This window comes from Marmota flaviventris, chromosome 10 (assembly GCF_047511675.1).
Source record: "Marmota flaviventris isolate mMarFla1 chromosome 10, mMarFla1.hap1, whole genome shotgun sequence".
Classification (NCBI taxonomy): Eukaryota; Metazoa; Chordata; class Mammalia; order Rodentia; family Sciuridae; genus Marmota; species Marmota flaviventris.
This window is the reverse complement of record NC_092507.1, coordinates 47,980,056-48,124,234: the sequence shown is the minus strand read 5'-3', so window position 1 is coordinate 48,124,234 and position 144,179 is coordinate 47,980,056. Positions and strand designations below refer to the sequence as shown.

General features: G+C 40.4%; 3 protein-coding genes across 5 annotated transcripts; 2 read left to right on the top strand and 1 right to left on the bottom strand.

Moving 5' to 3' along the window:
- Positions 1–30,163: 30,163 nt before the first annotated feature.
- LOC139707251 (endogenous retrovirus group K member 8 Env polyprotein-like) lies at positions 30,164–35,742 on the bottom strand. 2 transcript variants are annotated; one of them, XM_071617892.1, is made up of 2 exons: positions 35,377–35,742; positions 30,164–32,500 (listed from the first exon to the last, which is right to left on the bottom strand). In XM_071617892.1, exon 2 carries the CDS (start codon positions 32,453–32,455, stop codon positions 30,572–30,574), a length of 1,884 nt encoding a protein of 627 aa, XP_071473993.1. In that variant the 5' UTR covers positions 32,456–32,500; positions 35,377–35,742; the 3' UTR covers positions 30,164–30,571. The 2 variants fall into 2 exon arrangements, with proteins under 2 accessions (XP_071473993.1, XP_071473994.1); XM_071617893.1 differs by lacking the exon at positions 35,377–35,742 and having other exon boundaries at positions 30,592–30,678; positions 32,216–33,705.
- A 22,388-nt stretch (positions 35,743–58,130) lies between these two features.
- On the top strand, positions 58,131–91,744 carry LOC114100276 (cytochrome P450 2J2-like). The gene is given in 10 exon segments (XM_027944931.3): positions 58,131–58,421; positions 67,778–67,940; positions 69,766–69,915; positions 70,318–70,478; positions 73,416–73,592; positions 75,603–75,744; positions 77,831–77,894; positions 77,896–78,016; positions 80,866–81,004; positions 90,846–91,744. Coding segments are annotated over 10 exon segments (1,503 nt in total). The 5' UTR covers positions 58,131–58,214; the 3' UTR covers positions 91,025–91,744.
- A 6,566-nt stretch (positions 91,745–98,310) lies between these two features.
- Cyp2j2 (cytochrome P450 family 2 subfamily J member 2) lies at positions 98,311–142,050 on the top strand. Of its 2 annotated transcripts, none has more exons than XM_071617890.1 (9): positions 98,311–98,587; positions 115,129–115,291; positions 117,152–117,301; positions 117,704–117,864; positions 120,479–120,655; positions 121,819–121,960; positions 124,040–124,227; positions 131,100–131,238; positions 141,161–142,050. In XM_071617890.1, the coding sequence occupies exons 1-9, from the start codon at positions 98,381–98,383 to the stop codon at positions 141,337–141,339; spliced, it is 1,506 nt and encodes a 501-aa protein (XP_071473991.1). In that variant the 5' UTR covers positions 98,311–98,380; the 3' UTR covers positions 141,340–142,050. The 2 variants fall into 2 exon arrangements, with proteins under 2 accessions (XP_071473991.1, XP_071473992.1); XM_071617891.1 differs by having other exon boundaries at positions 140,104–141,254.
- The last annotated feature ends 2,129 nt before the right edge of the window (positions 142,051–144,179 follow it).

Here is a 144,179-nt window from a genome sequence, read left to right as displayed (position 1 = left end):
TCATGAACAGATGGCACTGTGGGGAATGGATTCCAGACAGATTCACAGGCAGACTGAGCGCTGACAAAGGCCGAGCGAGACTTATTTGGTGAAGTGCAATTGGCACTCGGTACCAAACCCTTGCACAAAACACACCCGCCCCTCTCCCACACAATCTCCTCCACTTAGAGGAGGGAGACATGGATCCCAGATTCTGTCTCACTGGAATCCCAAAGTACCGGTCAGTAGACTAGTCCCTGGAAGATTACAAACAGCAAAGCTATTTTTCAGTGTAGAACCAACCCAAGCAGAGTTTCCTTCAGCTTCCCTGTGCTTGGATACCTTTAGTGATATGGCTCTCACTACTTATGATCTTGTCCTCTCCAGACAGCTCCGATTTGTTCTTCTAAAATCAGTCTCTCTTTTAACCTCTTCTCTATCCTCCCTTGTGGTCAGAGAGAATGTGAAGTTTGATGGATGACTGTAAAAGCAATGACAATACTAGCCCTGTGTCTGGCCTTTGTAGACATCAGGGCTAAACACTTTTAAAACCAAATGAAGAAGGAAAAGCAAAGAGAGAAAATCTTGTTTCTCACCTACAGAACTGAATCAAGTTGGGGAAGGAGTTAAGAGGGGAGGAAAATATAGGGGGACAAATGTATAAGCCAGTATATTGGTTTGCTAGGGTGACTGTGACCAAGTACTACAAACCTGGTTATTTAAACAACAGAAATTCATTGTCTCACTGTGGGGGAGCTAACATCAAGGTGTTGGCTAGGTTGGTTCCACCTGAGGGCTGCTAGGGAGTCTGTTCTGTGCCTCTTTCCAGCTTCGTGTGGGTTTTGGTAATCCTTGCTGTTCCTTGGTTTTTAGATGCATGACCTTGGTGTCTGACTTCATCTTTGCATGATGTTCTTTTTGAATGCATGCCTACTTCTGCATCCAAATTTCCCCTTTATTATTAGGACACCATCATTGAATTGGGCCCTCCATAAGGACCGCATTTTAATAGATCACCTTTGCAAAGAGTCCAGTTCCAAATAAGATTGTATTCTGTGGTGCTAGGCATTAAGACTTCTACAGATATTTTATGCTGGCACACAATCCAACCTATGACAGCACAGAGAAATAATTGTACCGTATGGTAAGCACTTTCTCAGATTTTCCATGGGAAAATGAGCACACAATAGAAGAATTAAATGTCTCAACCTGAGTGGCTCTGTGGGATTCTCCTGGGGGAGAAGTACTGGGCTCAGCTAGCATGTTGTCTTTTGCCAGGTAAGTGAACAGAGATGATCTTTTCAAGAAATGGAAAATGTATGCAAGCCACATAAGTCTCTTTTCCACCTGACAGTTTTTCAAGATTTGTTCTTCTGTTCCTACACACACGAACTCCCCAGGGTGGACATTCTCTCCGAATTCCCAATCCCTCCATAAGCCAGGATTTAGGATCCTTTCTTCATGATGGTGCTGTCCCCCAGAAAGTATTAAACACAAGGATCCAGGATGACTGAGAACAGCCCTGGGTGAACAGATCTGACCTTAGACACTCACAAGACTGGAAATATAAATCCTTTTTCATGATGAGTTACTGCCGACAACTGATGTGTGTGATTCTTGCCCGAAACTGAAGAACAAATCCACAGGACCTTACAGTATCTGGACCCCAAAAAGCTGAGAATATTGTATTATTTTTCAAAATGGCTATTGTTCAACATTTGTTTTCTCTCCCTGAGGAAAATGTTCACACCCATTGATTTCAGACGTGGCCAGTAACTTGTGACTTTTCTTTCAGGCAGAGAAATGTCAACTCCACCTGATTAAACCCCATTTCATTAGTAAATCTGGATACAAGGGACACAGAACTCCCAAAAGTAGCTCTGAAGAACATCGTGCAGTTCTTCTCTGTTCTTTTTCTTCTTCGACAAGCCAGACATCTCTCTATTAGGATCCAAAGTAATGACAACATGGATCAGAGTAGAAGTCAACACCATGGACTCGTCATGGACGTGAACATAAACAGAAATAAGCCTTTGAACATGAACAAAAAAATAAGCCAGTAAGAATGCAAGACCACTTGTTAACATTGCAAAACTTACTGAGGTTTATTTATGCACACCCTGGCAAGCCAAAGAAAAGGGGGCATAATTCCAGAGAGAGCCCTTTATATTCTGCAGAGCATCTATACTCTTCCGGTTCTCTCTCTCCGGCTCCTTCATGGAGTGTATATTTCTCCACCAAAATTATCAGAGTTAGCCAGCTGCCTACCAAATTTCACTCTTTCTCTTCCATGAAGGGGAGAAGAAGGTAGAAAGCAGTTGTCCAGCAAGGCTACATTTCTCAGTTCTCCTTTATCTAAGCTTGGCTTTTTCAAAAGGTCTCACCAGTGGAATGTGAATTGAGGTAATATCCAATCCTTCTTCGCCGCATACTTTAAGCAGTAGCTGGCTTTTCTCTATTCTCTTTGTTTTTCTATCCTGTCCTTAAGGACCAAAACCATGTGAATCTTCATGGATTTTCTGATATCAGTAGGTGTTTCTCAGAGTGTGTTTCCTGTAATGACAAGGCCAGGTGATAATTCCAGACACTTGCTCCAAGTTCTAGTAGGCTTGGGAAACATCATGTGCTGTATCCCTTTCTCACTGATGAGTCTCAATATTCAAGGCACAATACAATAAAACTGAAACCAAAGTAAAAAATACTCTTACTCTCATTTAATATAAACATATTTGACTAAAGTACTTTTTATTACCAAATAACTTTTTAGCCTATCTCATAACAAGTGTTTTATACAAGGCACTGTGGGAAATGCTGTCTTGGGCACCCCAATCTTCCACCTACCTACTGCACTTATTGACCCATCAAATGCATATAAAGCACACAATATGTCCCAGATCCTGTGCCATCAAACTCCAGGGTCCTTAATAGGATATCAAGTAATCATGAATAATTGAAAATGGTGACAGAAAACTGCATATTAACTAAATAAGACTAACTGCAGCTTAGCTAACATCTAAACAGAAATAAGCATTTCGTTGCACACCTTTGTCTCACGACGACCCATCCCTCGTGCCTCATTTAACATCACCCCTTCACTTTTGTTTCACATGGATAAGTGTCTGCTTCCTAAAGGTCTTATGCAGATTTGAGGGATTTTGCATTTGTACGTGCAATTGTATTCTTGCAATATCTTTTTCTCTCCTTTTTAACTGTGACATCTAAATCATCTGTACTTTGGTAAATCATTTGTACCTTGCTGTACAAAACTTTCCATAACCCGTATCCTGACCTACTACTTTTACCTCTATATGTACAAACTCTGAAACTCAAACAGTCCATCCCAATTAAGTGTCACAACTACTCCTATGGGGGCTGACCTTGGTTAACACTCCTTACTCAGCACTGGTGACACTTGCCCTTCCGTTCAGCATGTGGGAGAGAGAGTGAGAAAGCACAAAGGCAGGAGGGAAAGGTACTGTGCTCTTTTCAGAGCTGGGATTGGGAAAAAGAATAGCAGAAGTTATAGATAGATGGGTTTTGATGCAATTTCCAAAAAGCATATGAACCATCAGAACCAATGGACATGACTACTTGTCTGTGCTATAGGATTGGTCACTTCTTGTCCTTAGAAGCACTCAAGAGGGACAAAAATCTGTCCATGTTAAAAAAAAAAAAAAAAGATTGGTGGTTCTTTCCACATGTTAGACATTATGGATGATGGAATATTTTGGTTTGGAAGAATCTCTGAGAGGTTGCCCTATTTTGACCACCCAGTGGCAGAAAGAGGATTTACCCATAGACTGGATTAGTTTTCTCAGGTCTTTTGTGCCATCATCATACTTATAACCACACTAACAGCTTTACTTGAGGCCCAGCAGTTCCTGTTTAGATAGAGTCTTGCCATTTCTCAACCAAACCTTAAATAAAGACCAGTGCTTAATGGGAGCTTGCAGAGCCTAAGATCCAATCTACCGTATGCCTGTGGTAGGAGCAAGTGGGGCTCATTATTCCCCAGACCTCCTGGAGGGATTGACTTCTGGCCAGGTCAACTATAATGGCCAACGCATTATCCAGGGCATGTTTCCAAGTATGTCCTCTGTCCTCAGAAGAGCACACAAAACTGGTCAAGGAAGGAGTGGACAACAAGAAGAACGATGACCATTTGCAGATGAGGATGCTGAGATGAAAGAAGTTCTGTAACTTTCCAAAGGTACAAGAAGAGAGAGACAGATGAGAACCTGCCTTCCTTCTACAAAGTTCTCAGTGACCATTCCTTGGTAGACTTGGCAGTCTTGCTGTATCCTGACTTGTTACCCAACTTCCAGCAGCAGGTTCTGCCCGTTGCAAGGGCCAGGCAAGCAGGTGAGAGGAACATTGGTCCCACATAGCAGGCAGCTCTGGGGATTTGTTTCCTGCTACCACATGGTTCACTGAACCTAGGAGAAGGGGAGGGAACTCGCGAAGTATTGCACGTGTGTTGCAGGCAGGTTCTCTGATCTTACCTAACACCTGTGGCAGCCCTCAGAGGTAGAAATTAGTTCTGCTTTATGAATGAAGAAATGAGTCTTAGCAAAAGTAGACTTAAAAAGACATATTCCCAAGTCCAAATCCTGCGGTGACTCTGCCCTTGGCATGGAGGGAGCCATTATGGCCTGAATGTGGCTTCTTTCTGAAGCTTCTACCTGAGCTTCTTGAATCAGGGGTTGGAAAAGAGGCGCTCAGCCTTTATATTTCTCTCTTTTTGTATTCAATAAATATTTTCTGAGCACCTACCATGTGCCACACTTCAGCGAATAATTTGAATGGATTTCCAAAGCTATGTCCACATTTCCTTGGTAAGGTTCTTACTCAAATTCTACTGACTTACTTGGACTCCCTTCCAATACTGAGCCTCTTCTGGAATTGATCAGTTGGTAATATCTCTCCATGGCATTTAGGGGGTTAGGAAATATGTGTGTACTCCCATTTACCCTTCTTCTGGCCCAGTCTTCCTCACTCTGAGAATATGACTCAGCCAACACCATGTCCCCTCAGCCCCTTCTAGGATCCCACCAATGCATTAGTAACCTATTCCTATCTAGATAGTTTGGTTATCTGTTGATCTGAGACCTTCATAAATACTGCAAACAAGCCACACAGATGCTTTAAAAGGGATCATTCCTCCTATCCATCTGTCTGTTCATTCATTCACTCATCAGTCTAACATGTACAAATTCTGCACTGTTCTTGGTGCTATGCTGAGTACCATCACACAGCAATGAGCAAAGCAGAGTTCACAGTGTGTTCCTGAAGGCAGACACTGAAGCTATGGGATATGTGAGAGGAAATCAGAGTGCTCTGTCTAAACAGAAGGCTACATGGCTTGGCTTAGTAATAGGACCATAGCTATTGTCAGAGAAGTCTTCCTAGAGAATGACTGAGCCAAGTGTTGGCAAAGGAAAACTAAATGGCTAGAATGGGGTGGGATGTGGGATTGGGAATGACTTTTCGTGATAGAACAAGTGAAATGAATGATGATCCTACAACACCAATCCACCCTCTGTAAACTATGGTTACATACATGTATGATGTTCCAGGGGAAAGGGGTGGACACAGGGTCAGACTTGAAGGCCTCTAAATGCCCTTCTAAGACACCAAATAAAGGGGACAGGATGGTGTTGATGGCCAGAGGAATGTTTAATTATTCAGCAACCATTTGGTGAAACAGAACAGCATTAGGGAAAATCCATGACATACTACTTGTGTGACTTGGAGAAATCATTTCATGTCATTAAATTTCTGTATCTTTATCTGTAAAGCAGGCTCTAAAGTGTCTACTAAGCAGGATTCTCATAAGGTTTGGATATAAGAGACAGAAAGCACTTCACAGAGTCTAACTCTAAATAAGTCTTCTAACAGTGGCCATGTATTTTATAATTCTCGTCTTCTGTAATACCCTGATCACAAAGGGAACTTGCAAAGTGAATGGTCTTCTTTAGGAAGAGTTTGAAGGGACCATGCCATCAGCAGAACGGCTTCAAGGGAGTCACTGACACACACGAGTGAATAATTTATGTGTTTGGACCCTTTAAAAAGCCCCATTATTATTCCTTCTCCCCATCTCACAATGATGCTGATAGCTGCAACACATTGGTTAATTTCATGGCCCTGTTGTGAATCTTACGATATTTCATCCTCCTAATTCGAAATATTCATTCCAAGTGGTTCCAACTTCACAAATAAATAATTCCTGTTGGAAAATGGAGTTTTTCCATCTGCCCAGCCCATTTTCCATCTGTTCTTACAAGCTCATGGCAGGACAGAGCTGGGTCGTGAGGCCCCGTTGATTAGTCCTGATTTAAGAAGGAATGGCTTTCTCCCAGATGCATTAGTGATAAAGATTGGTTTCCACTGTTATCAGTTACTATGTTATGAGACAGTTTTAAAGACCTGGAAGTGGATTGAAAAGTACATGCTAGATAGAAGGAAGGAGAGAAGAGTCACACAGGCTTAGCTCCTACTATAACAGGGTTCTAGAAACTACCCACCCCATACATGCATCATTTCATAAGACAACAACCCAACAGGTGTATATGATGATGTTCATCTGACAGATGACAGAACTGAGGATCAGACAGGCTTAAATATTTGCCTAAAGTCACATACTTCATAAACAGGGAAGCTAGAACTGCTTCCAAACCCCAGTGTCTTTCCACAACATGAAATTCAAAAGAGCACTGTGCTTTTTGAATGGGAAGTACACTGGCAAAGGAATTGTGATTTTTTTAAATAACCATGTCACATTATAATGGAAGCTTATCCCATGAATTAAGGATGATTCTCCTTGATGAGTCCTTACACTGGCACAGAGCTAGACAAAAATGAGCCACTTCTAGATAGGATCACTGTACAAAGTCCTACCTTCTTGGAAAGAGATGGGCTATGAATTGGGAAACTTAGGCTCATCATCTGGATCCCAAACTTGTTATCTTAATGACAAGGGCAAATTACTTAACTGTGAAAAGTGTGGCTTCTTGAACTAGAAGGTGATGGTTTATGTTGTGTTGCCTCTTGTGTAAACTTCACAAGGTCTGAGAAGACACAGCTGTGGGGATCACAGAAGAATATAAAAGGGCGTACAGTTTGACAATAATAGGGTTCTGTGCAAATATGAGATGACATTTTATCTTCTATGCCTGCCTGCAACAAGGAGCTTGCATCAGAATATAAGTCTATGTAACCCTTCCTTCACTGAAGAAGTCTGACTACAAAAAAAATTATTATCTGAACTAAATGGTGTATTCAGTGATACAGTTGATTTACTTTATCACAGATGGAGCAAACAGCCTATGGACCCATGCCAGCTGTGGCCCACATGTTTAGTCTTGCTATCTGTAACGCATTGAAGAATGTAGATGGCGTGAGCATTGAAGCCAGAATGCCTGGGAGTGAAGTCTCAGAAGACAGTTTGTGAGCTTCATATGACCTTAATCAAGTTACTCAATCTTAGTTCCCTCTTCTCTAAAATGGGGTTAACAATGTTAGATTCATAGGGTGATTGTGAACATGAAGTGAGAATACATAGGAATTCTTAGGACAGGGTCCAGGACATAATAAACATTGAAAGAATGCTATTTATGATTCTCCCAAAGCATCTGTCCTCCTGGTCCACCACAGTGTGTGCATTCCCACCACTAGAGGGTGTGACTGCTACCACAATCAGGGAGGTTGTGCCGTTGTCTTCTAGTGACTACAGAGCAGAGATACTTCAAACTATCCCACAGTGCACAGGATCACTCCCCAGAACAAGGAATTTCCGAGCTCAAACACAAATGGTGCTGAGGTTGAGAGCTTTGCATTAGAGTCAGATCAAGATCTAATGACAGATTTTAGGCTAACCTAAACTTGTGGTTTCATAGACCATCTTTGAGATCATATGGTTCAAATGTGTTTTTTACTTAAAGTAAACCTTTGGGGGCAAAGACTTGCCTTCTCCCTCTTATGTTGGCAATAAAAATTACCTTTCTGTTTATTCTATCCTTCAATCATTGTTCCTAAAAGCACATTCCCCAGATTGATTAGACCCAAGGTCAAGGACATTGGGCTACCAAGTAAAAGAGGTAAAACTGTAGTCCATATTTCTGGGTGCAGTAGCCGAGACTCAAGAAGAGGAGAGGCCAGTAAATCCCAGGGTATATGCAGTGCAGAAACCAAACTCCACATGTCCTGACCACTCACCCCCAGAGTCTGGCATAGAGAAGGGAGGCATGCAGGAAATATTATAATGGCAAACAGCCTGCACTTTGACTTGGAAGCAAAAGACTTGGGATTCAGTCCTGCCTAATAAAATAATGTTAATAAAAGGTACTTACCACAGTGAACAGCTTTTAAGATAAGTGAGACCCAAACTGCAAGTGCAAGCTGTTATTCATGATTAAGATACAGACTTTGGAACCAAAGAGTTTGGGTTCAAATCTTAGCTCTGCCAATTACTAGCTGTGTGACCTTGGGGAAGTCACCCAACTTCACTTTGCCAGTTTTCTCATCTCCAAATAGGCATAGTAATATTATTACCTATTTCATACTATTGTTGTGAGAATTTAATACAGTAGTATACATAAAGTGCAAATAGAAAAGGTCCTGGCTCATTGCAAGTTTTATGCAGAATAGTATAGCTCTTATTGTTAACTGTCCTTTGCCCTTCTGCTTCTTCCTAATGCAGTCAAAAAGGCAACCAAATTTGTTAACTCTACAAGAGCCAAAAAGAGACCCACTTGTTTTCTCCCAAATTCTGTGATGGTATCTTCCTGCCAAATATTTATTCGGATTAGGAGGCAACAGCGCCCTCTGCTGTTCGAAACTGAAACAGTAACATCACCCCCTCTGGAGGCTTCATTAACATTCTGTCCTTCCTGTCCTGCCAATCTTGCCTTCTGAAAATGCGCTTCCTATACTGATGAAATTGCTTCTGTGTACTAATATCATCAGTGAGGCATTTTCCTAAGCAGCTGACTCATGACTTTTTTTCTTTCTATCAAAAGGAACCATCCTTCTAGGCTCCAGTTAGAATTGGAATAGCTGCCTGTTCTCCAGTTCTCAGTAGGAAGCAGGGCTCTGGACCCCCCAATCATTGGAGTAGTCACTGGGCATTCTCCCCACCTGGGAGAAGCAGCAGAATTGGAGCATTATGACAAATCGCTCCCATCTACCAATCACTTTGTAACATGGCTGTTTTCAAGGTAAACTCATTTGTCTTGTTGAACAGATGGCAAGAAAAAAAAAAAAGATGGAGTTTTTTCTCTATGTTTCTGACTTCCTTCAAAAACTCTATCTTAGGTTCAGAAGGGGGCAAAAAGCCTTTTTACACAGACAGGGCTACACAGACTGAGTAAAGTGGTGTGTCCCTATTTTCTCAGAAAGGAGACTAGCATTCATTGAAAATCTGCTATGCCAGGGTACAGGGTACAGTTGAATAAGAGAAATAACTTCTCGTTATTGTTAACTTCTCATTAAACATAGTAGGGCAACTATGGTTGAAGACAGTTAATTGTATGTTTCAAAGTAGATAGTAGAGAGGAGTTTCAATGTTCTCAACACAAAGAAATGATAAATGCTTAACGTGATGAATATACCAGTTACCCTGAACTAATTATCACACAGTGATCTAGATATATAGAAATATTACACTGTTCTCCATAAATATGTAAGAGTACATCAGTTAAAATTTTAAAAATACATATATATTTTTAAAAAAGAAAAGATAACCTACCATGCAGATATTTTAACAAAGTATTATATTATTTCATTCATCCTCACAACAGCCCTATAGTCTTAAGTTTACTGTGCCCAGTTCCCATTAGAAAGCAGTGCTCTGAAGCCCCAATCACTGGAGTCACTGGGCTGAGGCTGATGCAGGGGCTGAGGCTGTGAGAGCCTTGAGAATGTGAGCCCAAGGTCACAGAAGTTTACAGCACTAGAGAAACTCCAAGGCCAAGGCTCCCCTATGCCACATTGTCTCCCAGAGATGCAAACTGTGGTTGGAGACACTGTGGTCTGAGATTGGGAGATCATACCACAAGAGACCAGAGAGAAGGTGCCCAGGAAAAGGGCACCTCTATTCCCTGTTCATGAGGAGCTTCTCAAGGGCCTAAAGTGGGAAACCTTTCTCATTCTTCCCAGGATAAATCCTTAGTCATCAAAAGGGACTCTGAGTCATCCAGGGCTGTCTAAAACATGAAAAATCTACTAAGTAATGGAATCTACTGAAAAAATTCCACCAAGTATTTGAAAAAGAAATAATATCAATTCTATGCAAACTCTTCCCAGAATATAGAAAAGGAAAAAAGTACAGAACTCTAATTCTACCTGAATATCAAAGGTAAGAAATATACACATTGACACCCTATAAATATACACTCAAAAATCCTTAACAGAATATTAGAAAATCAAATCTAAAAATACATTAAAAATTTAATACAAAGTAAAATTATCTTGGGAATGCAAGGTTGGTTCAACATTCAAAAATCAATCAAAGTTATTCACTTTATCAGTAAGCTAAAGAAGAAAAATTACCTGCAAAGACAGAAATGATAGAGTCTGGCCCTGGTATTCTCCAAATAAGAACCCCTAGGATGAGACATCCCCAAGGTCACAAATTACTGACAACTCTAGATCCAGAATCCATCCCTCCAGAATACAAAGCTATATTGGGTTGTCCCTCATGCAAGAAGCCACACAAATCTGTAAGTATAGAAGGAAAATAACACATTCTTCCTTCTCAGCTCTTCTATAGCTGGAATTGACATGAGCGAGTGGGAGCAAGATGATTCTAGTCCACCCATGCTAGAAAATTCCTGAAGTTCGCAGGAAAAAAAAAAAAAAGCATGACATTGAAGGATGAAAGTCAGGCAAACTGCAAATAATGAAAATGCGATATAAGAAATCTACTTCATAATTTAAGAAACACAAGCTTGTGGCTCTTGGAAAATAATAGTGAAACTAAAGTGTTCCATTATTTTTCTCCAGGCAAGTTTCCAGTAGTTCTTTCCCTTGAAAACACTTTCACATTTCCCTCCCCAAAACATATAAAATCGCATCTCTTTTTCTATCTCTTCCTTTTCTTGGTTCAGAATTCCTGTGTCGGGTGTATACAAATTCACTCTGAAGCAATAATCAACAACAAACTAGTCTCGGATTCAGCATCCTCCAGGTGAATTAGAATTTGGATATGCCTTTTCTCCATGCATTTCCCTTTTGAGGTGGTTTAATTTGTTTTTGAGTATTATTGTTTAAAAGGTACTCAAACAGCCAAGGCTTCCAATTATCTCATATTTCTAATTTACAGACAAGGAAAGTGTAGCTCAGGGGATAGGTAAGTTTCTGCCACTCTCCTAACTGTCCGACAAAGCCAAGAATCTGGACCATGCGGCACGGTATACAGAAGTATTATGGCACTCAACCCAACTCACTAGTGACACAAGGAAATCTGTAAACCGGGGCCTAAAAATAGTAATTATTTAATGAGTTCTTACTGTGTTCTGTGCACTGAGCTACAAATTTTTCTTCAGTATCTTATTTAATCCACAGAGTCACCTGGTGGGGTAGGTGTGATTATCCCCATTTTATTAAAAGATGAAGCTGCAAGAGGTCATTGAACATGACCAGAGTGATGCATAATCAGTAGGTAATAGACTCAGGACATGAACTTAGGCCTGAGGCCAAAACCTGACCTCATAACCTTTGCACCTGACTGCATTCTGGAAAGTCAAGGGTCCTGAAAGAAATACAAATGGGCATGCTGTGGAGTTAAGTATGTGGTGGGAGCTGGGGTGTCAGGAAAGCAGTTGAGAACTGAGCACGTATGTTTGCAGGAGGGTAAATCAGAGAGGACTGTGCAGCACTTGAGCGACAATTGACAAATAGGATTTGGAAAGTATAGAGAATGAGAGATGGAACCCAGGTTTCTAGGTGGAGGCTGAGGGCAGGAAAGGATCCTTTGTATGCACATGATTACAATTTTTGGGGGATGGAGGACTTGGTCACTCGGTGTTAGGATCAGGTGCAAGGTGCTTTGCAAGAAATATGATACCGATGGTGAAGAATGGAAGTTTGATTTCATGTAATTTTTCATACAAATTAAAGTCAGCCTTATTCTTATGAATGCATTGGTTATTACACTCAAGAAACTGGCATTCTCTTGGGAAGATAAAGCAACAAGCAACTGCAGCACAGCAGTAAATTCTATGAAAAGGGGTAGGAACAAAGCGGTCCTGACCACGGGGCTATAATTGAGGCATCCTGGACAGTGATGCCCAAGCAGAGAACTGGTTGCGGTGATGCCCACAAGACAAAGGACGGGGTTCTTTAGCAAGGAGTTGATAGCAAGGACAGCTGTGCCAAGGCCCAGACGGGAGAGAGCCCTTACGTAGCTTGTTTGGGAGGCTGCAGGTGTTAAGTACGGCAGAAGAGGAGAGAGCAGGTGGGAATTACTAGCATGGGAGGCCAGGGAGCCTACACGGGGTCAGCTCCTGATGAGACTGTGCACCGTGTTAAAAAGAGTGTGTAGTAAGGTGCCCTGGCCCTGCACGGGCTGGCTTCCCATTGCAGTCAGCAAATCAATTACTCCCTCCACCGACTTTCGCCTTGTGTATTTAGAATGCATGGAGTTCGCCTGCCAAACATCTGCTCTCGCTATTAAGCATGCCATGGTAACCATTGCACTCCCGTGCGTCAGCGCCACCAGGATTGGTAATAATCACAAGTGTCAAAAACGAGAAAGAATGGAGAAGGAAAGCTGTGCAAAATCCAGCGGCAAGATGATTGGGCTGGCAGCTCCGCTCTGGGGCCCCGCCAGCTGCACCTTCTGCTGCCCCTGTTGGGGGCAGGGGAATTGATGCAGCTCTGGCCTCCTCTTGCCCCTTCTGTTGATCCCTCTCCCTGTATTATTCATCCGCTGCTTCCACCGACATTGGAAAATGCGCCGTGCCTTTGCCAGAACAACATATGTGCCCCTGCGCCATTGTGTGTGATAGATAAACCCGCCAGCGCTACCCAGACCCAGGGGCCCTCTGGGTGAAGACCCCGCGTTGACTCAGGCAGGCAGCACGGTGTCCTGGCAGGGGTGCAGTTCTGAAGACAGCCCTGGCTTAGGATTTCAGTGTGGCAACGTCACAGCCTTGAGACCTCGGCAAACCTCTCAGGCTCTCACCGCCACCACCACCCCTAGCCTGGCGGTGAAGCCTGGGTGGAAGGCGTGTCTCTAGAGTGACTTGGGGGCTGAGCGAAATGGAGGGGAGAGCACAGGGCCTTTCACAGAATCAGCGGTCAAGGGTAGGCTACTTTGGTTTTCTTTTTAATTGAGCTCTCAAAGAAAATTACAAGGCACCCTGATGAGAACCTTATTCAATTACTGAAGTTCCACGACTGTAAGGTAGACATCGCGATCCCCATTTTACAGAGAAAAGCACTGAGGCTAGGAGAGGTTCCCTGGCTCCGCAGAGTGCTGGAGCTGGGGATGGCAGGCCTAGCTCCCGCTGCCTGCCACACCTGCAGAGGCTTCGCACGTTTAGCAGGACTCTCTTTGTTGGTATTATTTGTAAGTTCTAGTTCTGCTGCTGGGGCCACAAAAAAAAAAAAAAGAAAGGGGCGGGGGGCGGAGGGAGAGTCTATTTCCTCTTCCAAACAAAAGCCCTTCAGAAAGGCAGAGCCAGCTCCCACCGCCCAGTCTTCTTTGCAGGGACTAATAGGCCCCTGGGCATGTTAACCTCCTATCACTTCCCCTAAGGGACCCTCCACCCTGGCTGGAGCCTGTCTCAGAGGTCGGTCTAGAAATCCGTGCAGTGGGAATGCAGGGGTAGGGGTTATGTCTCCCTTTCCAGCCCTACGTGTCACTGCATGTGGGAGCACACAGAGTATCAGAACCTGGAACTGGTAGGGTTGGTGCCATCAACCCAAAAGCTCTGCGTCTGATCGCCCTTCTGCCTTTCAGCGGAATCTGTCTCCAAGCCAGAGAGCGGTAACGTGGGCTCCTGCGCCCTCTTGTGGCCAGAGAGAGAAATCTACGGGAAATGAGAATCAGGTGGACCGGGAAGAATGGGAGAAAGCCACTGATTGCCACTGATTGTCTTTGTAAAAACAAACAAAACAAAAACACACGTCCTGGCAGCCAGCGGCCGTTTGTTTTGGTCTCTTGATGCGTTGGTGTGAGATGGCCCATATCCCTGCAGCCATCTGTAGGTAAGTCTGCTGCTATTTCTCATGTCAACCTGGAAAGAGTAAGTGTGAGTCCTTTCCCCAAGGCCTGACTTTAGTAAAATCTCACTTAGCAGGCTTATCCCCACTGTTCTTCCAACTGTGCTGAGGCCATAAAGAGAAAGTGTGTGTGTAAACACCTGGGCCCAAGCATCCTAAGACATGCTCCCTCCCACCTCTGCTCCATCAGTGAGGACAGTGAAGAATATGAGAGCAAGGAAGGGTACACCTGGGGCAGTAGTGGGCAATAGCTAAGAGCATGGCGAGATCTGTGCGCCCAGGGTTGCTGAAATACCCACCACTGGTCCCACTTCCCTGCTTTATGCAAATGTTATCTGGGAGCAGTTCTTTCTCTACCAAAGCTCACTGGGGTATTGATGAAGGAGGTGTCATAGGTCCCTCCCTTCCTAATAGTCATTGAGTTCTAACATACAATTTTCACCAGATGGATTTCAGCCATCTAGTAGACTCCTGAGGGACTGAGCTACAGGATTGCTGTGCTTCTGTAGTGAACTATGAAATAGAAAAAGAACTAGCATCAAGTACCCTGCAGTGCTGAACAGATACAGTGCTGACACCATGATTTTCTTCTTTCATTGGCTTCAACAAATCAAGAATGAATACAGAATGTGGAGTTTTTAATTGCTGTCCTTTAGTAGCCTTATAGGTAAGGGAGCCTGTGTGTAGGAATCAGACTCAAAAATTGTAGTTGTCTCAGCTCTCAGACAGGATTATAGAGGGACAGCTATCCCTGATTAAACCTCTTCGGTTTATCAATGTGTCATGAGCCACTGAGTTATAGTCTTGGTTGTAGTAGCTGGGAGAAGAACATGGCCATCATAAAGATGGCCCAGAATGGCTGCCTTGGTCATCTGTGTGCTCATCTCCTTGGTTAGACCCTTCACACCTGTCTGCCATTTCCAAAAGTCCAGTCTCTGACTGATATTGTCACTGTCTATGGAACCAATGGTGGTAAATGAAGCTGGAATGGCCCACAGCTCTGCTGGAATACCTTCCCTCTTGCAAAATCCCCCAAAGTGATCACCAGCTTACACAACTTGCTGCTGTTTTGGCTAGTGCCATCTCTCCTCCCTGGATCTCCAGGCTCTCTGAGCACCCACGAGCTGGCTGTGCTAGGAGGATCCATTTACTGGTGTGTGTGGAGGGGAGAAGGAGGAACAAGAGGAGGAAAAAAGAGTGAAGTAAGGGTGACTAGACCAAAAAAGACAAGAAATGGGGAGGAGGAGAGTAACAAGGAAGAGAAGAAAAGGAATGATGTGAGAAACACAGCTATAAAATTATTCCAAATATTTTCATCTGTTACCATTCAAATATTCTCAACTGTTCTTTGATTGACAGTTCAGAGATTTTTCTTTTTCTTTTCAGTAATGGGGATGGAAGCCAGGGCCTCAAGCATGCTAGGCAAGCACTCTACCACCCAGCTACATCCCCAGCCCTGGGAGATCTTTTTGAAACCAATGCTTTTTGGAGAAGGAAAGAAGGTCGAGCACCACAAACGTTTTTATTGAGAACTGTGGTATTAGTTTCAGATAAGCTATATCAGGTTTGTCTTTGTTGTGTTAAAGTTATATCTGCAGATGGAGATCCCAGGGCAAAATGACCAGCACTGCTGCCTGTTCACATTCCACTTGTTCAGGAAAACAAAGAATGATTCTTGCAATAGGAGTTTGTGACACCATGATCTGGGGAAATCTTGGGGACATGAGACATACTAACCTGACAGGCTGGCAGATTGTCTAGCAGTTTGTCTTTCTACATGCATTGAAAAAGCTTCATCTTCAATCTTGATCGCAGTACACAAATGATTAGATTTCTTATTTATAGGGAATACTAATAAATTAGATTTTCTAGTCTGACTAAAAGACCAATATTTTAATATTTAAAATAGCATAATCCCTCCATGTCCACACCTAGGATATCCCATTTCTCCTTCAGCAATAGGAACACGAAATGAACTTTGCCCCATACTTTAGACACAAGAGGCAGAGGCTTTGCTGAGTATGTTTTCCATCTCATTCAAAATCAGAGCCCAGAAAGCCCAGACTTGCACACAGATACACACTCAGAGGCGGCACACACAAAGGCCAGAATCGGCTGCAGGAGGCAGATAACAAGGCAGGTGCAGGCAAGCAGAGGCTGCCACAGCCTGGGAAGGAGACGCCAGCCCCTCGAAGCCCTTGATAACAGAATCCCCATCCCTGCTGCTTGTGGGAGGCCATGTTAATGCAGCTTAAGGGTTATTTTCTCCTTTAAAGAATAGGTCGAGTTTTAAAACCCCATCTTCTTCCAGCCGACAAGCTCATGCTTTGCCAAGCTCTGTTAAACACTGACTCATTGGAAAGGAACAGCCCTTTCCAAAGAGGAAATTGGATGTATATTTGTGTAAACCTCCTTTAAGAGGTTTGCATAAACCCCTTGTGATTACATGGCCTGGAGATTTGTTCCTGGCTTTGTGGATCCTCCAGCAAGAGCTTTCTTTCATGGTTATCTCAGCTCATTCTTAAAACTCGTGTAAGCTTTTGTATCTGGAGTTCTCAGCCTAAACCAGAAACTGCATCTGCTCAAAGGCTAACTGGCTCAGAGATGGAGGCCAAGGTCATATTTCAAGGGGAGTAAAAAAGGGAAGCTTGGGTGTACATTGTAAAAGCAAAATGACTGGTGTGGGGAGCAGTTTTGCCTGAAGAGCTTAGATTTCCTTAATCCAAATAACTTGTGCTTTCAACCACCCACCCCGACACAATCTGTGACATGAAGGCTGTGACTACATAATGAATAAACCACCACCCAGAAAGTTAGAAAGAAATCAATCAAAGGTGTTTGGTGATATGGATAGAAGTTTATGTTGCTTCTTTTTTCCCTCCAAAATGATTTCAGCCAAATAAGTTGGTGTGTGAAGACAGCCAGAGATAGCCTTCGTTTTCCTCTATTACCAGTCACCCTTTTGCAAAGAGCATTTGCAAATCCAAATGCTCTTTGTATTTTTGTTGTTTGTTTGTTTTTTGTTTTTAATCAGCCCCACTTGAATCTTTTCTGGTAAAACCTACTTAGTCCCTACCTGCCACCATTGAGTTGTCACATTTGCACTTAATACATGAGATATGTCATTAGAGTAGAGCACTATAATAAACAGAATATCACTTTTGAAGTCAGAGATGTGTCTGTCTTTGGTTCCTAGCTCTGCTATTTGTCAGCTGCATGATCTATCTGCTCCTCAGTCTCTAGGTCTGTAAACTGGGCCCAGTAGGAATGAGAAATATTTGAAGCCCAGGGCTGCTGTGCTGACTCAATGAAACAATACAGTAAATACTTTTAAGGTACCCAGAACAGAGCCAGCCTTTCATAAATGTTTTTATGAACAGATGATGAAAAGAATTCCCTGGGAGCCCTTTCAAAGGAGGAAAAGTTGAGGATAAAGAGAAGAGCTGTAATGAGAGGTTGATTCACCATCATAAAAAGACTGGGTTGAGTTATATTACCACCAGACTGAGAATCAATCTTAATAAATATAATTTCTCTGTGCCATTATCTTGCTCCTGGACCAAATAATGATCAGACAGCAACATGCAATCTTGTCCATCACCACACTTCCCAAATAAATCAACCCTGCATGATATGTGTGTGTGTGAAGATATTCACTTCCCAAATAAATCAACCAAAAGCATGATTTCACAATTTACACAACTAACACCAAATCATGTCTCATGATCCTCAGAATTCACATATGTTCCTGGACCATCACATCAAGTTCATCACAGCTCTCTTCTGCCATTCCACAGATCCCAGAACAGTCACACACAGCAGGCACAGAGAAGAAGCATTTGGAGATGGGCAAGTTGTCTAGACAGAAGCTAGACAGAAGTTGGACCAATCTGACAGTTGGTGACCACTCATTATACCATTTATTCTGTGTCTTTTCTCACAAATGTAATAAATCTCTTCTTGTGTTGGTGGCATGCAGTTGGAATAATCAGCCTTCTGAACTCTGTTCCATATCTACACTCACTCTCTAGTTGATTTCATCGATCTGTGGGTTTCTGTATCACCTACATCTAACATTTCCCAATTTATATTTCCAACCTAGCCCTCTCCTCTGGCTACAGCTATCCAACTCCTTGTTTGACATCTTCATTTGTCTGCCTAAGAGCTGTCTCAAACTTCACAGTTCCAGAAACGAACCTCCCAACTCTCCACCACCATCACCGCTCCAAACCTTCTGGAAGAAAATGGCAATTTGGTTAATCCTGAGAGTCACTCTTCATTCCTCTATTTTTCATATATATCATATTTGTGCTATCAGTAAATCCTATAAACTGTCATCTCAAAATGAATCCTATCTGACATATTCTTGTGATCCTCCAAATATCACTCTGGCCTAGGCTCCCATCATCTCTCATCTATATTATTACAATAGACACTTAAGTAGTCTCATGTGTCAGTATTGTCCAGTCCTAATAAAAAATATCTCCCCACCTAGCATGAAAAGTTCATCTCTAAAGATGTGAGACAAACATTGTATACAATCAGAGAAATAAAAAGTTGTGCTCCATTTGTATACAATGAAATGAAATACATTCGGCTGTCTTGTGTAACTAATTAGAACAAATAAAATAAATAAATAAAGACACTTGCTATTAATTGTAATAAATAAATAAATAAGAGGTAAGAAAGATCATGTTTTTCCTCTGCTTAATACCCTCCATTGGCTTCCTATGACATTTGGAATGAAAACACCCAAATTTTGCTATATGAATGTAAGCATTTCTTGAGCAAATTTGTAATATGGAACATTCATTCTAATTTTTTAGAGAAAGAAAATCAGGATCTAAGGAGACATTCGTCTAGTTGGTAGTCAACCAATGTAACTTTTCTATATTTGGAAAACTTCCCATATGATGCAAAACCATCTTCACAAAGTTAGAACCTGGGACTCAATTTTCCAGTTTCTCCTACAACTAGAATAGAGCCATGTGCCCAAGGCTGTGCTCATTAGTTGCAGCTTTGCAAGATTTTTATTTACAACATAAATTGTCAGGAAGTAGGCATTGGCTGAGTCCATTCATAGAACTGAAAGGTAGAAAGAGTGGTGGCGGTGAGCTTCCAGAGACATCAGCACTGACATCCCACCTGGAGTGTTCACATGCCAGGTCCTGGCGGAGGCGAGATGGATTCCAGCAAGGCAAATGGGTGTTGTTCGGCCCCTGTGCCCTCCGGGGCCCTTTCTCTATTCAATTTGGAGACTCTTTGATCTACCTAATATGTTTTTATACATTTTGCTTAAACCAGCTCAGATGACTTTCGTTTATTGCCATGACTGATCACACACCAAACACTACTCAGCATGTCAAAAAAAAAAAAAAGATTGCCAATACTTTCATAAAGAGACACATTCTTGGGCCAAACAGACATAAACTTGTCATCATTAATATCTGATCTTACCTTTCAAGTTAGGTATCAAACAACAAGTGATTTCAGGTATCAAGTAGCATAAGTTAGGCCCATTGGTTTTCTTTATAAATTCCTATTATAAATTAAAATTTGTAAAGTATTGTACAAGAAAAATGAAAACAGAAGTTGGCTTTTCATGAGAGACTGTATGTTAAATCCTCATATGTAAAGTTTTCCAATGAAAATGTGAATGCTGTCTTGTGTCCTTGGTGAGGAAATCTGCCCAGAGGAAAGGTTGCTTGTCCAGGACCAGAGAGCTGTTTATTGGCTTCTCCAGGGCTGGAGTCCAGGTCTCGACTCCCAAGTCCACGCCTTCTGAGTTTCAAGATGATGTCTTGATTGAAAACGGGACTAGAACTTACATACCAGTGTTCACAAGAGCCAAAGGTGAAAGCAACCCAAATCAATAGATGAATGGATAAACAACCTATAGCATATACATAAATGGATTATTATTAAGGCACAAAAGCAGCGAGGTTCTGACACATGTCACAACATTGATGTACCTCGAAAACACCACACTAAGTAAAATAAGCCAGAAACAAAATGGCAAATGTGTAATTCCTCTTTGACAAAACATCTAAAATAGGCAAAATATTAAAAAACAGAAAGTAGATTAGAGGTTTCAGGGATTGGAGGAGAGATATGGGGGTAAGTTATCATTTCAAGGGTATGGAGTTCGAAGTGATAAAAAAAATTTGGAATTAATGTCAATAGTTGTACAAAATTGTAAATATAATTAATATCCTGAATTGTACACTTAAAAATGATTAAAATGTCAAATATCATTATGTGTATGTATATATTGCTGCAATGTAAAAATTAATAATATCCAAAATATTGAAGTGTACACTTTATTTTTTTAAATTTTTTGTAATTGTAGATGGACAGAATGCCTTTATTTTATTTGTTTATCTTCGTGTGGTGCTGAGGATCAAACCCAGTGCCACACACACACAGCATGTGTTCTGCCACTGAGCTACAGCCCCAGCCCTGAAGCGTACACTTTAAAGGGGTAAATTGTATGTGAGCTTAAACACATATAAGTTTGTGAACTATATCTCAATAAAGCCATTTTAAAATAAAATATTCTGGATAAAATAGAACAATTTTCTAAAGTATCAAAACAGAAAAATATGTTGACTCATCCGTTCTCGCTTATTAGAGACATTTATCAGTTCATTAAGAAAAATGAAAAATAATCTCATTTTGAACAATACAATTCACCCATTAAAACAAGGTTGCAAAAAGCTAGAATGGACTGTTCTTAGGTGGATGGAATAATTGGTTTGTTTAAAGGTCCTACAGTGGTGCCAAATGTCCTGCACTTTTAAACTTGTGGAATAGTGGCGACATGGTGTTCTGCTCCGTGGTGGTCCTGGGGATATTCAGATTTCAATCCCAACTCTACCATTTATTTAATGTACTGCATTGTGTCTTGTCACTTGTATCACTGTTCAGTTACAGCATCTTGAGCACGTAAATGTCAGTCTCCACAGAACCCAGGGCTTTACTCTGATTCTATTCCCATGATTTGGTCCTTCTGAGATTAATAATTTACTCTTATTTGTTTAGTTTCCAATATCAACAACTCTAATTCTTCACTAGCTATCTATAAGTCAACTCTGAATAGTATTCTTCATAAGATCAAATGGCACATATACTATAAGACCTGTTATTGCTCTGGAGCTACTCCTTTGAATCTCTTCCCTGGTTCCTGTTCCAATGGTTGTCCTCAGCCTGCTGCATGGGTGCCCTCTGGGGCGTTCCTTTGTTGCTCTCATGGTTTGAGTTCCCGGATCAAGAGTCATCTAGATTATATATTTACATATGCCTAGGTCTATCCCTTTTTTGGTTTTGGTTTGGTTTGATGCAGGAAATTGAACCCAGGGGCACTTAACTACTGAGCCAAATCCTCAGCCCTTTTAAAATTTTGAGACAGGGTCTTGCTAAGTTGCTTAGGACCTCCCCAAATTGCTGAGGCTGGCTTTGAACTTGCAATTCTCCTGCCTCAGCCTCCTGAGCCATAGGTCTACCCCCCAAAGACTCATTGCAACATAGCCTTACATAGCTTCCTAGGCAGTAATTTTTGCAAGGTAAGTAAATTTTGGAAATGTACATTTTTGAAAAGTCTCATTCTGCCTTCATCTTTTAATGACATAGCTTTGAGATATAATTCACACACCATAAAATTTTCCCATTTAAAGTATACAATTAAATGTTTTTAGAGTATTTACAAAGTTTTGCAACCATCACCAAAATCTATTTTTAGAACATTTTGTGACTCCAAAAAGAAACCCTATATTCATCAGCATCACTCCTTATATTTCACCTTACCCTACCTCAGTCACCATGAATTTATTTTTCTAGAAATTTCATCTGACAGCAATCATATAATATATGGTCTTTCTTCCTTTAGAGAGGTTATTGAGGTTAATATATTTTTCTAGATTTATTAGCATTTTATCTTCCTTTATTGACAACATTCTATTATATGGCTATAACATTCTGATTATCCATTATTGGTTAAACATTTGGATTGTTTATACTCTTTTGTTATTCTTAATAATATCTATGAATATCTACATACTGATTTCTACAGTGACTCTAAATTTAAGATTTTTGAGGAAATTTTAGATTGATTTCCAAAATAGATGGAGAATGGTTCATTTTTGTAACATAAAAGTCACTGAAACCTATGGAAAGAGCAGACGTGAAAAGAAAGAGAGTAAGCTACATGATAGTTCTTCAATGAGCAGGAGTGACCAGCAGCTAGCTGGACAGTGAATCTATGCAGCACAGCAGGGTAGAGTGGGCTGGTGCTTCAGAAGAACTGTGATGTTGTTGGAAAGAGAGAGAGAGAGAGAGAGGCCACAAGGAACCACGGGACAACTGCTACCTCCAATTCCAGTTCTACAGAGGGCATGAGAGAAAATAATGAGCTAACAGGACTGTAGCCCAGTGACTGTGGGGAAAGCAATGTCCCCTGGTTGAAGCTGGTTTCAAGTAGAGCAAGAAAGCAAACTTTTTATCATTCAGATAAAAAGGTTAAGGACATGGGAGTTTTGCTAATGGTAAATGGTGAAATCCACAGGGCAGAGCAGAAGCGTTGGGTGTGAGGTTTTTCAAATCAGTGGAGACACAGAAAGGTCTGGAGATACAGGTCCAGGTAACCTGGGATGAGCCTGAGACACTGACCTCTGGTGGCAACATTCAGAGTAGCAGGGCAGAATGGAAGTGGCCGTGAGAGTCTGTTAGCAGAAATCCAGTGATCAGTCCTAATTTTAGCCTTCATCTTAGAGGTGTTATTTGGCAGCTCTTAGTAGTAAAGAGAGAAATATTCAGAGTAGGAAACCTTATTGTCTCATCAGGAGCACAGAGCTCTGTGTTCCTTCCCATCACCGTAAATCCTGCCGAGCAGGAAGCCAAGACCGTATGCCTGGCATTGCTCTGTGGGCTTCCAGCTTCCAGAAGGCTGATGCCATTGTTTTATCTGATTCTTTGAGTGTTACTTATGGAGTATTTTAGGGTCATTTGTTTACCATGATGTTCTGAAATTGTAAAATAATGTGCCTCCATGTAGATCTTTTTGACCCTTGATACTCAGTGAGCCTATAGTGTGTGTGTGTGTGTGTGTGTGTGTGTGTAGGTGTGTAAATCTTTATCATAGGGAATTTTCATTGTGATTAAAAAAGATGCATTTGAAAACTGCTGGAAGATCTGTGTGCCTGGGTAGAAGGGAATGGAGAGTGTCACTCCAGACTTTGATTAAACCCTCCTCATTTCAACATGGCTCCCCGCTCTCACAACAGCTCTGCCAGGCGGTCTCAACTTTGGAGGCTTTATGATTCAGCTTCTCCACAGGACACACATGCTACTTCTTGGCAGAGTAAAGAAGGGATAGCTACCTGATGGCAAAGGACACTAGAAAGGTGTGGTTACATAGAAATAGAAAGAACACGACATTCTTTTTAGCTTCATGCCTCACCGCCCCCATCCTTGGCAGTTGATCCTTCAATTTCTACCTCTTTCCAAGGTGCTGCGGTATGAATTGAATTTCTTTTTGCTGTCATTTCCCTTCTGCAGGTGCTGGTGTTCAACCCTTGCCTCTGTTAATACCTTTCTTGTTTTTCCCTCCACAGACCAGTTATCTATTGTCATGTCGAACAAACCGTTCCAAAACTTGGTAGTTTAGAACAAAAACAACCATTTTCTTTTCTCTCATGGGTTCTATGGGCCAAAATTTCTGGAAGCACTCAGGTAGGGTCTTTCATGCAGTTTTAGTCCAACAGTGCTAGAGCAGAAACGTTGGGGAAAGCCAGGCATCTCTCTCCACGCATCTTAGGACTTCTCCATGTGCTCTCTCCACATGGGTCACCTTTGGTGGCCCAAGATGGTAAAGCCTCTTTCATGGTGGCTAATGTTCTAAGAGCTAAGCAGAAGCTACAGGCCTCCTGTGACCCAGCTTCAGACGTCACCAAATGCTACTTCACCTACCAGCTTTTAATTTGTTCTACCATTTACCAGATTCCAGGGGAGGAGGCATGGATACTCCACCTCTTACTCAGGAGAGTTAGGTAGTTCCCAGCATGATTGAACTGCTGCATGCCCTTTAGAATTATTTTTTACTTTTTGTGGGGTTTTTTCAAGAAGAAGAGGTTAGAAACAGCTGTCATTCAGAGCATGAATGTAAGCTGCCAGCCTTTGAAACAGCAGGTAAACTAGTTACAGTTGGAATTAATTAGCATTTAGAAAACATGAATGCTGTATTACACCAATGTGAGGAAATTCCTGTTGTTCCTTGCAAATTGCTTCATCTATTAAAATTAGTTTGTGTACAAAGACAAAAACATAGCCAGACGCTTCAACATTCTAAAATCAGTCCCCTGCTTTGTCTAAAATACTATATTCATACACATAAGCTGAAGTGTAGAATTTTTCAAATGCCAGAGTTTATTGCATTCAGGAGCATAAAATAATTTCAAATTCAGATGGGCCATTCAGTGTTACTTTCTCATGATCGTCACCAGCACCACCACATACAATGACTCTGAAGAGGTTTGGATCATTTTTTTTCTTTTTATCTTTTATTTGAAGATTATTTCCAACTTAGAATAAAGTTGTAAGATAAAAATAATACATAGAACATACTTATACTCTTTATTACCATTTTGACTAATTTGCCATTTGTTTTATCATTTGAGTGTACTCTCTCTTTCTCTCTCTCTCCTCATATGTATACAGCTAGGTAGACAGTATGCATCCATATATAATATCCATATCTATGTACATATATCTATATATGTGCATGATATTTTTTCTAAATCAAATGAGAATAAAATTGCATAACGTTGTATATATAACACATGCACCTCTCTCTCAAATCCTTCATGAAACAGACAGACACATACACACAATGTCCTTTATAATGTTTTTCCATGTGACATCTGTTTAGTTTTCTTTAAACTGGAACATTTCCCCAGCCTTTCTTTCTCTTTTAAACCATTTACATTTGAAGACTAAAGCCAAACCCCTCTCCATTGTTTTTTTTTAAATAAAACTTCCTCATTTCAAGTGTATCTGATATTCCCTCAAATGTAGATTAAGTTTATATAGTCTAGACCATAATACTGCATCAGTAATGTTGGATCATTTTCTGGGTATTAAAATCAAAGGCCTAGGAATGTGCCCCTCATTGATGACGTTTATTTTATTGCACAGCCCAGGGGTTGCCTACTGTCTACAATGTGAAAAGCAATTAGTGGAGAGACACTTTAAGATTATGCAAATACCCTGCTCATCACCTTGTCCCCTTAGATTTAGCGTGAATTAAAGATTCTTGCTTGAACCATTCATGATTCTTGCCTGAACCAGTCTTTATTCTCATAATGTTGTAAAATGATGAATTTTGGAGTCCATCCCTCCCTCCCATTAGCATTCTACTGGAAGCAAGAGCACTTCCTTATCTTCATATATGTCTGAGCACATACATACACATGTAAATATACATAAGCTATATATATATATATAATATAATATATATATATATATACACACATATATATATATATATATATATATTAGAAATCATGAGACAAAACTGATACCTCTAATTCTAGCCCTTCTCCAGAGGGCTTTCATGAATTCCTTTGTTTTTATATTTCCATATCACTTCTTTCACAGTGAGAATCTTGGTTTACCTCCAAATCAAGGCTTGATCCTGTAATACCTTTAAAATATTTCAAGAAGTGCTTTGCCCATACCTCTGCAAAACAAAACAAAAAAACGAATCTACTAATTGGAGTTTAAAATTGGTTTTGCATTTCCCCTCCCACTCGCCCCAATGCAAGACTGATGATACACAATCAACTACTGTGTTCTTGCATTACTTAAGTGAATTATTTTCCCCCTTCAGCATGATTATTTTATTCATTTGAAATAAGGTGACACCTTCATTTACCCTTTTTTACCCCTTGTCATCTATTATCTGCTATCTTCTCCTTTTTCATGTCTATTTTTATAACTTTGCTCTCACATTAGTGGAGTTTGGGGAGATATTAAGATAGATAGGTGGATAGATAATTATCTACCAAATTAACTGAACCTAGGTAATTTTTAAACATGTAAATCAAATTAAATTTGTATTTGTCAGAATAAGCTTAGTTGTGCTCCAACAATTCCAACATTTCAAACTTAGAGTCTTGTTTGTTTTTTCTCAGTCACTGTACATGTGCCGTGTGGATCAGCTAGGTCATTACAGTGACTCAGAGATTGAGAATGATGGAGAAACCAGGACAAGACATACTTTGACAAGTGACAATCTAGGGAAAATGGAATGTGATAAATAAGACACTGATTCCCAAAGCTTTTACTTGAGTGGGACACATGTCACTCCTCACATTCCACTAGCCACTTTTAACTTAAAAGTAGATTGGAAGTATAATCCTACCATGTGACCAGAGGACAGTCAAAACATTCATGAACAGAACTCTGGGCTACAGCAATATTCCTGGTCCCAAGCCCTCCAATGTCCACCTGTCACTCCTAAAATAAAATCTGCATTCCTTACTATGGCCAAGATCTCTGCACAAGATGATCTTGCCCACTGCTGGGGATTCACCTAGCACTCTCTCCCTTGGCCTACACTCTAGCTGTTTTTCTAACTTACAAATGTTTACCACAACAGGAACACTTTGCAGGGCTTCCCCCACCTGGAATGCTTTCTCCAAGTCTTTAGTATAGCCTAATGCCTCTGTGTATTTAGGCCTTCATTCAGATACCATTTCCTCAAAGGGGCTGTCCCTGGGAATGTAGCCGCCCCCTCCCAACCCTCCCCCACACAGAGATTGCTGCCTTTTTCTGTTTACTTATTCTACATAATTGTCTTTCATAGCAATTTTCACTGCCCTAAAATTTTTTTTTTCACATATTCATCTGTTATCTTTTCATTTGCTTTTTCCCTCCAGAATCAAGGTAGTTTGTTATGGTATCTGTATAATTCACCACTGAAGCCCCAGGGCCTAAAACAATGTCTAGCACAGAGGAGGCTCTCAAGAAATATATGTTGAATGCATGATGGATGCTTCCCACACTCGTTTCCAGACCACAAGCCCCACCTGGACAGGTGCTGAGGGTTTGGTGAGCTTACACCTAGAGTACGTGCCTGGACTCTGACAGTCACAAATGGTTTGACCTTCTTCACCTATTACATTTTATCTCACCTGTACTCTCCCATCAGGAAGAACAGCTGAGCAGGCTACAGGAGCACTGTGCCTGAACCTTCTAGGTTTTCTCTAACTCTACACTCTTATTCCTGTCAACCCTCTGAGTATACAAACTTCTGAGTTTTACTCTCTGCAAGGTAAAGTAGACTTTGGTTCAAGTAGACTTTGAACCTTTTTTTTGTGCTGGGTTCAAAGTCTACTTGAACCTCTCTGTAGGTGAACATTTGTTTGCTTATTCTACTGCATGAATGCACTTAATCATTTCTATGAAATGCCATTTTGTGTACATATATCAAAATATCACACATACCCTATAAAAGATACTATTATGATTTGTCTATCAAAGTAATATAATACAAATTTTAAATAAAATTAAAGTTAATAAATACATACTTTTTAAAAGCAGGAGGGACCATGTCATGTTCACTACTATATTCCAAGTGCCTCTGTGCATTGAATGTGGCCTGATGTACCTCTGTGGCTCAACAGATTTACTGGATGAATGAACACATGAAGGAAGGGGTAGATCCTGACTTATATTTGGTATATATAGACTGAGAATCTATTTTCCTAATACTTTTGCAAGATATTGAGAACTCAGAAAATAAGCTGTCTCCAGTCTAGAGTTGTTCCTGATTCCCACTGTTTTTGCCTTCTCTCGTTCTGCCTGAGTCGCTAAGCAGCAGTCTCCCACATCAGGAAGGATCTTCCTAATACCCCTCTCAGCTGTCCTCACTGCCTCCAACACCAGTTAGTGGATGCCTGGTAACTTCACCTGGCATTCTGCAAGTTGGCATCTGGATTCCCCACCCCTAACAAGTCCCATGCCTCCTCTTGAATCTGCCATTGCTAAGCACCAGCTGATGATTGCCCAGACAGAAGCCATCTGCTGGTTATTAAGGAAAGTTAAATAAGCAAAGGAGCTCCAGGGAAGTTTGGGGGGAGTGGGGGGAAGACACCATATGCACAGAGAATTGGCAACTGGTTTGCCCCTGTAACACGGGGTTCATTATGGTGATGGTAGGCATGCTTCCTTCAGGATTACTCAGTTTATTGGCTCATGAGAGACTTTCTGAGAAAGCCTGCCCTCATGCTCCTGCCCCACAGAACTTCATTACTTCTGTCAAGACATCACTACTATCCATGTCAGGACATCTGAGTCACAGACTCACTGGGGACCAGGGTGATCTTGGTTAAAGGTGCCAGTTCAATTCAGACCATATACTATTTACTGAAGTTTGTATTGGATAATCAATGTGAGCAAAATAGATAGTGTCACTCTTTTTATGGTGATTATAATAGAGTGGTCAAAGCCATAGTTTGGGTGGTTAAAAAGGAAAGCAAAGAAGGAAATCCAATCAAAAGTGTTTCTCAGAGGGCAGGAAGGGTCAAAATCAAGAATGTCAGAATCAACACTTAAAAGCTGAGCCAAAGCTCTGATAATAAGCTAAAGAATCAAAGTTAGCTTGAAATGGAATGGGGATATAGCAAGTCAGGAAAGAAGCCAGAAAGGTTCTGGGTAACAAGACTAATATTCTTGGAGCTTCCTTTTAATGAGCTTACATTTCCTTGTGCAGAATGTTTTTGTTTTGTTGTTGTTGTTGTTGTTGTTTGTTTCAGATACAAGGCAGACTAGTTCATAGGACTGACTATTCCTTTAGTATTTGTCAATTGACTACCAGGCACTGTATCTTACAGCATGTGATCTGAGATAGAGGCATAAAGATGACCAAAGCTCAGTTGTAGGGTTCTTATAGGCAGATGTGAAAGATAAGAAGCACGTACGCTAAGGTATTAAGACACACAAAGAAGGTTCTGTTTTAATTATCGTGTTATGTTTTGGTTTGGTTTGGTGTTTGCTTTTTTGCTTTATTTTCTTCATGTTAAGAACCTTAAGAGAAATGCTTTGGAAGGTTGAGTTAGAGGACTATTCATTTTGAACTTAACTAATAGGAAATGTGGCATTTTCCTAGGCCTTGGTGCTATGAAGTAGTTTTTCACCTGAAAGTCATAGGGCAGACAATAGCAGTACTGGAACTGAGGCCCTGAGGCAGGACACACAGACGTTTAGTCAGGGAAATATTAGCAATAAAAAAGAGGAAGTGGCAAAGCAAGATAGTATAGTGGAGAGAACCCACCTGGGGCAACTGAGATGAGCAGGGTCAGCTGTTGACCCTGCTACTTAGCAGTTGGGCAAGTAACTTAGCCAGTTTCCTTGTTTGTGGGGATCATTTTCAAAAGCAGCCATCACAGTGGCTCCTGGACTCCTTACAAAGCGATGGCTCTATTCCCTTCTTCAAGAGGAGGAATCCAGTTCCCTCCTGCAGTTTGGGCTGGTCACTTACTTTGAGCAATAGAATGTGGCAGCGATGCAGTACCAGTCCAGGCTCCTGTGTTAGGAAGCCTCACAGCTTCCACTCCCTTCTGCCCTCTAAGAAACCAGCTGCAGAGAGAGACACTCCAGCTAGACACCTCAATGGTGGACAGCCACGTGGACAGAGAGGTAGTTGGAGGAGAACTGAGGAGCAGCAGCAGACAACCAGCACCAAGGAGACCCACTTGGATCTCCCCATCTCAGATGGGCCACGAGATTGTACATCAGACCTGAGATGAGCACTCTTGCCAAGCTCTACCCCAAATCCTGACCTGTTGGATTGGGAAAAGTGAAATGACTGTTATTTTAAATCAATAAGTTTGGGGTGATTTAGATGCTGGCTACAGCTGGTGAATAACCCAAGTATCAAGTTTCTACCACGCGGCCTGCGCAATGGTTTCATTAATGAGGTTCTAGGCATAAAGTTAGTTAGAAGAGATCGAAATAAAACACACAGACACAGTTACCTTATTTCTATTGCCAGGTCCGAGACGGCTCCCCTCTCTGGCTCCGACCTCTAACCGCCCAGCAGGGCAGCAAGGATTACTCAGGGCTAGCAGGAGAGAGAGAGAGTGAACACGCCAGGGAGTAGCCTTTTATTGGGGAACAAGAAATTCAGGGGATAATTCCATCCAATGAAGGTTGAGGGGGGACTGCACTCCAAGGTCAGGGTCAGTGATTGGGCCCCCGGGGTCAGTGGTCAGTCACACCCCCACACGGACGGGTTCTCTCATCAGGAAAGGGCCGGGAAAATTCCGACACAGCCAGAAGCCTCAGACCCTTAACGGGAGTCGCCCAGTCACGTGTCAGGATGGCTTCCCACATATTCCCCCTTTCTATTCTTAAAAATGAGGCGGCAGTTCACTCTTTGGAGTTTCTGTATTCTTGTTCCGAAGACTCGCCATCCTATAATTATAACACAAAAGAGAATTAACAGCAAAGAGAATAATCCAATAATGTACCAGGCCGAGTGTTTAAGAATATTTCCAGGGTTGAATCCATTTAACTCCTTCAATATTTGGTTTGCCAGAGAAGAAGGATCTGAAAAATCAGCTCTATTATTTTGAATGTCTTGGATATGGTGATGAAGTTCCAGAATATCCAAGCTATTATTACTATTTTGCCAAATACCTAATAAATGGTTTTTAACCTTCTCCCAATCCCAGAGAGAAGCATTGTACTTGGCAGCTGTAACACAAACATACTTATAATTGGCATGGCATTTAAGCCTTTCCTTAAATTTTAAGGCTGAAAGTTCATTACCTATGTCTATAACAGTCGCCTCTAAGGCGTTTAATTTAGTCTCAATCCTTTCATCAATATTTACTTGATTACGCAGAGCCTTGGAAGTATTTTGAGCTAAATTATTAAGAAATTTGGCATGCTGAATATTTTGAGACAATGTCAGAGACGCAGAGACAGTTGAGGCAATAAAGGAGACTAGCGCCAAAACACCAACAATTATAACTCCAATAGCACGTTTTGGTCTTGCTAACTGGGCATGAATTTGCTGTAAGACTTGTAAACCAGTATCAGCATACCATGGCTCTGAAATATTAGCAGGTAATAAAACAAAAGAGGGCTGATGAAGTATCAGCACTCCTTTTCCTCCATTATACCTAGTAATACAATTGGTTAGGTTACATTTATTACAAGTAACAATATATCTGTCATCTATCCATTTAACTTTTACATTTCCAATAATTAAAACATAAGGAGATTGGACACAGGCTCGTAAGCCATAGCAAGATCCCTCTTTACAGTTCTTGCCAACAAATTTTGGTAAAGGTTTGTCTGTAAAATGTAAGAATTCTGAGGCAGCAATTAAACGCCAAACATCTTTCTGAACTCCTCCTTTACTATAAGTCAAAATATTACTAACAAATCCTGCAGGTGTCATAGCAGAATTTCTTCGTAATTGTCTTTTATCAATTTTTGGAGACCAGTCTAAAATATACCCACTATCTTTAGACACCTTATGTTGTACAGGAAAGGTATTTACACAATCCATCCATCTAGGAAAGGTGCCAATCTCAATTGTAGAACTATTTGGACAGTGGGGCATCCGTGGAGGTTTTGCAGAAATGACTGGCTTGTTATGGGAGAGTCCCATCTTAATTACTGATCTAGTATAAGGTCTTAAGTCCCCATAAAAAGAATTATTTGTCAGTCTATGTCTACCAATCGCTGTCTTTTCTTCGAATGATACTTTTAGACAGCCGGCATGTTTATCATGTGACCAACACAAAGGTAATTGGGCACTGTAGCCAGAATAATTAAATCTAGTCACATGATTGGGAGTAATATGGGTATCTATAAATCCTCCCATCATGAATGAGTCATTAGTAAATACTGGAATAGATTCTCCAGTCCACACAGCTGGGTGTACCAGGGGTGGATCTGGGAAATATGTCCAGTAAGTGTCTACTTGATCCCCCTTTACCTGACAGCCCAACAGGGCAATTACTGTTGCTACCATCATCACTGGGGTCCTGTTCTCTCCTAGGTGTCGAAGTATTCGGGAAGCCTGGGTTGTTAGCTTCTTCAAGTCTTCCCATGAAATCAGCTTTTCGGCTGGGTCAATCTGGTCTTTCTTCATCCTTTTCCGATATCTCCTCCTTCTGGATAGGGCCTCCTCCTGGTCAATCCTCAGTCGCTTGAATCTGGGTTCTATCTCTTCCATGTCTGATAGCACGTTCAGGTACCCAAATAGGACGAAATGCACCTTCTGGGAAAATACAAGCATGACCTCTACCCCACATTATCACTGGGTCTGGGCCCTTCCACTGACCAGTCTGTAAATCTTTCCACAAAATTCTGCCTAAAGGGCCTGTTACTGAGGGAGACATTTGTCTCTCAGCAGCAGTGTGACCTTCTGCGTCACAGTTTAAAAAATTTAAAACAAACAAGGCATGATTAAGGCTATTTTGGGGAGTCATAAACCTATTCCCCCCCTTTAATTTTTGTAATTGAAGCTTAATAGATAAATGAGCTCGTTCCACAATGGCTTGGCCTTGAGGGTTATAAGGAATTCCTGTTTTATGATTAATTTTAAACTCTTGGCAAGATTGTTGAAAAGAAGAGCTTACATAAGCTGGAGCATTATCTGTTTTAATCTGCATAGGGCACCCTAAAACAGAAAAAGCTGCTAGGCAATGAGAAATTACATGTTGAGTATTTTCCTTAGTACGTGCTGTGGCAAAAATAAATCTAGAATAAGTGTCCACTATGACATGTACATAACATTGCTTACCAAATTGAGGAATATGAGTTACATCCATTTGCCATATTTGATTTGGTTTTAATCCACGGGGATTTACCCCTGATGGCAGAGATGGAGTGTGAATAACACACTTAGGGCATTGGCTTACAATCTGACGAGCTTGTTCTCTAGTAATATTAAATTTTTTACGTAAGCTAGAAGCATTTTGATGATGTAAGGAATGGGAAGCTAGTGCACAGTCATATGAAGACATCTGTTGACAAAAAGCTACTAATTTATCAATCTTGTCATTACCAGAAACTAAGGGTCCTGGAAGATTAGTATGAGCCCGTATGTGCCCTATGAAACATGGGTACTTTCGCATTAGCACTGTCTTTTGTAAATTATGAAATAACTCAAATAACTCTTGTGATGAAGTATACCCAATAACTGAAGTTTCAATATTTTTAGTAACTCCGACTGCATATAAGCTGTCAGAATAAATATTAATAGGCTCATTTGAAAAGTAATTTAAGGCACAAATCAGAGCTTGAAGCTCTGCTCTTTGGGCAGAAGTATAAGAAGTTTGTATTACCTCTGTGTGAACACGACTATAAAAACCTGCTTTACCTGAGTTAGAACCATCCGTGAACACTGATAAAGCTTCATCTATAGGATGTGCACGTACAATCTTTGGAAAAATAAGTGACGTTAATGATGCAAATTGTATAATCGTATCACGAGGATAATGGCTATCTATCTGGCCAGGAAAATCAGCAAAAGCTATCTGCCATGAGCTAGAAGTTTGAAAAAGCCAATTAGTCTGTTGAATAGAAAATGGAATAATTATGATATCAGGCTCAGATCCAATTAATTGTAAAATCCTAGTTCTACCTTTAATTACTAATTGAGCTATAGAATCATGAAAAGGAATTAATGTCTTTTGAGGAGAGTGGGATAAATAAATCCACTCAATAACTCCTAATCTTTGCCATATGGCTCCTGTTGGGGTATGTTCAGTTGGAAATATTAATAAATACACTATTTCTTTAGGATCAACTCTAGTAAGCTGTGCATTTTTAATTGCATGTTCAACTCTCCTTAAAGCCATTCTAGCCTCTAAGGTTAGCTGACGTGGAGAGGTTGGAGAGGGATTTCCTTGTAATATCTGAAATAAGGGACTTAAATTAGAAGTAGTTAGTTTTAAAGATGGCTTCAGCCGATTAGTATCTCTTAAAAGCCTTGAAAATCATTAGGGGTTTGTACGGAAACTGTTCGTTTCGCTCCGGTAAAATTAAAGATGGCGGCCCCCATGGTCGGCGCGATGACGTCACATTGCGCGACCACCTACTTCCTCATTTTCGGCCCGGGGGCGGGCCGACCGGAAGTTTGTGTTCCGGCCAGGCGGAAATGATGACAAGAAGGCGGGCTCATCCGCGCCATCTTGATCCGCCGCACGGGGCTGAGCCTTGCAATATCTATTATCGCCAGTAGATGGAGCCCTGAACTTAAAATTGCGCATGCGACACTCCCGCGCAAAATGATTATTTCTCCCGCAAATGTAACATTTTCCGCGGGGTTTTCGTACTAAATCCTGTGGTTTCAAAGTTTCTTTTATTGCTGCAGCTAGGGCCACTGTTTGTAAATGAGTAGAGTCTATGTCAGAACATAAGCGAATAAACTCAGAAACTGTCCCTTTTTTACGGTGCGGTCTAAGAATATCCTGACAGTATTTATTTGCGTTTTCGAATGCCAATTGCCTAACAATGAACTCACTCGCTCCCGAGTCCCCGATTGACCTGTTTGCAGCCTGGTACAACCGGGCTACGAAATCTGAGTAAGGTTCACTCGCACCTTGCCTGATTTTGGTAAGAACTAAATTGGACTGGTCCTTGGAGACAATCTGCCTCCAGGCACGTTTGGCACAATCAGTTATTTGATTGTACACTACAAAATCATAATTTAACTGTCTTTCTAGGTCAGTAAATTCACCTGTCCCTAGAAACATTTCTACTGGCGTTTCTATATCCTGTCTTTTGTTCTTTTCTGCCTGTTCAGTACAGAAATCAGTCCAGTAAGTCCTCCAAAGTAAGAAATCTCCCCCGCTCAGACAAGATCTGGCTAAAGAAATCCAATCGCTAGGAGGAAGGGGTTGTGAGCAAATATTTTCTATCAGGCTCTGTACAAAAGGCGAATTGGGACCATACGTCTCACATGCACTTTTTAGTTCCTTAATGGTTTTAAATGGGATTACAGCATGAACTCTAACTCTCTGATCTTGTTCATTAACTTGCTCAAAAACTGGAAAAAGTTGAAAACCGCTAGTATCCTCCCCATCTTCCTGTGCTTTCTTAATACCTCGCTGGAACGGGGTAAGAAAAGTCATTGTTAACCCAGCGCACCTGTTAAATTTTGTCCTTTTAGCAGGTACCGGCCGAATTCGAATAGTCTGGACAGGCGGTGTTAAACGCAGCCTGTTAAGATTCCTCTGTAAGTCCTGAATTTCCATGTCTGATTCTTCTCCCTCAGATTGCAAGTCATGGTCAGACTCTGTACTATCGTCATTTTGAATTTGGTTTTCTAAACCACGTGGCGGAGAAGAACTCTGAGCCCCTCTAGGAATCTCTTCCGGATTTTCCTCTGTAGGAAGATCCTCTACCTCTTCCTGAGGGCTTTCTAAGATCTCGGAGGTTTGTCCTCTATGATATTCGTCCCTAGAATCTCCCTGCGGGCTAGTATAGTCCTGCGAGTTTAAAGTCACATTCCTAACCTTGGGTTTGGCTTTTAGCGTTGTCTTTGTTTTTAAACGACCTAAGGGAAAAGGAATTAACTTAGCCTCAGGCGAATTTTCCATTTGAATAGACTTAATAGCCCTTTGCAAGCCTTTTAACAGGTCTTCAGGGGGCCACGAACTTTGACCCATATATTCAAAAAGACAAATTTCTAGAGCTGTCCAAGTTTTCTGAATACTTTCTATGCCTCCAGGTAGTTCATTAGAAAAATAAACCTTTTGTAACTTTCTTCCTAATTTCTCCCAAGTAGATAAATTTGGAGACTCTTGTTCACAAAACCAAGGACAATATTCACCTACAATCTTTAAGAATTGTAATAACTGAGCTTTCTTTATCTGTTTTCCTTTCTGATTAATTATACTGTCTAAAATAGTCAGATACATTTCCTTATCCGTAGAAGTTGAATTTCCCATTTTAATTAATTTAACGTCTCTTTCCTTCAATAGCTCCAGGTACTTTTGTGACCCAAATTGTCACCTCTTCCTTTATCTTTATCTTTATCCTTATCTTTATAGCGCGCTCCCACTCAATCTAACTAATCTAGAATGCCCCCCTCGTGGGCGCCAATTCTACCACGCGGCCTGCGCAATGGTTTCATTAATGAGGTTCTAGGCATAAAGTTAGTTAGAAGAGATCGAAATAAAACACACAGACACAGTTACCTTATTTCTATTGCCAGGTCCGAGACGGCTCCCCTCTCTGGCTCCGACCTCTAACCGCCCAGCAGGGCAGCAAGGATTACTCAGGGCTAGCAGGAGAGAGAGAGAGTGAACACGCCAGGGAGTAGCCTTTTATTGGGGAACAAGAAATTCAGGGGATAATTCCATCCAATGAAGGTTGAGGGGGGACTGCACTCCAAGGTCAGGGTCAGTGATTGGGCCCCCGGGGTCAGTGGTCAGTCACACCCCCACACGGACGGGTTCTCTCATCAGGAAAGGGCCGGGAAAATTCCGACACAGCCAGAAGCCTCAGACCCTTAACGGGAGTCGCCCAGTCACGTGTCAGGATGGCTTCCCACACAAGTTCATTCTATAAACATCACTACCACAAGTGGTGGCAGAGTTTGGTTAGCACAACAGAAAAACTCCATGTGTATCCAGGTGTAAGGGACTTACATACCCCTGGAGAGGCTTGGTGGGCAAACGTCAGGGAAGCCAAAACTGAAGACAGCCTGGGGAATGGACCTGGGCTCTAAGGAGCTCATCATGGGCTGACGAACCATCCAGAACTCTGAGAAGCTCCTGCTAGTGGTGTGGGTATGTAGCAGCAAAGCAAATGGTTTTGAGAGTTGCAGGGGACCCTCTGGGAATTCTGCATCTGCCCTTCTGCTTCCCAAATGTCCTCCTAGTGCTGCTATTGGCAAGTTGTAACTCAAAACCATATGGAAATTGGATCCTGGGAAATGGAGTCCATGGTACCTTAGAGCCCTTAGAGCTAGGGATGCTGAGTTGACAACAGACCATTCAGCCAAGGTGCAATTCATTGATTATTAGAATCAACTCTTAATTAAGACTTTGAATTGGACCACATCCCTTTCCATCCCAGAAAATCAAGTAAAATCAGATGTTACAGAATAATAACAGGGTTTAAAAAAAAAACCAAAAAATACGAAATATCTAACACTATCAGCGGGGTATTTCCTTCCTTTTTCACCTGAAAGTCATAGGGCAGACTATAGCAGCAGTGGAACTGAGGCCCTGAGGCAGGACACCCCCAGTGACTGGGACCATTAAAAAGAAGACCCCTGCAAAGGAAGAACAAAAAAAGGCTTCCAGACACAGGACATCATGGTCTTGACTGAAGCCTGCCCCTCTAGTGAGTGGAGGTGACAAGGGTTTATTCCTGGTGGAATTGTGCAGGAGACTTAATGGTGGTCATTGGCATTCACTTATTCACTCCACAAATAACCATGAACGAGGAGGGTGTCAAGGAGATACAGTTTCTTTCACCAAGACAAGTAGGAAATTTAGACAAATAAACCAAAAATCCATAATACACTTTAAAAAAATAGTTGAGGGGAATGTAAATGTTATCTCAGCCAGGCATAGTAGCGCACACCTATAATCCCAGTGGCTTAGGAGGCTGAGGCAGGAGGATCTCGAGTTCAAAGCCAGACTCAGTGAAACCCTGTCTCTAAATAAAATACAAAATAGGGCTGAGAATGTGGCTCAGTGGTAGAGTGGCCTGGATTCAATCCCCAATACCCTCCCCCCCCCAAAAAAAAAGATATTATCTAAGCACTAACTAAGGAAACAATTGATTCTAGGGGCCAGTGTTAAGATTTGGAAAACCTCAAAGACAAATCGATTTTATAGTCATACTTTTGAAATGTGTCTAGACATCCGTAGCAGACATGGGTTGGAGGACATTCCATGCATCTGCAGAGGCATAGAAATGGGGCTTCCATGGACCCACAAGTTGTCCCATAGGTCTGAGGTCAAATATGTCAGGAATGGACATGACAGTGTTCAGAGACAGGGTGGAAGGTAGTTAGGGCCAGGCTTTGAAGACTTTTTAGAGTTTGGATTCTGTTCTTTAAGTAATAGTTTCCAATGTGGATTTGTATTTGCACCAAGAGTTGTACAAGACTCCCCAAAGGAATGCTGACAATGTTTTTGATAATGATAACTTTGGCACAACAGCCATTAAAATGAGTATACAGATAACCTGAAAGTGGAACACAGTATTGAACCACAAGCTTCAAAAATATGAAGTACATCCAATCACTTTGCTTTCACCAAAAAAAAAAAAAAAAAAAAAAAAAAAAAAAATGACCATTCGTACAATAAGGATTTTCAGACTATTAATAAAATATTTAAATATGTTTTATTTTTAATTTTAGTTTTTGTATATTTTTAAATATATAATATATAGTAGTACAAGTACCTAAATAAATCTATATTGTGAATGCCTGCTGAAAAGTATTTTACCAACAGATGTACATAGTCAAGCCATGGATAGCCATTGTAAAGTTTTCATGTAAAGTAGTAACCTATTGATACTGGTTTTTGAACAACCTATTCTCACAACTACTTGAATAATCACAGAAGAATAAAAGAACAGAAACAAGAAATGCATTTCAGTAGTCAATTTGGAAAAAAGGGTGAGCAAACTGGTTGTTTTCAGTTGTTCATAACTCTTGGGATAAAATGTAATTTAGAATATTTGAAAGCAAGGGGTACCAGCTTTCTAGTGGGTTAGACATTTCTTGGGTTTTCAGTTTTTAAACTGTACACATGCAAAGCCAAAGGAAGTGCTATATTTCTCCCCAAAATAACTCAGGCTCTTGGTAGTAGAGATACACAGACACACAAAAGATTTTAGATGGGTTTTCAAAGCTTATGTAGATTTCTTCAATTATAGAAGGAGGCAAAAGGCATTCCAGACCATGAGATCATGCAGAAGCCAAAAGGATGAGCACACTTAGAGTGTACAGGAAGGAATAATGCCCTCAGGATAAGAAGATAAGCAGGCCCCAGACCACAAAGGACTAGGAATACTGTGCTTTCTAAAGAATTTGCACCTTATCTTGTATCCTTATCAGTTTAATCAATGAATGTTTTCCACAAACAAATGCCAGAGCCAGAGTCTTGTCAGTATCCATGTATCTGGGGACATAGTGGTTGGAAGGAAACAAGAATACTGTCTAGCCAGTTCTCCCAGCAGCTAAGGAAGTTGGTTTACTTATGTAGTTGCAAATTATCACCACATAGGGGCGATAGCAACCCATTGAATCCCAGAAGCTCTTAGGCTCTGCTCAGAACTTCAACCTATTTACATCTGAGCTGTCAATCACTGAACTGGATTGCTGTTCTGTGTTGCCTATCTTTGGGAGAAAGGACTTTTTATAGAAAATAATGGTGTTTTATAGATTTCCACTAAATAGTCCTTGAGATTCCCCAGATCAACTTCTACTCTGTTTTTGTTGTTGTTGTTGTTGTTTTGTTTTGTTTTTAGTTTTCAAACAACACGGATGACATTGGCAGGGCAACTACTGACAGACCCTGTGAACACCATTGCTTTTACAAAATTCAGCACACCATGTAGCCTAACCCCATGCCCTCCATTTTACAGATAAGAAAAATAAGCCCTAAGGAGGGGCATGGCAAGAAAAAAACTAGTATAGTTAGGAAATAAAAGTAGCTAGAGAGTTGGAACCACATAGTGACCAGCAAACTGAATGCTAGGTTAGAATCCTGTCTGCACCACTTGATTCATGAATAATTTGGGAGCAAGACCCTTTACCTCTGTGCCTCAGTTTCCCATCTCACCTTTCTCAAACTAGTTTCAAAAAATGCTTTTAAAATGTTTCAAAGCTTGCCAGTAATCAATAAGAACCACACTCATTAGATGTTATCATTATAATTTCAAAGATTATATTTTTATATTTAGAAATTGTGCTGGTGCTATTGTAAATATAAAGGTTTTTTGTTACGTGTAAACTATTCCATTTTACCTTAAGAAATCTACTCCTTTATCTTTTTAAATATTTGACATACTTACCTTAATGTCTCTTTCAGATTGTTCTGTCACCCCCTTCCCCCTCCCCCCATTGCTTCCTACAGTGCAAATTTTTCTTGTTTTTTTTTTTTTTAATTCACTGACTCAAGCAACAAATATTACTTGGTTTTACTACATGCTAATTATTGACAATACAACAGTGAACCAGAGCAGATATCCTGCCCTGCTGGAGTTAACCCACTAGAGGGGAGAAGAGGAAGAGAGAAGGATTGGAACAAGTGATATACTGCATGGGAATTTCTGCTCTAGAGGAAAACTGGAGCAGGAAGGGGAGGAATTGAGGTTTACACAGGGCGACTGTAGAAATCCTCACTGAGAGATACTTTTTGAGCAAAGAGCCAAAGGAGAGCAGGCAGCAAGTCATATAGATGCCTTGGGGTGGAACTTTATAGGCAAAGGAGAGCAGGTGCAAAGACCCTGAATCAGATGTGAGCCTGGCACACTGGAGGCGGAAACATGACTATAGGAGACTGAAAAAGGATGAGAGCACAGACAAGATCAGAGAGATTGCAAAAGCTTATGAGGCCTTTCAGGATTGGGACTTTTACTAAGAGAAGAGAGGCCAGTAGGCAGCCATCTGAGCGATTTATGACATGATCTGATTTTGTTTTTAAGAACTGCTCTGGCAGGGATGTGCATGATTGTTCACAGGGCAACCACAGAAGCAGGTAGACCTGGATTTTGCAACAATACAGCCGAGAGGTCAGGGTGAGTTGTGAAAGTATGTTAGCTGTGGAGATGGTGAGAAATGATTGGACTCTGAATGTTTCAAAGGTAGACTCAACTGGATTTGCTGATTTACTTTTAAAGCATAAGAAATAAAGGAAACAAGGATGATTCACATGTTCTTAGTCTGGGAAGTTAGAAGGATGGTCTTCTCATCTCTGGGATGTGGAAGACTGAGAGGAGCAGGTTTGATATGATCCTAGCTAAGTTACCACCAGAACTTTTTGTTATAATTGTCTAGGCCAGATGATTCCCACAATTACAATGAAAATTAAAATTAAAAGAAGAGCCATAGGGGCTGGCGATATACTTCAGTTGGTACAGTTCTTGCCTTGCATGCACAAGGCCCTGGGTTCAATCCTCAGCACCAATTAATCAATCAATCAATAAATAAAAATAAAAATAGAATAGCCAGGAAAAATGTGAAAAAAGAAAAGGTAGGGAGTAGGGGAACTTGGGCTGAAATTTATTGAAGGTAATAATTAAGCTTCTGAAATTTCAAAAATGTAGATTAACAGAACCACAAGAGGGCCCAATATCATAATACAATTAGATAGATAATAGACGATAGAGGATTTTACTAATAAAGTTTGCATTTCAGTTCAATAGGAAGGTAGATTAGTTAGCAAATGGGATAGCTATGGGGGAAATGAAGTTAGATCTCTGTCTATTTCTTTCTCATAGCAAAATAAGCATCAGATGGCCAAAACTATGAAAGCAAAAATTTAACCAGAAAAGAATTCAAAGAAAATGTAGACATGATACAATCTGTGAACCCTTGGGGAAACAAATTGAGAATTCTGACTACATTTTTAAAAACAAACACTTCTACATGATAAAAAATACTATACTTGAAATCAAAAGATAAGGGGAAAGATGAGAGAAATCCTAGCAATATAACTGCTATACAGACACCCCCTTCCCTTAATGTGTGGGCATGCATGAGTTGACAAGAGCCAACTACCCTATAGAAAAAAAAAATCTGGGTGAAAAAATGATTTAGGGGGAAAAATGCAAGTAGCTTTTTAAAAAACATCACAACATCGCTGTTGTGATCTAAAATAATGCGATTAAAAAATTGAAGTCAAGAGCCGCCTCCCGCGCCTGCAAGGTGGGCAGACCTGCGACCCACCAGTGGAGCAGGCCCTGCAGCCAGCCAATGTGGTAAACACATCGCCCCAATTGGAGAAGGGGCGGAGCAGAGCCACAAGGTGGGCAGACCTGCGGAGCAGGCCCAGCGGCCCGCCACATGGTGGACACTTCGCCCCAATTGGAGGAGGGGCGGAGCAGAGCCGCCGCCCCCCCTGCAAGGTGGGCAGACCTGTGACCAACTGGCGGAGCAGGCCCAGCAGCCTGCCGGCATGGTAGACACATCGCCCCAATTGGAGGAGGTGCACAGCCACCGCCCGCCCCTGCAAGGGAGACTTTTCAACTATACAAGACCAATATAAATATATAGGGGGAAAATTCAATAACACAACAGTTTCACCAAGCAGAAAGAAATGCGAGCAGTATGAAAAGACAAGGAAGGAAAGGACCACAAGCAATGCAGGTCAACTCAACTTTAGAAGAGGAAATAGCTGCAGCAGATGGAATGTCAGATAAAGAATTCAGGATTTACATGCTTCAGATGATCTGCAGTCTTAAGGAAGACATTAGACAGCAAAATCAGACAATGAAAGATTACTTCGACAATGAATTACATAAACAAATCCAAGAAGCAAAAGATCAACTATATAGGGAGATAGAGGTTATAAAAAACAAACAAACAGAAATCCTAGAAATGCAGGAAGCAATTAACCAACTTAAAAACTCAAATGAGAATACTACCAGCAGAGTAGAACACTTAGAAGATAGAACATCAGACAATGAAGACAAAGTATTTCAACTTGAAAAGAACATAGACAGCTCAGCGAGACTGTTAAGAAACCATGAGCAGAACATCCAAGAAATTTGGGATAACATAAAGAGACCAAACTTAAGAGTCATTGGGATACAGGAAGGTATAGAGGTCCAAACCAAAGGAATGAGCAATCTGTTCAATGAAATAATACAAGAAAACTTCCCAGACTTGAAGAATGAGACAGAATCCCAAATCCTAGAAGCCTACAGGACGCCGAATGTGCAAAATCATAAGAGATCCACACCTAGACACATTATAATGAAGATGCCCAACATACAGAATAAGGAGAGAATTTTAAAAGCTTCAAGAGAAAGGAAGCAGATTACATTTAGGGGTAAACCAATCAGGATAAGAGCTGATCTTTCAAAACAGACTCTGAAAGCTAGAAGATCCTGGAACAACATATTTCAAACGCTGAAAGAAAATGGGTTCCAACCAAGAATTGTGTATCCAGCGAAATTAAGCTTCAGGATGGAAGATGAAATTAAAACCTTTCATGATAAACAAAAGTTAAAAGAATTTGCAGCTAGAAAACCATCTCTTCAAAACATCCTCAGCAAAACATTACAGGAAGAGGAAATGGAAAATAACAATGAAAACCAACAGTGGGAGGTAGTACATTAAAGGGGAAAAATAATCAAAGAGGAAAAACAAACCATGTTAAGTAACATAAATAAACAAATATGGCTGGAAGAACAATCCATATCTCAATAATAACCCTAAATGTTAATGGCTTAAACTCACCAATTAAGAGACACAGGCTAGTAGAATGGATCAAAAAAAAAGATCCAACAATATGGTGCTGAGAGCCACGGCCGAGTCTGTATGGCCCCTGGCATTTTGCCAACAGTATTGATTGACAGGCGAGGCATTACTATCCGCCTCTGCCGCAACTTTTGAGTTCTCGCACTATTTTGGAGTTCTCGTGGGGATTTCCGGGGATTCCCCGAGAGTTCTCATTGGTTGGGGAAATGCAGGAGGAGAGATTTTCCAGGAGAGATATTTCCGGCTGGGGGTTCCTGGACAAGCCTCGTGGCCTTCGGGTCGATTCCCCGGGAGCTGTGTGAAGTGTTTCCCTGCAGTTTAAAAATAAAGTTTGTTCCTGCTTCAGTGGCTCGTGATTTGTGCCCAGCCAGACTGCGGCAATATGGTGCCTACAGGAGACGCATTTGATAGGAAAAGACATACATAGACTGAAGGTGAAAGGTTGGGAAAAATCATATCACTCATATGGACTTCGGAAACAAGCAGGAGTGTCCATACTCATATCAAATAAAATAGATTTCAAGCCCAAGTTAATCAAAAGGGATAAACAGGGACACTACATACTGCTCAAGGGAACCATACACCAACAAGACATAACAATCATAAATATATATGCTCCAAACAATGATGCAGCTATGTTCATCAAACAAACTCTTCACAAGTGAAAGAGTCTAATAGACCACCATACAATAATTATGGGAGACTTCAACACACCTCTCTCACCACTGGACAGATCTTCCAAACAAAAGCTGAATAAAGAAACTATAGAACTCAATAATACAATTAATAACCTAGACTTAATTGACATATATAGAATATACCACCCAACATCAAGCAGTTACACTTTTTTCTCAGCAGCACATGGATCCTTCTCAAAAATAGATCATATATTATGTCACAGGGCAACTCTTAGACATTATAAAGGAGTAGAGATAATACCATGCATCTTATCTGATCATAATGGAATGAAAATGGAAATCAACGATAAAAGAAGGAAGGAAAAATCATGCATCACTTGGAGAATGAACAATAGGTTACTGAATGATCAATGGGTTATAGAAGACATCAAGGAGGAAATTAAAAAATTCTTAGAGATAAATGAAAACACAGACACAGCATATCGGAATCTATGGGACACAATGAAAGCAGTTCTAAGAGGAAAATTCATTACCTGGAGTTCATTCCTTAAAAAAAGAAAAAACAAACAATTAAATGATCTCACACTTCATCTCAAAATCCTAGAAAAAGAAGAGCAAAACAACAGCAAAAGAAGTAGAAGGCAGGAAATAATTAAAATCAGAGCTGAAATTAATGAAATAGAAACAAAAGAAACAATTGAAAAAATTGACAAAACTAAAAGTTGGTTCTTAGAAAAACTAAATAAGATCAACAGACCCTTAGCTATGCTAATGAAGAGAAGAAGAGAGAGAACTCAAATTACTAGCATACGGGATGAAAAAGACAATATCACAACAGACACTTCAGAAATACAGAAGATAATTAGAAATTATTTTGAATCCTTATACTCCAATAAAATAGAAGATAGTGAAGGCATCGATAAATTTCTTAAGTCATATGATCTACCCAGATTGAGTCAGGAGGATATAGACAACCTAAACAGACCATTATCAATCAAGGAAATAGAAGAAGCCATCAAAAGACTACCAACTAAGAAAAGCCCAGGACCGGATAGGTATACAGCAGAGTTTTACAAAACCTTTAAAGAAGAACTAATACCAATACTTTTCAAGCTATTCCAGGAAATAGAGAAAGGGGGAGAACTTCCAAATTCATTCTACAAGGCCAACATCACCCTGATACCTAAACCAGACAAAGACACTTCAAAGAAAGAAAACTACAGACCAATATCTCTAATGAACCTAGATGCAAAAATCCTCAATAAAATTCTGGCGAATCGGATACAAAAACATATCAAAAAAATTGTGCACCATGATCAAGTAGGATTCATCCCTGGGATGCAAGGCTGGTTCAATATACGGAAATCAATAAATGTTATTCACCACATCAATAGACTTAAAGATAAGAACCATATGATCATCTCGATAGATGCAGAAAAAGCATTCAACAAAGTACAGCATCCCTTCATGTTCAAAACTCTAGAAAAACTAGGGATAACAGGAACATACCTCAATATTGTAAAAGCTATCTATGCTAAGCCTCAGGCTAGCATCATTCTGAATGGAGAAAAATTGAAGGCATTCCCTCTAAAATCTGGAACAAGACAGGGATGCCCTCTCTCACCACTTCTGTTCAACATAGTTCTCGAAACACTGGCCAGAGCAATTAGACAGATGAAAGAAATTAAAGGCATAAAAATAGGAAAAGAAGAACTTAAATTATCACTATTTGCAGATGACATGATCCTATACCTAGCAGACCCAAAAGGGTCTACAAAGAAACTATTAGAGCTAATAAATGAATTCAGCAAAGTGGCAGGATATAAAATTAACATGCATAAACCAAAGGCATTCCTGTATATCAGCAACAAATCTTCTGAATGGAAATGAGGACAACCACTCCATTTACAATATCCTCAAAAAAAAAAAAATAAAACACTTGGGAATCAACCTAACAAAAGAGGTGAAAGACTTATACAATGAAAACTGCAGAACCCTAAAGAGAGAAATAGAAGAAGATCTTAGAAGATGGAAAAATATACCCTGTTCATGTACAGGCAGAACCAACATCATCAAAATGGCGATATTACTCAAAGTTCTCTATAGGTTTAATGCAATGCCAATCAAAATCCCAACAGCATTTCTTGAAGAAATAGACAAAGCATTCATGAAATTCATATGGAAAAATAAAAGACCCAGAATAGCAAAAACAACTCTAAGCAGGAAGTGTGAATCAGGCAGTATAGCGATACCAGACTTCAAACTATACTACAGAGCAATAGTAACAAAAACAGCATGGTACTGGTACCAAAACAGGCGGGTGGACCAATGGTACAGAATAGAGGACACAGAAACCAATCCACAAAATTACAACTATCTTATATTTGATAAAGGGGCTAAAAGCATGCAATGGAGGAAGGATAGCATCTTCAACAAATGGTGCTGGGAATACTGGAAATCCATATGCAACAAAATGAAACTGAATCCCTTTCTCTCGCCATGCACAAAAGTTAACTCAAAATGGATCAAGGAGCTTGATATCAAGTCAGAGACACGGCATCTGATAGAAGAAAAAGTTGGCTACGATCTACATACTGTGGGGTCGGGCTCCAAATTCCTCAATAGGACACCCATAGCACAAGAGTTAATAACTAGAATCAACAAATGGGACTTAATCAAACTAAAAAGTTTTTTCTCAGCAAAAGAAACAATAAGAGAGGTAAATAGGGAGCCTACATCCTGGGAACAAATCTTTACTCCTCACACTTCAGATAGAGCCCTAATATCCAGAGTATACAAAGAACTCAAAAAATTAAACAATAAGAAAACAAATAACCCAATCAACAATGGGCCAAGGACCTGAACAGACACTTCTCAGAGGAGGACATACAATCAATCAACAAGTACGTGAAAAAATGCTCACCATCTCTAGCATTCAGAGAAATGCAAATCAAAACCACCCTAAGATACCATCTCACTCCAGTAAGATTGGCAGCCATTAGGAAGTCAGACAACAAGTGCTGGCGAGGATGTGGGGAAAAGGGTACAGTTGTACATTGCTGGTGGGACTGCAAATTGGTGTGGCCAATTTGGAAAGCAGTATGGAGATTCCTGGGAAAGCTGGGAATGGAACCACCATTTGACCCAGCTATTCCCCTTCTCAGTCTATTCCCTAAAGACCTAAAAAGAGCATACTACAGGGACACTGCTACATCAATGTTCATAGCAGCACAATTCACAATAGCAAGACTGTGGAACCAACCTAGATGCCTTTCAATAGACGAATGGATAAAAAAATGTGGCATTTATACACAATGGAGTATTACTCTGCATTAAAAAATGACAAAATCACAGAATTTGCAGGGAAATGGATGGCATTAGAGCAGATTATGCTAAGTGAAGCTAGCCAATCCCTAAAAAACAAATGCCAAATGTCTTCTTTGATATAAGGAGAGTAACTAAGAACAGGGTAGGGAGGAAGAGCATGAGAAGAAGATTAACATTAAACAGGGATGAGAGGTGGGAGGGAAAGGGAGAGAGAAAGAAAATTGCATGGAAATGGAAGGAGACCCTCAGGGTTATACAAAATTACATACAAGAGGAAGTGAGGGGAAAGGGAAAAAAAAGTGGGGGAGAAATGAATGACAGTAGAAGGGGTAGAGAGAGAAGAAGGGAGGGGAGGGGAGGGGAGGGGAGGGGAGGGGGGATAGTAGAGGATAGGAAAGGCAGCAGAATACAACAGACACTAGTATGGCAATATGTAAATCAGTGCATGTGTAACCGATGTGATTCTGCAATCTGTATACGGGGTAAAAATGGGAGTTCATAACCCACTTGAATCAAAGTGTGAAATATGATATGTCAAGAACTATGTAACGTTTTGAACAACCAACAATAAAAATTTAAAAAAAAAAAAGATAAAAAAATTGAAGTCAAGGCCATCATTTTTCACCTGTTCACCTGGCAAAAATGATCACAAGCTTAGAATCAGCAATCAGGGGAACAGACATCCTGGTGAGCAGGCAGAGAAATTGAGTCACATTTATCAGTACATTAAAAAAAAAGAAAAGAAAATGCCCTTCCACCTAAATGTTCTACTTTTATGAATTTGTCCTGAAAACATACAAGAATTTTTGAGAATGTAAATACAACACCTCCTCTGGAACATTGTTTGTAATATTGGACAACTAAACACAACATCAGTGCTCACCGGATGAGGTATTATCTGTAGTCATTACAAAAACAGAGCCAGTCTACACCTACTTAAATGATTGCTGAGACATTTTACTTATTGAAAATGGCTTGGTTTAGAACCATGACGTTAGCAAGAAACAATATGTACCTTCAAAGAAAAACACCCCAAATCTGAACGCAGCTGGAACTCCATTAAGTTCTCAGTGGCCATCTCCTCTCCAGCTTCCATACACTCAATGCAGCTCAGTCAGCCTTCTCTCTGGCCTCGGAGCTGGGTACTTGGAGATCACCAGGACACCAGGACTTCCACACTGACAACTCCAACTGTCTTTTCTCTGGTCTTATCTGCCTCTGCCTCCACAAATCCAACTCTCCAACCCCTCCATCCTAATTAGAAATCTGTTCTTTTATGTCCTTTGTGATGCAAGACTTTCCTTTTTTATCTCCTACACCTTGGGGGGGGGGAAGTCTTATTATCTTTATTTTACCATTTTTGCAGGCTCTCCTGCTGGCCCCAGTCATGCTATGTACTTGCTCAGATTTGCTAAAAATGATCTGCTTCCTTGCTATATTTTCAATTCAGTACATACTTTCCAGGACTTGACCTTTAAGCTGTCAGCTTCTGAGAACTCTTTTGAATCTCTGCATAGCCCCAAGACATATTCCTGTCCCTCCATCCCTAACTTCTCATTCTCAATCCATGCAACATAATGCATGTTAGTCACCAGGGGTGGGAATGTCTGTCCTCTTGATACCTATGAAGATCTCCCTCCTTGTTTTCCATTGGACTAGTCTTTATTTCAGAACTCTGGTTGGCTCCTTCTCCTCTTTTTGGTTTATGGAAAGCAGGCTGTGCCCTGCTCTAAGCTATGTCATGATGAATAGAAGACCTAGTTTTCAGGGTGTGCCTAAGCCTGAGTTACTCCATTTTACAAAGCAGTAGTTTGCCCTGAGTTACTTTATTTTGAGATTAAATGCTAAGGCAGAATGACTCTACCTTTTGTTTGTACAAGTCAACAGCCACCATCTGCCTAGCACAACCATAAGGTACAAATTGATAAATATATCAATTGTATAATAAAAATGACACCTGTGAATTACTGAATTAATTTTGAAGCACGTGGATACAAGGGTGTGTCAACCCCATATGAGAAAAGCCAGGGCTATGAGCTTATTAAATACATCAGATCTCAGAATGAAACAAAGCCCTCACCTGAGTCCTGTAAAAAGAGGAGCACTCCAAGACTGGATAGGGCGGCACACACCAACCCAATCTGATGTAGGGTCTATGTGTGACACCATAACCAGACACAAGATCAGCAGGCAATGTACTTCCAACTTTGTTCCTGGGTTTTAGCTCAGCTCCATCTCCCTGCTTGATGTGGTCCATTCAGAAACTGCCTGCAATTCAGATCCCTGCTTCGAAAAAAGCTCTATGCTCTGATAGCTCTACACCTGAATTAAGTTCTTCAGCTGGATTATAGTCCTATCTGATACCGACAGTGACTCTTTCTTGGCTTTTCTGTAAAAAAAAAAAAAAAAAAAAAAAAAAATATATATATATATATATATATATATATATATATACACACACACACACACACATATGATACAAATATATATATATTTAATTGCATATTATATATATTTATATTTAATGTGTAAACTGTGATTGGGTGACTTGAGTGTTATACATAGTAGTGGTTAAGACTGGAATAAAAGAACTTGTGATTGCCCAGTTTATGACTTCCAGTTGACCCACAAGTACTCATTGAATAGCAACTGATGAAAATAATGTAGCTTATGAATTCCCTGTTATTCAGTAAATTATGACACTATGAAAATACAGAATATGTTTGGTCTATGTTAATGGCATAGCTTACTCAGGACAGACTTCTAGGCTTTGTTATATCCAAGACTCCCCTAGGATGTCTTTATTCCTCTACGCATCCTCTTCCTAGGTGATAACCACTTCCCAAAACACCAGACATTAATGTTTACTTATCTGTTCAACATGTCCACTTGGATAGTTAATATATCTAACAAGTGCATCAAATTTAACGTCTCCAAAAAATTATTTATTTTCCACCCAAACCTGTTCTTCCTTCATTTTTCCTCATTTTGACAAACAGCAGAACCCAAAATTGAAATATTACCCAATTTTTACTTAGTTGTTAAAGTTTAGTTCACCTTTCAATTTCTCCATTTGTAAAATGGGATTCTAGTAGTGCCTACCCCAGGGTATGGTTAAGCAGACTGAGTTATCATGTGCCCACAAAGCCAACTCTCAAAAGATATTATCATCCTTTCAATCATTTCTTTTTTATTTGTCTCTTCTCATTAAGCAGCTTATTTCAACAACTCTACTTTAAATTCCATCTGTTCTCCTTGGTCTCTAACATCACTGATCTAAGCCACTGTCATATATCAGCCTGTCCACTATGAGGACCTCCTAACCAGTCTCCCTGACTTCCTCTCTTCTAGTTACAATCCACAGTCTTCAAGGAAGATGGGGAAAGTTAAATGAAAAAAAAAAAAAAAAACCAGTTAGATTATCTCAATCTTTGATTAGAAAAATAAAAAGACTTTCAGTGACTTCTAATCAAACCAAATAAAACTCAAATTCAGAAAAATACTACATGGACTTACTCATACATGGAGTCTAAATAAAGTTGATCTCCTAGAAATCAAGAGCATAATGGTGGCTACCGGATGCTGGCAGAGCAGTGGCATGGAAGGGAGAGGGAGAGGTTGATCAAAGTACTTCAGTGAGTAATAGATATACTCATTCTAATTTGAAAAATCCCTTGCCCTACTGATCTCTGCCCTCCAACTGCCAAATATCACCTGGTCCTCCCTCACCTTCACCCATTCAGCCTGGTCATGTGACCATGCCAAGAGTCCTCCCATTTTAGGTCTTCACACTATCTAGTTCTTCCATGAGGAATTCTTCCCTCTTCCCTCAACTGTGATGGGCATTTCTGGATACTTCTTAGCATTCAGATATAAATTACTGTTCCTGTACAGGGAGATACTCCTAGGCCACCAAATTTCAAAGGGCCACCAGTCTCTATCTGTCACATTACTCTATTTTTCTAAATAGTGCTCAGGACTATCTGATAGTTCTTTGTTTGTTTGTTTGTTGGTACCAGATATTGAACAGACAGATACTTAAGCATCGAACCACATCCCCAGCCTGTTTTATCTTTTATTTTGAGACAGGGTCTTGGTAAGTTGCTTAGGGCCTCACTAAGTTGCTGAGGCTGGCTTTGAACTCATGGTCCACCTGCCTCAGCCACGCAAGCTTCTGGGATTACAGATGTGAGCCCCCATGCCTGACTGATTGTTTTTTAATAGTTCTTTATGAGCTGCCTCCAACCAGAGTGAAAGGTTCACAAAAGCTGGGGCTTTGTCTCCTTCCCTGCTGTATCTTCAGTGTCTAGAAGAGAGCTTGAGTGATACTCAGTAAGTGGTGTAAGGGCAATGAGTGAACAAATTCTCTTCTTATCAGCTACAGCCACACTGGCCCCAGTGAACCAGGGCAAAGTCAAAAGAACCTTAGCACTTCCTCAGGAGTTCTGAAATGAGTTGCCACTGCAGCCTTTTTTATCTGAACAATATGGTAAAACACAACAAACACTGATACCAGTCCTCTAGCAGCACCCACGCATTAGCCTGCTTTTCTATTTTATCCATTTCCATTCTTCTTGTTTTGATTCTTGTCACTTTCTAATATTTTTCACATTGTATTATGTAATATGGACATATATACATATGGACATATGTGTATGTATGTGTGTATAGTAGTATGTTATATATGCATATAGTCACCAATTGATTTTCAAATATTGTGGCCATGCATATTTAGGAGAAATTCCACTTGTTCATCATATGTAATTTTTTGTATATGTTGTTGCAATAGACCTGTTACTACTGTGTTGAAGACTTTTGTATCTATATCCATGAAAGGTATTCGTCTTGGGTTTCCCTTTCTTATCTCTTCTTTTGTATTAGAGTAATGTTAGTATCATAAAGTAAGTTAGAAAAAGTTCCCTCTGTTCCTATTTTATGGAAGAGATTATAGAAAATGGGTATATTTTCTTTAAACATTTGGTAGAATACACCAGTGAAAACATCTGAGTCTGGTGCCTCCTGTTTTGGAAGTTATTAATTATTGATTTAATTTCTTTTAAAAAATGAACCAGTTCACATTATCTATTTTTTCTTGTAAGTTTAGACAAATGATATCTTTTTTAATATTTATTTTTTTAGTTGTAGTTGGACACGATACCTTTATTTTATTTATTTTTACATGGTGCTGAGGGTCGAACCCAGGGCCTCACACATGCTAAGTGAGTACTCTACTGCTGAGCTACAACCGCAGTCCCTAGACAAATGATATCTTTGAAAGATTGTTCTATTTCATTCAAGTTATCACATTTATAGACATAGACCTGTTTATAATATTTCTTTATTATTCTTATGATCATGGAATCAATAGGATGGTCCTTCATTCAGTTGTGGTATTAGTAATTTGTCTTCTCTCTTTTTCTTGGTTATCCCAGCTAAAGATTATCAAAATTATTGATCTTTTCAAAGAACCAGCTATTGACTTTGTTGATTTTCTTCACCATTTTCCTATTTTCAGTTGCATTGATTGCTACTCTAACTGTTATTCTTTCTTTCTTCTACTTGCCTTAGGTTTTTGTTGCTCTCATTTTATTGCTCTATTTTCTCCTGAGAGCTTATCAAATTGTGAATTATAACTCTGTCAGTTTGTTGAATATCAATTATACTTCAATAACACTATTTTTTAAAAGACTGGCATGTCATATATAAATTGGAAAAGAGAAAGAGTTTGCTTCATGACTGGCCCCCTGACTCTAACTAGTTTCAAAATCAAGTAAGACACGTTGGTGAGGATTTTTTCCCATAGATATCTACATCACCATGGAAACACCCTCCTCTATCCCCAGAAGGTGACAGTGTAATGACTGACATTATAGAATAATTGAGATTAGTGAATAAAATGGCCAATCCACACTAGATTCTCATCTATGACTACCTTGGAGACAACAGGAGCTCGCAGAGAACTTTAGGAAGATGGACTAATCATGGATCTAGGAACTCCTGTTCTTTGAAGCTTACTCATGCAACCTCCAAGAAAAACAGGGACTTACCTATTTTTGCTCACCACTGTCACATCATAGAAATATGGGATATGATCAGGTAGTTAAGCACTCCTGGGTTTAATCCCTGGTACTCCCCCCAAAATAGAGTCTGGGTAAAGAAAATGCTATATATAAACACAATGGAATTTTATAGAAGACACAGAGGTAACCCACATAAATACAGTTATTTCATACTAGACAAAGGCATCATAAACATATATTGAAGAAAAGAGAGCCTCTTCAAGAAGTGGTGCTGGGAAAACTGGAAATCCCTATGTAGTAGAATGAAACTGAGCCCCTATCTCTCACCCTGCACAAAACTCAACTCAGAGTAGATCAAGGAGGCATTAGACAGATTTACCCTGTGCTTACTAGAAGAAAAAAATAGGCCCAACTCTCCATCATATTGGCTTAGGAAATGACTTCTTCAATAATACTCCTAAAGTGCAAGAAATAAAATAAAGAATCAATTAAACTAAAAAACTTTTTCACTGCAAAGGAAAATATCAAGAACGTGAACAGACAGCCTACAGAATGGGAGAAAATCTTTGCCACCAGCACCTCAGATTCAGCATTTATCTCCAGGATATACAAAGAACTCAAAAAAATAAATAAATAAGACACCAAATAAATAAATAAAGAAGACAAATAACCCAATCAATAAATGGGCAAAGGAACTGAATGGGCACTTCATAGAAGAAGAAATACAAATGGTCAATACTATGTTAAAAAAAGTTCAACATCTCTAGCCATTAGAGAAATACAAATTAAAACTACACTGACATTCCATCTCACTCCAGTCAGAATTCTGATTATCAAGAATACAAGTAACAATAAATGTTGGTAAGGATATGGGGAGAAAGGTACTCTCAAACATTGCTGTTGCAGCGGCTACGGAAAGCAGTTTGGAGATGCAGTATGGAGATTCCTCAGAAAACTTGGAATGCAACCACGATTTGATCAGTTTTCTCACCCCTTGGTCTATACCCAAAGGACTTAAAATCAGCATCCTACATTGATCCGGTCACATCATTGTTTATAGCAGCTCAATTCACAATAGCCAAGCTATGGAACTAGTGTAGGTGTCCTTCAACAGATGAACAGATAAAGAAAATGTGATATATATACACAATGGAATATTGCTCAGCCATAAAGAAGAATTAAATTATGGCATTTGCTGGTAAATGGATGGAGCTGGAGAATATCATGCTAAGTGAAATAAGCCAGTCCCAAAAAAACAAAGGCCAAATGTTCTCTTTGATATGTGGATGCTAACCCACAACAAGGGAGTGTGAGGAGGGGAAGAATAGAAACCCGTTGGATTAGAAAGGGGGGAATAAAGGGAAGAGAGCAAGTCAGGGTAACACCACATCATGTACAACCACAAGAATAGAATCCTGAATAGAATAAGTTATACTCCATGTATGTATAATTTGCCAAAATACACTCTACTACCATGTATATCTAAAAAGAACAAATTAAATTTAAAAATTAAATTTTAAAAAAATGAAATTATGTCATTTGCAGGAAAACAGATGGAACTTGAGAGCATCATGTTAAGTGAAATAAGCCAAACTTAGAAAGTCAAGATTTGTGTGTTTCCTTTCATAGGTGGAAACTAGAGAGAATAAAGGGGGAAAGAGGGAGTCTCGTAAAAATAGAAGGGAAAACAGCAGAGTACAGGAAGGCAACCCAGAGGGAGAAAAAGAGGGAAAGTGGAGGTACTGGGGAACAAAATTGACCAAATTATATTTTATATTTTGTGCATTTATAAATAAATGATAATGAATTCCACTATTATAATAATAATGCACCATAAAATGCACAAATAACAAAAAAGAAAAAAAAAAAAGAATATTGTCCAAGAGTGATTCAGTGAGCAAGGTCAGAGATTTATTGCCTGTTCACAAACAGGCAAGGGCCCAGGAGATAAGAGACCAAAAAGGAACACAATAAACTGGGTGGTGACCAAAGGTCAATTGGTGCCCAAGTAATCCTATCCTTCACTTTCCTGAGAGTAAGCCACACTCTACCCTGTCCCAATATACTTGAGTTTATTGATATATTAAACTAAAAAAGTAAAAGATTCATTACATTTAACCTGGAAAAAAAAGGAACATGAAGGTAACACTTGTTAAATAAAATAAAAAGTGGACATAGGAGGCAGAGGGTAAAAAGTAGGGAGTCTTTAAGGACTGATTGTTCTATTATTTTCAACAATGCCCTGGGGAACAAATTGTAGGACAGTCTGACCCAGTTAAGTTCCCAGCCCTTCTCAAGTCAGTCCTTGAATTTTGTTTGTCCTCCAGAAGGCTCTTTTTAGCTGTCTTTTCCCCAGATTGACCCTGGAAAACTTCTAGCTAGCCAGCAGTTTAGCGATTGTTTTCATGGAGATACCAGTCTCCTCTTAATTGCTTGCCACCCCCATCTCTGTTGTGTAGGGCATTCAGGATCTTTGAGGTTAATCTTTCCCAGAGTTGGAACTTTGTTGTATAAACCAGCTGGGATGAAGCCAATCTGGCCCAGTATTCTCATCCTTTTGAGAAAAAAATTCCTGCCCTACAAGTGGGGGCCAGAAGGAGAAGGATATTCCCAGACTTCTCTGTCACTCTTGCCTAGAATAGAGCTTCTGTAGCATGGAGTTTGGGGGAAGAGTATGAGAAGAACTGATAGCCTTTCCCCCTCAGAGAGATACTGTGTCTATCAACTGGGATTTAGGGACAGTGCTCTTGGTTTCACATGCCTAGAACAGAGCTTCTGGCCCACTGACCTGGGACTTGAAAAGGAAAATGATTTAGACTCTGGCTGCTTTTTACCAAGATTTAGTAGATTAAAAAAATAAATTTCTTAATTTGTTCTATGCCCTTAAATTAATGTTCAAAAACTTAAAGTGGTTGGGATTTTATAAATAATTTTTTTAGATATTATGATTTTTCCATAAGAAGAGGGTCAGGAGAGCTCCTCAGGGTGACATTATGCATTATGCAGTTATTCCCCTGTAGCATTATTTGTAATGCAAAAAAAATTAAAAAGGAAGAAATGAATAACAAACGTAAATACCCATTGATATGGAAATAATAAATAAAGAAATTGTGAGGTAGTAATGGAAGATTGCCTGGGTTTTTCCCTGATTGACTCTGGAAAACTTCTATTCAAATTGAATGAATTAATTTCATATGTAAAGCATTCAGGATAATATTACATAATACAGAGCTTAATTTAAAAAAAACAATTTTAGAAAATTTCTTCCAACATATGTAAATATAGAAATATCATATGGATATATAGTTACTGTATTAAAACAGGAAATTTTGGACTGGGAGAATACAAAGTAAGCTCTAACTACCACCCCACCTTCTTCTCCATATTGGAAAGATAGGAAATTCTCCTTTATTTTTTAAGAAAAAAAGAATAGAATGTGTATTTTTACATTTAGTACACGATTAGTATTCCAGAATCATGCTGCAGGTTTTGAATATCTCACAAATGGTGAGACACAGGTAGGCACCAATGGATGACATGGAAGGTTGGTTCCTGGAATCCTAACACTCTTGGGGCTTCTGAGGGATCTTCACAGGGCAGACCAAAAAGAATCAGGACTAAGACATTCCTTAAACAAATGTTAATTAAGCTCCTACTGTGGATGATACTCAGTGCTAAGAGCTTTGATGTAATGCTTTTGAATCTTCAGAACACTTTCAAATACAGGACCTTCTTAGATGTGTTTTAGACCTGTAGATTGTCTTATTCACCCCATGTTCTTAGTACTTAACCTTAGTACTTACTGTTTCCTCAACTGCAAGATAGAACTAACAAGATCATTTCCTGCATAATTCTATCGAAGCAAAGTGATTTAGGTAAAGAGTTAAGTGTGCTTTATGGCCTATATTAAGAAGCCAAGAAATGTTGGATGCTGCTGTCACTTCTGTTTACTAGATATAGTTCTGGTCACAGGGTGAGAGGGTGTTTGGAAAACAGCAGCTCAAATGTTTGTGGCGCTCTCTGAGATGCATAACCTGAGAGAATCATAACCTAAGAATCTCAACGGTCTCCAAGAAAGGAGAACTTTCTAAATCGAAAAGAAACCGGTCCTAGCCAAGTATTTGTCAATTATGTTGCAGCCCAAGAATCTCAGCTCCAGGCATTTTCACTGCCAAGAACTGGGCTGGGTAAAAGGCAGAGGGAGTCAGGGGGCGTGGCTTGACTTGGCGGAGCACTGGAGAAGAGCCGGAAGGAGGGGCCCTGGGAAGGAGGGGCAGGGCGGAAGGCAGGGCGGAAGGCAGGGCGGAAGGCAGGGCGGAAGGCAGGGCGGAAGGCAGGGCGGAAGGCAGGGCGGAAGGCAGGGCGGAAGGCAGGGCGGAAGGCAGGGCGGAAGGCAGGGCGGAGGCGGAAGGCGGGGCGGAAGGCGGGGCGGAGGCGGGGCGGAGGCGGGGCGGAGGGCGGGGCGTAGGAGCAAGGGGCTACACTGACAGCAGGAGACAACTGGAGCAGAATATTTGCATTCTAGAAGAGCCCGCAGCTTTCTGAGCCATGCTCAAGGAGGTGGTCTCTCTGGCGACCGCCTTCTGGGCAAGGCTCCAGGCCCGGACTTTGCTAGTGGGTGCTGTCGTCTTTCTGTTGTTTGCTGTCTTCAAAAGGCGGCGCCCAAAGAACTACCCACCAGGGCCCTGGCCTCTACCCGTGTTTGGCAACTTATTTGAAGTTAACATGGAGAATTCGCACTTGGATGTTCAAAAGGTAGGAAGGGGCGAAGGTGCCCGACTGCGTCCATATGCTAACCCTGACTTGCAGGACAAGGGACTTTCTGGGGACCTGGGGCAAGAGGATGGGTGGCTGGGCAGCTAGTGCTGCTAACCTGCTAAATCCCACTTTGAGCTTTGTTTACCTTACCAGACATGTGGCATCATTCTACCTACCTGCCCTTTCTAGTGGTGCAGGAGAATTAAATGTTTACTTTTTAAATGTGCTACCTAGGTTACCTTTCTTCTTAACTCATTTGTTTTCTTCTTAAACATTATTGAAATTCTTTTTTTCTTGTAATGTCCTTCTTTATCCCTGGTAATTTTCTTTGACCTAACTTTATTTGATATAATATAGCCATATCAGCTGTCTTTTGATTATTATGTGAGTAGTATTTGCTTATTTACTGTCTTACTTTTAACCCACTTTATAATCATATTTGAAATGAATTCTTGTAGACAACATATACTTGGTTGATTTTTTAAAAAATTATGCCTATCTCTATCCTTAAATAGGTCAAGGTAGGACATTTCTATTTAATGTATTCATTGCTGTGTTAGTGTTTAAGTCTACCATTTATTTATTTTTTTCCAGGGTTGTTTGTTTGTTGCTCTGTTTTTCATTCTTGTTTCCCCTTTCGTGTCTTTCTGTGAGCTACTTGGAACTTCTCTTATAAGTCAATTTTTATTCATCTGTAGTGTTTTGAAGCATATTTCTTTTTAAATGTGGTTGCTCTAAATATTATGAGCTACATTAGTAGCTTAACGGAATCCACCAGTGCAAGAATTTTCCACTTCAAGTGAAAGACAGACATAACAATTTAGGACCCTTGAACTTCACACTGTATAATTGTCTTAAACATTATATGTACATGCACTGAGAACCACAATATTATAATTTTGCTTTTAAATGTCAGATGCAATTTTAAAAAAGCAAGAACAGTCTATTGTACTTATCCATTTATTTATACAATTTGTTGCTTTTTCTTCGTTTCTCTGGTTCCAAGTTTATAATTTCCTTTATGATGTGAAGAACTTTCCTTAGCTATTCTTTCAGAGCTGGGTTGCTGGCAAATAATTCTCTTAACTTTCTTTCATCTCAAAATATGTTTATTTCACCTTCCTTTCTGAAGTCTATTTTCACTGGACCTAGAATTCTAGGTTGGGAGTTTCTTGGAAGAACAGGTTTTCTTGGAAAATAGAGGCAGAAGGGAGGTACCCCAGGAATAAGAAAACTTCTGCCTTTCTTCAGAGGTAGAAGTCAAAGGTCTTCCCACATCTGTACCATAGGGAAGAATGATTCCTTATCACTGTAGGAGAAGGTGGAGATTAGAACTATGTCCTTTAGAGAATCTTTACTGGAGTTCAGGGGTGAAATCACAATTCTGCAGAGATATGACATAAGGAGAAGGTGAAAGATGAGGTTGTACCATGCTTTCCACTGCAGCTACACCCTTCAGGGGCAAGGAAGGCCACATCTTCATGATGTTTGCCTCCAGGACAGAGAATTAGGAGACTCAAATGTTTCTGTCCTGTTGGGCTCCTCTTTTCCTAGTCTTTTGGCTAAAGGTAGTAGGATTATCTTGGAGTTTTGTCTGTGATAATTGTTCTAGATTAAGAAGTTTGATCTATGTCCTTCTTTTTCTATTAGGATAGATGGGACTAGAGAAGTTAAATGATTATCCTAATGTCACAGAACTGGCTAGTGATGAGATATAATCGCACCTACTCATAAGAAGGATTGCAAGTTTGAGGTCAACCTGGGCAATTTCAGTGAGACTCTGTCTCAAAATAAAATATAAAAAGGGATGGAGATGTGGCACAGTGGTAGAGTTCCTCTGGGATTAATTCTGAGTACCACAAAATCAACCCAAAACTCTAGTCAGTTGATGAAACTGAGACTAGGATCTTATTCCCAGTCCAATGATTTTTTAAATCTCAATTTAGTTTTTATTTTATTTAGGTTTGCATTTTTATATTTCTGATGTAAAGCAAATAAAATTAAATGGCATAATTTAGTAATAATACTATTAAATTTATCTTCATGAAATTGGGAAACAATAAGTATTAAGGTCTTTTTTTCCACATTTTTATTGATAGATTATATAGTTGTGTATATAATAGAACCTGATAGGTCTTGTGTCAGAATTTTTATGTTCCTCTTCGTTTAACCTTCATGATAGGTTTAAATTTTAGGTACCATCTGGTGGCATTTCCATTTTACCACTGAGAAAACTGAGAACAAATGTAATGTGATTTTCCCAGGTTATTCAGAGGATAATGGCAAAGCAAGGTCTTGAATCCAAGAATATTTGACTTAAAACTTATTGTCTCCTATGCTACTGAATTCTGCATGATGTTAGTAGAGAATAATTGACTTTTCATGACGTAGTTATAAGCTATTTATTTGTACATGTATTTCTTCAACAAACATTTATTAAGTACTTACCATGCCAGGCACAGCCCAAGACAGTGTCTGATGAAGAGAGTTTTACAAACTCCTGTAACCCAAATGGATACTAGGAAATGGGATCACTGTGGATGGGAAATCCTGAAGACAACCTTTTGTGGAATGTTGGAATTAATTGGATTGAATTTTAAAGGAATTTCTGGAGGTGAATGGATTAAAATGATAGGATATTTTAAATGGGGATGTGGCATGAACTAAAACACAGTGAGGAGACCATGAAGAAACTGGCCTGTTTGTGTGGCATGTGGGGAACTTTGCTTTCCCTCCCCCTCACACTTTGTAAATTTTCTCCATCATTGCTAGATGACTTATTATAGGAACCTGTATTTAAATGAAAGAAAGTCTTATTGGGCTAAGTGGAAGAACTGTACATAAGATGGGTCAATTTATTAGTTAGCAGGCACAGCAAGCTGCTTATAACAAAGAGACCCAAAATACAATGGCGTCAACAGGATTGAAATTTCTTTCTCTCTTACAAAAGAGTTCAGATATAGGCAGGAAGTCCAGGATAGAGAGGCTGTTCTGTACCACAATATCATCCAAAATCTCCAGTTCCTTCTATGCTGTTGCTCTGGTCCTTCACCAACACTATCATGTGCGAGTTCTGGCTCATGAGAAGGGGAAATGGAGGTGGTGAGCAAGCAGTTTTCACTTAAGGCTTTGACCCAGAAGATGCACACATAACCACTACTCACATCCCACTGGTTACACCTAGAGAGGCTGAGAGGTATAATTATGATGCCAGCTAAAACCTAGGCAGCTCCATCACTGAGAGGAACAGAAAGAAAATATCTTTATCCTTTCAATGAAGGATGAGGCCTACAGAGGGGACTGTAAAGAGCCCAACCTTTATTTCCACTAGCTATGTGCTAAATCTTTGTGCCTCTTTTTTTCTGAAAACTAGGTATACTATGTGGGATTATTATAAGTATAAAATAAGTTTATGAATATCAAGTTATTGCCAGGATGCCTAGCATGTAGATGTGCTTATTTCTGTATTTCTATATTTTTTATTCTTCCCTTTTCTGAAATAGCTTATAGAAAAGCTAGTTGTTGGTTACAGGCTGGGCATCATTTATCTGTCCTGGTTGCTGGATGAGTCCCATCAGCCCCCTCTCTGGTCTCTGTCCCTCCATTCCTTAGATGCTGCCATTATCAGAGCCCTCTTCCTTAATTATACCCCCTGAAAAATTAGTAATAATAGTTTCATTATTAATTTTATTATTATGGTTACTTATCACAATAATCCTAAAGATAGGAACTAGTAATATTCCCTATTTTATAGAATTAGAAACCAAAACACAGAAAAGTTAAATAATTTATCCCCAAATTACACATGAAATAAGAAGCAGACCTGGATTCAAACAGGTTGTGTGACTCCTAAGTCCAGACTCTTAGTGCACTTCACCTCTCCTACTCAGATATTTCCAGGCTCTGTTATCTGTTACCAAGTAAGATCCAAATATTTCACTCCTGTGTCTAAAGATTACCACATCAGCACTGTCACCCATCTTCCTTGGCACCTGAGAAGAAACTCTTTTCTCTGTGTGCTTCTATACTTTCCCACACCAAACAACTTAAGGATGGAATAGTAACAATAAGAACTTATCTGTATGCTCTGTTAGATTGTGAGCTTCTTGAAGTTAAGGACTTATTGAATCCCCCAGCGCTGGGCCTAGACCTTCAGCATAGGTCATGCTCTTCAATGAACCTTTCACTCCAGTCAGACAGAGTGAGTCCTTTCTTCCCAGACACCCACATTTTCTGCCTTTGCATTTGTATGTGCAGTGCCCACAACGGAAAGTGTCTCTGTCTTCATAATGAATGCCCTTTTGCTGATATCCTTGCCTTCATTTAAGATCTGGCTCAAATACAATTTTCAATATCTGGCTCAAGTATTCTCTGATATCTGTGGTGGAAATTCATCTCTTCCTGCAATACTTCACACCCCTTTCTGCCAGCATTACAGCATATTTCATGTGCTATGCATTGCACTTTTTTTCTGTACAGTCGCTCTTTCTCAAGAGGTAACCTGTGAGACCATTATGCTTAGCAAGACTATATACAGTCATGCACAACTGTATTTAGTTGTACAAGGTTTTACTGGAAAGCAGATCCATGACATATACTAGATTTTCAAAGATTCCATACTCAAAAAAATAAGAACCACTATTATAAAACTTCATTTCTTGTTTCTCTAGGTTTCTCTTTTTCTTTATGGGATAAAAATGCTTTTCAGTTATAAAGGCAACACATACACACTAAGAGAATATTGTGTGTGTGTGTTTGTCTGTGTGTGTGTGTGTGTGTGTGTATTCATACATTACTTAAGGTAATGTCTATCTCATTCCTCCAACTTTTTTACACCCCTTTCCCCCTTCCTCCCTCTCCCTCCCCTTTTCTCTATCTAGAGTTTGTCTAATCTTCCCATACTCCCCCTCCCAACCCCACTATGAATCAGCCTCCTTATATTAGAGAAAACATTCAGCATTTGGTTTTTTGGGATTGGCTAACTTCACTTAGCTTTATATTCTCCAACTCCATCCATTTACCTGCAAATGTCATGATTTTGTTCTATTGTATTGCTTAGTAATATTCCGTTGTGTATATATCCCACATTTTGTTTATCCATTCAACTACTGAAGGGCATCTAGGTTGGTTCCACAGTTTAGCTATTGTGAATTGTGCTGCAATAAACATTGATGTGGCCGTGTCCCTGTAGTATGCGTTTTTTAAGTCCTTTGAGTATAGACCAAGGAGTGGGATAGCTGGGTCTAAGGTGGTTCCATTACCAGTTTTCCAAGGAATCTCCATACTGCTTTCCATATTGGCTGCACTATTTTGCAGTCCCACCAGCAATGTATGAGTGTGCCTTTTCCCCCACATCCTTGCCAACACTTATTGTTATTTGTATTCTTTTTAGCTGCCATTCTGAATATTATTCAGAGAAATAAGACCTAAAGCATTGAACACAATGGCTAACATTTATTGATTACTTACAACATCAAGTTCTTTAGTGTTTATGTATTATATAATTTAACACTCATAGAACCTCTATGGGATAGATACAATTATTGCCCTCTATAGGACATTAGATTATATTTCTATATTTGTACATAATAAAGATAAAATTATATTAGTGACTTCTTACTAGGGGTTCTATGTATCAATAGGAAAAATGTTGAACACCCCATACAAAAATGTTTGAAAGTTATAAACAGATGATTGAAAAATACAACATGTAGATAGAAGGAAAAATGTTATATCTGAGAAAAATACAAAAGCAGCATGCATTTTTGGATGATACACACACACACACACACACACACACACACACACCACGTGCACACATGTATGGCTCAGTGCTAGTGGCAATTTAAAAATAAAACCTCTTATCTTCTGCTGCTTGAAGTGTGAATTGGTACCCTGGTCCTTTTCTTTCTCTTCCTGTCTTTTAGTGTCTTTGTTCTGCTGTCTCTTATAAGAACTTAGATTAAGTTAGAATCTTTTGGTCATAGTAGTTCAATCTCTTGTCTCACTAACCTTTCACTTTAATTTTGTTTATTGTAAACATTCGTTTAACTACACTTTGTTTTGTAAGCTTAATCCTACAGTTGGAGTTTTTATTCCCACTATTGAATTTCCTGTCCCCATTTCTTTTTGTTTGCCTTTTATAACTTCTAAGTCAATCCTTTTTCTATTTTCATTTGTCATCTTAAGCCTATTTGAGTCTTCTGAACCATCTCATAAATTTTAACCTCTTTTCTTCCGTTACTCTCTGTTTAAATTTTTTTTAAATGACTTGTTTGATGATATCTATTGAAAAATTCACTCTGCCTTATGAAATCTCAGGTGCACTCTGGATCGATCATTCAATCAATATTGAATTGGTTGAGAGACTGGGTACATTTAAGAATTGCTGAACGCTGCAATAATCAGTTCTAGAGCTCCAGGAGGTTATTTAACCTATCCATGTTTACATACTTGATAATGCTATAAAAGGTTTGATCCAGTTCTGATGAACAAAAATACACATGGGCAGAGAACTTGTAAAGATGGAATGCTGTAGTTCATTTCAGTAAATAGTGTTGAAGGTCTGAATCCTTCCAAATAAAAGTTAGATTCTAGATTTATGTATTCCCCATTACGAGTCACTTAACTTAACTTGAGATTTTCAGCTAAATAAAAAAAAAAAATCTTAATTGAAGTTCTAAATTAGTCAGTGAATTCTTATAAGGCTTAAAAACGTTGTACAGGCTTTCATCAAGATGAAATAACAAATTTTACATGTGTGAACCATTACTACCATTTCTTAGAAGAAATGACTTGTAAGTTTTGGGTTTTCCCTTGCTAGCAAGACAGGGAGATTAACCCAGGACTCTGGATCAAAAGAAAAATGGAAGAACTAAGCTCAGGCTTTGTCTTTAAGGTGAATACAGGATGGTGGGATGAGACTGCATCCATTGAGTCTGCTCTGATGGAACCAATGTTAGGGCTCTAAGAGCATCATGGTGGAATGTTAAGTGTGTGGGGATGGAGATGGGGAAGGAGGCCACAGATAATTGCAGGAATTGATTCTTTCTGTCTGGTACCACTGCTACAGCTTGACCCTATCCAGGCAGACAAAAAGCAGAGGGTGGGTCTACTTAGGGATCATTCTTGAATAGAAAGGTTGAAAAGAATTTTGAATAATGATCATATGCTATTGTCCAACCCATAGTTGCACAATTAATCCCAATCTAATATCTCTTTCCCTATCATCCCTTACCCCACATCTCTCACCCTCCCTTTCCTTCTCACTTTCATTTTCTTATTCCCACTAAACTTTAAGTTCCTAGAGCCATCCCAAATTCATATCTCTAGCCTCAAATCTTACAAAATGTTTGGCAAGTTCCCTCTACTACTAAATAGCTTTGTCACTGTGTTATATCACTTCAGCTACCACCATTTTTTTTCTGCTACTAGATGAAGAAAGTCCTTACTACACAGAGTGACCATTAGATTAGTGAGATAAAGCATAAAAGATGCCCACCATGGCACCCAGGGAACACAGCTGTTTCTGACCACAAGCACCTTCCTCCTGCATTTTAGTGTACTCCTGTCCTCACTATCACCCTGTGGGTGCACCCACATTCCTTTGCACACAGAACTCATTCATTCCATGGAGACTCTCTGGGTGGCTGTGTGCCTGGAACCAGAAAACAAAGTGCCTTTCATATCACTGCTCTCATTCTTCCTTACAGAACTTTAGAAGGGAGAATTAATTTTCTTTTTTATAACAGGGAAGCCAAGCCTCAGAAAAATGAAGGAACTTTCCCAAGAGCCCACAGTTGGTGAACCCCAGAGCCAAGATCCTCCCATAGCTCCAGAGCTGGAACAGTCTCTCCATATGTGGCCTGCACCCTGTAAAGCACTTCCTGTTATCTGGCACATGCTGAGGAAGAGGCTTTCTCCTCTGGTTACTGATATTTTGATTTATCTTAGTAAAAGTGCCACAGGAAAGCAGGGAGCTGAAACTCCAAACTTTGGTTCTTGTGTTCTGATGAAAGAAAATTTAAAGTCAGACACCAAAAGTCAGATAAGAGAACTTTATTAGAAGTGAAAGTGAGGTGAAAAGAAAAAAAAAAGTAAAAGAAAAGTGAGGGATAAGCAAAAAGCACTCTCAAGGGAGAGAATGGGCCATCTCCAATAAAGAATGACAAAGGAAACAATGCTATCCCCAATTTCATTCCTATTTGATGTTTACCAGGAGAACTGAGGACCACCTTCTGTACTCTTTGCCAATCAGGTGTTCAACTCTTCCTTTACATCAGGTGGTGGAGTTTTAGACCTTAGTTGGTCCTCTCCAGAAATTTCATGGTGGCCATTTTATTTCAGGGGGGCTTCATCTATAAGTCAATCCTATGTTAATGTCAGCACTGGGGTGAATTGCTGGTCAGAAGTTACCTTAGTGCACCTGCACTACTAAAGGGATCTTTCTCCCTAGATAAATGGAGGTACTTTTAGGAGATACTTTTAGCCATAATTCCTAGCTTCATGTCAACATCAATGGACTCTATCAAGAGTTAGTACCATTAATCCTTTTCTCTTGACATATTTCCTGATAAGCTCATTTCACTTCTGTTTTTTTTCTACGAATTATCACATTTTGTTGTCTTCTTCACTTTTGAAATAAAGAAGACACTAACGTTAGTTAAAGCTACAACCTAACAAAAGAAAAAAAAAAGATTTAACTTCTTAAATTCCATATTTGCTACACCAGACTTACATTAAACATACCCAACATAAACCTTATAGACAAAATAATATAATATGAAGACACAAAAATGTATATAGGAAAAACAAAGTCTTAAGGACTATTTAATATCTTTAGATAGAGAAAGATTATTTATATAAATTAATGAAAGTTGTTAAAATACTAAAATTAAAAACCCACTAAATTGAAAATGGATACTGATAACCCAGAAAATCATATTAAAAAATAAGATTCCCTCTCCCCATAAGAAAAAGAAAAAGAAAAAAAAAAAGCATACCCAGCAAATTTTGGAGTTCAGATGTGCTGTATTTTCTGCTTTCGCTAAACTCTAGGATGCCTCAGGTTAGGGACCTTGTTTATTTTAGTTAGTCATATCTTTATGCCTTCTTTTAGTGACACATGGTAGATGCTCACTCTATTCATACTGGTTAAATATATGAATATATGTTCATAAGGAAACTTCCAAACCTCCGTGAACTAAATTTGAGTTTAGCTGAGGAAAAAAAGTTCAGAACTATTCCTATCACACACACTTCCCTCAATGTGAGCCCTTTAGCTTCACACATGCCCTGTGTCCCCAGACACACAGACAAGTGCATGTTTAACTGTGACTATAACTGTTTTTCAGTTGGTGAAGAAATATGGGAATGTTCTTGGCCTGCATTTTGGTAATGTGTCTTCAGTGCTCGTAACTGGACTGCCCTTAATCAAAGAAGTTCTTTCTCAGACAGACCAGTCCTTCGTGCACCGCCCTGTAACCCCTCTCCGAGAACGTATCTTTAGGGAAAATGGTAAGTTTATTGATGACAATAAGGTGTGCATTTGAAATGCTATGGTCTCTTCACCATGCCTCTATGCCTATAATTTTCTGACACTTCCAGAAGTTAACCTCATTATGAAATAAATGCCTTCCATTATAAGAAGCCAAATGCCCACATTTCCTGGTTGAAAACATCTCCTTCTAAAGATTTGTCTGAGTGGTTCCTGATAGAGATTTTGGAGAAACCACATGTCCTGCACAAACTCTGGATGCTTTGATAATGAAGTAATCATATCACCTAATTATAACAGAGGAGGAAACAGTTTGTGAAGAAGCTTCAGACCTAATCTTCAAAGAACTCTGCCATTTCAAGATTTGATAGAAGATGAAACGGAACAGGATATAAGAAGTTTCTGGAAGGGATTAAGAAGAAAATATGGAAGTGAATACCCTGAATTCCACCAGATATGAGTGTGCAAGAAAAATGCATCTCATGCTGCTGCTAAAAGACCAAGTGAAACGAGGTTGAAAGATAGCCCTGGACTGACTGCAAGGAGGGACATTTCACTGGGTTGGTGGAGCTGTGATGGCAAAACCAGACCTGGTTGTGAAATGAATTATAAAAAATGTTATGGTAAGAGGGACTGAGGCTGTGGCTCAGTGGTAGAGCGCTTGCCTAGCACATGTGAGGCACTGGGCTCAATTCTCATCACACATCTATCTAAAAAATTATTTTTAAAAAATGTTTTGGTAAGAAAACTATGCCTGGGGAAGGTTCAGTTGCCCTCCCCTCTCTCAGACTTTCTCTTGGAAGCCTAATTAACCATGGGTTGAATAACCTTTTGAATTGTAAATAACTACCCTAGGGATCTGACTACCCCCTCTTGAAAGAGCCCTTTCTTCCTACCTGTTTCTGTGAGCATGTTAGAGACCCTGCACAGGGCCTTTAGCAGAGTAGATTAGGAAAAATTTTAAGAGAAAAAAGCCCCAATGATAGGACAGGTCTAAGATGACATGAAATCATGAATAAATGTTGTGAGAAACTGTGGATCAGGGCTCAGAATTTGGAGTTTTGTTTTCCTCCGGGCCCACCAGCATAAAATAGAGTTTGGAGTTCTCCTCTCTGAGTATTGCTTGCTGCTTCTCCCCCAGTCTTGTTTCCCACAACAGAGCCAAAGCCAGGCATCACAAGAAGTTGAGGAGTAGCCATGGGGAAGTGGAAGGGCGCATGGCATTGCCTGTGTAGTGAAAAGGATGGTGGTCTTTTGCACACAACAGGATGTTTTTCCCCTTTCTCCTATGCTGTTCTTTCTGTGTGGAATACTCACTGGTCTCTTGCTTTGTTGAATGATTCCTTCATCTTTTAAGGTCACACTTAGGACCTCTCCTTTATAGGACTTATCTCTGAGTGCATTCTTGGTGCTTAGCTTGCCATAACTACTGAGCTGTACTTATGTGGCTACTGATTAAAGCATGAGTTTTAGAATCAGGGAGACTTGAATTTGAGTACCTGGTTAACTGATTACTATATGACCTTGCAAAATTTACTTTATCCCTTATTCCCATTCAGTAAAATTCAGGGGAGGGCAGAGGAGGGAGGGCAATAAGTGTATCTATCCCATAGAGCTTCTATGAGTGTTAAATTACGTAATACATAAAAACACTAAATAACTGATGTTGTAAGTAATCAATAAATGTTAGCCATTGTGTTCATTGCTTTAGGTCTTATTTCTTTGAATAATATTCAGGTGCCTTAATGTCCTTCCTCCTTTCCATCTGATACACATTTCCATACAATTTGCCAGATATTTGCATAGTAGAATCAGAATACCATAATATTGGCTTTTCCCCCCTAGGATTGATCATGTCTAATGGCCAAATATGGAAGGAACAAAGAAGGTTCACCCTGACAACATTAAAGAACTTTGGTTTAGGAAGGAAGAGCCTGGAGGAACGCATCCAGGAGGAGGCCTACCACCTGGTTGAGGCAATCAAAGAGGAGAATGGTGAGCATTTCACAAGAGCATTTACAGGAGCCTGTGGCCTATGCATTCACTGGATAGATACTTTTTAAGTGCCTAAGTGCTTGCCCTATGACCAGCACTGTCCTAGGCTCTGAGGATACAGTAGGAAACAAATACCATGACACTTCTCTCAAGGAGTGCTAGAATTCAGTGCGCAAAGACAAACATTAAACATATTATGGTATTTAAGTCCTGGTTATCAGTTCAACCTCCCTGGCATTGACTGTATCCTTGCTGTATCACAGACCCCATATAGGGGGCTGTGGCCAGCACCTCCTCTAGGATTCTCTAGTAGGTATATCTGTGTCAGCTAGAATAGACTCCTGTAGAAAACAGGAAGAAACCAATGATTTTGAAGAACTCTCTACCTTTCTCTACCTCCAGGACAGCCTTTCAACCCTCACTTCAAGATCAACAATGCAGTTTCAAACATCATTTGCTCTATCACCTTTGGGGAGCGCTTTGAATACCAGGATGCTCAGTTCCAGGAGCTGCTGAAGTTACTGGATGAGGTCATGTTTCTGGAGGCTTCGAGATTCTGTCAAGTAAGCAGTCATCTTCTATATGCTGGTTAAGGCCATTGGGGCTGATCTCATATACACATAGCTGCTGCTGCTGCTGCTGCTGCTGCTTCTTCTTCTTCTTCTTCTTCTTCTTCCTCTTCTTTTTAATTGAAATGTAATATTTTTAAATTAATTTAACAAAAACTTACTTGAAATCAGCTTTTTGACTTTAGTGTTTTTAATAATGTTGAAAATTTACCAAATGCAAAAAACATTTCTAAGATTCCTATAGAGTACAAAATTATACAAGACATACACTTACGTACTTGTTTTGTTCTTTTTCAAAAGAACATATTGCCATTGCCCTTGCCTTTGAATCTCTCCTCTCCATGTTACTTTTAAAATATACATTTCCTTCCTGTCTCAAGCACCCTTCTGAGTGCAATTTCTCTCCTGGTGTTTTGTTTTAAGATTCACCCGTTTTGGTTGCTCTTCCTCTTTTTTTTTTTTTTTTTAATGCAGACTAGCTTTGTCTTGTATGAACATGCCCCTGTTTGCTATTTTTGGACAAATTTTTGGACAAAACCTTTTCCATCTTTTATGTTATGAATAGAGCTGCCACCAATATTCTTTTACTAGTGTTCATGGACACAGTCATTTGTCTTGAATATATATCTGGGCATAAAACATAACTAAAGATTTCAGAACTAGTTATACTATTTACATAACCATCAGCACTTGATCCTAAATATATAGTATATAGTATATACTATATACTATATTCTACTTCTCTAGGCCCTTATATTTTAGATGTTTTCTTTTTAAACAGCATAAAAATGAATATAAATTTTGTACCAAATTTGACAATATTTTTCTTTTTATTGGAGCACTTAGTTTCTTTTTTCAAATTTACTGACAAATGAAAACTAATTCATGATCACTTTGTGGCTTCTATTTTCCTTCTGTTTTGACTCATTATTATTAAATTTATTTTTTCCTATATTCATTTAGAAGATTAAGATTTTTTCTATTTCTTTAGTCTTTGCCTTAAAATTATTATTATTATTATATTAGTCTTTACCCTAAAATTTTTAATATGCACAATTAACTGCCTGCATCTGAGATTAATACCTTTGTGCACTGCCGAAATAATACATGATCTTCAGAACACACCTCTTGTCACTCCTTTAGGTCACTGTCATCACGTATTTTAGTTTGTTCTTTTTTTAACTGGAGAGTACATGATCAATATTGTTTCATGCAATGTCTGCTTATATTTACCTATATATTTATCAGTTTCTATTTTTATCATCCTATTTTGGATGTTAAAGCCCCCTCCTGAATTTCATTTAGTGGAGATCAATTGATGGTAAATTCTTTTGGATTCAAAAAGATCTTTACACTGTGATTTCCTCTATCTTGGTCTTGTGATTTCTATCAAGAGAATGATCATGAGCCAAGACAACCCTTTCCTAGGAGAGCCCTGACCAGCAGGAGAGTTAGGTTTAGGTCTGATCAGGTAAGACACAGTACAGAAGCTCATGAAATAACAGAAGCAAGATACTACTCCTAAATCCTGAGAGTGAGAGGGCCCACAAGGACTGATGGGAGATCTGGGAATGGGAGGGTCTCAACTAATGGGTGGAGAGAGAGAGAGGCAGAGAGACAGAACCTGTGAGACCAAGCCTTCATTAAAGGCCTTGGTGGTCTCTCAGGCTTTCCCTGGGGGTGGTCAATTGCTAGCTTAAAGAAAACACTCTTGGGCTTAAGATAGAAACATATTTAAACAACTCCACTATTAACCATTATGTTTATTTCATGGTCAGCAGCTATGGGATGTGTTGCCATGGGGCCGGTAATATGAAGAATAAGCAAACTAACTGTATTATTATCACAAAGGAAGGAGAAGTTTAACTAGGCCAAAGGCTATGGTACAATGAGGTTTTAAGTGGCTCATGTCAAATTGAATGGGTGCCAAGGCAGCAAGTGTATTAAACAAACTTATGATACTTTATTTTGCTTAAATTAAATATTTAAAGAAGTTTGACTTGGGCGGGGGATATGGCTCAAGTTGTAGTGCGCTCGTTAGCATGCGTGAGGCATGGGGTTTGATTCTCAGCACCACATAAAAATTTAAAAAAAGAGAGAGATATTGTATCCACCTAAAACTGTAAAATAAATATTTTTTAAAGAGAGAGAGAGAGAGAATTTTTTAATATTTATTTTTCAGTGGACACAACATCTTTATTTTATGTGGTGCTGAGGATCGAACCCAGTTTCCCACGCATTCCAGGTGAGCGCGTTACTGCTTGAGCCACAACGCCAGCACCTGAAAAATAATATTAAAAAACAATTTGACTCTTTTCTCTTTGCATACTGAAAATATTCTTTCAGCATCATCTAGGTTTGCACTGGTGCCAGGGAGAGTCAGCTACAAATGTGATTGCTATTTCTTCAAAACTACTTTTTCCTTTTCTCTGGAAGCATTTTATATGGATGCATTAATCCTCTGTGGTTGGACTGTCCAGTGGAAAGTGACAGGGAGGGATAGAAAGGAGGTGGTGAGGTTGCAGGGACCAACTCTGTAGGGCTTATAGGCCAGAGAAATTATGCCAGACTTTATCAAGGATAGTGGAAAGCCATTGGAGGATTGAAAGGTAAGGAATCAAACTGTTAAATGATACCCCAGCAGCTCTGTGGAAAATAGGCTGGGAACAGGATAAAGAGTGGAATAAGGAAATTTCTGAAAGCTATGGCAACATTTTGGTAGGAGACAGTGGTGGTTTCTTGTGGGAGGACTGGTGAGAAGTGTGTGGAGGGTTGAATGCCTGCCAGAGTGAATAGAGAGAAAGGAAAAGTCAAGGATGACTCCTCAGCTTAAGCATAAGCAAATAAAAGAGATGGAAAGAGAAGACTGTCCCCAAAAGTGCAAAAGTGGCCCCATGCTGTCTCCATGATCATTCTGTTTTTTGCCATTAGTTCTATAATGTCTTTCCATGGATAATGAAATTCCTCCCTGGACCTCATCAAACTTTCTTCAGCAACTGGGAAAAGCTGAAATTGTTTGTTTCTCATGAAGTTGAAAAACACAGGAAAGACTGGAATCCTGATGAGTCAAGAGACTTTATTGATGCTTACCTCAAGGAAATTGTGAAGGTGAGGAAAACGAATTTGTCTCCTCTGATTTTTTTTTTCTTAAAGAACAAATAGCTGTATATTAGTTTCCAATAGCAGCTGTAACAAGTTACCACAAATTCAGTGGCTTAAGATGGTACAGATGTGTTGTTTGTTCTCTTACTGTTCTGAATGACAAAAGTCCAGTTCTGAATGACAGAAGTCAAACTGCAGTTTCACTGGGCTAAAGTCAAGGTGTTGGCCAGCTTAGATCCTATGAAGTCTCTTAAGAATTGGTTTCCATGGCTTGCCCAGCTTCCAGAGGCTTTGGTTTGTGGTTCCTTCCTCCATTTTTAGCACCAGGGTAGCATCACCTCTCCTCTCTTGTCTCCCTGCTTCCATCTTTACACTTTCTCTCTCTGACTTTGATCTTCTTCCCTCCATCTTGTAAGGATAATACAGGACAATATTCCTAACTCAAAACCCTTAGGTTTAATCACATCTGCAAAGTCCGTTTTGCTATATGTTGTCATCTTTTGGGATCATGGTTCAATCATGGTTCAATTTTATATGGATGCCTTAATCCTTGATTAATCCCTGGGGTACCATTTAATCTTAACCCTATTCCCAGCCTATTTTCCACAGAGCTGCTGGGGTATCATTTAACAGTTTGATTCCTTACCTTTCATTCCTCCAATGGCTTTCCACTATCCTTGATAAAGTCTGGCATAATTTCTCTGGCCTATAAGCCCTACAGAGTTGGTCCCTGCAACCTCATCATAGGTGAGTAAAAATTACTCAGGAGGCTGAGGCACTTTGAAATAAAGACAGAGGTTTAATGGCATTTGGTTTTAGGCCCTGAAAATGCCCCAATACTTCCTTTTCATCCCCATCACCTTCCCCTACCTGTACCTGAAGGAGCTAGATACAAAAGGGAAAAGAGAAATTGAGCTTCAAAGCTCTGTTTTAGATGTTCTGGCCAGTAACCTACTCGTCCTCTCAGCTGTCACTGCAGAGAACACATGTAAAGCTGAACTGGATACCAGATTTTAACCTTAAGGTCTGAGTGGGGCTTCTACTCCCTCCTCTTCTCACCCACTTTCCAACTTTTCTGACAAGAATCAGGAAAAAAACCCTAAGTGGATACAGGCCTTGAACGTGGTGGTCCTCTGGCTAATGTACAACACTGAATCAATGTTATAATCTTTGACTCATCAGATCATGTATTCCTATATCTGGAGGGGGCAGAATGGTGAATTTCTTTCCATCTTAGCTCTTATTTACCTTATTGGCAAAATATTCATAAAATTAATATTAATTTTCTCCTTAGAGGAGGAGACTTTATTTGCTAGATGGTGTACAGGTATGTGACCATTGACATTAACAGCAATGTTGAAAAACAAGCTTTCAAGAAGAAGGTAGAAAAGATGATGGAGTGTTATAAGGAATAGTTGATGGAATCTATGAGGTTTAAACTATAAAAGCTGTATGGGGAGATATGATAAATGTGCAATTCAGTTTATACTTTCTGGTATCGGCACAAATATTCATTGAGTATTTGCTATATCCCTTTTGCATGTCACATAAATTATAATGCCATCTTAAGGCATGCTTCTTACTCCCATTTGATAAAGCAGGAAATGGAAGTACAGAGATGTTAAATAACTTATCCTAGGTCATATAGCTAAGCTTATCTAATGAATGATGGGGTTGATATTGGAAGCCAAGTCTGTCTCATTCATAGCCCATTCTCTTTCCACTGTACTATTAGCTTCTCCGGAATTACAGGCATAAAAAAAAAGTGGTTGTTTTGATTTTTATCCACTACCATCTAAAAAGTTTCCAGCACTTCCAGTTACCTACCCCTTCTCTCAGGCCCCATTGCAGACAAAGTTAATGATATTGCTGCCCTCTGAAGAGAGACTTTCCCCTTAGGAGAAAGTCATTTCTTCTGAGGACATTTCCTTCCAAGTTCTTTCCTTTGAATGAAACCCCAGTGTTTTTTGGCAACCACAAGTCCTCTGAATAAACCAACAAATAACTGTCTTCTAGTACACAGACAAGAATGCTTCAAGTTTCAATGAAGAGAACCTCATCTGCAGCACCCTGGACCTCTTCTTTGCTGGAACTGAGACAACTTCTACAACGCTGCGCTGGGGTCTGCTTTACATGGCCCTCTATCCAGAAGTCCAAGGTGAGAGTGGCAGCGAATGTGCCTGGCCCAGGACACATGGTGCCTCCTGGCCACATGGCTCAGGATTGAGGAGAAGCTGGCTGGGTGAGCAGGGAAAGACAGAAATTGTTGAGAGGTGGTGCAGTCTTGAGCATGCACACATTCGTCGCTTTTTAGAGAGGAATATGAGGAGTCCAGGTAGGATAAGTGTTAAACTCCATGTGTGCATGAAGCTCTAAGTCTGGGGGAAAACAATGAGGCCAATTGATTTTGTAATGGGGTCCAGCAAAGAGTTACAATCTCATATGAGTATTTATTCTTCCATTCTTTTCAGCAATCCCTTCCTCTTTTCCCCTGATAATGCCCAGACACATTTTTGGTACTGTTTTCTTTTTCTTTTTCTTTTTTCCAGTGGTGAGCTTCAAAACCAGGGCCACATGCATGCAAGGCAAGGTGTCTGCCACCCCACAAAGCCACATCCCCAGCCTGTCTAGACTCCTTAGTCTGGTAATAATGCCCTCTGATGTGCCATTTTCTGCCTGTCCTGCCTCAGCAGCACCCATCCTGCATTGGTGGTTTCACTGAATTCTGTGTCATTTTCTTGACACTGTCCTAAGTGTCTGAATCACAATATCTGGTCTTCCCTCTGTCAAGAACATGCTTTCTGAGTTTCTCCACATGCTGAATCCCCAACTCTTCTGAAAGAATTCTTCCAGTACTACTACCTAAGATGTTTCTTCATTCCTGGTCATCTCTAGAGATGAGCCGGGCACCTCTATTGCCATGCTTAGAGCACATTATATATATAGATTCCCCCAAAGACTGTCATTCCTTCAAGGACAATGGCTATTCCCAACATTTTTATTTCTCCAGGTTCTAGAACAGTTTGGGCAGGTGGAGGGTGGAAACAGTCATGGCATGTTTTCTAGAATTGTGGGTAACAATTTATTAATGAGGCATAAGATCAATTGAGTAGATCAAGGTCAATGCCCCCACTCCCCCAAAATAAAAATAGAGAAGACTGAAGTGCTTGCCATCTATTAAGGATATATTTGTTAATAAAACTTTACTTCTCTCACATAATAATTTACAAATGCACGCTTTATATATGTGTATGTATACGTGTGTATGTGTGTGTGTGTATATTTATATATATACATACATACATACATACATAGATACATATAGCCACACTTGGTCCCAGAAAAATCTAGGAAAAGTAGCTTTTAGCTGGACAGTGAGGTAGCCAGCTCAAATGTCTATGAGTGTAGAAAATGAGGCAAATATATTTGAAGACAGCTGCAGTTTCCATGAGCTGAGCCATGCCGATCCTGATCCTGTTTAATGCTTACCTAAATGAGTTCATGTAATTCTCAAAACATCTTTCACATGAAAGTTGACTTAGCCTCACTAATCAGATGAAGAAATTGAGGCTCCAAGGATCTGAGTATATTGCAGCAATAATTTTGTAGAGCAGGAGTCTGCTATTCACTATCTACTCCCATGCTACCCTTGAGAAGTGAGAGTCTTCAGATCTGCTAGGATCCAAATACTTGTGTCTTCCTCACCAAATCCCTGTGCGGAAACCTAATTATCAGAGTGGTGGTATTGGGAGGTGATGAGTCTTCATGATTGGCATTTAGTGCCCCCATGAAACATTCCCAGCAAGCTGCCTTGCTCCTTGCAACATGTGAGGACACAGCAACTAGATGCCACCTCTGAACCAGAAAGTGGGTTCTCCCCAGGAACAAAATATGCTGGTGCTTTGGTCTTAGACAGCCCAGGCTTCCGATCTATGAGAAAAAAAATTTCTGTGGTTTTTAAGCCACTCCATTTATGGCACTTTATCATAGAAGGTTGAATAAGAAAACACCCTACTATGAGCTTAGCCACATTGATCCTGGGCATTTCATTCCTGAGACTAAGGAAAGTGACTGAGTTGACAATTTTCTGATTAAGTCCATTGAAGGGTTAAGGAACATTTTATTTCTTTGCATCCTGGCCACTATTTGAAATGACATAGGTGAGATCTAATAGAAAAATCCTACATCTTTAGAAGAAAGTATAAAAGTTTCAAAAATAATAGAATCTCCCTCTTCTCTTCCAGAAAAAGTGCATGCTGAGATTGACAGAGTGTTAGGCCAGTGGCAGCAGGCAAGCATGGCCGCCAAAGTTCATGCCCTACACCAATGCTGTCATCCATGAGGTGCAGAGAATGGGCAACATCATCCCTCTGAATGTCCCCAGGGAAGTGGTGGTTGATACCACTTTGGCTGGATACTACCTGCCAAAGGTAAGGAAGCACACCCAGCCTCAGACTTCAAGCCTGTCTTTGAGACCATCACAGAACTTGCATTTGTATTTGAAAAGTCACATATATTCCTATCCCAAGCATCACCTAGATGGGGAGATACATTATACTTGATATAATACTAACTTTTTCTCCATGGATTTTACCAGACATAGGTAATATGGGGAATAGAGGATGAAACATTCCTAATTCAAATGTGTTTAATCAAGACTAGTTTGTTGGTGTGTGTGTTTGTTTTGTTTTGCTTGCTGTGAGACTTCTCAGTTTTCTCACTCTGTGATGTGCACTGTGGCTCATGGTGGCACACAGATGGCAGCAAAAGTCTCTGTCAGATTTTGCCATAGAGCCCTGTTCTTTACCTTGGAGAGCATCTCTCAAAACTGGAGACCAGCCAGACTTTGGAAAATGTGGAAAGATATTTGAGATTACCTGGTCCCAAACCACATTAATGCTTATGTTTCTAATATCATGTCCCCACAGGTATTTTTACAGCTTTTACCTACAGCCCCATGATGGGGAACTCTCCATTTCATAAAAGAAGCCACTCCAGTGTGTGCAATGTTCATGATTAGAACGGGAGAACAAGGAACGAATATTTACTCAGCCATGTAGCCTCTTTCAAAATATCTTAGTTCTCAGGACAACTATTATTCCCATCTTATAGATTGGGAAGTTGAGTCTCAGGGAAATTAAGCTTGCATGAGATCTCAACTACGAAGTGACAATAGCTGGATCTAGAACCAGAGCTGTTCTAATTATTTGTATGACGTGATGCTCCCTCCACAGGACTCTTTTGCTTTGACTTAAACAAAAACAAAAACAAAACCAAAAAACTCCTTTTAAGTTTTCCCTACTGGTCTCTGTTAAATCCCTTGGTGTCACTAACAGAATTCAGATCACACTCCACCCACCACTTTCAAGATCTCTGCAGAGGGTTCTCCTGGGTCCCCCAGGGTTCTTTCTCTATGATGCACACTTACAGTTCCTTCCTTGCTACTGGATCTATTCTAGTTTGTCCAAGTCCCTCCACATATGTTGTACTTGGGAACAATCTCCAGAGTTAGAATCAAAAGAGAATCCGAGTGACTCCTTGGTGACTGTCACTGCAGAGCCAGGAAATGCAGCTTCTACAAGAACTATTTCTTCCTGATGAAACTTCTCATGGATGAAGGCTGAGGCCTGAGTTTCCCACCAGGTGCTGTTTGCATTTTTCTAGCCATTCATTTAACTCCAGAGAATCAGCCAATGTCACAACACTTTTTCTAACACTGGTTTCTCACATCAACTTTAATAATCCTCCTGGCCTCTGAGAAATATAATTGATTACATGCAATGGAGGCTAGGAGACATGGCTTTGACATCAGATAGACCTAGTTCACGTGACTCTACCTTGCCCCACCACAACGTGGCTCTGAGCACATTATTTAACCACTCACAGCTGCAATTTCTTCATCTACAAAATGCATTTGAGCCCACCCTACAAGATCCATGTGAAGTAAAATGGGATCCTACATGCTGAGCCTCTTACTCAAAGTAACAGTTATTCGGCAAATATTCATTAAGTATCTGAATCTTTAGATCTAGTAAAATAACCCTGAGCAAAATAGTCATGCTTACAAAATATACCAACCATGCTAACTGTCCCAAGGAAAATACTCACTGCCTCTGTAAAAATGCTTCCAGTATCTCCCAGGGGGAGTTAGGAACAGGTGCTGGAAGGAACTGGGAGGCTTGCCTCTGAAGGAAGTAATGCTGGAGCTGAGGATTAAAGGATTGCTGGGAGTTGGTTAATGGAAAAGTGGGGGAAGAGAACATTTCCTGGCAAGGTGAGCAGTATTTAAAAAGTCATTGAAATGAATGGAAATTTGACCTGTGTTACATGTCACTGTAGTGGGAGCTCAAGAAGAATAGGAGAAGCCCTGAGAGGTTAAGGAATGGATCTGTGACTAGGAGTGTGGGAAGCTATTGAATACCAAGTTTGAGGTCTGAGTGGGTGGGGCTGTCATAGATTTAAGCCATATTCAAAGCACACTCTGCTTTCAGGGTGTGGAGCAAATTGAAAAGGGCAACAGAGGATGTGGGGCATAAGTAGGAAGTGATTACAAGAATCTGGATGAGCAAGAATTCAAATCACACTCCACCCACCACTTTTAAGATCTCTGCAGAGGTGGTGGTGGACAGTCCCTAATGGAGGTGAGGGAATCAGGGGGCATTTAAAGAAGTGTCAAGCATGACTGATGGGTTGGATGAGGTAGTGAGAGAAGGCTCACTCTAGTGACTCCAGGGTTTCTTGTCATATACCTCGATGGACAGGGATTCTTTTCCCTGGATATCTGCTTGTGCTACTCAAATAGCTTTTGGGACTGGGCACAGCTTTCTACACACTGGAGGGAAGAAAATGCAGAAGCAGAGTGAAAGATGCATTTTCTCCCCCTTTGTAGAGCTGCCCTCCTTATCACTTCACTGACTAGCTGGGTTGATTTAATTACTGTGCGGACCGACCAGCTGTCACATAATTCTCTCATGGATGCTTACAGGCCCCTTCCCCAGACCTACACTGACTTGTTTCTGCAGAGGAGCTTTATTATGCAGTCAAGAGTAGCCAAAATTCCAGGGTAAAATTCTCAGAAGACAATTCCAATTCATCCTTCTAAGTTGTCCCACTCAAAGAGAAGGGTCCTAGAAGGTTGAGCTCAGCAGGTGTTGGGTTGGGAGGGTGTGGAAGCTCAGAATGTGCTCAGGCCCCAGCATGGGGAGCTGAGAACCACCTACCTTTGCCTAGATGTGCGATGTGGGTCAAGTCCTGCCTGACTCTTCACTGCCTTCTCTAGGGGACCATGATCCTGACCAATTTGACCGCTTTGCACAAGGACCCCAAAGAGTGGGCCACCCCTGACACATTCAACCCTGAGCATTTTCTGGAGAATGGACAGTTTAAGAAAAGAGAATCCTTCATGCCTTTCTCAATGGGTGAGTTTGGATGAATAGGAGTCTGGGAGGGCAGAGTTCCTCCCTCAGCCCTTCCCTCCTCTCCTGTCTGCAATCCTTTGCTCTAGTTGGGGAGTCTCCAGAGGGTCCTGCCTAGGGTGACTCCATCTCACTATTGTTTGAAGTTCAACATCCTCTGGTCCAGGCCTTGCCTCAGACCGTCTTTACTTCCCAAGCCCTCCCTGGGTGCTGGTGGAGATTTCAGCCTCCCTTTGTTCTGTTTACCAGAATGCTGGTGACAGAGACTCAAACCTTGACTCTTGGTCACAAAGTTGGATATCTTCCTTTTTTATAAAGTTTTTAATTGTCACAATTTCTTTTTAAGGGTTTTCCTCTCCCAAAGAAATAGATCTTGTACTGATGGGGAGGCAGCAAAGGAGAGAAGCTATTGATTCACTGTCATGGGTAGTAGACAGTGACTCTAAATGCTCCCTGCTTGGCTAGGTTGGGCTCTGCTCTGTAAGCTCTTCCTGAAAAGGCCCTTTTGTCCTTTGCAAGTTTAGTTTCCTTTTCAAAATGTAGTTAATACATCTGTATGATATGCAGCTGGAAAAGTGGATACAATGAAACAATGAAACCCCCCATCTCTCTCCCCTCCCCCACTCCTTTGTTTTCTAGCCAGCCAGTTCCAAAAGAATATTTCAAACTTATAGCATTGTAAAATCAATAATAAAATGTCTTAGTCCAGATAATGAGTTTGATATGTTATATAAAGTATTTCAAATAATTTCTCAATTCCTTTACTTTATAAATATCTCAATTATGTAGAATATTCAGTCCATTTCATAATGATGAATGAAACAGAAGACAAAACAGATCCCCTCAGAGAGCATAAGTCGTTCGGCAACCTTAGAAGGTTCAAATTTATCACCAATTTAGAGTTATGAAACTGAGGCCCAAACACATGTGATAATGAAGTCATAAAACTCATGTAGCAGACCTAAGGCTAAATAAATGTCAACCAGATTTATCAAAAGCTAAAACTTATGTTCCTCCTAACACCATCTTCTGAAAAATAACTAAATGCTACAGAGAAAACACACTGTAGAATACATGATAATTTGCTTATTATTCATTTAAAATATGCATTGACTTTAGAGACAGTGTCTTTTGACTACTGGTAACAGTAAAAACTTTGAAAGGGAAGAACTCTCTTTCTTTCATGGCCCTGAGTTTCCAAATCCTTTGCTTTCCCACTATGCTGCACTGCCCTAGGTGTGTCTGGGTTGATCTGATTAGAACTTCTTTGTCTTTGCTCATCTGGTTCTACCATCACCTTTGCTCACATTGGACAAGTCACCTCTAATGTGAAGAGGTGGTATAAGATGTAGGAATGTCTGCCAGTCTTCCTGTCTGCTGTAGTTTCAAACTTTGCATTACAGCACAAAGTTTCAAGTGTATGTTTCAATTACTGTGACACTTCTTGCTTTTTGCATCTTGGATTCATAAAATGTTGCATTGCTAGAAATCTGACCCTTTAGCATTACACAATTGTTTCACCTGCTGTTTACTGCAACTGTGATGAGAGGAATCATAATAGAGATGGCTTTAAGAGGAAGACGGATTCTCTTGGCCTTCTGATACCCAGATAGATTCTTTCCCTTCATATTGCAAAAGCCTCTTACTCATAGTTGCTTTATGTCTTTGTCTGTTTTAAAACAGTCTTCCTTTTGTGTTAGCAAAAGGGTAAAAAGAGCAGGACACAGAACTCACTGGTGCTTTGCTACCAAGAATTATATTACACTCTCTTAATCACAGGCTTCATTTGCAAGTGTATTATCTCAAGCAATCCTTACAGCAAACTAGTTATTAATACTTACACAGGAAATGGACTGGAATCTTATTTCTTTTTTTTCATATTTTTTTATTGGTTGTTCAAAACATTACAAAGCTCTTGACATATTATATGTATCTTATTTCTTAATATAAGCAAACTAAAACTGAGAGAGTTGTTTCTTTCCGAGATCAGATGCCCCCCAAATTGACAGGCTAGGGCCTAAGACCCAAGTTTTTATACTTTCAATTTAGTGCTCTCTCCAGTACAACTAGAATGTAACTTACTTTTCCATTTTAAGAGTCATTGAGTTTTATACCACATGTATCAGCTAGTATTTTGCTGCAAAACAAACAATCTAAAACTCTTGGGACTTTATAAGCTTGTGTTATTGCTCACAGGTCTACAGGTAAGGTATGTGGCTTTGCTGTTCTTGACTGGGCTGTCTTACATGTTTGGTAGGTCAAGTGTCTGAAGACTGATTTCAGCTGGGACAACAGTGTTCTGTTCTCTCACATTTTCTCTCATTCTCTAGCAAGCTAGCCTGGCTTTTTCACACGGTGGTGATTAGGTCCCAAGAGAGAATAGAACCATGTTGTGGCCCATTAAGGTCCAGGCTGGAAACTGTCAAGCCTTGATTCCCTCTACATTCTAATGGCTGATGCAAGTCACAAGGCCAGCCTCAGTTAAACAGAAGGAGGAATTGCTAAAAGATTGATTAGATGAGCTATGAAGTCATGTTGTAAATAATGTAGAACTGAGGCAGGGGAGAAATGGAGGTGTTTTGTTCTCAGCATCTCTCTTTTTGATAGAAGAATAAAATTCAGAGGGTGCAGGCAGTTTGCCTGGGGATTCCCACAGAAGATGTGGCAGAATGAGGATCAGTTGAATTTACTAGGAGCTAGAAACCTGGAAATATCCAGAGAGTCAACATGGTTAAAACTCCTCTGTCGGTTTTTTTCTACCAGACTTTCATCTTACACATACAGTTTTCTTTCCTCACTCTGAAGGAGTTTAAGCTTGCAATGAGCTGAACACCATAGAGGAAGTGAGTTGGCAGAGAAAACTTGCTCACCTTATGGTGGCTGGGGAACCAAGAGAGGAAGGGGCTTAGGGTCTCAATATTGCCTTCAAGGGCACACACCTCCAATGATCTCCCAGTAGACCCACCTTCTAAAGTTTCTACCATCTCCCAGTGGCACCACAGGCTGACAGACAAGCCTTTATCACATGGCCTTCAGAGGACATTTAAGATCTACACTTAACATTCTGTCCCTGGCCTCCAAAAGCTCATGTCCATCTCACAATGCAAAACACATTCAGTTCATCTAAGAGTCCCTCAAATATTAACTTTTCTAGCATTGCTAGATAGTCCAAGTCCAACATCTTTTCTGAGACTCATACAAACTATTAGCTGTGAGCCACTGAAAAAAAGGTAAAAAAGAAAAACAGCAACAACAAAAAATTGCATGCTTCCTAGATTCCTAGCTTCCCAGCCCAGGAGAAACATTCTCATTGCATTTAAGTTTCTGAGTTGAGTGACCATGGCTCTAACTATAATGTCTGGCATATGGAGAAAAGCATGTGGAGTTCCTGAAGATTGCTAGTGCTCTACTCCCAAGTTTGTTTCTTAAAGTACTGGTGCAGGCCACATCTTCTAGACCCCTCCCCACCCAGTGTGAAGGAGAAGGTCTTGCAATGCAACTCCACTGCAGTAGCCAAGTCTCTCTGAGACTCTGAATCCCTGCATCCACATTAAACCAAGTCAATTTAGACATTTCCAGCTCATTCACAATGAGCCATCTTTTGATCCATATTTCAGCCAACCAACCAAATACGCTGTTAGCACCCCCCTTTTTAAAAATATTTATTTTTTAGTTTTAGGTGGACACGATATCTTTTTTTTCTAATGTGGTGCTGAGAATTGAACCCAGTGCTTCATGCATGCTAGGCGAACGCGCTACCACTTGAGCTACATCCCCAGCTCCATTAGCACCCCTTTTTAACTCTGCAAATAAATCAAGGGCAGAAGCTCTGCTTAATGGGTTCATATCAATAAATTCAGCCTGAACCAACTTTATGTTCCTTCCACCATTAGCCCACATCATTAAAATCCATTTTCACACATGTGCTCAAGACCTCTGCTTGTATGAATTAGAAAATTTGAGAAGTTCATTTGCACTGTAGTGCACCTCCCCAGGAGTCTCACAGTGCCCCTTGCCTTTAGGGGTCTGTTGAAACTGAAGTCTGATTACTAGTCTAGAGGCAAAAATGGGTGGTTGGGATGGGTCCTGAGGAATACCAGCATTGTCCACTTAATAACTGTGTCAGGGAAGGTCACTTCTGTTTCCTTGGGCAATGCTGGATTAGTCCCTTCAGGCAGAGGTGGAAAGGCCGGTAGCATAGGGGAAGAGTTGGGGGTGCTGCTGTCACTGAGGATGGGGAGGCCACTTCCTCTGGCAAAATCAACTCATCATAACTTAGGAGTTCAATGTCACCGCCCTCAACAGAGTCTGCCCACAGGTCCCCATTCCAATTTTTAGTATCCCATTGTTTCCATGTAGTGCTTTCATTTTAACTGCAGACACCCTTCCAGGTTGAGACTTAAATTTGTACTATAATCCAGCCAATTGCATGTTGAGGGGTTGGGTTTTGGCAACTTCAGCCCTTTATCTGCCAGAGAAAAGATTCTCCTTCAGGGCATACTTGGAAGAGTTCAGGTTACTTATGTAAATTTGGCACTGGGAAATTGAATCCCTGAACACATTGTTTTCCTTTACTATTATGTCCATTGATGCTAGGGACAACCAGCCAACATCATTATATTCCTTGGTTTTCTTAAAAATATTTATAAGCATCATGTATAGAATCGCTGGATTCCCTATCAGGCACATTGAATGTGTTTCCTTTTTGTTTATGAAATAATTTACACCATAGACTATCAATACTCTCTTCAGGAGAGTCTTTAGATACTTTAGGTTTAGACAAATTAGAGAGCCACTTCCAGATACCATAAAACCAATTAAGGAAATTCATCATTACAGTATTGTGTCTTTAGAGCTCCTTCTGGTACCCAAATCTGTATTAAGGCTCTCTAGAGAAACAGAATCAGTTAGAAAAGAAGATTTATTAGATGGGCTTACATGGTCAGAGGATAGTCTCATAGTAGTCATTTGCAAGTTGGAGAACTGGGGAAATCAGTAACTAATCAGTCCAAGAAGCCGAAAATCTCACAATGGGAGGGACCAATGACCCAACCCCCGGAGGAGGCTGAAGGCCTGGAAGCCCTCTGGAGAGTCTCTGGTGTGAGTCCACTTTCAAAGGCTGTAGAAGCTGGTGTCTGGTGTTGGCAGGTGATAGTATCAGCAAAATTCCCAGCTGCTCAAGAAGAACTGAGCTGGCAAGTTCAGGCAAGCTTTCCCCATCTTCCTCTATCTGTTCCTTCTGGGCCCCCAGCCACGGGACAGTGCCACCTACATTCAAAGCAGGTCTGCTCCTCTCATTTTACTGAGCTATGTGCCAACTATCTCTGGAAACATTTCACATACACACCCAGAATTGTGCTTCACCAGCTTTTTAGGTTTCTCAGTCTACTTAGGTTGATCACCAAAATTACCCATCACCCAGACCTAAGCTATGAAATCAAAAAGTCCTAGATTTCATCCTTTTAAAACAAATTCATACCTGTTATCCACCTGGGACCTTTGCCCTGCCATTTGACACAGGAGACAAATGTTTCACATGTTTTGCAAGTGAGATAGGTTTAGCTTTGTGAGAATGGTTCGTTTAGTCACTCAGTGGTCGCTGATGGAACCAGTTCTTTAACTGTGGTTTTTTTCTTTAATTGTCCAATTTTGTCAAGATACATGGATTCTTCTAGGAGAATCTTGGCAATTTATAATACAACTGTTTTGGTATCAATCATACTATTTCTGATAGGTGGTAAGATAAAATGTGAGGAAGAGAGATGAATTAGACTCAGGCTGAAGGGAAACAGGCACAAAATAATATAATAATGATATAATTGGGGGCCATTTATATTTACTAAGCACTTCTGCACATGTGATCTAATTTTATTTCCTCAATAACCTGCATTTGTCCCGTAAGTGAGGACAAAATGGAGGCCTTAACATATTTAACAAATTTTCAAGAAAATTTAATTACAAAGGAAAAAGACAAGTAGTAAAAATCAGCTTATAGGATTAACAGCAGTGAATTATTCCCATTATGGCTCCCAGTGGAATTGCCTCTAGGATAAAGAGGAAATATCAAAATGTTAACAGAGGTAGGGACTGATTTATGGTATTTCAAACACCCTTTATTATCTTCTTGGTATTTTTATTTTTGTGTTTGTGTTCCTTCCCCTCTTGGGTGAATATGTATTAGGAAGAAAGTAAGCTATTAAAAGTGCACATAGAAAAGATGGTGGTAGCTACTGGTTTGGAGCATTGCAGCCTATGTTGATTGAAGAGGATGTTCACTCAGGGAAGTGAGCAGGAGAAGCCTAGAGCAGGTATTAGATTGGAATTGGAGGCTGCCTATATGAACTCAGATATTCAGTAGATAAATAAATACAGAAATGGATATGGACAAAAATATGTGTGTGTATACACATAATTCGGTAAATACTCATGTTATATACACACATATATTCCCCTGCACTGTCCACTGAGATGACCTAGAACAACAACATCCAGAAAGCAACAAGCATGTCTAATGCCCAGACCTTGAATCTTGATTTCTGCATATCATTATCCAATAAAAGCAACCAGAACACCTGGAAGAATGGCTCATTCCAGGGCTGGGGAAGGGTAAATATTAAATCAACTTGGAACATAGTGTTGTCCTAAAAAGTCAGGAAATGTCAACTTGCATGGGCATCAGATGGCCAAATCAGGAATATTCTGAGCATCAACACAAGTTAACAATGAGCAACAGATTATACCCCTTTGAATAAAAAGAGAAACCCATGAATCCATACTGATATAATTAAATGAGTGGATAAATAAATGGGGAGGATAACAAGCATTTGAATGCTGGTAAGTGTAGAAGGAATGAGAGAATTTTAAAGTCATTATGTGGCAGCCACCTGTAATAAATAATTTGGCCAAGAAATGACAATGGAAATTAATGAATGAAAAAAAGTTAATGAGGACTGGTTTATTCATGGAATCCTAAAATATTTTTAGGTCCATAAGAAAAAAAGTAATTTCACAGGGGGAGATTTAATAGATACTACCTTAATCAAGCTATCACAAATAATGACAGGAATCAAAATCAACTACCACCTGATAGGATGGAATGAAAAGACAGCACCACTTCTTTGATACTCCTACCAATGCTGCAGAACTTCACAACCTGAATCTGTTTATGAGGAAGCGTGAGAGACATTTCCAATATAATCTTTAAAATGCCAAAGCCATGACACTTATGTAAAGACTGAGGAGTTATTCCAGACTTAAGGACTCTAAGCACAAGGGACATCAAAATGCAATACCTGATGTTGAACTGGACCCTTTTACAATAAAGGACATTATTGGAACAATTGGAAAAACCTGAATGGGATCTGAGACTAAAGTGCTGGTCATGCATCTGTATTAATTTCCTGCCGCTGACAGTTTGGTGGTGCTGGGGATTGAACTCAGGGCCTCAAATATGCTAGGCAAGCACTTTCACCACTGAGTCACATCTCCAGCCCCCACTGACAGTTATTTTAGAGGATGTTTTGCTTATAAGAATTACACACTAAATTTTTTCATGGGTGATAATGGATGATTTACTTTCAAGATATTCAGGAGAAATTTTTGTTGTTTTTTTGGTAAGTTTTCTATACATTTAAAAACATATCAAAATAAAAAGCACATTATGATAAGTATCACAGTAAAAGAATTATATGCATAGAATTGTATGGAAAACTACTTGAGTAACACTACCACCAAAAAATTTTACTTAAAAATTGACTTTTAAATTGCATTCTACTATGTTTCGAGAATTAATCAGATTCCTTTAATGATGTGCTATTGTATACCTATAGTGTTTATTATTATCCAGGAGGCATTTTACAACACTTTGTTATGCTATATAGTTTGTCAGCATATTCGGCTTATTTGGATTCAGTGCATAGCCCAATCATTGTGTAAAATAAAGTTTTTTATCTTAAACACACATGCAAATCTTCACTATTGCCTAGAGAGATTATTTGTCCCCATCACATGGCTAGGAAGTGAGAGGAACTGACCTTGATCTGTGTCCTTCTGCCTCCAGTTCTCCACACATAACAGGGTGTAAGACCTGGCCAAGGCAGTGCAGAGTCAGCCACGGAGAGAGGAGGATCCATTCCTGGGCTCCATGTTGAAAGCAAAGGCCTTCCTTTATCAAGACCCACTCTAGGGAGCAGAACCAGGCAGTGCCAATATAGAGGGCCATTCACCCTCTAGAGTGACATTGGGCATAAGAGAAAGGTGATTTAAATGCTCTGAATTTTATTTAGTTATATTCTGGACTTTCTTTTAAGAACTGAAAATCAATACACGGTTTTGTTGTCTGATTTTGCCACTATTTGTTAAATCGGTTTTGAAAGCCTTTTAGGCTAGACATCTGCTTTCTTGGCCAGCCCTGTCCTCCCACTTCTGCTTTGTTGTAACCAAAGGAAAGCCTGAATAAACCCTCCAGCTTCACTTGCTTTCAGTTGACTTTAAAATATGCTCATTTTGGAGGTCACGCAGCTGAGCCATGTATTTTTAGTCTCCCACCAGCTTTGCTACAGACAGCGCCTGTGACTGGTGGTCATGATGATTCTGGTTGCCTGGGCTGCTTTTCAAGGACTTTAGGGCCACAATTGTGAAAAGTAGGAACTCTTCCTTTGGACCTGCGGATATCTGATGGGTGATGAATTTTGGGATAGAAAAGCTTGGCATCTCTGCCTTCACTCTGCATCTGCCTCCTTTGCTACCTTAACCATTGAGTCAGATTTACAGTTGAGTCATCTGTTAGGGAGTGTGTGTCTGGAATTGGTGTTGCAAAGTTGATTAGTCCCAACTTTACCTAATCTGTCTCTTCCCCTTTCAAGGCTGAAGACAACAAGATAAGAGTAACTAAGATATTATTGAAATTTACAGACATCAGGATCACCAATCACCACCTCTTACAGGCCACCAGAGTGGAACCTAGAAGTCCCCAGTGGTCAGTCCTTCCCGTTCCTTGGCTGTCTTTCTTTCCCCCTCCCCTGGGGATTAAAGTTGCTTACACCTAGGCTGGGTTGAGATGGTCTTGTCAGCATGGCCTCCATCTTCTGGACTGGCTTGCTTGCTTTCCAAATCTTTTTCCTTGTGTCAACAGCTCACCCTTGAGTGCGTGGCAACTACATGAACCTGGGTACAGTTATCCATACACTGTGTTACCCTGGGGAATGGCTTTACCATGCATCTTTATTCACAGACAAAAATTCATGAGGCAGAATGATAAGGAGAAGAGATTTTTTCAGGTTTAAGGAACCTGGTATTTTTGGCTGTTTTTTTTTTTTTTTTTCTGGTTTCATTTCTCCATCTTCTGGGTGCTCAGGGGTGAGGAAAGCTTTCATTAGAGAGACATTCATAAGAAAAGTGAAACACAGGACAGTAAAAATACAAACGCAGATTTAGTGATCCAGAGAACCTATCAGTCTCAGATCCTTGGAGGTGTTTCTTCAGTAGTTTTTATTCTCATTCTGAGGAAATTCAGAAGCTAAAGGAATTTGGAGCTTTAATTTCAAAAGGAATTCTGTTTCAAATCCTGCAGAAAAGCAAGTTATCAGGATGTTGCCCTTCATTTCAGAGAAAGTCAGTTTCACTTCACCTTCACCCCAGAACTGCCTGACACTGCCCCCCTCCCCCCAAAGCAAATGTGGTCCTAGACTCTGCATTCTGTTCTTTGGTGAACCCAGAGCGTGGTCAGACTTAAATAAGGTGCTGGGCATAAAGTCCAGGTCTGGTCAGGAGGGAGAGGCAAGTAGCCCCTGTTTGGAACCATGTCAGCTGAGAAGATAACTCCTCTTCTGTATTTGTCTTTCAGGAAAACGCGCATGCCTTGGAGAACAGTTGGCTAAGACTGAGCTATTTATTTTTTTCACTTCCCTTTTACAAAAATTTACCTTCAAGCCCCCAAACAATGAGAAGTTGAGCCTGGAGTTCAGAATGGGCCTCACTGTCTCCCCTGTCAGCCACCACATCAGCGCTATCCCTAGGGGATGATGCTGTTGGAGAAGGAAAAGGAAAGACAGGGGAAAGAAAAAAAAAACCACAGGTGCTTTGGAGCTGCTGGTGCCTGCTCAGATGTTTGGAAACAGAATCAAGGTGATGCCAAGGAAAGAGGAAAGAATCTGGACTAAAAGGAAGCTGGATCCAAACCCTGGTTCTGCCATGTCCCCCGATATAGCCCTGGAATAGTCACTTGTGTGTTCATTGATTTACCTTCTCATCCAGGAGGTGAAAAATTATTTCCCTTAAAAAAAAAAAAAAAAAAGGTCCTGTAAGAATTAAAGGAAACAATGGATTCTAAGTGATTCCTACACCATAAAAACATATCCTAAGAATAATGACTACAGTCGTGCCTACTTCCCGCCTCCTTCCTTGGCCATGTATTTGCTTCTAGCTGGTTCACATAGCTGAGGTTGAAGTGGTGCAAGACAGGCAATGAGATACAAAGTGGAATCCTGGGGGCAACCATGGAGACAGACCATAAAGTCTCTCTCATTTGTGTCGGCTTTATCCTGTTTTGGCCTTAGAATGGTCTCCTGGCTAGTGACCAATGGATGAGTCTATTCACAGGAAGTGGAAGCAACATTTTCTATGATTTGCACAAGGGAGCACCAACTTGGCCTTAGAAAGAGGACCAATAGGGTGTGACCACAGTTAACCCAATCTGGAAATCAGGTTTGAAGAATAAAAGTGAAAAGAGTTTGTCTTATAGTACCTCTGTTTTGAGTCCTCCATCAGACACTCATTCCCATAATGTTTCACATTGGATTTAACTGTAACCTTTTGTTGGCTAATATTACCACCTTATAGTCTGGTAGAGCATTTTATAGCAGAACATCAGAAATGCCAGAATCCTGCCATAAAATAGAGGACCAGGGACTGTCTAAGAAGTTTTAGCCCAACCCCAGAGCAGACCTACCATCCGGCCTGGTAAACTGAACTGAACTTCATCCAAAGGTCTGACCTTCCTCCTTTCCTTCCTTTCTTCCTTTCTCTCTCCTCTCTCTCTCTCTCTCCCTCCCTCCCTCCCTCTTTCTTTGGAGAAAGATTTCTTTTCTTAAAGTGGCTAGATCTAGGTAATTTAGTAGCTCATAACTGTCACAAGCCATCTGTGGGTTGTATGTGAGTCACTGGGAATGGTAGCCTCATGGATAGAGACATCTGTGAATGGCCAGTGGACATTTACTCTGGTCAGTTCCCCAGGGATAATGTAAATTTCTTTCCCACTCTGCTGGGCCCACACAGCACCTGAGATGGGTGTTATCTGCCAAAATGTCAATCAACGTGCTGACTGCAGGACATCATGAAGCAAAACTAAGCCCTTGAAACTTCATCCCTGCCTTTGATGTATCCCCTTAAATAAACCACCAGAGCTATTTTCCCTTTGTCTAGTTCCAGAACCCATGTGGACTAGATCTATCAGAGGCTTCCTCTTGTGTAAATATATTTCTGAGTTTTTGTGTTTTGTTATTTGCTAATTATCTGAGATTTTAGTTTTAGGGTGGCTTGGAGATTCCCCTGGGCAGAAAGAACCCTGCAGAGAAGCTGGCCTTTGTCCCCTTTCCGGACACAAACAAAATGGCCAGGAGGCCATGGGTTTTTCCCACCTGATGCTTAGAATTCAGAGAAAAGTCCATTCTACTGCCACCAGGAAGAAAGGAAAGAGAAAGGGATAGAAGGGGGCAGTTTTTGGCTTGAGCTAGACTAAGACAGCTGAGAATATCTGGAAGAAATGGTTGCATTTTCAATGTGGGGAGGAGGCTTCAGTCTCTTGTGCCTGGTAAAGAAAGAATGGAAGAGAGAAGCCAGTTGCTCATAATTCCCTTGTAAGCCCTTTTAAGGCAAATCTCTAGAAAACAGGGCAAGAGATAGTCCAAGACCAGTTAACTTCCTCTCATCTGGGATCTGTCTACCATTTATTTTCCCCTTTCTTCCTCTGGTTAGATCAAGTAGGAGATCCATGGGAAATTGTTCAAAATCTTTACATTTCTCAGTTTCCTCATCTATACTATAAGGGACTCTGTTGAAGTCATTTCTGTATTCTATTCCTGCCCTGCTGTATGCTGTCTATGATTCTTGATGGGTAGGCATACACCAACTACTTGTGGAATAAATATAAAACTCCTGGAGACTTGTCCTGACCTAATGGATGCAGTGGGACCCAGGGCCAGTGAAGTGTCACCACAATGAGTCCAGAAATATTGGAGAAGAAATGACTGTGACTACTAATTGAATTTTACATGTGCATAAAAAGTGTGTCTTCTTTTTGCTCAAAATTTGTTGGAGACATTAAAACACACGAGTCCTCTTCCCATCCAAGCATCACATAAGGATTTTGTTAAATGTACTCTTGTGAGTCTCCTGTTTCTCCTTTATTTGGGAAACCTCAGGACTCCTTACTCCCTTCCTTTGTACCTGGAACCTAGTGTGCCAATAATCTGATATTATCTGCCACATTGTGGATGAGGCAACCAGAGGCAGCCCAGGGTGTGAATCTTCTCTCCACAACTCTGCTACAAAGAGATGCAAACATGGGCACAGTGAAGTATAATTGTAAAGTCAGGGTGGAAGTCAAGGGACTTACAGCAGAGGAGAGTCTGGTGGCAATGGACCTGGGTCAGGCATAGCGAGACTGCAAGCACCAGGGGGAGGTCCGGTAGAGGGACTGCCCTCTCTGCCCTATATGTTCAGATAGGAAGCAAGGGCTGGCCAGGTGACTAAGGAGCGTGGATGACTACCTGAGTAAGCAAGGAACTGTGCTAGAACAGGGGACTCCAGAGCTCAAGATTTGGTGAACTGCTGCTTCCTTTCTTTTCCTCCCTCCCTCCCTCCCTTCCTTAAGAACACTGTCAACTAGATTGGTTTAATCTTTTCTTTTTAAATTGTTTTAGTTGTAGATGGACACAATACTTTATTTTCATGTAGTGCTGAGGATCAAACCCAGTGCCTCACAGTCCACTACTGAGCTACAACCCCAGCCCCCAGGTGTTCTCTTAAGCTTGCCCAAGCAAACTGAGTCAGTTTTCCTGTGTGTGTGTGTGTGTGTGTGTGTGTGTGTGTGTGTTGTTTGTTGCTAAGCTACCAAAAGGGAAAGGTGGGGGATGCTGGGGAGCAGTGCCCAAGAACATGCAGGTTGGTCACTCAACCTCCTACTCTAACTTTGAGCAAGACATTTCAAACTGCAAGCTATGTTCCTGTAAAATTGGCAGTCTCGCAGAGGTTCAATGAATTCTCTGCATACCATGGGCTACCTCCCTTGTGACTCCCCACCCACATTTCACGCTCCCACCCACTGCAGTGCCACCAGGGCCCACCATGTGCAGTGCCCTTGATATGGAAGGTATATTGTCTCCAGTTTGACATATCTTTCCCTCTTCTGGGAATTTGCCAGTTCAGCTCCTCTTCAGGTTACAGTATCCCTCCAAACAGATCCCCGCTGGGACCTCAAGCTGTCTGCATTCTCAGATTCATATAAAATCCCACACTCATCCCCACACCATGAGGGGCAATGCAGTATTCCTTCAAGACAGCCTGCCCTTCTTGACCATCACTGTCAGCCTTACTCAGCCTCTTGCCTACAGGAAGTTTCAAGCCTCAATGTGACACTGATTTGTGGTACCAAGAGACTTTACAAAACCAAATAATTCCTGTAGCCTTGAAGCCTCTCACGGGGGGAGGAAAAACTTAGCTTCTCCTCCATTTCATAGGAGATATGTGGAAAGTGAGCAGGACCTTCTAATCAAAGAAAACCAGAGCTGAAGAGGAGTTAAAGTGTCAAAAATATTTCATTTAAGAAAAATTAGGAAAAAGACCTCAGAATAGAACTGGGCTCCATTCTAAATACAGCCTGAACAAGTGGGCATTTATAGTGGGAGCACGCTGAGGGGATCCCTGGATGGAAATAAGTGGAAATATCAGTTTTGATTAAACCGACTGAACAGGATTATTTTTGAAGTTGGTCACCTGATCAGATGCCATTTGTATGTTTTCAGATCTCAAGGGAGATCATTAAATATGTGAAAGTAAAATTCTATATATTTGTAATGGAAGATGCTATTTTATTGTGAATAGATTTGAACATATGGCAGCATCCTTCAATATGGTTACTAAGGTAACTTTTTTTTTCACTTGGTAAAGTTGCATTGCTTTCCCCAATACCCATACATGCTGGCTGTGTCACCCTAAATGCAGAAAGACCAAACCTTAGCATACTTCTACTTGAAAGAGTAGATAAAGCTGTTTTTGAAACAAAACCCTCACATTAATAGTCGTCTCTGTCAGTTCAAATATTTATTGACGATACACTATAAATCAAATAAATAGTATGGGGCCATTCCATTTCAGAGCTCATAGGTTATTACTGGTGGAAGGGGGAATGGGGGATTATGAATACACAAATCATTTGGTGTTAATGGTCTCTACATGAGAATGGATACCAAAAGAAAAAAATTAAGTATATATAGTTCCATAACGTTTTTCATCATTTCCATCACAGTCTAACAGTCTTGAGGCTGAAAGACATGTGTTGATGAAGTCCCCCAGGTTGACTTCTCCCCAGCTGCTTACCTCATAAGCCAGTTCAGTACATTGTGCCTTCAATTCTATCCACATTTTTTCCAATTCCTCCTCCACCTCTTCCTCCTTTTTCTCCTTTCCCTCTTCTTTTGTTTTGAAATGTCTTATATTGCCTTAATTTTTGAAAAATTGTTCAGATATAAAAGTCTATTTTAACAAGTTTTTCTCCCCTCTTTTTAGCACTGTGATGATGTTTTCCCATTGTTTTTTGGTTTTTATTATCTCTGATGAAATTTCAGTTATTTATCCCTGGGTTCCCTTGTTCATTGAAGGTCTTTTGTCTTATGGTTGTTTTAAAGATTTTTAATATTACTCCTCAGCAATTTGGTTATAATGTTTCTTAGTATAGTTTTCTTTACATTTTTCTTGATTAAAGTTGAGTTTCTTATATCTGTGAGGTTATCTCTTTAAGAAAATTTGGAAAAACTTTGGTTATTATTTCTTCAAATGTTGCTTTTCTGACCTCCTGCCCATATTTCTGGAATTGAGTCATATAAATGTTAGACCTATTGATGTTGACTTACTGGTTACTGAAGTTATGTTATTTTTTTCACTTTTATTTCTCTGTGTGCTCAGTTGGGATAGTTTCTACAGAGTCAGTTTTAACGTTCGTTTTTTTTCTTCATCAGGGTCTCCTTTGCCATTAAGCAACTCATTAATTTTTTAACATAATACATTTTATTTTTCCACTCTGGAATGAATTGATTCTTCTAAGTTTATAGTTTATTTCTCAATTATTTGCATGTTTTTCTTTAAATCCTTTATACTATCCAGTTAAAGTCCTTGTCTGATAATTCCATATTTCTAGCATTTGTTCTACTGATTTTTCTTCTGATTATAGGTCACATATTCTTGCTTCTTCAAATGTCCAGTAATTATGGATTAGATATATATATATTTTTCATTCTTGAGTGTTTGGATTATCTTTTGTCTGCTTTTAAAGAGTGTTGAGTTTTGTTTTTGGTAGGCAGTTAATTTACCTGTAAAACACCTTTGTTTTGTTTTTTGAGTTTTAAAACTTGTTAGAGTGGGTCTAAAGTAGCCTGCATTCTGGGACTCCTTGAGGTGACTTTTCTGGGGTCCCTACTGATCACCTAAGATGTTTAATGTGGTTTCTCTACTTTGCTCAGTGTTTAATAATTCCCACCCAGTAAAAGCTATGGCAACCATTAAGCTTATAGCTTTTTGGCAGTTAGTTATTTTGTCCCCACTAGATGTTCTTTGTCCAGCCTCTTGGAGTCTCGACCTATACCTACAGAGGTCAGCTGATCTCCTTGAAGATTTATGGAGCTCCTTCTTGGCATAGCTTGCTCCTTTCTCTGCCTTACAAATTCCAGTCATGTCAGTCACTCCAAACTACATTTTCTCATCTAATAAAGACTACTATGATCTGATTGTCCCCTCTCCTTCTTGTAATGGGGTCCAGTAAATGCCTCCAGGGAGAAAGTCAGAGATGGTGGAGTTCACTTCATTTGTCCTTTCTTTTGGGAATCACAGTCCTGCAGTTCCACTTTTCCAATATCTGAAAACTCTTGTGTATTTATTTTATTGATTCTTTGGATTTTTTTGAATGAATTAATTTCAAATGTAAAGCATTCAGGATAATAATACATAATACAGAGCTTAATTTTTAAAAAACAGTTTTAGAAAATTTCTTCCAACATGTGTAAATATAGAAATACCATATGGATATATAGTAACTGTATTAAAACAGGAAATTTTGGACTGGGAGGATACAAAGTAAGCTCTAACTACCACCCCACCTCTTCTCCATATTGGAAAGATAGGAAATTCTCCTTTATTTTTTAAGAAAAAAAATAGAATGTGTATTTTTACATTTAGTACACGATTAGTATTCCAGAATCATGCTGCAGGTTTTGAATATCTCACAAATGGTGAGACACAGGTAGGCACCATTGGATGACATGGAAGGTTGGTTCCTGGAATCCTAACACTCTTGGGGCTTCTGAGGGATCTTCACAGGGCAGACCAAATAGAATCAGGACTAAGACATTCCTAAACAAATGTTAATTAAGCTCCTACTGTGGATGATACTCAGTGCTTAGAGCTTTGATGTAATGCTTTTGAATCTTCAGAACACTTTCAAACACAGGACCTTCTTAGATATATTTTAGACCTGTAGATTGTCTTATTCACCCCATGTTCTTAGTACTTAACCTTAGTACTTACTGTTTCCTCAACTGCAAGATAGAACTAACAAGATCTGTCGAAGCAGAGTGATTTATGTAAAGAGTTAAGTGTGCTTTATGGCCTATATTAAGAAGCCAAGAAATGTTGGATGCTGCTGTCACTTCTGTTTACTAGATATAGTTCTGGTCACAGGGTGAGAGGGTTTTGGAAAACAGCAGCTCAAATGTTTGTGGCGCTCTCTGAGATGCATAACCTGAGAGAATCGTAATCTAAGAATCTCAACGGTCTCGGAGAAAGGAGGACTTTCTAAATCGAAAAGAAACTGGTCCTAGCCAAGTATTTGTCAATTATGTTGCAGCCCAAGAATCTTAGCTTGCATTTTCATTGCCAAGAACAGGGCTGGGTAAGAGGCTGAGGGAGTTAGGGGGCGTGGCTTGACTTGGGGGAGGTCTGGAGAAGAGCCAGAAGGAGGGGCCCTGGGAAGGAGGGGCCTGGCGGAAGGGAGGGCAGAGGCGCGGGGGCGTGGGGCGGGGCGTGGGGCGGGGCCGGCTACAGTGACAGCAGGAAAGGACTGGAGCAGAAGAGTTTATTTGCATTCTAGAAGAGCCCTCAGCTTTCTGAGCCATGCTCAAGGAGGTGGTCTCTCTGGCGACCACCTTCTGGGCAGGGATCCATACCGGGACTTTGCTGGTGGGTGCTGTCGTCTTTCTGTTCTTTGCTGACTTCAAAAGGCGGCGCCCAAAGAATTACCCGCCCGGGCCCTGGCCTCTACCTGTGTTTGGCAACTTCTTTCAAGTGAACTTTGAGAATTCACACTTGGATGTTCAAAAGGTAGGAAGGGGCGAAGGTGCCCGACTGCGTCCATATGCTAACCCTGACTTGCAGGACAAGGGACATTCTGGGGACCTGGGGCAAGAGGATGGGTGGCTGGGCAGCTCATGCTGCTAACCTGCTAAGTCCCACTTTGAGCTTTGTTTACCTTACCAGACAACTGGCATCATTCTACCTACCTGCCCTTTCTAGTGGCGCAGCAGATTTAGATGTTTACTTTTTAAGTGTGCTACCTAGGTTACCTTTCTTAACTCATTTGTTTTCTTCTTAAACATTACTGAAATTCTTTTTTTCTTGTAATGTCCTTCTTTATCCCTGGTAATTTTCTTTTACCTAACTTTATTTGATAAAATATTGCCGTATCAGCTGTCTTTTGATTATTATATGAGTAGTATTTGCTTCTTTATTGTCTTACATTTAACACACTTTTTATAATCATATTTGAAATGAATTCTTGTAGACAAAATATACTTGGTTGATTTTTTTTTAAAATTATGCCTATCTCTGTCCTTAAATAGGTGAAGGTAGGACATTTCTACTTAATCTATTCATTGCTGTGTTAGTGTTTAAGTCTACCAGTTATTATTTTTTCCCTGGGTTGTTTGTTTGTTGCTCTGTTTTTCATTCCTGTTTCCCTTTCCTGTCTTTCTGTGAGCTACTTGGACACTTCTCTTATCAGTCAATTTTTATTCATTTGTAGTGTTTTGAAGCATATCTCTTTTTAAATGTGGTTGCTCTAAATATTATGAGCTATATTAGTAGCTTAACGGAGTCCACCAGTGCAAGAATTTTCCACTTCGTGAAAGAGAGACATAACAATTTAGGACCCTTGACCTTCACACTTTATAATTGTTTTAAACATTATATCTACATGCACTTAGAACCAAAATATTATAATTTTGCTTTTAAATGTCAGATGAAATTTTTAAAAAGCAAGAACAGTCTATTGTACTTATCCATTTTTTTCCACAATTTGTTGCTTTTTCTACATTTCTCTTGTTCCAAGTTTATAATTTCCTTTATGATGTGAAGAACTTTCCTTAGCTATTCTTTCAGAGCTGGGTTGCTGGCAAATAATTCTCTTATCTTTCCTTCATCTCAAAATATGTTTATTTCACCTTCCTTTCTGAAGTCTATTTTCACTGGACCTAGAATTCTAGGTTGGGAGTTTCTTGGAGGAACAGGTTTCTTGGAAAATAGAGGCAGTAAGGGAGGTACCCCATGAATAAGATAACTTTTGCCTTTCTTCAGAGGTAGAAGTCAGAGGACTTCCCTCATCTGTAACATAGGGAAGAATAATTCCTTATCACTGAAGGAGAAGGTGGAGATTAGAACTATGTCCTCTAGGGAGTCTTTAGTGCAGTTCAGGGGTGAAAGTCACAATTCTGCAGAGATAGGACATAAGGAGAAGGTGAAAGATGAGGTTATACCATGCTTTCCACTGCAGCTACACCCTTCAGGGGCAAGGAAGGCCACATCTTCATGATGTTTGCCTCCAGGACAGAGAATTAGAAGACTCAAATGTTTCTGTCCTGTTGGGCTCCTCTTTTCCTAGTCTTTTGGCCAAAGGTAGTAGGATTTTCTTGAAGTTTTGTCTGTGATAATTGTTCTAGATTAAGAAGTTTGATCTATGTCCTTCTTTTTCTATTAGGATAGATGGGACTAGAGAAGTTAAATGATTATCCTAATGTCACAAAACTGGCTAATGATGAGCTGTAATCCCAACTACTCATAAGTCTGAGGCAGAAGGATTGCAAGTTTGAGGCCAACCTGGGCAACTTTAGTGAGACTCTGTCTCAAAATAAAATATAAAAAGGGATGGAGATGTGTCTCAGTGGTAGAGTTCCTCTGGGATTAATTCTCAGTACCACAAAACCAAACCAAAACTCTAGCCAGTGGATGAAACTGAGACTAGGATCTTATTCCCAGTCCAATGATTTTTTAAATCTCAATTTAGTTTTTATTTTATTTAGGTTTGCATTTTTATATTTCTAATGTAAAGGAAATAAAATTAAGTGGCATAATTTAGTAATAATACTATTAAATTTATCTTCATGCACTTGGGAAACATTAAATATTAAGGTCTTTTTTCCACATTTTTTATTGATAGATTATATAGTTGTATATATAATAGAACCTGATAGGTCTTGTGTCAGAATTTTTATATTCCTCTTCATTTAACATTCATGATAGGTATAAATTTTAGGTACCATCTGGTGGCATTTCCATTTTACCACTGAGAAAACTGAGAACAAATGTAATGTGATTTTCCCAGGTTATTCAGAGGATAATGGCAAAGCAAGGTCTTGAATCCAAGAATATTTGACTTAAAACTTATTGTCTCTTATACTACTTGACTCTGCATGATGTTAGTAGAGAATAATTGACTTTTCATGACATAGTTATAAGCTATATATTTGTATATGTATTTCTTCAACAAACATTTATTAAGTACTTACCATGCCAGGCACAGCCCAAGACAGTGCCTGATGAAGAGAGTTTTACAAACTCCCGTAACCCAAATGGATACTAGGAAATGGGATCACAATGGATGGGAAATCCTGAAGACAACCTTTTGTGGAATGTTGGAATTAATTGGATTGAATTTTAAAGGAATTTCGGGCAGGTGAATGGATTTTTTATGATAGGATATATTTTAAATGGGTATGTGGCATGAACTAAAACACAGTGAGGAGACCATGAAGAAACTGGCTTGTGTTTGTGGCATGTGGGGAACTTTGCTTTCCCTCCCCCTCACACTTTGTAAATTTTCTCCATCATTGCTAGATGACTTATTATAGGAATCTGTATTTAAATGAAAGAAAGTCTTATTGGGCTAAGTGGAAGAACTGTACATAAGATGGGTCAATTTATTAGTTAGCATGCACAGCAAGCTGCTTTTAACAAAGAGACCCAAAATACAATGGCTTCAACAGGATTGAAATTTCTTTCTCTCTTAAAAAAGAGTTCAGATATAGGCAGGAAGTCCAGGAAAGAGAGGCTGTTCTGTACCACAATATCATCCAAAATCTCCAGTTCCTTCTATGCTGTTGCTCTGGTCCTTCACCAACACCATCATGTGTGGGTTCTGGCTCATGAGAAGGGGAAATGGAGGTGGTGAGCAAGCAGTTTTCATTTAAGGCTTTCACCCAGAAGATGCACACATAACCGCTACTCACATCCCACTGGTTACACCTAGAGAGGCTTAGAGATATAATTATGATGCCAGCTAAAACCTAGGCAGCTCCATCACTCAGAGGAACAGAAAGAAAATATCTTTATCTCTTCAATGAAGGATGAGACCTATAGAGGGGACTTTATGTAAAGAGCCCAAACTTTATTTCCACTAGCTATGTGCTAACTCTTTGTGCCTCTTTGTTCTGAAAACTAGGTATACTTTGTGGGATTATTATAAGTATAATAAAAGTTTATGAATATCAAGTGATTGCCAGGATGCCTAGCATGTAGATGTGCTTATTTCTGTATTTCTATATTTTTTATTCTTCTCTTTTCTGTAATAGCTTATAGAAAAGCCAGTTGTTGGTTATAGGCTGGGCATCGTTTATGTGTCCTCGTTGCTGGATGAGTCCCATCAGCCCCCTCTCTGGTCTCTGTCCCTCCATTCCTTAGATGCTGCCATTAACAGAGCCCTCTTTCTAAATTATACCCCCTGAAATATTAGTAGTAATAGTTTCATTATTAATTTTATTATTATGGTTACTTATCCCAATAATCCTAAAATAGGAACTAGTTATATTCCCTATTTTATAGAATTAGAAACCAAAACCAAAATTAGAAACTGAAACCAAAACCAAAAATAAATAATTTATCCCCAAATTACACATGAAATAAGAAGCAGACCTGGATTCAAACAGGTTGTGTGACTCCTAAGTCCAGACTCTTAGCACATTTCACCTCTCCTACTCAGATATTTCCAGGCTTTGTTATCTGTTACCAAGTAAGATCCAAATATTTCACTCCTGTGTCTAAAGATTACCACATCAGCACTGTCACCCATCTTCCTTGGCACCTGAGAAGAAACTCTTTTCTCTGTGTGCTTCTATACTTTCCCACACCAAACAACTTAAGGATGGAATAGTAACAATAAGAACTTATCTGTATGCTCTGTCAGATTGTGAGCTTCTTGAAGTTAAGGACTTATTGAATCCCCCAGCGCTGGGCCTAGACCTTCAGCATAGTTCGTGCTCTTCAATGAACCTTTCACTCCAGTTAGTCAGAGTGAGTCCTTTTTATGCAGACACCCACATTTTCTGCCTTTGCATTTGTATGGGCAGTGCCAACAAAGGAAAGTGTCTCTGCCTTCATAATGAATGCTCTTTTGCTGATATCCTTGCCTTCATTTAAGATCTGGCTCAAATACAATTTTCAATATCTGGCTCAAGTATTCTCTGATATCTGTGGTGGAAATTCATCTCTTCCTGCAATACCTCACACACCTTTCTGCCAGCATTACAGCATATGTCATGTGCTATGCATTGCACTTTTTTTCTGTACAGTCGCTCTTTCTCAAGAGGTGACCTGTGAGACCATTATGCTTAGCAAGAGTATATACAGTCATGCACAACTGTATTTAGTTGTACAAGGTTTTACTGGAGAGCAGATCCATGACATATACTAGATTTTCAAAGATTCCATACTCAAAAAGATAAGAACCACTGTTATAAAACTTCATTTCTTTTTCTTTATGGGATAAAAAATGCTTTTTCGATAAAAGCAACACATACACATTGAGAGAATATTGTGTGTGTGTTTGTGTGTTCATACATTACTTAGTGTAATGATATCCATCTCATTCCTCCATCTTTTTTACACCCCTTTCCCCCTTCCTCCCTCTCCCTCCCCTTTTCTCTATATAGAGTTTGTCTAATCTTCCCATACTCCCCCTCCCAACCCCACTATGAATCAGCCTCCTTATATCAGAGAAAACATTCAGCATTTGGTTTTTTGGGATTGGCTAACTTCACTTAGCATTATATTCTCCAACTCCATCCATTTACCTGGAAATGTCATGATTTTGTTCTATTGTATTGCTAAGAGTAATATTCCATTGTGTATATATCCCACATTTTCTTTATCCACTCATCTACTGAAGGGCATCTAGGTTGGTTCCACAGTTTAGCTATTGTGAATTGTGCTGCAATAAACATTGATGTGGCCGTGTCCCTGTAGTATGCGGTTTTTAAGTCCTTTGAGTATAGACCAAGGAGTGGGATAGCTGGGTCTAAGGTGGTTCCATTCCCAGTTTTCCAAGGAATCTCCATACTGCTTTCCATATTGGCTGCACCATTTTGCAGTCCCACCAGCAATGTATGAGTGTGCCTTTTCCCCCACATCCTTGCCAAAATTTATTGTTATTTTTATTCTTAATAGCTGCCATTCTGACTGGAGTAAGAAGAAATCTTAAGAGTAGTTTTGATTTGCATTTCTCTAATTGCTAGAGATGGTTGTACATTTATATGTATATTTGTTGATTGTATATTACCTTCTGAGAAGTGTCTGTTCAGGTCCTTGACCCATTTATTGATTGGGTTATTTGTTTTTTTGGTGTTTAGTTTTTTGAGTTCTTTATATACCCTAGAGATTAGTGCTCTATCTGATGTGCCTATGGTAAAAATTTGCTCCCAAGCTGTAGGCTCTCTATTCACCTCCCTAATTGTTTCTTTTGCTGAAAGGAAGCTTTTTAGTTTGAATCCATTCCATTTATTAATTCTTGATTTTAATTCTTGTGCTATAGGAGTCTTATTAAGGAAGTAGGGGCCTAATCCTATATGATGGATATTTGGGCCTACTTTTTCTTCTATTAGACATAGAGTCTCTGGTTTAATTCCTAGGTCCTTGACCACTTAGCAGGAGAGAGAATCTTACCTCTCCTTGTGCCCACCCTGCCACCTCTTCACATACACACACACATTCACATACACTCACACAGACACTCATCAATACCTCTATAGGACATTAGTATATATTTCTAGATTTGTCCATAATAACGATAAAATTATATTAGTGACTTCTTACTAGGGGTTCTATGTATCAATAGGAAAAAGGTTGAACACCCCATACAAAAATGTTTGAAAGACATAAACAGGTGATTGAAAAATACAACATGTACATAGAAGGAAAAATGTTAAATCTGAGAAAAAAACCAAAAGCAGCATGAATTTTTGGATGACACACACACGCACACACACACACACGTGCACACATATATGGCTCAGTGCTAGTGACAACTCAAAAATAAAATCTCTTACCTTCTGCTGCTTGAAGTGTGAATTGTTACCCTGGTCCTTTTCTTTCTTTTCGTCTCTTTTTGTGTCTTTGTTCTGCTGTCTCTTAAGTATAAGAACTTAAATTAAGTTAGAATCTTTTGGTCATAGTAGTTCAATCTCTTGTCTCATTAACCTTTCACTTTAATTTTGTTTATTCTAAACATTCATTTAATTACACCTTGTTTTTTAAATGCTTAATCCTACAGTTGGAGTTTTTATTCCCACTGTTGAATTTCCCATCCCCATTTCTTTTTGTTTGCCTTTTATAACTTCTATGTCAATCCTTTTTCTTTTTTTATTTTCATTTCTCATCTTAAGCCTATTTTAGCCTTCTGGACTATCTCATAAATTTTAACCTCTTTTCTTCCTTTACTCTCTGTTTTAAAATTGTTTTTAAATGACTTGTTTGATGTTATCTATTGAAAAGTTTTCTCTGCCTTACGAAATCTCAGGTGCACTCTAGATCATTCAAACCATATATTGAATTGGCTGAGAGACCAGGTACATTTAGGAATTGCTGAACGCTGCAATAATCACTTCTACAGCTCTAGGAGGTAATTTAACCTATCCATGTTTACATAGTTGATAATTCCATGAAAGGTTTTGATCCAGTTCTGATGAACAAAAATACACATGGGCAGAGAACTCGTAAAGATGGAATACTGTAGTTCATTTCAGTAAATAGTGTTGAAGGTCTGAATCCTTCCAAATAAAAGTTAGATTCTAGATTATATGCATTGCCAGTTAGGAGTCACTTAACTTAACTTGAGATTTTCAGCTAAACCAAAAAAAAAAAAAAAAAAAATCTTAATTGAAGTTCTAAATTAGCCAGTGAATTCTTGTAAGGGTTAAAAATGTTGTCCAGGCTTTCATCAAGAAGAAATAACAAATTTTACATGTGTGGACCATTACTACCATTTCTTAGAAGAAATGACTTGTAAGTTTTGGCTTTTCCCTTGCTAGCAAGATAGGATAGACTCCTAGAAATGAATGGAGATTAACCCAGGACTCTGGATCAAAAGAAAAATGGAAGAACTAAGCTCAGGCTTTGTCTTTAAGATGAATACAGGATGGTGGGATGAGACTGCATCCATTGAGTCTGCTCTGATGGAACCAATGTTAGGTCCAGGGCTCTAAGAGCATCATGGTAGAATGTTAAGTGTGTAGAGATGGAGATGGGGAGGGATGCCACAGATAATTGCAGGAATTGAGCCTTTCTGTCTGGTACAACTGCTACAGCTTGACCCTATCCAGGCAGACAAAAAGCAGAGGGCGGGTCTACTTAGGGATCATTCTTGAATAGAAAGTTTGAAAGGAATTTTGATTAATGATCATATGCTATTTTCCAACCCATATTTGCACAAACTTGCACATTGGGCATATTCATCCCAATCTAATATCTCTTTCCCTATCATCCTTTACACCATGTCTCTCACCCTCCCTTTCCTTCTCACTTTCACTTTCTTACTCCCACTAAACTTTAAGTTCCTAGAGCCATCCCAAATTCACATCTCTAGCCTCAAATCTTACAAAATGTTTGGCAAGTTCCGTCTACTACTAAATAGCTTTGTCACCGTGTTATATCACTTTAGCTACCACCATTTTTTTCTGTTACTAGATGAGGAAAGTCCTTACTACACAGAGTGACCATTAGATTAGTGAGATAAAGCATGAAAGATGCCCACCATGGCACCCAGGGAACACAGCTGTTTCTGACCACAAGCACCTTCCTCCTGCATTTTAGTGTGCTCCTGTCCTCACTGTCACCCTGAGGGTGCATCCACTTTCCTTTGCACACAGAACTCATTCATTTCATGGAGACTCTCTGGGTGGCTGTGTGCCTGGAACCAGAAAACAAAGTGCCTTTCATATCACTGCTCTCATTCTTCCTCACAGAACTTTAGGAGGGAGAATTAATTTTCTCTTTTATAAGGGGAAGCCGAGGCTCAAAAAAATGAAGGAACTTTCCTAAGAGCCCACAGTTGGTGAACCCTAGAGCCAAGATCCTTCCATAGCTCCAGAGCCGGAACAATCTCTCCATATGTGGCCTGTATCCTGTAAAGCACTATCTGGCACATGTTGAGGAAGAGGCTTTCTCCTCTGGTTACTAATATTTTGAGTTATCTTAGTAAAAGTGCCACAGGAGTGCTGGGATCTGAAACTCCAAACTTCGGTTCTTGTGTTCTGATGAAAGAAAATTTAAAGTCAGACACCAAAAGTCAGACAAGAGAACTTTATTAGAAGAGAAAGTGAGGTGAAAAAAAAAAGTGAGGGATTAGCAAAAAGCATTCTCAAGGGAGAGAATTGGTCATCTCCAAGTAGAGAATGACAAAGTAAACAATGCTACCCCCAATTTCATTCCTATTTGATGTTTACCAGGAGAACTGAGGACCACCTTCTGTACTCTTTGCCAATTAGGTATTCCACTCTTCCTTCACGTCACGTGGAGGAGTTTTAGACCTTAGTTGGTCCTCTCCAGAACTGTCATGGTGGCTATTCTATTTAGGGGGGCTTCATCTATAAGTCAGTCAATGTTGGGAGTCGCCCCGGCTCCAAAGACTAACTTCTCATCCCCCGAGAAGAGCTGTTTAACGGTGAGCCCTGCTGGCTCACATGATCCTCACCCACCAATCAGACTAGCCCTGCTGGCTCACATGATCCTTACCCACCAATCAGAAAGCACCCATGCCAACTCTCAAACCGTTCAACCATTAAACTGTCATACCACCCCCGGCTCTATAAATGTGCAGAGCTGTTCTTCAATAAACGGGCATTTTCTCTGAGGACGACACGCCTTGTTTGTTCTTTCATTAGTGCCCAAACCAGGGAGGAGGAATGCCTTGCTGCTCCAGGGCCCCCTCTCTCAAGGCTTGCCATCCTCGTCCACTGTTTCGAGCACTGCTACTACTCACACAACACTGGCTCTTCAGTAGGTGAGTTCCCCTATCAGGTATCCAACTTCAGATGGGCTATATGCAGGGACTTTGACCTTGATCATCTGGCAAACCTCTGACGCCCAATCTGGAGGAGAGAATGCACCCCACCATGACCTTCACAGTCATGGTAGACTCTCTGGAACCTGGTTCATGAGCAGGAGATCCTGAGGAGTGGAAGAACAGGCACCTCTCTCTCTCTCTCTCTTTCTCAATCACCCTTGTCCATCTCCTGACCTATGGGGGCCTCTTCTTCCCTCCCTACAGTCTCCCCCTTATTAAATTCTGCACACAAGATTGGCCTTACTATCAATTAGACAATCAAAGTTCTTGGCCCCCAGGAAGATCCCTAGATCCCGCAATTCTCAGAAATCTGTTTAACTTCTGTGAGCGCTCGAAAATGTGGAAGGAGATCCCCTATGTTGAGGCTTTTTCTCTTCTTCGCTCTCACTCTGACCTATCCGGCAGATGAACCCCCTCCTACCGACCTCCCCTGAGGGCTCTGTCCAGTCCCTCGGGTGCTCCCCCTGACTCAGCCCACACCTTTAGTTTCCCCCAAACTAGATCCCGCTCCCTAGTCCCACAAACCATGGCCACCTTAAGAGAGGTTGCTGGACCTGAGGGCATTATCCAGTACATGTCCCATTCTCTATGAATGACCTCACACAACAACAGCGAAGGTTGGGCTCATTCACCACCGAAGAGAGTTTCAATGGGTCCTCCAGGCTTATAGCCTCACTTATATGTTAATGGCTAATACTCTCCTTCTTGAGGAACATACCAGAGTCTGGGAACTTGCCAGAGCCTATGATGATGAAACTCACTGAGTTAATCCCAATCACGCTCTGGGGCCACTTGCTGCCCCAGATCAAACTCCCGACTGGGATTATACACAAACTGTCATATAGAGTAGGGACCGATTCTCTGCATATATTATTGCTGGGCTCAAAAAAGTGGCATGTAAAGCTGTCAATTTCCAAAAATTACAAGAGACCCCATTGGAATTTCTGGATCGGCTTATGAAAGCCCTTCAGCAGTAACCTAGATCCCAAAACCCCAGATGGCCATCATGTCCTTATGACATATTTCCTCTCGCATCCGGGCCAAATTAAAAAAGCTCGAGCAAGGCCCTGCCACCCCCCAGACTGAGAAATTTCAGATGCTTGCCCAGGTCCTGCAGGGTGCTTCCTTGTGTTGCCGCCCATCACTGAAACCCCCCCCTCCCCCTGGCACCTGCTTCAAGTGTGGCAAGGAGGGACATTGGGCCAGGGCATGCCCCGTACCACACACTCTGAGCACCCCATGCCCTAAATGTCAACAACAAGGTCATTGGGGCTCTGACTGTCCTAGATCCCATAGGAGGGCTATGGCCAGGGAACCCTCCAACCTTCTGGGCATGGCAATCAATTGACGGTGCCTTGGGTCCTTTTCCCTGGCTGAAACTATCAATAGACAGGAACCCAGGGTGCGGATTCAGGTGGATGGACACAAGGTTGATTTTCTTCTTGACACCGGGGCTACCTTCTCAGTCCTGACAGAATTCTGGGGGCAAACAGTGCCGTCCACCTCTCCTATTGTCGGGGTAGGAGGAAAGACCATCAATCCAAGAAAGACTCCCCTATTACTCTGTTCTGTAGACAACTTCCCATTCTCTCAGACATTCCTAGTTATGCCCCAATGTCCAGTTCCTTTGCTCGGCCTAGATATTCTCTCTAAATTCAATACAACAATCAACATCTGGGCCCCTGGCATCAGTCAGGCCCCAGAATTGGCCTGTTCATCTTTTCTGGCCCTTTTGGCAGAACATCATACTAAAAAGGATCACTACCCCTTACCTACGAACCTGGTTGACCCGATTGTGTGGGATACCCACACCCCTCCACCGTTTCCTGCCCACTAGTAAAGATCCTAACACCTTCCCCAATCAGGCTCAACCTCCTGTCGACAAAAGCTCTTCTGGGCCTACAACCTATTATTCAGGACCTTCTTAGCAAGGGGTACCTCTGTCCTGCTCGTTCCCCTTACAATACTCCCATACTAGCGGTAAAAAATCCCAACGGGTCCTATCGCTTAGTTCAGGACCTAGGACTCATCAACACCTCCTTTAGGCCCATACATCCTTTGGTTCCCAACCCATACACCCTGCTGTCTCAGATCCCCCACACTGCCACCCACTTCTTGGTCATAGATTTAAAGGATGCTTTCTTCTCCATTCCCCTTGCCCCCGAATCACAAGATCTTTTTGCCTTTACCTGGACAGATCCCACCACCAGACATTCTCCACAACTAACCTGGACTGTCCTTCCTCAGGGATTTCGAGATAGTCCACACCTCTTTGGACAAACATTGACCTTTGACCTCCAATCTTTTCACCCTCAGTGTCCCTAACCTCCTCTTGCAATATGTTGATTATCCTCGGCAAATCTCTTTACTCACCTGCGGGAAGATAGCACCCCACCACAGCCTTTAAGGCTACAGTGGCCCTCAGGGACTCCTTCCTTGGGCAGATTCCTAAAGTCCTGGTCCTCTCACCTTTAAGACTCGGCTGTTAGAGAGATGTTTACCCTCTCCTTCCACTCTCTTGTCCTGCCTCTCCCCTCTTTCCGGCCCTGGGAGTATCCGGCCTCTCCAGGAGGGTTCCCAAAAAGCCTTGGCCAAGGTCTCCCATGGCTCCAGCTCCATCCAGGATGAAAGCTTCGACTGTCAGGATTCGGTGATGACCAATCTCTGCAGCTTGAACCTGCCACTTAGGCACTCCTGATTTTTTGGCTCTAGCAGGGACGCCCCTTTTGCCAATAAATCAGTTTCCTCCTTCTCCGCGTCCTCTTCCCTCCTCTTTACATGGGTAATGCATCCTCTCTGCCAGTCAGCTCTCCCCTACAATGCCTCTTGGATCAAATATAGCACCCAGGCCTGGCCCACTTATCCCTTAGACAACCAAAGTAGATGGCCCCTTTTTGGGTACCTGGATCCCTCCAAGGGATCTCTACAATTACTGTGAGCATTCAAAAAAAAATGGGTAGAGATCACTTATGTCCAGGCTTTCTTCTTGCTCCGATCCAATCCTGATCTGTGCATCTCTTGCAAACCTCTACAAATTCTTCTAGCCTGTCCAAAGGGCGCTCAACAGATGACACAGTTCTCCTACTTTCTTGGCCTTAAAGGGATATCAGGCCTCTTCACAAAAGGCCCAAATAGCATGTTAAGGGGTCACATATCTCTCAAGGGAAAAAGGCCATTACAGTAGACAGAAAACAGCTTATTGGGTCTATACCTACACCAAAGACCAAAGATGACATACTCTCCTTCTTGGGTTTGGCTGGGTACTTCAGGGCCTGGATTCTCCTTCCTCGCAAGGCCACTATATAATCTGGCCAAGGGCCCCCAAGATGAACCCCTACCCTCAATGGTAGAGAAGCCCTTTAAAAAGGCCTTCCTCCGGGCACCCGCCCTGCATCTCCCTGACCTCTCCCGACCCTTCACCCTCTATGAATATGAGAAACAGGGACAAAGTCTGGGCATTCTGGGTCAGGAATACGGCCCCACATTTGCACCAGTGGCCTACCTATCCAACCTCACCGTCAGGGCTGGCCCCCATGCCTCAGAGCCCTACCAGCAGCCCATGACCTCCAGAAAGAAGCACACAAGCTTACCTTTGGCTCCCTGATAACCATCTTATCTCCTCACCATCTAAAGGATTTCCTCACTTACAAGGGGCTACAGTCACTTCCTCCTTCCAGGGTTCTATCCCTCCTTGTCTCCCCTTAAAAATCCCTCCATCTCTTTTCAGCCCTGCTCTCCATTAAACCCTGCCTCCTTCCTCCCATCTTCTCCCTCACAAGATCCCATCCACAAATGCCGGGAGGTACGATTTTACCCTGCCCTACCACCATTCTGAGGGACCCTGTCCTCTTCAGACTTCGTCTGGTTCTCAGATGGTAGCTCCTTTATACACGAAGGGGTTAAAGTGGCGGGGTATGCTGTCATTTCCATCTCATCCATCATAGAGGCAAAACCTTTCCCACCCAATACCACCAACCAACAAGCTGAACTCATAGCTGCCACAAGGGCATGTGAGCTAGCGGAGGGAAAAACCCTCTCCCTATATAATACGTCTTCAATATCCTGATCTCCCATGAAGCCATTTGGGAAAGAAAGGGGGTATTGACCACCAGAGGGACGGCAGTCATTAATTCCACATTTATTTCTGGTATACTACAAGCCTCCAGGCTGCCTTCCCAACTGGGAATAATCCATTGCAAGGCCCACCAAACTGACTCCTCCCTTACTACTATGGGGAATTCCAAGGCCAATCAAGCGGCTCCATCAGCCGCCCTCCAGAGCTTTACCTCCTCTCCGCTACTCTTCCTTACCACCAGGGATCGGCCCAAAGATCCCCAACAACTCTTCCAGTTTCTTCACTGTCTATTCCATTCTAGTCCACAGAGTCTCACTACTTTCCTTCACTCCTTTTTCACCCTTTCCCCACATGATAAAATCCTCCTACAACAGATCACTTCCGCTTGTCAGATCTGCCAGAGAACCAATAAAACCTAAACTTTTCCCTTCTCATCAGGTCCACGGTCATATACTTTTTTGGGATGGGTTGAAGCCTTTCCCACTTCTAACAAATGGGCCTCTACGTAATTGATCTATTGCTTACTCACCTAATCCCCCGTTTCAGGATGCACTTCTATCCAATCAGACAATGGCCCAGAATTCACCTCGAAGATAACTCAGGGACTGACTCATGCCATATCACTCCCTTGGCATTTCCATTGCCCTTGCCACCCCCAGGCTTCTGTGGAGGTTGAAAGGACCAATCAGTCCCATAAAGAGACCCTCACCAAGCTCACCATGGAATTAAGCCTGGACTGGGTAAAGGTGCTCCCCTTGGCTTTATTGCACATTAGGACCTTGCCGAAGAAGCCTTCTAATCTCTCACCTTTCGAAGTCATGTATGGCTGTCCCCTTGTTCCTCCCGGATTGCCTACAGATGCCCTGCCCTTCCTCTTCCATCTACACTCTGAACTCTGGCGCTATCAAGACTGGCTCCTTCCTGACCCCAGTCTCTTTCAAAACCCTACCTCCTTAACACCTGGTCAACTTGTTTACTATTGCCCACCTGGGTAAAAGCCCCCTCTAAAACCAAAATGGGAGGGTCCTGCTCAGGTGATTATGTGCACTCCCTTGGTGGCCAAACTCAAGCTGTCTAATAACCAACTTACCCCATGGATTCATATTTCCAGGCTTAAGCCTGGCACTCCTACCCCTTCATCAGGAGAGCCAAGATTATCACCTGTCATTAAGTACTCTTGTCAATGCCCCCCCCTCATTTCTGGCCCCTCTTTGGTCCTCTCTTCACTCTATGTCTGGAGATTCAAAGCAAGTGACCCTAAGGGCCCCCTCCAGCCAGACCCCCTTCTCCTCCTTACAGACCCCCTACTTGCTTGGATCTGGCTGGTAGTGGGACCATTGTGTGTTGTCCTTCTAACAAACAACTTAGGTGTCTGGAGCATGATGACCCCTGAATAAGTGTGATCATAAGAGAGCACTTTATCAGTTGCCTTCTGGGCCTAAGGAGGAACATGTGTATTTTGTTTACCCTCCCAGTTTTGTAAGAATTTCAAATGTCAGTATTTAAGGTTGAGGTGTTTCACATAAAACCTGGAGAGATCTGACTGCTCTCAAAGGGAAATCTGGTAACAATGGGCCATCATCCTCCCATGGCCGCCTTAGTTCAGAGTGTGGGAGAAGCTGCCTTCTTTATTTCAAAGCCCATACTTTCTTGGATGTGACTAGGGAAAGCTGGGATATTTCAAGAAAGGTAAAGAGAGAAGCAAGCTCGTTTCAGAGACACCCAGGTAGGAGAGAGTTTGAAGAGCAGCCTTAATAGAGAGGGGAGGGAGCTAGATTGGACTAGGAATGAAGAGTGGAATTGAGGGTGTTAGGGGCAGAACAGGCTGGTGTGCAGGGCATGCCAAACAAAATTAGCTGCAGGATGACCTGACTTCTCAAACCCTCTGTCTTCCCCTGAGAAGAGCCATCCAATGGTGAGCCCTGCTGGCTCACATGATCCTTACCCACCAATCAGACTAGCCCTGCTGGCTCACATGATCTTACCCACCAATCAGAAAGCACCCCATGCCAACTGTCAAACTGTTCAACCTTTAAACTGACATAACTGTCAAACCACCCCCGGCTCTATAAATATGCAGAGCTGTTCCTCAATAAACGGGCGTTTTCTCCAGCTACAACGAATCTTGTTCTATCTTTCACAATCCCATGTTAATGTCGGCACTGGGGTCAATTGGTGGTCAGAAGTTACCTTAGTGCGCCTGCACTACAAAAGGAATCTTCCTCCCTAGATAAATGAAGGTACTTTTAGGAGATACTTTTAGCCATAATTCATAGCTTCAGGTCTACATCAATGGACCCTGTCAAGAGTTAGTCTCATTAATCCTTTTCTCTTGACATATTTCTTGATTAGCTCCTTTTGCTTCTGTTTTTTTTTTCCTACAAATTATCACATTTTGCTTTCTTCTTTACTTTTGAAATAGTTTAAAGAAGACACTATCATACGTTAAAGAACACCTGTGACCTCGCCTGCATTTTACTTCTCATTGCCAGCTACAACCTAACAAAAGAAAAAAAAAAAAAAAGATTTAACTTCCTAAATTCCATATTTGCTACACCAGACTTACATTAAACATACCCAACATAAAACTTAAAGACAAAACAATATAATATGAAGACACAAAAAAATGTATATAGGAAAAACAAAATCTTAAGGGCTATTTAATATCTTTAGATAGAGAAAGATTATTTATATAAATTAATAAGAGTTGTTAAAATTCTAAAATTAAAACCCACTAAACTGAAAATGGATACTGATAACCCAGAAAATCATATTTTAAAACAACAAGATTCCCCCTCCCCATAAGAAAAAGGAAAAAAAAAACATATCCAGCAAATTTTCAACTTCAAATGTGCTGCATTTTCTGCTTTCACTAAACTCTAGGATGCCTCAGGTTAGGGACCTTGTTTATTTTATGCCTTCTTTTAGTGACACATAGTAGATGCTCACTCTATTCATATTGGTTGAATATATGAATATATGTTCATAAGGAAACTTCCAATCCCTCCGTGAACTAAATTTGAGTTTAGTTGAGGAGAAAAAGTTCAAACTCTTCCTATCAGACCAAGGTGTGTGTCCACACACACGCTTCCCTCAATGTGAGCCCTTTAGCTTCACACATGCCCTGTGTCCCCAGACACACAGACAAGTACATGTTCAACTGTGACTATAACTGTTTTTCAGTTGGTGAAGAAATATGGGAATGTTCTTAGCCTGGATTTTGGTAACCTGTCTTCAGTGCTCATAACTGGACTGCCCTTAATCAAAGAAGTTCTTTCTCAGACAGACCAGTCCTTCATGCACCGCCCTGTAACCCCTCTCCGAGAACGTATCTTTAGGAAAAATGGTAAGTTTATTGATGACTGTAAGGTGTGCATTTGAAATACTATGGTCTCTTCACCATGCCTCTATGCCTATAATTTTCTGACACTCCCAGAAGTTAACCTCATTATGAAATGCCTGCCCTTATAAGAAGCCAAATGCCCACATTTTCTGGTTGAAAACATCTCCTTTTAAAGATTTGTCTTGATGGGTCCTGATAGAGATTTTGGAGAAACCACATGTTCTGCACAAACTATGGATGGTTTGATAATGAAGTAACCATATCATCTAATTATAGCAGAGGAGGAGGCAGTGTGTGAAAAAGCTTCAGACCTAATCTTGAAAGAACTCTGCCATTTCAAGATTTGATAGAAGATGAAACAGAAAAAGATATAAGAAGTTTCTTGAAGGGTATTAAGAAGAAAATATGGAAGTGTATACCCTGGACTCCACCAGAAATGAGTGTGCAATTAAATAAGCATCTCATGCTGCTAAAAGATCAAGTGAAATGAGGTTGAAAGATAGTCCTGGACTGACGGCAAGGATGGACATTTCATTAGGTTGGTGAAGCTGTGATGGCAAAACCAGACCTGGTTGTGAAATGAATTATAAAAATGTTATGGTAAGAGGGGCTGAGGCTCTGGCTCAGAATGTGTGAGGTACTGGGTTCAATTCTCAGCACTACGTATAAGTAAATGAATAAAATAAAGGTCTACACATCTAAAATATATTTTTAAAAATGTTATGGTAAGACACCTATGCCTGGGGAAGGGTCAGTTGCCCTCCCCTCTCTCAGCCTTTCTCTTGGAAGCCTAATTAACCATGGGTTGATTAACCTTTTGAATTGTAAATACCTGCACTAGGGATCTGACTACTCCCTCTCAAAAGAGCCCTTTCTTCCTACCTGTTTCTGTGAGCATGTTAGAGACCCTGCACAGGGCCTTTAGCAGAGGAGATTAGGAAAAATTTTAAGAGAAAAAAGCCCCAATGATAGGATAGGTCTAAGCTGACATGAAGTCATGAATAAATGTTGTGAGAAACTGTGGATCAGGGCTCAGAATTTGGAGTTTTGTTTTCCTCTGGGCGCACCAGCATAAAATAGAGTTTGGAGTTCTCCTCTCTGAGTATTGCTTGCTGCTTCTCCCCCAGTCTTGTTTCCCACAACAGAGCCAAAGCCAGGTATCACAAGAAGTTGAGGAGTAGCCATGGGGAAGTGGAAGGGCACATGGCATTGCCTATATAGTGAAATGGATGGTGGTCTTTTGCACACAACAGGATGTTTTCCCCCTTCTCCTATGCTGTTCTTTCTGTGTGGAATACTCACTGGTCTCTTGCTTTGTTGAGTGATTCCTTCATCTTTTAAGGTCACACTTAGGACCTCTCCTATAAAGCCTTTCTTTGCCTTCTAACAATTATGGACTTTGACTTATCTCTGAGTGCATTCTTGGTGCTTAGCTTGCCATAACTACTGAGCTGTACTTATGTGGCTACTGATTAAAGCATGAGTTTTAGAATCAGGGAGACTTGAATTTGAGAACCTGGTTAACTGATTACTATATGACCTTGCAAAATTTACTTTATCCCTTATTCCCATTCAGTAAAATTCAGGGGAGGGCAGAGGAGGGAGGGCAATAATTGTATCTATCCCATGGAGCTTCTATGAGTGTTAAATTACGTAATACATAAAAACACTGAAGAACCTGATGTTGTAAGTAATCAATAAATGTTAGCCATTGTGTTCATTGCTTTAGGTCTTATTTCTTTGAATAATATTCAGGTGCCTTAATGTCCTTCCTCCTTTCCATCTGATACACATTTCCATACAATTTGCCAGATATTTGCATAGTAGAATCAGAATACCATAATATTGGCTTTTCCCCCCTAGGATTGATCATGTCTAATGGCCAAATATGGAAGGAACAAAGAAGGTTCACCCTGACAACATTAAAGAACTTTGGTTTAGGAAGGAAGAGCCTGGAGGAACGCATCCAGGAGGAGGCCTACCACCTGGTTGAGGCAATCAAAGAGGAGAATGGTGAGCATTTCACAAGAGCATTTACAGGAGCCTGTGGCCTATGCATTCACTGGATAGATACTTTTTAAGTGCCTAAGTGCTTGCCCTATGACCAGCACTGTCCTAGGCTCTGAGGATACAGTAGGAAACAAATACCATGACACTTCTCTCAAGGAGTGCTAGAATTCAGTGCGCAAAGACAAACATTAAACATATTATGGTATTTAAGTCCTGGTTATCAGTTCAACCCCCCTGGCATTGACTGTATCCTTGCTGTATCACAGACCCCATATAGGGGGCTGTGGCCAGCACCTCCTCTAGGATTCTCTAGTAGGTATATCTGTGTCAGCTAGAATAGACTCCTGTAGAAAACAGGAAGAAACCAATGATTTTGAAGAACTCTCTACCTTTCTCTACCTCCAGGACAGCCTTTCAACCCTCACTTCAAGATCAACAATGCAGTTTCAAACATCATTTGCTCCATCACCTTTGGGGAGCGCTTTGAGTACCAGGATGCTCAGTTCCAGGAGCTGCTGAAGTTACTGGATGAGGTCACGTTTCTGGAGGCTTCGAGATTCTGTCAAGTAAGCAGTCATCTCCTATATGCTGGTTAAGGCCATTGGGGCTGATCTCATATACACATAGATTCTTCTTCTTCTTTTTTAATTGAAATGTAATATTTTAAAATTAATTTAACAAAAACTTATTTGAAATCAGCTTTTTGACTTTAGTGTTTTTAATAATGTTGAAAATTTACTAAATGCAAGAAACATTTCTAAGATTCCTGTAGATTTCAAAATTATACAAGACATACACTTATACACCTATGTTGTTCTTTTTCAAAAGAACACATTGCCATTGCCCTTGCCTTTGAATGTCTCCTCTACATGTTACTTCCCAAATATCCATTTCCTTCCTGTCTCAAGCACCCTCTGAATGCAGTTTCTCTCCTGGTGTGTTGTTTTAAGATTCGCCTGATTCGGTTGCTTTTCTTCTTCTTCTTTTTTTTTTTTAATGCAGACTAGCTTTGCCTTGTATTGAATGTGCCCCTGTTTGTTAATCTATTTGCTAATTTTGAACAAATTTTAGCCTTTTCCAGCTTTCATATTATGAATAGAGCTGCAACCAATATTCTTTTACTAGTGTTCATGTGGACACACTCACTCATTTGTCTTGCATATGTATCTGGGCATAAAAGATAACTAAAGATTTCACACTATTTACATAACCATCAGCACATGTATATATATATATATATATATATATATATATATATATATATATATTATATACTATATTATACTTCTCTAGGCCCTTATATTTTAGATGTTTTCTTTTTAAACAGCATAAAAATGAATATAAATTTTGTACCCAATTCGACAATATTTTTCTTTTTATTGATGCATTTAGTTTCTTTTTTCAAGTTTATTGTCAAATGAAAACTAATTCATGATCACTTTATGGCTTTTATATTTCTTCTGTTTGGACTCATTATTATTAAATATATTTTAATTTTTCCTATATTCATTTAGAAGATTAAGATTTTTTCTATTTCTTTAGTCTTTACCTTAAAATTTTTATTATTATTATATTAGTCATTACCCTAAAATTTTTAATATGCACAGTTAACTGCCTGCATCTGAGATTAATACCTTTGTGCTGTGCTGAAATAATACATGATCTTCAGAACACACCTCTTGTCACTCCTTTAGGTTACTGTCATCACATATTTTAGTTTGTTCTTTTTTTAACTGGAGAGTACATGATCAATATTGTTTCATGCAATGTCTGCTTATATTTATCTATATATTTATCAGTTTCTATTTTTATCATCCTATTTTGGATGTTAAAGCCCCTTCCTGAATTTCATTTAGTGGAGATCAATTGATGGTAAATTCTTTTGGATTCAAAAAGATCTTTACACTGTGATTTCTTCTATCTTGGTCTTGAGATTTCTATCAAGAGAATGACCATGAGCCAAGACAACCCTTTCCTAGGAGAGCACTGAGCAGCAGGAGAGTTAGGTTTAGGGCTAATCAGGTAAGACAAAGTATAGCAAGCTCATGAAATAACTGAAGCAAGATACTACTGCTAAATCCTGCGAGTGAGAGGGCCCACAAAGACAGATGGGAGATCTGGGAATGGGAGGGTCTCAACCAGTGGGTGGAGAGAGAGAGAAGCAGAGAGACAGAACCTGTGATACCAAGCCTTCATTAAAAGCCTTGGTGGTCTCTCAGGCTTTCCCTGGGGGTGATCAATTGCTAGCTTAAAGAAAACACTCTTGGGCTTAAGAAGGAAACATATTTAAATGACTCCACTATTAACCATTATGTTTATTTCATGGTCAGCAGCTATGGGATGTGTTGCCATGGGGACAGTTATATGAAGAATAAGCAAACTGCAATATTATCACAAAGGAAGGAGAAGTTTAACTAGGTCAAAGGCTATGGTACAATGAGGTTTTAAGTGACTCAGGTCAAATTGAATGGGTGCTAAGGCAGCAAGTGTATTAAACAAACTTATGATACTTTATTTTGCTTAAATTAAATATTTAAAGAAGTTTGACTCTTTTCTCTGTATGTACTCAAAATATTCTTTCAGCATCCTCTAGGTTTGCACTGGTGCCAGGGAGAGTTAGCTAGAAATGTGATTGCTATTTCTTCAAAACTACTTTTTCCTTTTTTCTGGAAGCATTTTATATGGATGCATTAATCCTCTGTGGTTGGACTGTCCAGTGGAAAGTGGCAGGGAGGGTTAGAAAGGAGGTGGTGCGGTTGCAGGGACCAACTCTGTAGGGCTTATAGGCCAGAGAAATTATGCCAGACTTTATCAAGGATAGTGGAAAGCCATTGGAGGATTGAAAGGTAAGGAATCAAACTGTTAAATGATACCCCAGCAGCTCTGTGGAAAATAGGCTGGGAACAGGGTAAAGAGTGGAATAAGGAAATTGCTGAAAGCTATGGCAACATTTTGGTAGGAGACAGTGGTGGTTTCTTGTGGGATGGCAAGTACTTGGACTGATGAGAAGTGTGTGGAGGGTTGAATGCCTGCCAGAGTGGCTAGAGAGAAAGGAAAAGTCAAGGATGACTCCTCAGCTTAAGCATAAGCAAATAAAAGAGATGGAAAGAGAAGACTGTCCCCAAAAGTGCAAAAGTGGCCCCATGCTGTCTCCATGATCATTCTGTTTTTTGCCATTAGCTCTATAATGTCTTCCCATGGATAATGAAATTCCTCCCTGGACCTCATCAAACTGTCTTCAGCAACTGGGAAAAGCTGAAATTGTTTGTTTCTCATGAAGTTGAAAAACACAGGAAAGACTGGCATCCTGATGAGTCAAGAGACTTTATTGATGCTTACCTCAAGGAAATTGTGAAGGTGAGGAAAACGAATTTGTCTCCTCTGATTTTTTTTTCTTAAAGAACAAATAGCTGTATATTAGTTTCCAATAGCAGCTGTAAAAGTTACCACAAATTCAGTGGCTTAAGATGGTACAGATGTGTTGTTTGTTCTCTTACTGTTCTGAATGACAAAAGTCCAGTTCTGAATGACAGAAGTCAAACTGCAGTTTCACTGGGCTAAAGTCAAGGTGTTGGCCAGCTTAGATCCTATGAAGTCTCTTAAGAATTGGTTTCCATGGCTTGCCCAGCTTCCAGAGGCTTTGGATTGTGGTTCCTTCCTCCATCATTAGCACCAGGGTAGCATCATCTCTCCTCTCTTGTCACCCTGCTTCCATCTTTACACTTTGTCTCTCTGACTTTAATCTTCTTCCTTCCATCTTGTAAGGATAATACAGGACAATATTCCTAACTCAAAACCCTTAGGTTTAATCACATCTGCAAAGTCCCTTTTGCTATATGTTGTCATCTTTTGGGATCATGGTTCAATCATGGTTCAATTTTATATGGATGCCTTAATCCTTGATTAATCCTGGGGTATCATTTAATCTTAACCTTATTCCACTCTTAACCTAGTCCCAGCCTATGATATGATAAATGTGCAATTCAGTTTATACTTTCTGGTATCGGCACAAATATTCATTGAGTATTTGCTATATCCTTTTTGCATGTCACATAAATTATAATGCCATCTTAAGGCATGCTTCTTACCCCCATTTGATAAAGCAGGAAATGGAAGTACAGAGATGTTAAATAACTTATCCTAGGTCATATAGCTAAGTTGATCTAATGAATGATGGGGTTGATATTGGAAGCCAAGTCTGTCTCATTCATAGCCCATTCTCTTTCCACTGTACTAATAGCTTCTCTGGAATTACAGGCATAAAAAAAAGTGGTTGTTTTGATTTTTATCCACTATCATCTAAAAAGTTTCCAGCACTTCCATTTACCTACCCCTTCTCTCAGGCCCCATTGCAGACAAAGTTAATGATATTGCTGCCTTCTGAAGAGAGACTTTCCCCTTAGGAGAAAGTCATTTCTTCTGAGGACATTTCCTTCCAAGTTCTTTCCTTTGAATGAAACCCCAGTGTTTTTTGGCAACCACAAGTCCTCTGAATAAACCAACAAATAACTGTCTTCTAGTACACAGACAAGAATGCTTCAAGTTTCAATGAAGAGAACCTCATCTGCAGCACCCTGGACCTCTTCTTTGCTGGAACTGAGACAACTTCTACAACGCTGCGCTGGGGTCTGCTTTACATGGCCCTCTATCCAGAAGTCCAAGGTGAGAGTGGCAGCGAATGTGCCTGGTCCAGGACACATGGTGCCTCCTGGCCACATGGCTCAGGATTGAGGAGAAGCTGGCTGGGTGAGCAGGGAAAGATAGAAATTGTTGAGAGGTGGTGCAGTCTTGAGCATGCACACATTCGTCGCTTTTTAGAGAGGAATATGAGGAGTCCAGGTAGGATAAGTGTTAAACTCCATGTGTGCATGAAGCTCTAGGTCTAGGGGAAAACAATGAGGCCAATTGACTTTGTAATGGGGTCCAGCAAAGAGTTACAATCTCATATGAGTATTTATTCTTCCATTCTTTTCAGCAATCCCTTCCTCTTTCCCCCAGATAATGCCCAGACACATTTTTGGTACTGTTTTCTTTTTCTTTTTCTTTTTTCCAGTGGTGAGCTTCAAAACCAGGGCCACATGCATGCAAGGCAAGGTGTCTGCCACCCCACAAAGCCACATCCCCAGCCTGTCTAGACTCCTTAGTCTGGTAATAATGCCCTCTGATGTGCCATTTTCTGCCTGTCCTGCCTCAGCAGCACCCATCCTGCATTGGTGGTTTCACTGAATTCTGTGTCATTTTCTTGACACTGTCCTAAGTGTCTGAATCACAATATCTGGTCTTCCCTCTGTCAAGAACATGCTTTCTGAGTTTCTCCACATGCTGAATCCCCAACTCTTCTGAAAGAATTCTTCCAGTACTACTACCTAAGATGTTTCTTCATTCCTGGTCATCTCTAGAGATGAGCCGGGCACCTCTATTGCCATGCCTAGAGCACATTATATATATAGATTCCCCCAAAGACTGTCATTCCTTCAAGGACAATGGCTATTCCCAACATTTTTATTTCTCCAGGTTCTAGAACAGTTTGGGCAGGTGGAGGGTGGAAACAGTCATGGCATGTTTTCTAGAATTGTGGGTAACAATTTATTAATGAGGCATAAGATCAATTGAGTAGATCAAGGTCAATGCCCCCACTCCCCCAAAATAAAAATAGAGAAGACTGAAGTGCTTGCCATCTATTAAGGATATATTTGTTAATAAAACTTTACTTCTCTCACATAATAATTTACAAAGGCACGCTTTATATATGTGTGTGTATGCGTGTGTATGTGTGTGTGTATATTTATATATATACATACATACATACATAGATACATATAGCCACACTTGGTCCCAGAAAAATCTAGGAAAAGTAGCTTTTAGCTGGACAGTGAGGTAGCCAGCTCAAATGTCTATGAGTGTAGAAAATGAGGCAAATATATTTGAAGACAGCTGCAGTTTCCATGAGCTGAGCCATGCCGATCCTGATCCTGTTTAATGCTTACCTAAATGAGTTCATGTAATTCTCAAAATATCTTTCACATGAAAGTTGACTTAGCCTCACTAATCAGATGAAGAAATTGAGGCTCAAAGGATCTGAGTACGTTGCAGCAATAATTTTGTAGAGCAGGAGTCTGCTATTCACTATCTACTCCCATGCTACCCTTGAGAAGTGAGAGTCTTCGGATGTGCTAGGATCCAAATACTTGTGTCTTCCTCACCAAATCCCTGTGCGGAAACCTAATTATCAGAGTGGTGGTATTGGGAGGTGATGAGTCTTCATGATTGGCATTAGTGCCCCTATGAAACATTCCCAGCAAGCTGCCTTGCTCCTTGCAACATGTGAGGACACAGCAACTAGATGCCACCTCTGAACCAGAAAGTGGGTTCTACCCAGGAACCACATATGCTGGTGCTTTGGTCTTAGACAGCCCAGGTTTCCGATCTATGAGAAAAAAATTTCTGTTGTTTTTAAGCCACTCCATTTATGGCACTTTATCATAGAAGCCTGAATAAGAAAACACCCTACTATGAGCTTAGCCACATTGATCCTGGGCATTTCATTCCTGAGACTCAAGGAAAGTGACTGAGTTGACAATTCTCTGATTAAGTCCATTGAAGGGTTAAGGAACATTTTATTTTTTTGCATCCTGGCCACTATTTGAAATGACATAGGTGAGATCTAATAGAACAATCCTACATCTTTAGAAGAAAGTATTAAAGTTTCAAAAATAATAGAATCTCCCTCTTCTCTTCAAGAAAAAGTGCATGCTGAGATTGACAGAGTGCTAGTGCAGTGGCAGCAGCGAAGCATGGATGCCAGAGAGTTCATGCCCTACACCAATGCTGTCATCCATGAGGTGCAGAGAATGGGCAACATCATCCCTCTGAATGTCCCCAGGGAAGTGGTGGTTGATACCACTTTGGCTGGATACTACCTGCCAAAGGTAAGGAAGCACACCCAGCCTCAGATTTCAAGCCTGTCTTTGAGACCATCACAGAACTTGCATTTGTATTTGAAAAGTCACATATATTCCTATCCCAAGCATCACCTAGATGGGGAGATACATTATACTTGATATAATACTAACTTTTTCTCCATGGATTTTACCAGACATAGGTAATATGGGGAATGGAAGATGAAACATTCCTAACTCAAATGTGTTTAAGCCAAGACTAGTTTGTTGGTGTGTGTGTTTGTTTTGTTTTGCTTGCTCTGGGACTTCTCAGTGTTCTCACTCTGTGATGTGCACTGTGGCTCATGGTGGCACACAGCTGGCAGCAAAAGTCTCTGTCAGATTTTTGCCATAGAGTCCTGTTCTTTACCTTGGAGAGCATCTCTCAAAATTGGAGACCAGCCAGACTTTGGAAAATGTGGAAAGACATTTGAGATTACCTGGTCCCAAACCACATTAATGCTTATGTTTCTAATATCATGTCCCCACAGGTATTTTTACAGCTTTTACCTACAGCCCCATGATGGGGAACTCTCCATTTCATAAAAGAAGCCACTCCAGTGTGTGCAATGTTCATGATTAGAACGGGAGAACAAGGAACGAATATTTACTCAGCCATGTAGCCTCTTTCAAAATATCTTAGTTCTCAGGACAACTATTATTCCCATCTTATAGATTGGGAAGTTGAGTCTCAGGGAAATTAAGCTTGCATGAGATCTCAACTACAAAGTGACAATAGCTGGATCTAGAACCAGAGCTGTTCTAATTATTTGTATGACGTGATGCTCCCTCCACAGGACTCTTTTGCTTTGACTTAAACAAAAACAAAAACAAAAACAAAAAACTCCTTTTAATTTTTCCCTACTGGTCTCTGTTAAATCCCTTGGCGTCACTAACAGAATTCAGATCACACTCCACCCACCACTTTTAAGATCTCTGCAGAGGGTTCTCCTGGGTCCCCCAGGGTTCTTTCTCTATGATGCACACTTACAGTTCCTTCCTTGCTACTGGATCTATTCTAGTTTGTCCAAGTCCCTCCACATATGTTGTACTTGGGAACAATCTCCAGAGTTAGAATCAAAAGAGAATCCCAGTGACTCCTTGGTGACTGTCACTGTAGAGCCAGGAAATGCAGCTTCTACAAGAACTATTTCTTCCTGATGAAACTTCTCATGAATGAAGTCTGAGGCCTGAGTTTCCCACCAGGTGCTGTTTGCATTTTTCTAGCCATTCATTTAACTCCAGAGAATCAGCCAATCTCACTAGACTTCTTCTACCACTGGTTTTTCACATCAACTTTAATAATCCTCCTGGCCTCTGAGAAATATAATTGATTACATGCAATGGAGGCTAGGAGCCATGGCTTTGACATCAGATAGACCTAGTTCACGTGACTCTACCTAGTTCACGTGACTCTACCTCGCCCCACCACAACGTGGCTCTGAGCACATTATTTAACCACTCACAGCTGCAATTTCTTCATCTACAAAATGCATTTGAGCCCACCCTACAAGATCCATGTGAAGTAAAATGGGATCCTACATGCTGAGCCTCTTACTCAAAGTAACAGTTATTTGGCAAATATTCATTAAGTATCTGAATCTTTAGATCTAGAAAAATAACCCTGAGCAAAATAGTCATGCTTACAAAATATACCAACGATGCTAACTGTCCCAAGGAAAATACTCACTGCCGCAGTCTGGCTGGGCACAAATGCCGCAGTCTGGCTGGGCACACAATCACGAGCCACCACACAGCTTGTAGATTCAAACAGCAACTCTTTATTCCAGAACTCACACCAGCCATCTACAATCACGTTCTAGGGAAATCCACGTTCTCTGCCCAAATCCACCTCCACTGGGCTTCTATCTCCAAAATATACTGTCTGAATCCCCTGAGAACTCAAGGGGAACTCAGGCAGCAGGATATGCCCTATTCCCAGGAGGAATAATCTTAAACCTTAAACCTGGAACCTAAACTGGGAACGCCCTAAACACGATTATCTTAAACCCGGAACAACCTAATCCGCCCTGGTCCTTGAGCAAGGTCACCTACATTCAATGTCACTGCAACATGGGGTACGCTGGCGAGGAAATTGTCATACCTACTTACTTGGCTAATGGCTCCCAGCATCTCCCCCCTTCTGATTAATTAAACAACAAGCAATGTGGCTTAAGGACCGTGCCTGGTAGGTTGTCCAATTCAACATATGGTTCTTACCCATCATCGGAAAACTGACCTTTAGGCGTCAGCCTCCTGTCTTAGGTTGATACCACTGCAATTGGATCATACCCGTCACTGACTACCGGTCCAGCATACAGCCATTGGCCCCCAAAGTTTAGACCATCACTAGCAGAAGGGAGGAGAATACAGAAATGCCACAAGACCAAGGCAATTGATGGCTCCTTGGGAAAAATTGCATCACTGGTGACACCATCAGCAAAGATATGTCAGCACTACCACAATTAACATGGGGTGCGCTGGCAAGGAAATAAAATTTGCATCACTAGTGACACCATCAGCAAAGATATGCCAGCATTACCACAATTCACTGCACCAAACGATAGTTACATAGTCCAGGCAAGTTCTGCAAGCAGTTCAAAGCGGAGGAATCTATCAATATGTCCATTTCCTCCCAAAGTAAGTTTCCTCCCAAAGTAAGTTAACTCCTTGATTGAGCATTACTTGTTGAGTTATATTCATTGATGCATCAGTTTATACAGTTTACTGTGATAGCTATCATAGAAGCTGTAGTCTGGTTGTATCTTTGTCTTCACCGGCACTGGGATGAGATAGGAATTCTGGCAATGATGCTAAAGAGACATTATCCTGAAAAGAATTATTAAATATAATGAAAAAGAAAGGTGAAAGTAAACAAACAGATCTGTTAACCTACTTTAAAAACAATCCTTAACAGCTGTTTACCTAATTTAAATTAAACCATTTAAATCACGTGAATAAAAAAAAATAATAATAATTCGGATCCATTTTTTCATTAGCGCTCCTCATATAAGAAATATGGACATATGCACATACAGACATACAACACAAAACACAAGAGTGTACACAAACGTACAACACATAAGAAAATAGTAAAGGCCTTGTAGCTTTACCTGGGTGAAATCTCCATTGCAATGTTTAAAAACTCCACAGTCAAAAAATAAAACTGATCAGAAAAACATTAACCTAGGTTTGTATGAGCTCAAAAAATAAAAATAGAACCTTATGATGTGGAAAAATGCAATAATAAAATAGCTATTGAAAAAAGCACCCTGGTTAATCACTGTCACAGATGTAAGAATGGCCAAGCTGGAGTTCTGGATATCAGCTGTTATGGATTTGAGTCAAATCATCTTCTTTTTGATCTGTAGAAATTGTTTTAGTTAATCTCTCTGGAATCCAAATCGGCTGCTGTTCTCCCTGTGGAAAAACACAAACAAAACCCCGACTCCAGACAATCACTGGGTCAGGACCTTTCCATTGTCCTGTTAGAATATCTTTCCAAAGTACCTTAGGCTTATGTACATTTTTTGGATACATATGTCTTTCCGCAGCACTAAGTCCTGATGAATCCAAATTTTAAAAAGTTTAGGGTAAAAAGGGTTATTTTAAGTTTATCTTTGGGGGATATATACCCCTTTCCAATTCCCTCTTTTTGCTTCAATAAGTATATGTCTGTATCTAATAGTTGTCTTAGCTTCTTGCATTTTTCTATCTGAAATACCTTTACTTGACATTTTTAACCATTTTCTATCTTATTTCTATCTTCTAGTTTTTTTTTTATTTTGTGGGTTTAAAATTCTTGTCTTCCTACATCTTTTGTATCTTTCTACATCTTTTTTATCTTTTTTCTTTTTAACTTTCTATACTTCTGTCTTTAAAGTTTTTCACTTTAAATTTTTAATCTTCTTTATCTAAATATCTTTTATCCTATTATCTTCCCATTTTTTTTAAGTAATGCCTTTAAGATTAACTAGGCTTTGAATGATGCAATAAAGCAATCTTTTTTCTGCCATGAAGGTATCTCGACCACCTTCAATTTAACCTTTTAAAGCCTTTTAATTATCATCTATACTGCACTTTTAAATGTACTTTTTCACCACCTACAACTTCACTCTTTTAAACGAGGCTTAGATTCTGTTTAAATCTCTTTAATGTTAGTTTACATGGCTGCCCTTCAACCAAAGGCTTTTTTTTTTTTAAACTCCATTGAGAAGCTTTGTCTCAATCTGCCATGTACAAATATCTTTTTCTTCTTTCTTCCTTTCTCAAGCTTTTAAAGTAAGTCTAGTTTCCTCAAAATCTTTTTAAATGGCATTTTACACCTTTTTACTTTACCACACACAGATTATCTCATCTAGAAACATTTCTTTTTCCTTTAACCTTTTATATTAAAATATATTTCCACATCTTGAATCTTTTTCTATCTCTTTTTTAACCGTTAACCCTTTTTATAAATTCACATTTTGAAACAACTCTTATAAAATTTCTGATTTAGACAAATTACTCCACTTTAATAAGATGAAAGACTTTCATGTTTTTTATAATACTATAATACTATAATTGAAACCCAACTGAAAATTTTTCTACTCTTTGTATATAAATTACACATGATAGAATCTTAACACTTAGTAACCTTGTTTTAGCAAAGACACAGACCAAAGCAATATTAAACATTTTTCCATTTACCAATTTATGAAAACACACATAATGTTTAAATATATTACCTTATGGAACTTAATAAGTAAAGAGTACTTGATTTCATATTTAGTGGTTGATATTTTAACACTTTAGCTTTGTAAATTAATCAGATATCTGTAAAAACCAAGATCTTACACAAATGTAGTAAACAGAACTAGCCATCTTTTTCTTGAAGAAAAATCCTTCTACAGGATACCATGATGGTCCCATTGATATACTTAATAACTCGTCTTTAAAAAGCCATTGGCTACATTTTTGTATTGTATCAACATATGCCCTAATTGTTCTTGGTCTCACTGGGGTGCCTCCTTCCTCTAACAATTTCTCTTGCTTGGAGGGGAACAACTTCAAACCTTGAGTCAACCATTTTCCCCAGTTTGCCTGAGAAAGTTCTAGGAACAGGCAACTTGAAATAAAAACAAAATAAATCAAAACAATAACACATTGTTTTTTGAATTGTTCACCCATTCTTTTGCTCTTCCTCAGGGGTGAGAAATTTCACTTACCTCTAAGCTTCAGAAGTTCCCCGCACGGGCCGCCAAATGCCACTGTCTGGCTGGGCACAAATGCCGCAGTCTGGCTGGGCACACAATCACGAGCCACCACACAGCTTGTAGATTCAAACAGCAACTCTTTATTCCCGAACTCACACCAGCCATCTACAATCACGTTCTGGGGAAATCCACGTTCTCTGCCCAAATCCACCTCCACTGGGCTATTATCTCCAAAATATACTGTCTGAATCCCCTGAGAACTCAAGGGGAACTCAGGCAGCAGGATACGCCCTATTCCCAGGAGGAATAATCTTAAACCTTAAACCTGGAACCTAAACTGGGAACGCCCTAAACACGATTATCTTAAACCCGGAACACCCTAATCCGCCCTGTTCCTTGAGCAAGGTCACCTACATTCAATGTCACTGCAACATGGGTTACGCTGGCAAGGAAATTGTCATACCTACTTACTTGGCTAATGGCTCCCAGCAACTCACTGCCTCTGTAAAGATGCTTCCAGCATCTCCCAGGGGGAGTGAGGAACAGGTGCTGCAAGGATCTGGGGAGGCTTGCCTCTGAAGGAAGTAATGCTGGAGCTGAGGATTAAAGGATTGCTGGGAGTTGGTTAATGGAAAAGTGGGGGAAGAGAACATTTCCTGGCAAGGTGAGCAGTATTTAAAAAGTCATTGAAATGAATGGAAACTTGACCTGTGTTATAGGTCACTGTAGTGAGAGCTCAAGAAGAACAGGAGAAGCCCTGAGAGGTTAAGGAATGGATCTGTGACTAGGAGTGTGGGAAGCTATTGAATACCAAGTTTGAGGTCTGAGTGGGTGGGGGCTGTCATAGATTTAAGCCATATTCAAAGCACACTCTGCTTTCAGGGTGTGGAGCAAATTGAAAAGGGCAACAGAGGATGTGGGGCATAAGTAGGAAGTGATTACAAGAATCTGGATGAGCAAGAATTCAAATCACACTCCACCCACCACTTTTAAGATCTCTGCAGAGGTGGTGGTGGACAGTCCCTAATGGAGGTGAGGGAATCAGGGGGCATTTAAAGAAGTGTCAAGCATGACTGATGGGTTGGATGAGGTAGTGAGAGAAGGCTCACTCTAGTGACTCCAGGGTTTCTTGTCATATACCTCGATGGACAGGGATTCTTTTCCCTGGATATCTGCTTGTGCTACTCAAATAGCTTTTGGGACTGGGCACAGCTTTCTACACACTGGAGGGAAGAAAATGCAGAAACAGTGAAAGATGCATTTTCTCCCCCTTTGTAGAGCTGCCCTCCTTATCACTTCACTGACTAGCTGGGTTGATTTAATTACTGTGCGGACCGACCAGCTGTCACATAATTCTCTCATGGATGCTTACAGGCCCCTTCCCCAGACCTACACTGACTTGTTTCTGCAGAGGAGCTTTATTATGCAGTCAAGAGTAGCCAAAACTCCAGGGTAAAATTCTCAGAAGACAATTCCAATTCATCCTTCTAAGTTGTCCCACTCAAAGAGAAGGGTCCTGGAAGGTTGAGCTCAGCAGGTGTTGGGTTGGGAGGGTGTGGAAGCTCAGAATGTGCTCAGGCCCCAGCATGGGGCGCTGAGAACCACCTACCTTTGCCTAGATGTGTGGTGTGGGTCAAGTCCTGCCTGACTCTTCACTGCCTTCTCTAGGGGACCATGATCCTGACCAATTTGACCGCTTTGCACAAGGACCCCAAGGAGTGGGCCACCCCTGACACATTCAACCCTGAGCATTTTCTGGAGAATGGACAGTTTAAGAAAAGAGAATCCTTCATGCCTTTCTCAATGGGTGAGTTTGGATGAATAGGAGTCTGGGAGGGCAGAGTTCCTCCCTCAGCCCTTCCCTCCTCTCCTGTCTGCAATCCTTTGCTCTAGTTGGGGAGTCTCCAGAGGGTCCTGCCTAGGGTGACTCCATCTCACTATTGTTTGAAGTTCAACATCCTCTGGTCCAGGCCTTGCCTCAGACCGTCTTTACTTCCCAAGCCCTCCCTGGGTGCTGGTGGAGATTTCAGCCTCCCTTTGTTCTCTTTACCAGAATGCTGAGGACAGAGACTCAAACCTTGACTCTTGGTCACAAAGTTGGATATCTTCCTTTTTTATAAAGTTTTTAATTGTCACAATTTCTTTTTAAGGGATTTCCTCTCCCAAAGAAATAGATCTTGTACTGATGGGGAGGCAGCAAAGGAGAGAAGCTATTGATTCACTGTCATGGGTAGTAGACAGTGACTCTAAATGCTCCCTGCTTGGCTAGGTTGGGCTCTGCTCTGTAAGCTCTTCCTGAAAAGGCCCTTTTGTCCTTTGCAAGTTTAGTTTCCTTTTCAAAATGTAGTTAATACATCTGTATGATATGCAGCTGGAAAAGTGGATACAATGAAACAATGAAACCCCCCATCTCTCTCTCTCCCCTCCCCCACTCCTTTGTTTTCTAGCCAGCTAGTTCCAAAAGAATATTTCAAACTTATAGCATTGTAAAATCAATAATAAAATGTCTTAGTCCAGATAATGAGTTTGATATGTTATATAAAGTATTTCAAATAATTTCTCAATTCCTTTACTTTATAAATATCTCAATTATGTAGAATATTCAGTCCATTTCATAATGATGAATGAAACAGAAGACAAAACAGATCCCCTTAGAGAGCATAAGTCGTTCGGCAACCTTAGAAGGTTCAAATTTATCACCACTTTAGAGTTATGAAACTGAGGCCCAAACACATGTGATAATGAAGTCATAAAACTCATGTAGCAGACCTAAGGCTAAATAAATGTCAACCAGATTTATCAAAAGCTAAAACTTATGTTCCTCCTAACACCATCTTCTGAAAAATAACTAAATGCTACAGAGAAAACACACTGTAGAATACATGATAATTTGCTTATTATTCATTTAAAATATGCATTGACTTTAGAGACAGTGTCTTTTGACTACTGGTAACAGTAAAAACTTTGAAAGGGAAGAACTCTCTTTCTTTCATGGCCCTGAGTTTCCAAATCCTTTGCTTTCCCACTATGCTGCACTGCCCTAGGTGTGTCTGGGTTGATCTGATTAGAACTTCTTTGTCTTTGCTCATCTGGTTCTACCATCACCTTTGCTCACATTGGACAAGTCACCTCTAATGTGAAGAGGTGGTATAAGATGTAGGAATGTCTGCCAGTCTTCCTGTCTGCTGTAGTTTCAAACTTTGCATTACAGCACAAAGTTTCAAGTGTATGTTTCAATTACTGTGACACTTCTTGCTTTTTGCATCTTGGATTCATAAAATGTTGCATTGCTAGAAATCTGACCCTTTAGCATTACACAATTGTTTCACCTGCTGTTTACTGCAACTGTGATGAGAGGAATCATAATAGAGATGGCTTTAAGAGGAAGACGGATTCTCTTGGCCTTCTGATACCCAGATAGATTCTTTCCCTTCATATTGCAAAAGCCTCTTACTCATAGTTGCTTTATGTCTTTGTCTGTTTTAAAACAGTCTTCCTTTTGTGTTAGCAAAAGGGTAAAAAGAGCAGGACACAGAACTCACTGGTGCTTTGCTACCAAGAATTATATTACACTCTCTTAATCACAGGCTTCATTTGCAAGTGTATTATCTCAAGCAATCCTTACAGCAAACTAGTTATTAATACTTACACAGGAAATGGACTGGAATCTTATTTCTTTTTTTTCATATTTTTTTATTGGTTGTTCAAAACATTACAAAGCTCTTGACATATTATATGTATCTTATTTCTTAATATAAGCAAACTAAAACTGAGAGAGTTGTTTCTTTCCAAGATCAGATGCCCCCCAAATTGACAGGCTAGGGCCTAAGACCCAAGTTTTTATACTTTCAATTTAGTGCTCTCTCCAGTACAACTAGAATGTAACTTACTTTTCCATTTTAAGAGTCATTGAGTTTTATACCACATGTATCAGCTAGTATTTTGCTGCAAAACAAACAATCTAAAACTCTTGGGACTTTATAAGCTTGTGTTATTGCTCACAGGTCTACAGGTAAGGTATGTGGCTTTGCTGTTCTTGACTGGACTGTCTTACATGTTTGGTAGGTCAAGTGTCTGAAGACTGATTTCAGCTGGGACAACAGTGTTCTGTTCTCTCACATTTTCTCTCATTCTCTAGCAAGCTAGCCTGGCTTTTTCACACGGTGGTGATTAGGTCCCAAGAGAGAATAGAACCATGTTGTGGCCCATTAAGGTCCAGGCTGGAAACTGTCAAGCCTTGATTCCCTCTACATTCTAATGGCTGATGCAAGTCACAAGGCCAGCCTCAGTTAAACAGAAGGAGGAATTGCTAAAAGATTGATTAGATGAGCTATGAAGTCATGTTGTAAATAATGTAGAACTGAGGCAGGGGAGAAATGGAGGTGTTTTGTTCTCAGCATCTCTCTTTTTGATAGAAGAATAAAATTCAGAGGGTGCAGGCAGTTTGCCTGGGGATTCCCACAGAAGATGTGGCAGAATGAGGATCAGTTGAATTTACTAGGAGCTAGAAACCTGGAAATATCCAGAGAGTCAACATGGTTAAAACTCCTCTGTCGGTTTTTTTCTACCAGACTTTCATCTTACACATACAGTTTTCTTTCCTCACTCTGAAGGAGTTTAAGCTTGCAATGAGCTGAACACCATAGAGGAAGTGAGTTGGCAGAGAAAACTTGCTCACCTTATGGTGGCTGGGGAACCAAGAGAGGAAGGGGCTTAGGGTCTCAATATTGCCTTCAAGGGCACACACCTCCAATGATCTCCCAGTAGACCCACCTTCTAAAGTTTCTACCATCTCCCAGTGGCACCACAGGCTGACAGACAAGCCTTTATCACATGGCCTTCAGAGGACATTTAAGATCTACACTTAACATTCTGTCCCTGGCCTCCAAAAGCTCATGTCCATCTCACAATGCAAAACACATTCAGTTCATCTAAGAGTCCCTCAAATATTAACTTTTCTAGCATTGCTAGATAGTCCAAGTCCAACATCTTTTCTGAGACTCATACAAACTATTAGCTGTGAGCCACTGAAAAAAAGGTAAAAAAGAAAAACAGCAACAACAAAAAATTGCATGCTTCCTAGATTCCTAGCTTCCCAGCCCAGGAGAAACATTCTCATTGCATTTAAGTTTCTGAGTTGAGTGACCATGGCTCTAACTATAATGTCTGGCATATGGAGAAAAGCATGTGGAGTTCCTGAAGATTGCTAGTGCTCTACTCCCAAGTTTGTTTCTTAAAGTACTGGTGCAGGCCACATCTTCTAGACCCCTCCCCACCCAGTGTGAAGGAGAAGGTCTTGCAATGCAACTCCACTGCAGTAGCCAAGTCTCTCTGAGACTCTGAATCCCTGCATCCACATTAAACCAAGTCAATTTAGACATTTCCAGCTCATTCACAATGAGCCATCTTTTGATCCATATTTCAGCCAACCAACCAAATACGCTGTTAGCACCCCCCTTTTTAAAAATATTTATTTTTTAGTTTTAGGTGGACACGATATCTTTTTTTTCTAATGTGGTGCTGAGAATTGAACCCAGTGCTTCATGCATGCTAGGCGAACGCGCTACCACTTGAGCTACATCCCCAGCTCCATTAGCACCCCTTTTTAACTCTGCAAATAAATCAAGGGCAGAAGCTCTGCTTAATGGGTTCATATCAATAAATTCAGCCTGAACCAACTTTATGTTCCTTCCACCATTAGCCCACATCATTAAAATCCATTTTCACACATGTGCTCAAGACCTCTGCTTGTATGAATTAGAAAATTTGAGAAGTTCATTTGCACTGTAGTGCACCTCCCCAGGAGTCTCACAGTGCCCCTTGCCTTTAGGGGTCTGTTGAAACTGAAGTCTGATTACTAGTCTAGAGGCAAAAATGGGTGGTTGGGATGGGTCCTGAGGAATACCAGCATTGTCCACTTAATAACTGTGTCAGGGAAGGTCACTTCTGTTTCCTTGGGCAATGCTGGATTAGTCCCTTCAGGCAGAGGTGGAAAGGCCGGTAGCATAGGGGAAGAGTTGGGGGTGCTGCTGTCACTGAGGATGGGGAGGCCACTTCCTCTGGCAAAATCAACTCATCATAACTTAGGAGTTCAATGTCACCGCCCTCAACAGAGTCTGCCCACAGGTCCCCATTCCAATTTTTAGTATCCCATTGTTTCCATGTAGTGCTTTCATTTTAACTGCAGACACCCTTCCAGGTTGAGACTTAAATTTGTACTATAATCCAGCCAATTGCATGTTGAGGGGTTGGGTTTTGGCAACTTCAGCCCTTTATCTGCCAGAGAAAAGATTCTCCTTCAGGGCATACTTGGAAGAGTTCAGGTTACTTATGTAAATTTGGCACTGGGAAATTGAATCCCTGAACACATTGTTTTCCTTTACTATTATGTCCATTGATGCTAGGGACAACCAGCCAACATCATTATATTCCTTGGTTTTCTTAAAAATATTTATAAGCATCATGTATAGAATCGCTGGATTCCCTATCAGGCACATTGAATGTGTTTCCTTTTTGTTTATGAAATAATTTACACCATAGACTATCAATACTCTCTTCAGGAGAGTCTTTAGATACTTTAGGTTTAGACAAATTAGAGAGCCACTTCCAGATACCATAAAACCAATTAAGGAAATTCATCATTACAGTATTGTGTCTTTAGAGCTCCTTCTGGTACCCAAATCTGTATTAAGGCTCTCTAGAGAAACAGAATCAGTTAGAAAAGAAGATTTATTAGATGGGCTTACATGGTCAGAGGATAGTCTCATAGTAGTCATTTGCAAGTTGGAGAACTGGGGAAATCAGTAACTAATCAGTCCAAGAAGCCGAAAATCTCACAATGGGAGGGACCAATGACCCAACCCCCGGAGGAGGCTGAAGGCCTGGAAGCCCTCTGGAGAGTCTCTGGTGTGAGTCCACTTTCAAAGGCTGTAGAAGCTGGTGTCTGGTGTTGGCAGGTGATAGTATCAGCAAAATTCCCAGCTGCTCAAGAAGAACTGAGCTGGCAAGTTCAGGCAAGCTTTCCCCATCTTCCTCTATCTGTTCCTTCTGGGCCCCCAGCCACGGGACAGTGCCACCTACATTCAAAGCAGGTCTGCTCCTCTCATTTTACTGAGCTATGTGCCAACTATCTCTGGAAACATTTCACATACACACCCAGAATTGTGCTTCACCAGCTTTTTAGGTTTCTCAGTCTACTTAGGTTGATCACCAAAATTACCCATCACCCAGACCTAAGCTATGAAATCAAAAAGTCCTAGATTTCATCCTTTTAAAACAAATTCATACCTGTTATCCACCTGGGACCTTTGCCCTGCCATTTGACACAGGAGACAAATGTTTCACATGTTTTGCAAGTGAGATAGGTTTAGCTTTGTGAGAATGGTTCGTTTAGTCACTCAGTGGTCGCTGATGGAACCAGTTCTTTAACTGTGGTTTTTTTCTTTAATTGTCCAATTTTGTCAAGATACATGGATTCTTCTAGGAGAATCTTGGCAATTTATAATACAACTGTTTTGGTATCAATCATACTATTTCTGATAGGTGGTAAGATAAAATGTGAGGAAGAGAGATGAATTAGACTCAGGCTGAAGGGAAACAGGCACAAAATAATATAATAATGATATAATTGGGGGCCATTTATATTTACTAAGCACTTCTGCACATGTGATCTAATTTTATTTCCTCAATAACCTGCATTTGTCCCGTAAGTGAGGACAAAATGGAGGCCTTAACATATTTAACAAATTTTCAAGAAAATTTAATTACAAAGGAAAAAGACAAGTAGTAAAAATCAGCTTATAGGATTAACAGCAGTGAATTATTCCCATTATGGCTCCCAGTGGAATTGCCTCTAGGATAAAGAGGAAATATCAAAATGTTAACAGAGGTAGGGACTGATTTATGGTATTTCAAACACCCTTTATTATCTTCTTGGTATTTTTATTTTTGTGTTTGTGTTCCTTCCCCTCTTGGGTGAATATGTATTAGGAAGAAAGTAAGCTATTAAAAGTGCACATAGAAAAGATGGTGGTAGCTACTGGTTTGGAGCATTGCAGCCTATGTTGATTGAAGAGGATGTTCACTCAGGGAAGTGAGCAGGAGAAGCCTAGAGCAGGTATTAGATTGGAATTGGAGGCTGCCTATATGAACTCAGATATTCAGTAGATAAATAAATACAGAAATGGATATGGACAAAAATATGTGTGTGTATACACATAATTCGGTAAATACTCATGTTATATACACACATATATTCCCCTGCACTGTCCACTGAGATGACCTAGAACAACAACATCCAGAAAGCAACAAGCATGTCTAATGCCCAGACCTTGAATCTTGATTTCTGCATATCATTATCCAATAAAAGCAACCAGAACACCTGGAAGAATGGCTCATTCCAGGGCTGGGGAAGGGTAAATATTAAATCAACTTGGAACATAGTGTTGTCCTAAAAAGTCAGGAAATGTCAACTTGCATGGGCATCAGATGGCCAAATCAGGAATATTCTGAGCATCAACACAAGTTAACAATGAGCAACAGATTATACCCCTTTGAATAAAAAGAGAAACCCATGAATCCATACTGATATAATTAAATGAGTGGATAAATAAATGGGGAGGATAACAAGCATTTGAATGCTGGTAAGTGTAGAAGGAATGAGAGAATTTTAAAGTCATTATGTGGCAGCCACCTGTAATAAATAATTTGGCCAAGAAATGACAATGGAAATTAATGAATGAAAAAAAGTTAATGAGGACTGGTTTATTCATGGAATCCTAAAATATTTTTAGGTCCATAAGAAAAAAAGTAATTTCACAGGGGGAGATTTAATAGATACTACCTTAATCAAGCTATCACAAATAATGACAGGAATCAAAATCAACTACCACCTGATAGGATGGAATGAAAAGACAGCACCACTTCTTTGATACTCCTACCAATGCTGCAGAACTTCACAACCTGAATCTGTTTATGAGGAAGCGTGAGAGACATTTCCAATATAATCTTTAAAATGCCAAAGCCATGACACTTATGTAAAGACTGAGGAGTTATTCCAGACTTAAGGACTCTAAGCACAAGGGACATCAAAATGCAATACCTGATGTTGAACTGGACCCTTTTACAATAAAGGACATTATTGGAACAATTGGAAAAACCTGAATGGGATCTGAGACTAAAGTGCTGGTCATGCATCTGTATTAATTTCCTGCCGCTGACAGTTTGGTGGTGCTGGGGATTGAACTCAGGGCCTCAAATATGCTAGGCAAGCACTTTCACCACTGAGTCACATCTCCAGCCCCCACTGACAGTTATTTTAGAGGATGTTTTGCTTATAAGAATTACACACTAAATTTTTTCATGGGTGATAATGGATGATTTACTTTCAAGATATTCAGGAGAAATTTTTGTTGTTTTTTTGGTAAGTTTTCTATACATTTAAAAACATATCAAAATAAAAAGCACATTATGATAAGTATCACAGTAAAAGAATTATATGCATAGAATTGTATGGAAAACTACTTGAGTAACACTACCACCAAAAAATTTTACTTAAAAATTGACTTTTAAATTGCATTCTACTATGTTTCGAGAATTAATCAGATTCCTTTAATGATGTGCTATTGTATACCTATAGTGTTTATTATTATCCAGGAGGCATTTTACAACACTTTGTTATGCTATATAGTTTGTCAGCATATTCGGCTTATTTGGATTCAGTGCATAGCCCAATCATTGTGTAAAATAAAGTTTTTTATCTTAAACACACATGCAAATCTTCACTATTGCCTAGAGAGATTATTTGTCCCCATCACATGGCTAGGAAGTGAGAGGAACTGACCTTGATCTGTGTCCTTCTGCCTCCAGTTCTCCACACATAACAGGGTGTAAGACCTGGCCAAGGCAGTGCAGAGTCAGCCACGGAGAGAGGAGGATCCATTCCTGGGCTCCATGTTGAAAGCAAAGGCCTTCCTTTATCAAGACCCACTCTAGGGAGCAGAACCAGGCAGTGCCAATATAGAGGGCCATTCACCCTCTAGAGTGACATTGGGCATAAGAGAAAGGTGATTTAAATGCTCTGAATTTTATTTAGTTATATTCTGGACTTTCTTTTAAGAACTGAAAATCAATACACGGTTTTGTTGTCTGATTTTGCCACTATTTGTTAAATCGGTTTTGAAAGCCTTTTAGGCTAGACATCTGCTTTCTTGGCCAGCCCTGTCCTCCCACTTCTGCTTTGTTGTAACCAAAGGAAAGCCTGAATAAACCCTCCAGCTTCACTTGCTTTCAGTTGACTTTAAAATATGCTCATTTTGGAGGTCACGCAGCTGAGCCATGTATTTTTAGTCTCCCACCAGCTTTGCTACAGACAGCGCCTGTGACTGGTGGTCATGATGATTCTGGTTGCCTGGGCTGCTTTTCAAGGACTTTAGGGCCACAATTGTGAAAAGTAGGAACTCTTCCTTTGGACCTGCGGATATCTGATGGGTGATGAATTTTGGGATAGAAAAGCTTGGCATCTCTGCCTTCACTCTGCATCTGCCTCCTTTGCTACCTTAACCATTGAGTCAGATTTACAGTTGAGTCATCTGTTAGGGAGTGTGTGTCTGGAATTGGTGTTGCAAAGTTGATTAGTCCCAACTTTACCTAATCTGTCTCTTCCCCTTTCAAGGCTGAAGACAACAAGATAAGAGTAACTAAGATATTATTGAAATTTACAGACATCAGGATCACCAATCACCACCTTTCAAGGCTGAAGACAACAAGATAAGAGTAACTAAGATATTATTGAAATTTACAGACATCAGGATCACCAATCACCACCTCTTACAGGCCACCAGAGTGGAACCTAGAAGTCCCCAGTAGTCAGTCCTTCCCTTTCCTTGGCTGTCTTTCTTTCCCCCTCCCCTGGGGATTAAAGTTGCTTACACCTAGGCTGGGTTGAGATGGTCTTGTCAGCATGGCCTCCATCTTCTGGACTGGCTTGCTTGCTTTCCAAATCTTTTTCCTTGTGTCAACAGCTCACCCTTGAGTGCGTGGCAACTACATGAACCTGGGTACAGTTATCCATACACTGTGTTACCCTGGGGAATGGCTTTACCATGCATCTTTATTCACAGACAAAAATTCATGAGGCAGAATGATAAGGAGAAGAGATTTTTTCAGGTTTAAGGAACCTGGTATTTTTGGCTGTTTTTTTTTTTTTTCTGGTTTCATTTCTCCATCTTCTGGGTGCTCAGGGGTGAGGAAAGCTTTCATTAGAGAGACATTCATAAGAAAAGTGAAACACAGGACAGTAAAAATACAAACGCAGATTTAGTGATCCAGAGAACCTATCAGTCTCAGATCCTTGGAGGTGTTTCTTCAGTAGTTTTTATTCTCATTCTGAGGAAATTCAGAAGCTAAAGGAATTTGGAGCTTTATTTTCAAAAGGCAATCTGTTTCAAATGCTGCAGAAAAGCAAGTTATCAGGATGTTGCCCTTCATTTCAGAGGAAGTCAGTATCACTTCACCTTCACCCCAGAACTGCCTGACACTGCCCCCCTCCCCCCAAAGCAAATGTGGTCCTAGACTCTGCATTCTGTTCTTTGGTGAACCCAGAGCGTGGTCAGACTTAAATAAGGTGCTCGGCATAAAGTCCAGGTCTGGTCAGGAGGGAGAGGCAAGTAGCCCCTGTTTGGAACCATGTCAGCTGAGAAGATAACTCCTCTTCTGTATTTGTCTTTCAGGAAAACGCGGATGCCTTGGAGAACAGTTGGCTAAGACTGAGCTCTTTATTTTTTTCACTTCCCTTTTACAAAAATTTACCTTCAAGCCCCCAAACAATGAGAAGTTGAGCCTGGAGTTTAGAATGGGCCTCACTGTCTCCCCTGTCAGCCACCACATCTGTGCTATCCCTAGGGGATGATGCTGTTGGAGAAGGAAAAGGAAAGACAGGGAAAAAAAAAAAAAAAAACCGCAGGTGCTTTGGAGCTGCTGGTGCCTGCTCAAATGTTTGGAAACAGAATGAAGGTGATGCCAAGGAAAGAGGAAAGAATCTGGACTAAAAGGAAGCTGGATCCAAACCCTGGTTCTGCCATCTCCCCCTAAAGCCCTGGAATAATCACTTGTGTGCTCATTAATTTACCTTCTCATCCAGGAGGTGAAAAATTATTTCCCTTGAAAAAAAAAAAGGTCCTGTACGAATTAAAGGAAACAATGGATTTTAAGTGATTCCTACACCATAAAAACATATCCTAAGAATAATAATTACAGTCGTGCCTACTTCCCGCCTCCTTCCTTGGCCATGTATCTGCTTCTAGCTGGTTGACATAGCTCAGGTTGAAGTGGTGCAAGACAGGCAATGAGATACAAAGTGGAATCCTGGGGGCAACCATGGAGACAGACCATAAAGTCTCTCTCATTTGTGTTGGCTTTATCCTGTTTTGGCCTTAGAATGGTCTCCTGGCTAGTGACCAATGGATGAGTCTATTCACAGGAAGTGGAAGCAAAGTTTTCTATGATTTGCACAAGGGAGCACCAACTTGGCCTTAGAAAGAGGACCAATAGGGTGTGACCACAGTTAACACAATCTGGAAATCAGGTTTGAAGAATAAAAGTGAAAAGAGTTTGTCTTATACTACCTCTGTTTTGAGTCCTCCATCAGACACTCATTCCCATAATATTTCACATTGGATTTAACTGTAACCTTTTGTTGGCTAATATTACCACCTTATAGTCTGGTAGAGCATTTTATAGCAGAATATCAGAAATGCCAGAATCCTGCCACAAAATAGAGGACCAGGGACTTTCCAAGAAGTTTTAGCCCCAACCCCAGAGCAGACCTACTAACCAGCCTGGTAAACTGGACTTAATTTCATCCAAAGGTCTGACCTTCCTCCTTTCCTTCCTTCCTTCCTTCCTCTCTCCGTCTTTCTCCCTCCCTCCCTCCCTTCCTCCCTCTTTCTTTGGAGAAAAATTTCTTAAAGTGGCTAGATGTAGGTAATTTAGTAGCTCATAACTGTCACCAGCTGTCTGTGGGTTGCATGTGGGACACCGGGCATGGTAGCCTCATGGATAGAGACATCTGTGAATGGCCAGTGGACATTTACTCTGGTCAGTTCCCCAGGGATAATGTAAATTTCTTTCCCACTCTTCTGGGCCCACACAGCACCTGAGATGGGTGTTATCTGCCAAAATGTCAATCAACCTGCTGACTGCAGGAGATCATGAAGCAAGACTCTGCCCTTGAAAGTTCATCCCTGCCTTTCATGTATCCCTTAAATAAAACAACAGGAACTATTTTCCCTTTGTCTAGTTCCAGAACCCATGTGGACTAGATCTATCAGAGGCTTCATCTTGTGTAAATATATTTCTGAGTTTTTGTGTTTTGTTATTTGCTACTTATCTGAGATTGTAGTTTTAGTGTGGCTTGGATTCCCCTGGGCAGAAAGAACCCTGCAGAGATGCTGGCATTCGTCCCATTTCCCGACACATAACAAAATGGCCAGGAGGCCTTGGGTTTTTCCAACCTAATGCTTAAAATTCAGAGAAAAGCCCATTCTATTGCCAGCATGAAAAAAGGAAACAGAGAAAGGGATAGAAGGGGGCAGTGTTTGGCTTGAGCTAGACTAAGACAGCTGAGAATATCTGGAAGAAATGGTTGCATTTTCAATGTGGGGAGGAGGCTTCAGTCTCTTGTGCCTGGTAAAGAAAGAATGGAAGAGAGAAGCCAGTTGCTCATAATTTCTTTGTAAGCCCTTTTAAGGCAAATCTCTAGAAAACAGGGCAAGAGATAATCCAAGACCAGTCAAATCAGGCTTTAACTTCCACTCATCTGGGATCTGTCTACCATTTATTTTCCCCTTTCTTCCTCTGGTTAGATCAAGTAGGAGATCCATGGGAAATTGTTCAAAATCTTTACATTTCTCAGTTTCCTCATCTATACTATAAGGGACTCTGTTGAAGTCATTTCTGTATTCTATTCCTGCCCTGCTGTATGCTGTCTATGATTCTTGATGGGTAGGCATACACCAACTACTTGTGGAATAAATATAAAACTCCTGGAGACTTGTCCTGACCTAATGGATGCAGTGGGACCCAGGGCCAGTGAAGTGTCACCACAATGAGTCAGAACATTGGAGAAGAGATGACTGTGACTACTAATTGAATTTTACATGTGCATAAAAAGTGTGTCTTCTTTTTGCTCAAAATTTGTTGGAGACATTAAAACACACGAGTCCTCTTCCCATCTAAGCATCACATAAGGATTTTGTTAAATGTACTCTTGTGAGTCTCCTGTTTCTCCTTTATTTGGGAAACCTCAGGACTCCTTACTCCCTTCCTTTGTACCTGGAACCTAGTGTGCCAATAATCTGATATTATCTGCCACATTGTGGATGAGGCAACCAGAGGCAGCCCAGGGTGTGAATCTTCTCTCCACAACTCTGCTACAAAGAGATGCAAACATGGGCACAGTGAAGTATAATTGTAAAGTCAGGGTGGAAGTCAAGGGACTTACAGCAGAGGAGAGTCTGGTGGCAATGGACCTGGGTCAGGCATAGCGAGACTGCAAGCACCAGGGGGAGGTCCGGTAGAGGGACTGCCCTCTCTGCCCTATATGTTCAGACAGGAAGCAAGGGCTGGCCAGGTGACTAAGGAGCGTGGATGACTACCTGAGTAAGCAAGGAACTGTGCTAGAACAGGGGACTCTAGAGCTCAAGATTTGGTGAACTGCTGCTTGCTTTCTTTTCCTCCCTCCCTCCCTCC

Bases quoted from the DNA above. Each gene is read 5' to 3' on its own strand.
- LOC139707251 (XM_071617892.1), bottom strand. From the start codon at position 32,455: ATGGAAGAGATAGAACCCAGATTCAAGCGACTGAGGATTGACCAGGAG.
- Cyp2j2 (XM_071617890.1), top strand. From the start codon at position 98,381: ATGCTCAAGGAGGTGGTCTCTCTGGCGACCACCTTCTGGGCAGGGATC. The intron at 115,292-117,151 runs GTAAGTTTATTG...TTTCCCCCCTAG, and splicing joins ACGTATCTTTAGGAAAAATG to GATTGATCATGTCTAATGGC. The intron at 124,228-131,099 runs GTAAGGAAGCAC...TGCCTTCTCTAG, and splicing joins CTGGATACTACCTGCCAAAG to GGGACCATGATCCTGACCAA.